The sequence below is a fragment of the Salvelinus alpinus genome, chromosome 5, assembly GCF_045679555.1.
Source record: "Salvelinus alpinus chromosome 5, SLU_Salpinus.1, whole genome shotgun sequence".
NCBI lineage: Eukaryota > Metazoa > Chordata > Actinopteri > Salmoniformes > Salmonidae > Salvelinus > Salvelinus alpinus.
This window is the reverse complement of record NC_092090.1, coordinates 35,257,189-35,400,134: the sequence shown is the minus strand read 5'-3', so window position 1 is coordinate 35,400,134 and position 142,946 is coordinate 35,257,189. Positions and strand designations below refer to the sequence as shown.

Below are 142,946 nucleotides of genomic sequence, written 5' to 3'. Positions count from 1 at the left end.
CAAATATTTGCAAACAGTCATTATTATGTTGTAGCGTCATCCTCTGTAGATTCCAAAACTGTGGCTCCCTTGTTGTTATGAGACAGTTTATCAGTGACTGTTCTGGAAAAATATGGCGCTGACGGTAGGATATCATAGCCTGGGCGTACGAAATGAATGTACAAAATTGAGTTACACTCCATTTTTTCAGAACAGCCTCAATGAGTTGGAACATTGACTCTACAAGGTGTCGAAAGAACCCAGCAGCATTGCTGTTCTTCACAAACACAAACCGGTGCGCCTGCCACTTACTACTATATCCCGTTCAAAGGCACTTAGAATCTTTTGTCTTGCCCATTCACCCTCTGAATGGCACACATACACAATCCATGTCTCAATTGTCGCAAGGCTTAAAAATACTTCTTTAACCTGTCTCCTCCCCTTCATCTACACTGATTGAAGTGGGGTGATCAAATAAGGGCTCATAGCTTTCACCTGGATTCACCTGGTCAGTCTTTCTCATGTAAAGAGCAGGTGTTTCTAATGTTTTGTAAAGTCAGTGTATATCAAAAATATAATCTCAGGTAGGAAAATTGCTCCATCCCAGTATGATCCTACATTTTATGAGAATCTAACGGAGTTACTGGCAAATGTCATTGATTTTTCTCCTATCGTAGGTGCGGATATGAAAGCCGTTTTATCCGCTTTGGACCGCTCTGGCCATGAATCTCAAACAGCTCCCGCACCTGCGTCAGTGGCATTTAACAACTTGGTCAAGGATTTTAATCTCACCAATGTATTTAGATTTGGTCAATTCTACATCTAGACAATTTAGTTTCTATTCTGCTAGACATACACTAAAAGTATGTGGACACCATTTCCGCCACACCCGTTGCTGACAGGTGTATAAATTGAGCACACAGCCATGCAACCTCCATAGACAAACATTGGCAGTAGAATACTGACGAGCTCAGTGACTTTCAACGTGGCACCATCATAGGATGCCACCTTTCCAACAAGTCAATTCATAAATTTTTTGCCCTGATAGAGCTGCACTGGTCAACTGTAAATGCTGTTATTGTGAAGTGGAAATGTCTAGAAGCAACAACAGCTCAGCCGTGATGTGGTAGGCCACACAAGCTCACAGAACTGGATCGCCGAGTGCTGAGGCACGTAGCGCGTAAAAATTGTCTTTCCTCGGTTGCAACACTCACAACCGAGTTCCAAACTGCCTCTGGAAGCTACGTCAGCACAAGAACTGTTCTTTGAGAGCTTCATGAAATGGGTTGCCATGACCGAGCAGCTGCACACAAGCCTCTGGAGCAGTGGAAATGCGCTCTCTGGAGTGATGAATCACGCTTCACCATCTGACAGTCCGACGGACGAATCTCGATTTGGCAGATGCCAGGAGAATGCTACCTGCCCGAATGCATAGTGCCTGCTGTAAAGTTTGGTGGAGGAGGAATAATGGTCTGGGGATGCTTTACATGGTTTGGGCTAGGCCCCTTAGTTACAGTGAAGGGTAATCTTTACACTAGAAGTCTGTGTTTCCAACTTTGTGGCAACAGTTTGAGGAAGGCCCTTTCCTATTTCAGCATGACAATGCCCACGTGCACAAAGCGAGGTCCATACAGAAATGGTTTGTCAAGATCGGTGTGGAAGAACTTGACTGGCCTGCACAGGGCCCTGAACTCAACACCATTGAACACTTTTGGGATGAATTGGAGCACCGACTGCGAGCCAGGCCTAATCGCCCAACATCAGTGCCCGACCTCAACAATGCTCTTGTGGATGAATGGAAGCAAGTCCCCGCAGCAATGTTCCAACATCTAGTGGAAAGCCTTCACAAAAGAGTGGAGGCTGTTATAGCAGAAAAGGGGGGGACCAACTCCATATTAATGACCATGATTTTGGAATTAGATGTTCGATGAGCAGGTGTCCACATACCTTTGGCCATGTAGTGTAAATCCTACTCCAGAATAGATTATATTCTAGTTTCCCGCACTGCATACTCAGATACTCATAATGCAACGATATGCTCATGTCCACTTTCTGATCATAGCTTCGTAATAGTCAAACTAACGATTCCTGATACACCTGGTGCTTCAATATAGCGTTACTATTTGAAAAATAACTAGATGTTTATCTAACACAGAATGATGGGTCTGTTGAAGATGCCCATATCCTATGGAAGTCTATAAAGGGATTTATCAGGAACTTGTCAGTGTCATTTGTGTCTCACCTTAATAAAACCATAATGAGAACAATTAACAAACTAGAAACATGTTTGGCTAATCTGGAATGAGAACAACAAAACTCTTACTCTGTTGACAAAAAGAAAAGAATAGATGCAGTTAAATTAGAATGTAATTCTTTGCTCAGACACAGGGCAGAATTCTTAATTCATCCAATCAGACATAACTATTATTTTAATGGGGCTAAACCAAGTCATCTTTTAGCAATGAGACTCAGAGGCACTGAGAAATACTCTAATATTACAGCTATGAAAGCACAGAATGGCTTGTTAACTAATCCTTTGGAAATCAATGCAGATTTGTTCTTTTTAGCTGAATACTCTATGCCAGGAGTATTCAGCTCTTACCCTATGAGGTCTAGAGCCTGCTGGTTTTCTGTTCTACCTGATAATTAATTGCACCCACCTGGTGTCCAATGTCTAAATCAGTCCCTGATTAGAGGGGAACAATGAAACAACGTAGTGTAACTGGCTTCGAGGTCCAGAGTTGAGTTTGAGGGCTCTATGCTCTATAAATCTGATATTACTTTGAGCGGTGTTGGCACTAAGAGCAGATATTCCTTACCTTTCCAACGAAGAATCACAATCCCTTGGGGAAGCCATTTCATTGGATGAACTTAAATAGGCACTAACAAATATAAAAAAAAAAGGTAAATCCCAGAATTCTACCTTGCCTTTTGGGATAAATTAGGCCTATTTTTACATGATTTGATTCTGACTTCTGTTGACAAGGGATCTTTTCACAATGACGTAAACTCTGCAATGATTGCGGGTACTTCCGAAGCCCAATAAAGATCACACTCTAATGGGTAACTATCGACCTTTGTCGTTGTTGTGCTCGGAAGTTAAATTGTATGCTAATGTTCTCTCAGCCCGTTTAGAATCCAGTGTGACTACACTAGTGCATCACGATCAGACAGGGTTCATTAAAACTCGAATAGCCTTAGGTAACGTGTGTCGTTTATTACATGTTGTTCATGCCACTAATAAAAAAAACAGGAGCTAGTGCACACCCAGAATAACAGTTTGTGTGGAGGTGCTGACTAACGGCGAATAAACTAAACTATCAAAATAAAGAAAGTCGCACACTTCATATGTAATCTCCCAGCAATTTAATGGGTATTTACCAACGTTTCGGCATCACTGTGCCTTCCTCAGGGTAATGTCATAAATACTTGAACCAGGTTATGTAGACACACAGTGCAATTAGTGTAACCAATGACAATAGTGAGGGGTGTGTCAAAATTATTAAGTTAATTAAAATTAATTAGTGAAACTGTTAAAAAATTGTATATGGCATATTAAGTATATTACGCGATTGTTATCATATAGAAACATATTGGAATATTGTACATCATATTAGCATCAACATACATTATTGTTTCATTCAATTTCACATAATAATTTCGTATTTCATTTCATTTTTGTTACATGTAATCTTTTGGTTCAAACTTAATATATAATAAACATTATCAACAGCGAGAACATATTAGGTGTACGCTAATAAGCTGTAAAAAATAATTGTTCAATTTTGTTTCTTAAGAAGGGCCTGAGATCAAAGTAAATATTCAGACCACTAGGGGTCAATGTTTTTAGAGAGGTATCCAGTAAGCCTCTCTTTGTAGTAGTAGTAGTAGGATCTCGATGTTACCTCCTCTCCTTGGTAGAGCAACATGCTCAATGCCTGTGTATTTGAGGGAGGAGATGGGATGGTTAGCTTCAACAAAGTGAGCTGCTACTCGATAGTCAATGTTCTTACACCTGATTGAGCTGCAGTGTTCAGCTATGCGTTGTTTTAATTGTCTTTTTGTTTGTCCTACATAGGCTTTTCCACATGAACAGGTGATGAGATAGATTACTCCCTTGGTATTGCATGAGATGTTACCCCTAACAGGGATCTTTCGACCTGTATGTGGGTGTCTGAAGAAAGACGTTTTTATAGTGCTATTGCACTGTGCACTTGAGCCACATTTGTAGTTCCCATTTGGGATAGGTTCATGCCACTAATGACATTAGATCTCCATGTAACGTTCTCTCCTTGGACGCTGAGAAGGCGTTTGATAGGTCAGAGTGGGATTTTCTATGGTCGGTATTAGAGCGATTTAATTTAGAAACCAAGTTTATGAGCATGATTCAAGTTTTATATGCAAATCTTTCCGCCATGGTGACCACAGGGGGCAATTCCCGTATCCAGAAGCTGTCGCCAAGGATGCCCAATCTCTCCTTTGCTCTTCTCCCTTTCCATCGAACTGCTAACACAGAAAATCAGACAGCACCCTTCCTTACATAGGGATGGCATACTTCTGTACACTGATAATGCTGTCTCATAATTACCACATACTCTCTACATTTGATGATTTTAGCACCCTCTCAGGGTACAAAATTAATTGGACAAAATCAGCTATGATGTCATTAAGCTTAGGACTCACTCTGTCAATGGTACCCAAACACATCCCATTGGTAAAGAGCTTAAAATTTTTTTTAAAAAATTCACCTTTATTTAACCAGGTAGGCCAGTTGAGAACAAGTTCTCATTGACAACTGCGACCTGGCCAAGATAAAGCAAAGCAGTGTGACACAAACAACGCAGAATTACACATGGGATAAACAAACGTACAGTCAATAACACAATAGAAAAGTATATATACAGTGTTTGCAAATGTAGTAAGATTAGGGAGGTAAGGCAATAAACAGGCCATAGTTGCGAAATAATTACAATTGAGCAATTAAACACTGGAGTGATAGATGTGCAGAAGATGAATGTGCAACTAGAGATACTGGGGTGCAAAGGAGCAAAAAATAAATAACAATATGGGGATGAGGTAGTTGGGTGGGCTATTTACTGATGGGCTGTGTACAGGTGCAATGGTCGGTAAGCTGCTCTGACAGATGATGCTTAAATATCTGGGTATACTGTATAGATATTTTCCTCAAAACATGGCATTAAATAATTTCCAAATATATGTGAGTAGAAGCATACCTTTCTAAATGTTTACAGCTTCCCAACTCTCTACAAGCTAAAATATCCATCATTAAGATGAATATTCCTCCCCAAATGAACTGTTTCTCTGCAAGGATTACACTAGCTCCACCAAAGAAATACTTGGACAATATCTTGTCTTTAGTCTCTAAATTTATATGGAAAGGTAAGTGACCTCAAATTAAACTATCCACTATGCATCGTGACAAGGGAGCTTTCTCTGCCTAACTTTAGTTTCAAGTATTATTAGTCGTATGTACGGGATACGCATGGTACACATCGTCCAACTAAATGCTTACTGGCAGGTTCCTTCTCGACAATGCAACAACAATAGGAAATAATAAAAGATAAGAAACTGAACATAAAGTAAATGGCTCAGTAGAATAGAAGTTTAACTTTAACTTTTTGTCTTTTGTGCTATGCCCCCTTTCAGCATGGTTTGATTAAAATACTTTAGTGTCCTGGAGACTATAGAAGAGAATTTGGCTTTACCATCCCAGACTGCAGGATCTTGTCTATTCTGCAGTACCATTAAAACAAGCTAAGTTACGTTTTGGACCACTAATTTCCTTCTTACTCACAACATTGTGCTTAGTATAAAAGCAATTCTAAAACAATACAGAAGTGGCAAATTTCCACAGTCATTCCCTTCTTTCTGGCGGTATCCCCTTATCATTCACCCCTATAGGAGGATAGGGGTGTTCATGTTTTGATGATCTATTTAAAGATGAAGGTTTGCAAGCCTTTGATGATCTTAGTGCTATATTTCAAATACCTGGTACCTCTTCATTATTTTATCTATGTTTAAGATCAGCAATGCGGGCATATGGTGTCCCTTTGGGCTCATCCCCCCCACAACATGAACTACATAGAATATTACATAAACATGGTAACTCAAAGGGTTTGATCCGTATACGGTTATGTTAGTTGCAGCTTACAAATCAGTACCAGTTAAGAATCAATGGATAAGAGAACTATCTACTTTTGATTATCCTATTTGTTGGGATACTGCATGGGAGGACATAGTGGGTTCATCTAAGAATCCCAATCATGAGCGGATACACTTTAATTTCATACACGGGGTTTACCGTCCACCTACAAAATGTCATTTAATGAAAATCATAACCTCTCCTCTGTGTGATCTATGTAACCAAGGTGCCTTGGGCTCACAGGAGGTTGGTGGCACCTTAATTGGGGAGGATGGTCTTGTGGTAATGGCTGGAGTGGAATCAGTGGAATGGTATCAAATACATCAAACACATGGTTTGATGCCATTCCATTGGCTCCGTTCCAGCCATTATTATGAGCCGTCCTCCCCTCAACAGCCTCCGCTGCTTGGGCTCCTTTATGCATATGTACTGAGAGTGGCAAGGTTGTGGATACATTTTGGAAAGAGGTATCCTCTGTCTTATCTGGCGTACTTGGTATCACTATACCTTGTTCCCCCAAACTGTTATCACTTAATGATAATTCACCACTTATCATGTCATTACAGCAAAGGCGTATCATGTTGTCAGGTTTGACAGCAGCTAAAAAGATATTGGCACTAAGATGGCAACCTCCACATTCTTTGGCTATGTCCCATTGGATCTGCCCTTTTCTAGAATATCATTTATTTAGAACTATCCACTGCTAGGATTCATGAGGCCAAGCAACAATTGACAGCTGGTTATCTGCAGCTGAAACCATCAAACTACTATAGTGTGTATATTTCCCAACAGATTGCCTGTTACTTGTTAATTTTCTGTCTCATGTGCAAAAGTGTACCCCGCTGATTTTATCACAATTGCTTGATTTTGTTTTTAATTTCATGGAGATCAGGTTGGGTGGATTGGGGTGGTCGCCAGGAGGGGTTGGATGGTGGGTTGGGGTGGTCGCCAGGAGGGGTTGGATGGTGGGTTGGGGTGGTCGCCAGGAGGGGTTGGATGGTGGGTTGGGGTGGTCGCCAGGAGGGGTTGGATGGTGGGTTGGGGTGGTCGCCAGGAGGGGTTGGATGGTGGGTTGGGGTGGTCGCCAGGAGGGGTTGGATGGTGGGTTGGGGTGGTCGCCAGGAGGGGTTGGATGGTGGGTTGGGGTGGTCGCCAGGAGGGGTTGGATGGTGGGTTGGGGTGGTCGCCAGGAGGGGTTGGATGGTGGGTTGGGGTGGTCGCCAGGAGGGGTTGGATGGTGGGTTGGGGTGGTCGCCAGGAGGGGTTGGATGGTGGGTTGGGGTGGTCGCCAGGAGGGGTTGGATGGTGGGTTGGGGTGGTCGCCAGGAGGGGTTGGATGGTGAGTTGGGGTGGTCGCCAGGAGGGGTTGGATGGTGGGTTGGGGTGGTCGCCAGGAGGGGTTGGATGGTGGGTTGGGGTGGTCGCCAGGAGGGGTTGGATGGTGAGTTGGGGTGGTCGCCAGGAGGGGTTGGATGGTGGGTTGGGGTGGTCGCCAGGAGGGGTTGGATGGTGGGTTGGGGTGGTCGCCAGGAGGGGTTGGATGGTGGGTTGGGGTGGTCGCCAGGAGGGGTTGGATGGTGGGTTGATGCAGTTGGGTGGCCGATATATGTGTGTATAGGATATGTGGTCTATTCTACTGTAATTATATAACCATTCCTGCTGCTTTTTGTTATTGTCTGTGTTTCTTTGAAAATAAATAAAATGTTGATCCCAAAAAAAGGAATAGGAGTCAATAAATGAAAAATACAGATGTTGTAATAAGAAATAGGCTTTTATTTCTAATGTTTCTACTGTTAACTTGTAAATGTTAATTACAGTACAAAAACATTGCTGTCATTTAGGCATTTTTTAATTACAGTAAATTGTGTTTACTTGCATTTTTTTTATTTCTTTTTATTTCACCTTTATTTAACCAGGTAGGCTAGTTGAGAACAAGTTCTCATTTGCAACTGCGACCTGGCCAAGATAAAGCATAGCAGTGTGAACAGACAACACAGAGTTACACATGGAGTAAACAATAAACAAGTCAATAACATGGTAGAAAAAAAAGAGAATCTATATACAATGTGTGCAAAAGGCATGAGGTAGGCAATAAATCGAATAATTACAATTTAGCAGATTAACACTGGAGTGATAAATCATCAGATGATCATGTGCAAGAAGAGATACTGGTGTGCAAAAGAGCAGAAAAGTAAATAAATAAAAGCAGTATGGGGGGTGAGGTAGGTAAATTGGGTGGGTAGTTTACAGATGGACTATGTACAGCTGCAGCGATCGGTTAGCTGCTCGGATAGCAGATTTTTAAAGTTGTTGAGGGAGATAAAAGTCTCCAACTTCAGAGATTTTTGCAATTCGTTCCAGTCGCAGGCAGCAGAGAACTGGAAGGAAAGGCGTCCAAATGAGGTTTTGGCTTTAGGGATGATCAGTGAGATACACCTGCTGGAGCGCGTGCTGCGGGTGGGTGTAGCCATCGTGACCAGTGAACTGAGATAAGGCGGCACTTTACCTAGCATAGCCTTGTAGATGACCTGGAGCCAGTGGGTCTGACGACGAACATGTAGCGAGGGCCAGCCGACTAGGGCATACAGGTCGCAGTGGTGGGTCGTATAAGGTGCTTTAGTAACAAAACGAATGGCACTGTGATAAACTGCATCCAGTTTGCTGAGTAGAGTATTGGAAGCTATTTTGTAGATGACATCGCCGAAGTCGAGGATCGGTAGGATAGTCAGTTTTACTAGGGTAAGTTTGGCGGCGTGAGTGAAGGAGGCTTTGTTGCGGAATAGAAAGCCGATTCTTGATTTGATTTTGGATTGGAGATGTTTGATATGAGTCTGGAAGGAGAGTTTGCAGTCTAGCCAGACACCTAGGTACTTATAGATGTCCACATATTCTAGGTCGGAACCGTCCAGGGTGGTGATGCTAGTCGGGCGTGCGGGTGCAGGCAGCGAACGGTTGAAAAGCATGCATTTGGTTTTACTAGCGTTTAAGAGCAGTTGGAGGCCACGGAAGGAGTGTTGTATGGCATTGAAGCTCGTTTGGAGGTTAGATAGCACAGTGTCCAAGGAAGGGCCGGAAGTATATAGAATGGTGTCGTCTGCGTAGAGGTGGATCAGGGAATCGCCCGCAGCAAGAGCAACATCATTGATGTATACAGAGAAAAGAGTCGGCCCGAGAATTGAACCCTGTGGTACCCCCATAGAGACTGCCAGAGGACCGGACAACATGCCCTCCGATTTGACACACTGAACTCTGTCTGCAAAGTAGTTGGTGAACCAGGCAAGGCAGTCATTAGAAAAACCGAGGCTACTGAGTCTGCCGATAAGAATATGGTGATTGACAGAGTCGAAAGCCTTGGCCAGGTCGATGAAGACGGCTGCACAGTAATGTCTTTTATCGATGGCGGTTATGATATCGTTTAGTACCTTGAGCGTGGCTGAGGTGCACCCGTGACCGGCTCGGAAACCGGATTGCACAGCGGAGAAGGTACGGTGGGATTCGAGATGGTCAGTGATCTGTTTGTTGACTTGGCTTTCGAAGACCTTAGATAGGCAGGGCAGGATGGATATAGGTCTGTAACAGTTTGGGTCCAGGGTGTCTCCCCCTTTGAAGAGGGGGATGACCGCGGCAGCTTTCCAATCCTTGGGGATCTCAGATGATACGAAGGAGAGGTTGAACAGGCTGGTAATAGGGGGTGCGACAATGGCGGCGGACAGTTTCAGAAATAGGGGGTCCAGATTGTCAAGCCCAGCTGATGTGTAGGGGTCCAGGTTTTCCAGCTCTTTCAGAACATCTGCTATCTGGATATGGGTAAAGGAGAAGCTGGGGAGGCTTGGGCGAGTAGCAGCGGGGGGGGCGGGGCTGTTGGCCAAGGTTGGAGTCACCAGGAGGAAGGCATGGCCAGCCATTGAGAAATGTTTGTTGAAGTTTTCGATTATCACGGACTTATCAGTGGTGACCGTGTTACCTAGCCTCAGTGCAGTGGGCAGCTGGGAGGAGGTGCTCTTGTTTTGCATCAGGTATCTGTATCTGTAATTGACAAAACAACAAAACAAATTGCAATTCATTCATTAACATTGGTGTCATGTTCAATGAAAATTGCTGAAAATTGCTATTCTTGGAGTGCTTCTTTCTTAGAAGTCTGATGCAGCAATGTTCTTCTGAAAACTATTACAAACTCATTTCCTGAAAGATAAACTTGCCTGCCTCAGCATAAGTGCTTCAATTCTCTAAATTAAAATAGTCAACTGAACCCAGCAACTGTGGGGTGTCTGTCTTTTATAGGCAGTGAGACGGTGAGAAGCAGAAACAGCAACTACATCACTGCACACGGCCATGTTTGGTCCAGGGAAACAAAGACTTTCGGCTCGAAACGTTGCCCAATAGAACTTTGGCAGCATTCAACTGTGTGTGGGTATCTATCTATTTTCATGCAGTAAAATAGGGCCCTGTTTCCCTCACACACTCCCTATCTAATGATCAGAGAGGTCATCTGTGGACTGGCCTACACCTGTCATTCAACTGAGTACCTGCCAATCACTGTCACCCACCTGCTCCGTCACTGTGTGATTCATGTAAAGGTGAAACCAGCTGCCTGACCATGAGACTGCACATCTCACAGCAGTGCACTACACTCTAAACTAATGGCCACGTCTTAGAGCACAGACATGTTCCTGAAAGAGCAGTGGATTACAGACACAGTTATTAAAAGACTGTTAGGATGGTTTGCTGTTCTAGCTCTTTGATTCACATTTGTAATGATGAGGCTTTTGGCAAGTTGAAAGATTGTTTCAGAGTTATAGTCCTTCTCTCCCTCTTGCTTTGACATTTAAATGCTTTTGTGGATTTTAAAGTGAAATTGTGAAAGGCATTTGTAGCCAATTATACACTCGGCCTGCCTGTTGGGGAGCGGAGAACGAATGACAAACCTAAATTACTCTTAGCATCTCATCTCCCTAGATGTGTGTGGTGGGGCTCCACAGAGTGCCATCCACCTCTCTGAGCTGCTGGAGAAGGAAGGAGAGAGTGATAGATAACGCTACTCAAGCAGAAGATTTGCCCCCCACCCATATCCAGCATGTCTGAACAATGGATGTGTTCCCAGACTGACACTAACCATTATGATAATGTGGGGCTCATAGGGAATGATTGATGCGAAGGCAGATCAAGTAGCTCGACCTGGACAATGGCACTGCCACTCAATTACACTACCTGTGTCCCATCCAATAGTGTCAAACACTGCATAGACGACACTGTCCAGTCCCTACACTGTCCAGTCCCCATAGACTACACTGTCCAGTCCCCATAGACTACACTGTCCAGTCCCTACATTGTCCAGTCCCCATAGACTACACTGTCCAGTCCCCATAGACTACACTGTCCAGTCCCCATAGACTACACTGTCCAGTCCCTACATTGTCCAGTCCCCATAGACTACACTGTCCAGTCCCCATAGACGACACTGTCCAGTCCCTACACTGTCCAGTCCCCATAGACGACACTGTCCAGTCCCTACACTGTCCAGTCCCCATAGACTACACTGTCCAGTCCCCATAGACTACACTGTCCAGTCCCTACATTGTCCAGTCCCCATAGACTACACTGTCCAGTCCCCATAGACTACACTGTCCAGTCCCTACTCCCTATAGCATCCACAGGATTCACCCCATGACCAAAACATCGAATCACCATCAAATCCCCTTAACAAATCGCAGTGTCGACCAGAAGTGGGAGATATAAGCTATTGTCACAAAAATGAATCTACAGTCAAACATTTAAATTAAATGTGCAGATGTTTTCACCCCATTAACATTTGGGAAGTGCATATACACCTAAATGGACCTTGAGGAATTCAGAAGAAATTCACATTAGGCACTAGAGAAATTCAAAAAGCCCAGAGTCAGTATTCATGACACACAGAACTGTTCAGGTTGATATACCGCAATCCACATGCATAAATCATGAGTAACAACATTATACCCCCCCCAAATCATGAGTAACAACATTATACCACCCCCCCCCAAATCATGAGTAACAACATTATACCCCCCCGAATCATGAGTAACAACATTATACCCCCCCAAATCATGAGTAACAACATTATACCCCCCCCCCCGAATCATGAGTAGCAACATTATACCCCCCCCAAATCATGAGTAACAACATTATACCCCCCCAAATCATGAGTAACAACATTATAAACCCCCCCCCCGAATCATGAGTAGCAACATTATACCCCCCCCAAATCATGAGTAACAACATTATACCCCCCTGAATCATGATTAACAACATTATACCCCCCCAAATCATGAGTAACAATATTATACCCCCCCCCCCAAATCATGAGTAGCAACATTATACCCCCCCAAATCATGAGTAACAATATTATACCCCCCCCCCCCCCAAATCATGAGTAACAACATTATACCCCCCTGAATCATGATTAACAACATTATACCCCCCCAAATCATGAGTAACAATATTATACCCCCCCCCCCCAAATCATGAGTAACAATATTATACCCCCCCCCAAATCATGAGTAACAACATTATACCCCCCTGAATCATGATTAACAACATTATACCCCCCCAAATCATTACATTTTCATAGATCCAAAATGATGGTGCAACCCTGTGTTATATCACTCTGGGTATGAATGGTGTAGCAGAAGATGATCCATTAGTTGAATAATGAAATAATCATTAAGTCTAGACTGTGATGACACACTCCTTAACCACCTGAGGCATTTCAATGACATGTCTCTTGGTCTGAGGGAGGGGATGTCACGTTGCTGAAACAAAATGTGCTGAAGGCCTATGCACAGCCATTGTTGGTAGACATCTACAATGGTATTGGCCTGCTAAAATAGCTACTATGCTTGCTAAGTCTAGGTTATGTGACAGGGTTATGGTTCAATATAGCCTGTGGCCTATTTTAATGCAACACACATTTAGTTGAATATGACAGAGACATAAGAATAGGATACTTGTTTGCTCTTATTTTAATAGGTCTTTATCAATAAAATGTCCCAATAAGGTGCAGAGCGTTCAATTTGCATGCTGGAGTGCAAGAAGACCCGCAGCTCCACGAAAATTATTGACAACCATGTGCCGTTATCACGCCTGCTTCCGCTCTCCCTCCCGGGCGCTCGAGGGCACCAGGCTGCCCGGCATTACGCACTCCTGCCACCATCATTATGCAACCCTGCTTCCCTCGTCACGCGCATCAGTGATTCATTGGACTCACCTGGACTCAATCCCCTTTGTATTTTCTCACCTATATCTGTCTGTTCCCCAGCTCTGTTCCGCGCTTCTGCATTGATTGTCGTATGTCTCTGTACTACCCAGCTCTGACGCTGTTCCTGTCCTGTTCCGTGTCTGTGTAAATGAAATGTTCACTCTCCACACCTGCTTTTTATCTCCAGCGTCAGTTCTTACAGAATGCTGAAGCCATCAAATGAAGCATCGGGGAGTGCTGGCGTTTCGGTTGGTGGTGACGTCGTGTCCGGGGGCTGCAGCCAAGGGAACCGGGGTTTCCTCAGCCGGCTCATCGGGCTTCCACGCCCTAGCTGGCTCGAGAGGTCTCCTTGCTCCGGGTTGGCTCGGCCATCCCATGTCAGGCCTCCGCTGGATCGTCAGGGTTTTACGCCTCAGCCGGCTCATCAGGCTCCCACGTCCCAGCGGGATCATCAGGCTGTCATGCCTCGACTGGATCGTCAGGCTCCTACGCTTCTGCCGGTTCGTCGGGCTTCTACGCCCCAGCCGGCTGGTCCAGCACCCATGCCTCGGCCGGCCCGCCAGGCTAGACCAGGTGGGATGAAGGGTGACACCCCTAGAGGGGTGGGTACTGTCACGCCTGCTCCCGCTCTCCCTCCCTGGCTGCCCTGCATTACGCACTCCTGCCACCATCATTACGCACACCTGCTTCCCTCGTCACAGGTATCAGCGATTCATTGCACTCACCTGGACTCAATCACTTGTGCTATTTCCTCCCCTATATCTGTCTGTTCCCCGCTTCAGCATTATTTGTCATATGTCTTTGTATTTCCCAGTTCTGACGCTGTTCCATGTCTGTGCAAGATTAAACATTCACTCTCCGTACCTGCTTCTCATCTCCAGCGTCGGCTCTTACAGCCGTTTTCAAGGGATTGTTAAATAAATGTGAACTGTAAGCATATATTGTGAGCATAGTCCGAACTACACATTTCCGATTATTCCATGCAACACAATTGTGCACATTTAGCTCTATCATCAGAGTTATACAGCATGGTTTTCGTGGGCTCTCCCTGTCAAGCAGCAGAAGGCTGCATTTGCCGATGTACTGTTAGCTGATAATGTTTACTTTGCAAGCTACTGGTAGAAACGTTGTACAGTTGGCTAAACATAGTGGTAAGTAGATCTAATGTACTTTTTTCTCCAACCAATGTAGGCCTACCTAGTGAAGTTGGCTAACATCCCCGTTTCAACATTGTTTTCAAGCCTGTTTAATCACGATTGCTGCTGACAGACATGATAGGCTACATTGATTGATGGACCATGTCAAATTGGCTAGCAGGTTAATAACAGATCACGTTAATATGGCCAGTTAACAAGTTAACTTTCAGGGTATAAACTATATGGCTGTATATCCAAATATTGTTTGATGTGCTTGCCATCTATCGTGGTGATGACAGTAGTCCGACTGACAACTTTACCAGGACGAGGACTTGCCAATGTCAAGCTCTTTCCAAAAGCATAATCTCTGATGACACAATGTTTGTTTGCTTAGCTAGCTAGCTAGCTACATGCCAAATGGATAGTCTACCCTCACGTATCTGAAATTACATAATCAATTGATGTTTACTGAGCATGAAAAGCATGCAGTTACTTGCTGTATAACTCTGGTGATAGAGTTAAGTGTGGAATAATTGGAAATGTGTCATTCTGACTATACTCTTCAAGAGGTGATGATATTAAAACCAAATAGTTATAACATTTATTTAACAATCCCTTGAAAACGGAGTTGGGGGTCTCCTTGACCCCTAGCAGTCAAATCGAACTCTCTGCACCGTATTGTGACGTTTTATTGAAAACAACCTATAGCAGGCAGTGCTGAGCGATTAACTCAGATGTCGGTTATTTTTCAATATTTAAACAACTAATTGACCGACATCAGTTCAATTATTTGAATTCCGTTTCGTTCTGTTTTTTTCTGTGAGCTCAATGCCCAGAGAATTCAGATCAAGCCCAAACTGTGTGATGTAGTAGGGAGCTGTAGTTTCCAACAGGCCAATATTCTACCTAGTTTAGTGCAGAAAACGTGGTAATTAACTACAATGACCATAATCCATTGCACGCCTACTTGTCCGGTCTGTTTGGGGCAGACACGGAGAGGGAGAGGGAGTTGGAGAGGGAGAGGGAGAGAAGAGACAGAAGAATGCACAATTGAGAGGATAGAGAGCAGTTGCTTCACAAGGTATCTCTACCTGAAAATACATCATCTATGTGATTGATAGTTGGTATTCAGCAGTAAAACTATGCATTATTTACTTTGAAGAACTACTAAAATTGTGATTTTGCAGCATAGGCAGCAGCTCTATAGAGAAGAGATGACTTGGAAATTCAAATAAAACAAATGTTATATAGACAACTTAAATATTCTATTAAAGTAAAGTAATATGAATAAACAATGGTTAATAAGCTATAAGCGGAAATGGGCAGTAACTACTATCATGGGACTTTAGTTCATTGTTGTATTGTGTGTTGTTACAAAATTTAACCCACATCATGTATATTGCATTTAATGTTTTAACAAATTGTCTAAACTGAAATCGAAAACCATGATTATTGTTTAATAATCTAACCAAAACCGAACCGACCTCAAAAAGCACTAATCACTCAGCACTAATAACAGGTGTCTACATATTTTTCCACCAACTTGTCGGCTCCGTCATAGGCAGCTCTCAGTGAAAGACGAAGTATAGCCGACAGATGTGCCTAAATATACGCTGAGTGTATAAAACATTAGGAACACCTTCCTAATGTTGAGTTGCATCCCTTTTTGCCCTCAGAACAGCCTCAATTCGTCAGAGCATGGACTCTACAAGGTATTGAAAGCGTTCCACAGGGATGCTGGCCCATGTTGACTCCAATGCTTGCCACAGTTGTGTCAAGTTAGCTGGACGTCCTTTGGGTGGTGGACTATTCTTGATACACACGGGAAACTGTTGAGCGTGAAACACCCAGCAGCGTTGCAGTTCTTAAAACACTCAAACCTGTGCGCCTGGCACCTACTACCATACCCCGTGCAAAGGCACTTAAATACTTTGTCTTGCCCATTCACCCTCTGAATGGCACACATACACAATCCATGTTTCAATTGTCTAAAGGCTTAAAAATCCCTCTTTAAGCTGTATCCTCCCCTTCATCTACACTGATTGAAGTGGATTTAACAAGTGACATCAATAAGGGATCATAGCCTTCCCCTGGATTCACATGTTCAGTCTATGTCATGGAAAGAGCAGGTGTTCTTCATGTTTTGTACACTCAGTGTATTTGCATGATTTGAGTGTAGGCTGCTATTACAGCTAACTAACCTGCTGCCCAAAATAAATGTACACATACAGTGGGGAGAACAAGTATTTGATACACTGCCGATTTTGCAGGTTTTCCTACTTACAAAGCATGTAGAGGTCTGTCATTTTTATCATAGGTACACTTCAACTGTGAGAGACGGAATCTAAAACAAAAATCCAGAAAATCACATTGTATGATTTTTAAGTAATTAATTTGCATTTTATTGCATGACATAAGTATTTGATCACCTACCAACCAGTAAGAATTCCGGCTCTCACAGACCTGTTAGTTTTTCTTTAAGAAGCCCTCCTGTTCTCCACTCATTACCTGTATTAACTGCACCTGTTTGAACTCGTTACCTGTATAAAAGACACCTGTCCACACACTCAATCAAACAGACTCCAACCTCTCCACAATGGCCAAGACCAGAGAGCTGTGTAAGGACATCAGGGATAAATTGTAGACCTGTACAAGGCTGGGATGGGCTACAGGACAATAGCCAAGCAGCTTGGTGAGAAGGCAACAACTGTTGGCACAATTATTAGAAAATGGAAGAAGTTCAAGATGACGGTCAATCACCCTCGGTCTGGGGCTCCATGCAAGATCTCACCTCGTGGGGCATCAATGATCATGAGGAATGTGAGGGATCAGCCCAGAACTACACGGCAGGACCTGGTCAATGACCTGAAGAGAGCTGGGACCACAGTCTCAAAGAAAACCATTAGTAACACACTACGCCGTCATGGATTAAAATCCTGCAGCGCACGCAAGGTCCCCCTGCTCAAGCCAGCGCATGTCCAGGCCCGTCTGAAGTTTGCCAATGACCATCTGGATGATCCAGAGGAGGAATGGGAGAAGGTCATGTGGTCTGATGAGACAAAAATAGAGCTTTTTGCTCTAAACTCCACTCGCCGTGTTTGGAGGAATAGAAGGATGAGTACAACCCCAAGAACACCATCCCAACCGTGAAGCATGGAGGTGGAAACATCATTCTTTGGGGATGCTTTTCTGCAAAGGGGACAGGACGACTGCACCGTATTGAAGGGAGGATGGATGGGGCCATGTATCGCGAGATCTTGACCAACAACCTCCTTCCCTCAGTAAGAGCATTGAAGATGGGTCGTGGCTGGGTCTTCCAGCATGACAAAGACCCGAAACACACAGCCAGGGCAACTAAGGAGTGGCTCCGTAAGAAGCATCTCAAGGTCCTGGAGTGACCTAGCCAGTCTCCAGACCTGAACCCAATAGAAAATCTTTGGAGGGAGCCGAAAGTCCGTATTGCCCAGCGACAGCCCCGAAACCTGAAGGATCTGGAGAAGGTCTGTATGGAGGAGTGGGCCAAAATCCCTGCTGCAGTGTGTGCAAACCTGGTCAAGAACTACAGGAAACGTATGATCTCTGTAATTGCAAACTAAGGTTTCTGTACCAAATATTCAGTTCTGCTTTTCTGATGTATCAAATACTTATGTCATGCAATAAAATGCAAATTAATTAATTAAAAATCATACAATGTGATTTTCTGGATTTTTGTTTTAGATTCCTTCTCTCACAGTTGAAGTGTACCTATGATAAAAATGACAGACCTCTACATGCTTTGTAAGTAGGAAATCCTGCAAAATTGTCAGTGTATCAAATACTTGTTCTCCCCACTGTACATGTTATTCAATCATTGCATCCACACTGCTCGCGCGCATTAACGAGTATATGCGTAGCCAGGCTCTAAAATAGAACTTGGTTCTATTTCTGACGCTTGATGTGCTGCAAGTCCCGCCTCTCCCATCTCCTCATTCGTTTTTAGGAGCATATACCCACATGGGTGATTGAACAATGAACTGAGGTCCACACTCCAGTCCAGTTGGTGGTGGTAATGCACCTTAAAGTTGGTTGCCAACCGCCATATAAAGTCCAAAGAAGAAGAAGCCTGAAGGAGGAGAGATTACTAGAAACTAACTCAGTTTACCCTTTTAACTGAGGATTTATTGTCAGAGTAGAGGACCTTGTGCATTTCAGGTAAAATAACAACCCAATGTTTATATCCCAGGACAAATTAGCTAGCAAAGGCAAGCTAGCTAGCTAAATTGCAATGAAAGTGTAATGCTTTTCGACCTGTCCCCAAATTAATATAGCTGGTTCAGAGTTCGTTTTGACATTTCAATCTGCGTGTCCTGATCGCATCTGGTGTGGGTAGACAAAATCAAAATGTGTGCGATAGCGCACGTGGACGCATGTAGTCAGCATGTAAGACTTCATTCACGATTTACAGTCGCATTTGGTTATAGTTTGCCTATTGTAAGTTTACCAATACCTTTAGTATTTCCGTATACATAGTCTACTAGGATGAAGAGGAAATTCAGCAACTCTTGGAGGGCAGTGGAAGTTGATAAAAGAGTTAATGTAAGAGTAGTCTAGGCCTGAAACCAATGCATATCAGACTTTTGCCTTCACTAGGGTTTAAAGACCAGAAGAAATGTGGGTTTTATACATTTCAAAACGCCCTCCTATGAGCCCAAAGACCAATCACAATTGGAATACAAAACAAACATAGACTGACCAATAATAGGCTAGATTACGATTATGGAGGATTCAATTATTGTAAATGCAAATCCCAAATGTATTTAAAAAGTCTTAAAATCAAATGGTTTTTATTTCAAGGAAGTACTATTTTATTTGAAGTCAGGCTTTTTTGTAAAGCATTGTTCCCCCAAAACGGAATCAGCCATTGCTTAGGACCTTTGCATGCCTATTTTAAAGTAAAAACAAACTCACATGCCAGTTGTGAGTCTGTAGAAAAATATTTTCCACGTGCCTTTCTGTAGGGAACATTTAAAGATGTTGGCATATATCACAGGTGAGAAGACCATATGAGGGGAAAAACTCCTCCATAAAATGCATTTATGAAATCTTATTAGACAGCACGCATGTAGCCAACTCTCGCGCACTCCCAATGTGACTTTGAGTCGGTGGGTAGTAATACATAATATGTCCTACATTATAGGCTACTAGTACACCGGAGTGGCCTCGGCGGATGCTGATTTGACTGGGCAGACAGTTTGGCTTGTGAACAGGATTATCTTTCTTTAAGCAAACAGCCCTGGAGCTTTGACTTTCATGGAGTTCGAGGACAGGCAGACGTAGAAAACACACGCATCGGAATATTGTTTTAAACTATCATGTTCCAAAGAGAAACGCGGGGTGTGTGGGTCCAGCAGCAGTGACTGATAACTCACTGAACAGGTGGCGCGCAGAGACCTTCAGGGCACAGGGTAAAGGGAGATCCGGGAGCAGGACACTGCTGGGCGGCCGCTCATTTCTGTGTCACGATTCCCTCTCTGTCTCTCGGCGGCTTGTAGGCTCTTTGGCAATATGACCTATTAATGTAAACTAGTAGCTTTAATTATATACTGCACTATATGATTTAGCTGGCACTGGTCCCAGGACGAACCCAGCGCTGTACCTGTATAGCAGTGATTAGTGGAAGCGCGCTCTTCTGAAGAAGAGATTAGGAAAATCGTTAGAAGAGAGCCTTTTATTATAGCTTTACACACATATTTAAACGTCCTCCTACATAACGAAATTAAACACATTATATAACTAGGCTATATTAGGCCTGCTTTTAGTAACAATACACAAATTATTTAAAAAATATTATATATATATTTAAAAAATAATAAAAATATTAAAGCAATACTAATACTACTACAACTACTACTAATATTTATAAAAATAATAATAAGTATCCTTTAAGTAACTTTTTAGTATTTGCTTTCGGTAGGTCTATAACACTAGCATTTAAATAGACAACCACCTCGATTCTAAGACATAGCCTATACTTCACAGGACATTGGGACATTATGTTGACATAGCCTACCGGTAGACAATATTTTCAAACAATAGCGGCTAAATGTACGGGGTTGTAATATTAGTTCAGAAGTGAAATAGAAGGACACCATCTGGATAATCAATCACATTTAGTCTGTATTCTACGCGCGCTATGAAATAATGACATGAGTATCGCTCCTGATCATTGCGGACAATAAGGTGACCCGGCCGGTGAAAGAGCGCGAGAGAGAGACCCCATGCTGTTCCCATGCCTCTGCTATGCAACATTGGATGCTTTTTATTTCCTGGGCCCCGCCCCCTGAACTAGCCTACACTACAATAAATGGCAGTGATCTAAACAGTTATTTTGGTCTCTTAATTACGTCTAAAACGTATACATTAGCCTTCTCAAAATGCCACATCAGCATCGTCACACAGCCCTAATAACTAACATCTCATGCCCAGTGGTGATTTCCGTCCTCCTTCTTCCGGAGTATATTTTAGCTTATCTGTCTATGACGATCTAACTATCAGGCACCGTGAAGCAAACAGACATTCCTTGTCCCACCCCTTAACTAGGAGCCCAGCACATGAGCGTCAATGTAAACATACACAGACATAGGCTACAAAGCAGTAGTATCCTAGCGGATGAGGGGTTGACACTTTGACAATTAACCCGCGCGCACTCATTCGCACACGTGTGTGTGTGTGTGTGTGTGTAAAGCAACAACGTACTGCTTTGCAGGAAACTCCCACATGCCACAAACATCTACAATAATTACACTTTTTATGCTCTCATTAGAGCCTCGAATGCTTTAAAAAAATATATACTGTTTTTGAAAAGGATGTTGCTGCGTGCATACAGAAGCAAAGAAATTATACCAGAACCGACCTTTATGCATTCCCGTAAACCTGTCTTTCAGCACAGTGAGTTCGTATATCTTTCCGAATTCCTCAAAAAGGGGCTTCAGATCTTTCTCCTCCAGATTTCTGGGAATCTGTCCGATAAACAGCTTGATGGCGTCGTGGTCCTTCATTGGAATGGTGTTCTGACCGATCATGAGTCCGTTCATCCTGCCGGCGCTGTTCGTGGTGCTGAATCCATTCTCTTGCTGCACTCCGTTTGCAGTGACTGTAGCCATCTTTCCTAAATGGGCCGGCGGCTGGTCTCTCTCTCGCTCTCTCTCTCCCTTTCTCCCTTTCCCTCTCTCTCAAGTCAACTGCAAACTCCCCCTACTTTATTTTTTATCTTCTTTCTCTCTCCCTGTCCCTCTCCCTTTTTACACAGTTTCTCTCTTCTTCTTACTCCTTTCTCTCAATCTATCCTATTGCTTTGATTTCGCTTTATTTATGTTTGATGTATTTTCATTCCTCTTCCCGTTCTCAATCTGTTTCTTTCTCCCTATGTCAGCTGCCACTCTGCCTAGTGACGTCAGCTCGTAGGCTTCTGACTAGACCCCTAGCTAATTTGCATAATAAGACCGGTTTAGCCAATTGGAGGGCAGAACGACCGAGCGCCCGCAGGGTGTAGTGAGAATCCAAACATTTGTGTAAAGGGAAAGCTCGAGACTTTTAAGAGGAACAAAGACAGGAACTTGCCGCTGTAGGCTACGTATGAAATTGAATTCTGTAGATAATCATTCTCACAGGTAGCCTTGTTCTGGCTAATAGGAAAGACACATTTAGATATGTGTAGGCTATTGTCTGCTGTGTTTTGATGTCGCGCGCTCAAAGAAAACCCAGTATCTACGTTCCTAACATGTTGCTGTCCATGGTGCTGAATTGGCGCTACCGTTTATCTTCAACAGTTTTTGGACTGATCTACGGGTTCTTTTCACCGCTTCATAATCAACGGGACTTTGTCTATACATATCCAAATAACTTTCTGAAAATGTATATGTTGTCATATTAAAGTACAACTAATTAAGTTTTGCTTTAGGTAATCATGGTTTATGAAAGGCTCAACAGTTTGGTCATAATTAGGTCAGAGATCCTAAGTGGTGATGATGTGTACTATTACGGCAAGGATGAGATTATTGATTGGATGCTGAATGACTCCACTACTGTAAGGCTATTTTGAGAGCCAGGCAACAGGTTATGCAGAGATGAATTGTTCATCAGTCAGTGGTGGCAAATATTCTAGAGAAGGATATAACTACAGTTGAAGTCAGAAGTTTACATACACTTAGGTTGGAGTCATTAGAACTCGTTTTTCAACCACTCCAAAAATGTCTTGTTAACAAGCTATAGTTTTGGCAAGTCGGTTAAGACATCTACTTTGTGCATGACACAAGTAATTTTTCCAACAATTGTTAACAGACAGATTATTACACTTATAATTTACTGTATCACAATTCCAGTGGGTCAGAAGTTTACATACACTAAGTTGACTGTGCCTTTAAACAGCTTGGAAAATTCCAGAAAATGATGTCATGGCTTTAGAAGCTTCTGATAGGCTAATTGACATCATTTGAGTCAATTGGAGGTGTACCTGTGGATGTATTTCAAGGCATACCTTCAAACGCAGTGCCTCTTTGCTTGACATCATGGGAATATCAAAAGAAATCAGCCAAGACCTCAGAAAAAATATTGTAGACCTCCACAAGTCTGGTTCATCCTTGGGAGCAATTTCCAACTGCCTGAAGGTACCACGTTCATCTGTACAAACAAGAGTATGCAAGTATAAACACCATGGGACCACACAGCTGTCATACCGCTCAGGAAGGAGACGTGTTCTGTCTCCTAGAGATGAACGTACTTTGGTGCGAAAAGTGCAAATCAATCCCAGAACAACAGCAAAGGACCTTGTGAAGATGCTGGAGGAAACAGGTACAAAAGTATCTATATCCACAGTAAAACAAGTCCTATATCGACATAACCTGAAAGGCCACTCAGCAAGGAAGAAACCACTGCTCCAAAACCGCCATAAAAAAAGCCAGACTACAGTTTGCAACTGTACATGTGGATAAAGATCATACTTTTGGGAGAAAAGTCCTGGCCATAATGAACAATGTTATGTTTGGAGGAAAAAAGGGGAGCCTTGCAAGCCGAAGAACACCATCTCAACCGTGAAGCACGGGGGTGGCAGCATCATGTTGTGGGGTGCTTTGCTGCAGGAGGAACTGGTGCACTTCACAAAATAGATGGCATCATGAGGGAGGAAAATGATGTGGTTATATTGAAGCAACATCTCAAGACATCTGTCAGGAAGATAAAGCTTGGTCGCAAATGGGTCTTCCAAATGGACAATGACACCAAGCATATTTCCAAAGTTGTGGCAAAATGGCTTAAGGGCAAAAAATCAAGGTATTGGAGTGGCCATGACAAAGCCCTGACCTCAACCCTATAGGAAATTTGTGGGCAGAACTGAAAAAGCGTGTGCGAGGAGGCCTACAAATCTGACTCAGTTACACCAGCTCTGTCAGGAGGAATGGGCCAAAATTCCCCCAACTTATTGTGGGAAGCTTGTGGAAGGCTACCCAAAACGTTTGACCCAAGTTAAACAATTTAAAGGCAATGCTACCAAATACTAATTGAGTGTATGTAAACTTCTAACCCACTGGGAATGTGATGAAAGAAATAAAAGCTGAAATAAATAATTATCTCTACTATTATTCGGACATTTCACATTCTTAAAATAAAGTGGTGATCCTAACTGACCTAATACAGGGAATATTTACTCGGATTGAATGTCAGGAATTGTGAAAAACGGAGTTTAAATGTATTCAGGTAAGGTGTATATAAACTTCCGACTTCAACTCTATCTAGAAGGAATATATGCCTAACTAGTGGTTAACATTCAGATATCCTCATTACATCTTATGCATAGTGTCACGATTCCTACAGAAGGTGGCTCCCCTTCCTGTTCGGGTGGCGCTCGGCGGTCGTCGTCACCGGCCTACTAGCTGCCACTGATCCCTTTGTCCCCTTTCTGTTTATTGGTTGCACCTGTTTGTGTTTTAGGCTGATTAGTCAGGCTTTATTTACCAGCAGGCCCGCCTGCTGGTTGTGCGGGATTGTTTGGTGTACATGTGTACAGGTCTGTGAATTGCGGGGTTTCCCATTTTTATGAGTTTTGCTGGACTGTTTAAGTCCCCCGTGTTTGGGGCATTTGTTTTGGTGTGCGCCCTGTGTTTCGTGGGGTTGGTTTATGTTCACCGGTTTTTGTGCATTAAAAGGAATAGCACTACCCTGAACTCTCTGCTTCCTGCGCCTGACTTCTCACCCACTACACCCCGGACGTTACACATAGTTATATAGGCGCGGCAAATATTGATTGTTGCATGATTGTAACATCTATGTATATGATTTAAAAAAATATATATATGTCAATTCAATATTTAATACATATCCCAAGCATATCCTCTATGTTGAATGAAATCAAAATAGATCTTGCAGATGTTTTCATATTTGTCTTTGTATGAGAAGGTTCCTCTCCTATGTATGCAGGAGTGTGGTTGTTTGGGGAGAGGAGGGGTATTTAAAAGGCTCTAGTAACATCTGGCATTGCATTGCTTTGGTTAGCTTTAATAATTTATTTTCTATTTAATCACATCTTTGTAGATCGTTTTTAAAAAGATCCTGCAGAGTTTACATGCTGAATGGGGTATTAAAGCACAACAGGCCCCCTTGTCAATACCATCACAGGCATTCATTGCCATAAAGGCAGAGCTAATGTAACGTCAGTGCCGCCCTTTGGTTTTGTGATTTTTTTGTTTCCTTCTTTTTGTCGTCTCTCAGTGGGGAACCTTGCCTGCACAGCTGTGAAGACTTCCAAACTGCTTGGCAGGGGAACAGACATGCAGGTACTGCTGCCTGGCTGCATGCTATCTCCTATTATGCTACTGCTGCTGCTGTGTATACATCTTTTTGTTTGAGTGCGTGGAGGCGTCTCAGAAAGGTTGACAGGGTTCTCAGGCTTGTCGCTGCCAAGCCTCACCACCTGTACTGAAACGGAGGGAACCGGCGTGCTTGGGCCTCTCACAGATGGAGTGCAGTCAGATGAGTTCCAAGCTGTGCTTGTGGAGGCATGTGAACTTTTCACAAAGAAAGAATGCACACAAGAAGAATATCATGTGTCCTCCAGGATTTTTCACACCTGAATACCCCATGTCACTTCATCCCTTTTTTATGACAAACCTTATTCACAACGTATTCAAGGTGACTCACCGGAAAAGTCATAGGCAAGCTATTTGAAATACCTCCAAATAGATTGAGTACCTTGAATTTCCCAAATCAGAGACGGACAACCCTGGGAGTGTATAATGGTTTTAAAGGAAATTACCTCAGTGTGTGTTCATTATTAACCAATTAAACAGATCATGGGGAGTAGACGAGGTGTAATGCAGTCAGGCATGAACACATTTCACTGTCCATCTTGTAAGAATGAGTCAAATTGAAGAGAGAAAAGAGCCATTGATATTCATGTTATTGCCTCTATGAGGTGTGATAGTATTTATGTGAATTTAGGAGTGGTATGGTAATCCTGGAGCTTTCTCCAACACACAGGCTCTATCTGCTGCTGGCTGCCTCAGGGAGGGGTAGTGCTGTCAGTGCACTGTTTCCCCACACGCCACAGGAGAGAAAACCACTCTCTCTGAAGCAATCATTTGCTTTCAAAACTTGACTTCCCTCAAAATTCATTCATTTGCCTGTGCACAATGGAAGTGGCAGTATAACACTTGTTGGTCCAAGCCTGGGCTGCGTATAGAGGGATTGTTTAGGCTTGGTTCATTTTCATTTATAAAGGCTGGATTACATCTCATTGATGAGGGACTTATATCCTTTATGGTGGGCGTCCTCTCTAGTGTTAGTGCCTGGCCGTTCCCCTGAATGCCAAACAGGCATCTTGCATTGCACATTAAAGAGTCGCAGTAAACAGAGGGAATGAATAAACGAGAGACAAACAAACAACAGGTCATGGAGACCGCCATGAGTCATCTGCTTCCTGGCAGCTAATGAATCCCACAATCCTCTCTGCCTGCCTGGTTCCCAGGAGTATGTTGCGCACTCAGGCATTTTGCTCTCTCTGTATGGTTACATTTCTCCATTTAACAATATCTGAATATGCATTTTTTGGGGCATTATGTTGGATGTAACAAAGCGACTCAGCTATATGAATACACTGCTGTTGTGTTATTGCAATGTCACAGTTTGGTGGAGAAAACCCCTCCCTCCCTCCCTCCCTCCCTCCCTCCCTCCCTCCCTCCCTCACACACATGCACACGCACACGCACACACAGGCACACACACGGACGCAGACACACACTCACGCATGCACGCACTCACGCACACACACACCGCTGTGAGTCAGATGAGGACAACATGAGCATCTACACAGTACTGTGAGGTGAGTAGAGAGTAGAATGGAGGACTCTGAGTCCATTCACACCCAATGGCAGGAGGGCTCCACTGAGGCATCACAGGTAACAGTACTGACGTACAAGCAGCCAGCAGGATCACTGCCTGGCAAGCCCATTCACAGAGAACAAAGAATCATCACCATGTTTTTCTCTCAATGCCCAATATGTAGAAGTAGGCAACGTATTCTGTTTGATGAAGGGTATGTGGAGAATGAGTCAGTGTTATGGTGACAGCTGGAGGTGAGGCGAACCAGAACTCTCAACAGCAGCATCACATAATGTTAATGGACTTCTTTACGGCGCCGAGCGTACAGTTGTCATGGCAGTCTATTTTTACTTTGGTGGAGGCCCAGCAGGATCAGTGGTTCAGTGTGGTGTTTGAAGCTCACTCCGATGAGATGAGTCACACGTATAGCAGCCCGGCTTCACAGAGCCCACTCAACTAGTTCACAAGCTGTTCTCGCTAGCTGCTGGCGCACATGTTGTTCGGCTTCCATCGCCTCCTCGCGTTTGGAGAGAGAGGGAAGAAAAATAAACCTTTTTCACCAAATCTATTTTTCATTAGCTTTTAGCGCTTCTCTTGTATGAGCTGTTTGATTTCAGCAGAGTTGTCTCTCGAGTGGTGTATTGTAGGGCCGTGTAGTGAGTTCTGGTTGTGCTAAAGAGTAGCTTACAGACGTTTGAAAACCTTTGGTGGATCTGGCTTGGCAGGCATAGGAGCAGGCTTTACTTTGAATGCAGATGTAGAACCATGAGCAAAACGGTACTATTTCAAAAGCATGTAAATGCATATTCTGGGGCGGAGCCACAATGTTATGGCCAGTTTATTTGGATAGTCCATCTGTAGACACTCTACAGACTCACTAACATTTCACATCACTAACACATCACTAACATTTCAACTAACTATCTACTAACCCTAAACCTCTAACCCTAACCCTTATCCTAACCCTAAACTTAACCGTTACCCTAACCCTAGCCCTAACCTTCAACCTTACCCTTATTCTAAACCTAACCCTAACCCTAACCCTAACAGATCGTTTGTTGATAGTATGACCATCTGTAGAGCATCTACAGATGGAAAATCTGGGACTATCCAAATAAAGTGTGAATGTTATTTTATTTCAATACATTTTCGACATTTACATTTTAAGTTTGGGAAAGGTTGATCATTCACATATCACAGCGTTCCTAAAGTCAGTAAGATAGTTCTAGTCTTGTCAATGTCAAGGTGAAGCACCAGTGGGTTGTAAACGTGGGATAACAATCTCCTTGGAGGAGAGGCAGGTATATATCCTCTGGCAAAGACATCAGAGAATGAAAGACAAAGACTAAACGTACCCACATCACAACATGACTGAATTATGAATGTCTCCTCAGTCAGTATGTAGGATACTTTTCTCTGGGCGCTTCACAGCATCATCCAGTTGACCATTGGGCAGTGGTATAATGGGTGACTCAATCTGTGTGTGTGTGTGTGTGTGTGTGTGTGTGTGTGTGTGTGTGTGTGTGTGTGTGTGTGTGTGTGTGTGTGTGTGTGTGTGTGTGTGTGTGTGTGTGTGTGTGTGTGTGTGTGTGTGTGTGTGTGTGTGTGTGTGTGTGTGTGCGTGCGTGCGTGCGTGCGTGCGTGCGTGCGTGTGTGTGTGTGTGTCAGACCACTGGATGATTTACATAGACAAGTCTACCTGTTAGGATGCCTGTGTACCTCAAGGGTTCAGTACAGCATTGTGCAGCTCCTCTCATTTCATACCGCACAGAATAAACAGGACAATGTGCCATTACTGTATTTAGGCCTAGTTTATGTCGTATAGAAACGTTTGCTTTTCTCACAGTTTATAAATTTTCCACCTACAGAGTAGACCGACAGTGAGTCCAAGGTTGCACATGAATAAATCTCCAAAGAATTGGTAGTGTATGTTTGGGGTGATACAGAGGTCAGTATACTGTATGGTTCTCTTATGCTAATGCTTGCTGGAATATTGAGAGTAGTCTGGCCAGCTACAAGAGGTTTTAACTGTCACATTCTCAGGCCCTGTTACCCCTGCCAGCCAGTCATGCTGACCTCTGGCCAGACTCCTCTGGTCAACCTCCAACTACCATCAGGGGTTTTAATGGCTGTAAGGTCACTTCTGGCTATAAATACACATTTATTAAGCGTTTCTGGAAAATCATGTGCTAACATACCCATATGTATTTCCTGTGTATTTACACATATTCATGTCTATTCATGGAGGTGACATGTTGTAGCTGAATTATTTATTCAGTCTACTCCGCTAACCTCCCTCCACCGAGTCCCAGACAGTGGCAGGACTAATGTCTGGTCCAGGGGGTTCCTTGGAGCTCTCCTGCAAGTTAATACATTCTGGGCCATCTGTTTCAACACACCTCCTTTCCATTACCAAGTGCCCCCCTCCCTGGCCCACAGTCTAATTAACTTTGGTCCCTCTCCCTCTCCCCGTGCCCAGACTCAAACTGCCCCTCTGAGAGAAGGGGAGATGGAGAGAGAGAAAGAGAAAGAGAACGAGAAAGAGAGACACAGAGAGAGCATCTTCCCCAATATTTGGAACCAAGGCCTGATCACCCCAATCCACAAAAGTAGAGACAAATTTGACCCCAATAACTACCGTGGGATATGTGTCAACAGCAACCTTGGGAAAATCCTCTGCATTATCATTAACAGCAGACTCGTACATTTCCTTAGTGAAAACAATGTACAGAACAAATGTTAAATTGGCTTTTTACCAAATTACCATAAGACAGACCACGTGTTCACCCTGCACACCCTAGATGACAAACAAACAAATCAAAACAAAGGCAAAATCTTCTCATGCTTTGTTGATTTCAAAAAAGCCTTTGACTCAATTTGGCATGAGGGTCTGCTATACAAATTGATGGAAAGTGGTGTTGGGGGAAAAACATACAACATTATAAAATCCATGTACACAAACAAGTGTGCGGTTAAAATTGGCAAAAAAACACACACATTTCTTTCCACAGGGCCGTGGGATGAGACAGGGATGCATCTTAAGCACCACCCTCTTCAACATATATATCAACAAATTGGCTAGGGCACTAGAACAGTCTGCAGCACCCAGCCTTACCCTACTAGAATCTTAAATCAAATGTCTACTGTCTACTGATGATCTGGTGCCTCTGTCCCCAACCAAGGAGCAGCATCTAGATCTTCTGCACAGATTCTGTCAGACTTGGGCCCTGACAGTAAATCTCAGTAAGACAAAAATAATGGTGTTCCAAAAAAGGTCCAGTTGCCAGGACCACAAATACCATCTAGACACCTTTGCCCTAGAGCACACAAAAAAACTATACATACCTCTGCCTAAACATCAGTGCCACAGGTAACTTCCACAAAGATGTGAACGAGCTGCGAGACAAGGCAAGAAGGCTATTCAAAAAATTTGACATACCAATTAGGATCTGGCAAAAAATAATTGAATCAGTTATAGAACCCATTGCCACTTATGGTTATGTGGTCTGGGTTCCGCTCACCAACCAAGAATTCACAAAATGGGACAAACACCAAATTGAGACTCTGCATGCAGAATTCTGCAAAAATATCCTCAGTGTACAACATAAAACACCAAATAATGCATGCAGAGCAGAATTACGCCGATACCCGCTAATTATCAAAATCCAGAAAAGAGACGTTAAATTCTACAACCACCTAAAAGGAAATTATTCCCAAACCTTCCATAATAAAGCCATCACCTACAGAAAGATGAACCTGGAGAAGAGTCCCCTAAGCAAGCTGGTCTGGAGTTTCTGTTCACAAACAGGACAGCAACACAATTAGACCCAACCAAATCATGAGAAAACAAAAATATATTATTTGACACATTGGAAAGAATTAACAAAAAAACAGAGCAAACTGAATGCTATTTTGCCCTAAACAGAGAATACACAGTGGCAGAATACCTGACCACTGTGACTGACCCAAAATGAAGGAAAGCTTTGACTATGTACAGAATCAGTGAGCATAGCCTTGCTATTGAGAATGGTCGCCGTAGGCAGACCTGGCCACAAAATTTGGTGGAAACTGAGCTGCACTTCCTAACCTCCTGCCAAATGCATGACCATATTAGAGACACATATTTCCTTCAGATTACACAAGATTTCAAAAACAAACCCAATTTTGATTAACTCACATATCTACTGGGTGAAACACCAGTGTGCCATCACAGCAGCAATATTTGTGACCTGTTGCCACAACAAAAGGGCAACCAGTGAAGAACAAACACCACTGTAAATACAACCCATATTTATGTTTATTTATTTTCCCTTTTGTACATCGTTACAACACTGTATATAGACATAATATGACATTTTAAATGTCTTTATTCTTTTGGAACTTCGGTGAGTGTAATGTTTACTGTTAAATTGTATTGTTTATTTAACTTTGTTTATTATCTACTTCACTTGCTTTGGCAATGTTAACATATGTTTCCCATGCCAATAAATCCCTTGAATTTAATTGGATTGAGAGAGAGAGAGATGGTGGTTCAGAGAGAAAGAATAGGAAAAATATATTTTCAGTCAACCTGATGTTTTGAAGAGGACACATCCCTCAAGGCTACACTTTCTGTGGTCCACACTATTCTGAGAGACTTTTCATTGTTCGGGGACAACGTTATTAATTAGCATGTGTGTGTGAAGGGTACTAAACACTTTGATAAAGAGAAGGAACATTTGTGAGGCAGTTGTATCACTGCTATTCGTAATAACCCAAAGCCTTCGTTGGGAGAGGAATACTAATTGTGGGGGGATGAATAAATGAAAAAGCCACAGAACAATTGAAAAATGGAGACATTCTCTGTGAAGAATGAAGGAAAAAGGAAGTCATGAAAACTCATTTGATCTATTCACATTTATGCCATTCTCAAATAAACATGAATACATCTCGTTTGAAACAATTTTTTGTATTTTCTCTGGATCTATTATTTTGTAAAGAACTAAGATGTAAATGGATGTATAAACCTGAGGTGGGAGTAAGAACACAACCATAGGGCTTTGAAAAAAGATTATAAAAAAATGTCAACCTCTTTAGATAATCGCGTGCCCATGGCATATAGCTTGCTACTTGGTACAACCACTTTAAGCTTTTATTCCAGTTTAAATTCTCTAATCTTTGTTTTGCCATTGATCTCTAAAAAGTCACTCAAAACATGTACAAATTGGAGAATTGCAATAAAATATATACAATTTGTCACCCAACAAGCTTAGGCGACAGCATTGTATGCTTCCTTACCCCAGGTTCAGCACCTCCATTATAGAAAAATGCAGATTTTATATGCAGCCACATTAAACTGTAATGGTCTTGGAGGAGATGATACCACTTTTAACAGCTGGCCTGTTGACTATGGAAGGGGGGTGTATACTGTTTTCTGACACCCTGTTGAAGAGTCTGGTATTTGCATGCATATTAAATCGTACAGACCTGTTGTCAACCTAGGGAAGTCTCTTCATGGGGAAGCATGGCAATAAGTTACTGCTTCTTGTCATATGCCAGCCTAGTTTGCTATTAATGTTTGTGTGCAGGACCATTGTCTGTTGGCCCAGGGGGTATTCTGTTTGAAGCTGATTTCAGCTTTATGACGCAGACAGACAGAGAGAGCCTCTACAAATACTAGGGAGCAGGCAGAGCCTTGGCAAACACCTACATCTCCTCTTCAAATAAATATTTAAATTCCCCTCCAAATTGAATTTGTGAGATGCAAAAAGAGGAGAGGAGGTGAGTATTTGCACATGACCATCAGTGGTGGGAGAGGGGGAGGAGGAGCGGGAGGAGGGGGGATGATGAGGTGTTTTACAACTCTGAGGAGCCTATCAGGAAGGGCATGTCCCTCATTACCTGGTGTTTGAGAGAGATGCAGCTGCAGCACGTTAAGAGGCCCATTTCACCCAGACCTCGACCTGCATCAGAGAGGGGAGGGAGAAAATCTCTGACATGACCTCCAGCGAGGCGAGCGTGTCGGGAACCACTGGAGACGGGGGTTGGAACTGATGGAGGAGAGGGGGATAAACACATGCCTCGCAATCAGCCATGAAATGTAACCTGGCAGCTATTGGGCTTTGGCCTGCAGGGGGCCTCTCTCTACAGAACCGACTGAGGCCTGTGGAACAACACTGAGGGAACCTGAGAAAGGGAGAGGAGAGAGAGAGGGTGAGGAGAAAGAGGGGGGAGAGGGGGGAGAGGAGAGAAGAGAGGGCACGCCACCTCACAGGGCTGTTTATTAATGTAATTAAACACAGGCTGGCTCTCACTCTACACCACACCTGACCTCCACAGGAGAGAGAGAGAGAGAGAGAGAGAGAGAGAGAGAGAGAGAGAGAGAGAGAGAGAGAGAGAGAGAGAGAGAGAGAGAGAGAGAGAGAGAGAGAGAGAGAGAGAGAGAGAGAGAGAGAGAGAGAGAGTTGTAACTGGGACAGGATATTGGAAGGATAAGGCAGGAAACAAGAGAGGACAGGCAGAGACACATTAACATATGACGTGATGAGAGGGAGGAAAGATGTGGACACAGAGGATGAGAACCAGGGACAGAAATAGAACAGGCAAATAAACAGATAGGATATAAAGAAGATGCACAGGTGGAGAGTGAATCACAAACCAACAACAGAAGAGGACATGACGACAACAGAAAGCCACTGAGAGGTAAATGAGAGGCCAAATGGAGGGGATCTAGGGAGAGGGAGAAGGCCATGTCAGATTGTGGCCCAGGGGCCTGTGTGAAATATGAAGAATGCCATGTAATTACATTAGATCAAGTGCACTTCTTTGTCTAATCACTTCCCGTCCTGCCTGTCTGTCCCTCTCTCCATCCGCTCACCTGTGGGCGGAGGGGCCCAGTGAAGCAGACAGGGCGGCAGAGACGGGGCTGGGCTGTGAAAGGGTGGAGGGATGTGAGAAGGGTGAGTGGGGAGGGGGGAGGGGGGTGGCAGCTTGAAGCACACCCTGTCACGATCCATTTCTCGTCTCCACAGCCCACATTAGACGCATTGTCACAATAATTAAATTTCTCTGTATTAATTGACGACTTGTAATGGAAATGTAAGCAGTCGGGGAATGTATCAAAGTACAACAACAACAATAGCAGAGGCAATAACAAAACAAATATCATCTGGACAAATGAGGGAGGGAATTAGACATGATTGATGAGTATTGGGGCTTCAGAGTCAGCCACACACTGTCACACTGTCTGTGTGCTCTGGGACTTCTGACACTGTGCATTTCACTGGCTTGTGTGTGTGTGAGTGCACGTGACTGAGATTATGTGCATTTGTCTGTTTGTATGTGTGCTAAAGACGTTGCTCAGAGGGAAATTACACCAGCTAATGAGGAATGAGGAATTGGTAATCCATGGCAAAATTGAATTACCATACAATAATACTTATTTCTATAACAACAACAAAAAAACTGACGTTTTGAGGAGCTTAATCCCGTTCATCTGTAAGCTTTCCTTTTGTCATCAGTGTTTACACAAAATAATTTGAGCGTAGAAACACATAATCATTACCTTATTGGCAGGAAAGCCCATTTCTCTCATGTTCTACATGTTCAATGCAGTTGAATGTGACCCTATCTGTTATTCTAGTTCTAGCACTAGATTCAGCATTCTGATCATAGGGACAAGTACTGCAGAAGATTAACAGAGTTGCAGAAAGTTTCTCGCCGTGTATAATCAATACAATAAACAGAAGCAATCATTAGTTATAATACTATAATATATCTGTGATCCCAGTAATCCTTCCTCATCTCCTCCATCTTCCCAGACCCATCACTGAGCCTTATCTTGCTGCTCTCAGAGCATAGCCTCATCATGGGCCATATGACCTCATCATTCAGGGCCATGTCCTGTTGCCCTTAGGGACAGGGCCACATGTTTGACTGACTGACACCACTCCCACATGGCTAGTCTACAGTACATAGGTAGAGTGGTTTAGCACTGTGAGCTGCTACCTTTCTTTCAGCCTCTCAGTAAGGATGTGGGCTCAGGTTTGCAGTGCGTTGGAATGTCTATGGAGACAGGAGGACTTGAGTTCAGTGTGGCCCAGGGAGAGAGAGAGGGTGACCAATGAGTGAAACATCTGGCTGGAGACAGGGGGATGGAGACAGGGATTGGGACAGTATGGGAGTGGGGAAACAGAGAGGAAGCTCATCTGTTTGGCACATCTCCTCTGTCCCAGCCTCTCTTGGAGCACAATTTCTCCTTCATTGTTTCTGGCATCTTTATCTGAGACTGACAGATGGATCTCACTCCCTTGGTACACACTCACACAACTTGTGCATGCACGCACGCATGCACACACGCACGCACGCACACACACACACACACACACACACAAATCCATCCTTACTCTTCTCTTGAATGCTTTGGAGAGAATGGGAAGCTGCGCAAACATGCCTGGCACTTATTCCAGGGTTCTGAGTGAAGCTCCAGCCACCACAGCAAACATTTCCCCACACAGTTTTTATTCCTTATAACCATGGCGATGCAGCCAAGGCCCTGGCGAGGGGAGGCTCAAGCGCTTTCAACATGGCCAGGAAGGAACCAGTGAGCTGAGCTGAGCGTACCGCTCTCTCCCTGTCTCCCTGCCGTCTCCAGGAAACAGCTGCGTATTGGGGGGAAATGTGCGAGAGAGGAGGGACCCAGGCTGTCCCCGGGGAAAATGAAATGTAGATTTTGCGACGTGGGCTCATTTTCTGCAGTCTGGAGCTGTCTGATAGGGCCTGACTGGAGGCTTATTTGATTAGTTTAATTCACAGCCTCGTGTGGTCCTCTGCTGAAATGTACCCCCAGGTAATTAACCATTTTGTTTCTGTTGAGCAATGGAACAATCACACACAAAACTGTGAACTGTGTGTATGTTGGCTTCACAACAATGTTCATAGTTATGACACCTACACAAGAGGTGGAACAATCATCTTTTTTATTGCTACCATGATTTGATGACTCCTGAGAGTGTGCTCTTCTCCAGCACGTCAATGCCTCATCACTGTGAGATAAGAGGGTTTGAGGCTCTGCAGCAGGCAGCATCACATCAGGAATCACTCCTAGCTGAGTCATCCAGCACATCGTATTTCCTCATACAGTCTCGTACATGCCAGTGTCTGTTCTTCCAGCATCCTATGACTAACAACATGAGACAAAAAAACAACAGCATTCACTCTTAGAATTAGGGGTGACTCGAAGAACCCTGAAGATCCTCAAGGAACCCTGGAATTCCTCAAGCAACCATAGCTTTCAATGGTTAATACTTGCACCTTTGGTTAGTTGAGGGGTTCTTGGAGGAACCTTTAATGTTTCAATGTAGCAAAGGTTCCTGGAGAAACAGTATACACTTCCACCTTTAATGACAATACAACAAAACACATGACCAGGCATGACATTTACTCTCACGTGTGGTCCAAAAGAACTATCTGAAAGCCACACCTCCAATAAGCCACACCTCCAATTTTCTGATAAGGTGCCTCAACTATAATATATTATTAAAACAGTTCAACATTTAACCCCTCCCACAACAAAAAGGTTACTATTTGAACCTTTACAACGGGGTTTCTTTTAAATAACCTTTTCAGAGGGATTCTTCAAAGAACCTTGAATTGAAAAGGTACCCCCGTAGTGGCAAATGTTTTGAACCCCAAAAGGTTTTTCGAGGATCAAACACAAGAGCACACACACACACTCACACACAAGGGAACATGGACAGAGGAAACCGTAAATGTCAAGGCACAGTGAGGAAGAAAGTGGAAAACAATGCATGATGGGAGGAGGGGTTAAGTGATCAGAGTGGGCGACTCTTACATCATGTAGGGCACAGTGCATGATGGGAGTAAGGGTTTGGCAACATACCCTTCTGAATTCCAAATCTCAGTCCTCAAGCACTGTGAAATTAGAATACAAATGAAGACTAGACTATTTTGCCATGAGATCTGGAAGCACAATTAGAAGTGACAATGGGCAAAGGGGGCCCGGCTCAGTAAAGGGGGCCCAGCTCAGTGCAATATCTACTGTATCTCTCCTACCAAACGGTTAAAAAAGAGCAAGTCTTGCTCCCTCTGCCCTTCTCCTTCTGTTTGCACCCTCTCATTTGTCACATTTACAATGGAAACATCCAAATTTACAGATGCTATCAATTAATCACCTCCGCTCTAATTACAATCCAATTAACCTCGCTTTCCGTGCTCCCTGCCTGCAGCAGGACGGACACTTCTCTGTCCCAGTTCCCTCCATACTCAATCACTAAGAACACATACACACACAAAGAGAAAGGAAGTGAGGGAGAGAGACTGGAAAGAAAATGAGAAAGAATGAGAGAGAGAGAGAGAGAGAGAGAGAGAGAGAGAGAGAGAGAGAGAGAGAGAGAGAGAGAGAGAGAGAGAGAGAGAGAGAGAGAGAGAGAGAGAGAGAGAGAGAGAGTGAGAGCTCAAGAGAGAGCAAGAATGAGACCATGAGCTGGAACCGGTGTCTATCTGGAGGGGAGACACAGGTGTGTCTTGTGAGAGAGAAGAGCTGAATGAGCACTGTCAAGAGGAGGGAAGGATGTGTTCAATCTTTAGGCTTTGCTTTCCTCTGTCACCATGGGATACGGGAGGGAGTGAGTGTTGAGGGGAGGAGGGTGGATGTGTAGGTCTATACCGATCCTCTCACCCCGACCACAACCACCACCACCTCCATCCCCTGCTCTATGCTCTAACCCAGATATACTCCATGACTATAGAGGGTGGATGTGTCTCCCCCTCAGTTCTAACCCAGATGTATATACATGATTGTTTTATTATTTATTGTTTTATTTATAGTTTTTATTTCAGTGTCATACACCAATTGGTGCCCAGCCCGTATGGGCTTATACGGCACTATTTCTTTAAGTAGGTGGATGTGTGTGTCTCTCCCTCAGTTCTAACCCCAGATGGATATACACCATGACTATTACCTGAGTAGGCAGGCCTGGATTTACAGCGGGCTGTCAGCCGGGGCTTTTAACGCCACACTGGGGCTGTTTTACAGCTCTGCCCGAGGGCCCCAATCGGCTTTCAATTAGCAGGTGAGCTGCAGCCCTGCTTCCAATCAATAATAGCCTAGTCCAGCCCAGGACACTGAAGCACAGGCAGGCTGGCTGACTGGATGGAGGGGACCCAGGGGCTGGCAGGGGGGAGAGGGGGTGTACAGGAGGGGCTAGGTAGACTCATGCCACATAGCCAGAGGGCTGCAGATGGAAAGGGTCTGGGGTCTGTCATTCTATGTCTCCCCTCTCGTTTTAAACTCAGTCTGCAACCTCCAGTGTGTCTCACTACTGAGAATACAAAACCGAGGGAAGGGAACTGAGGTACAGAGAAAGAGAGAGAAAAGACAGAAACTGATTGTCTCAATTCTTATCGTCAACCTCTATGACATGGTCTCTCTCTCTCTCTCTCTCTCTCTCTCTCTCTCTCTCTCTCTCTCTCTCTCTCTCTCGTACATGAAAAAGCCCAACTCCCCCTAGTGTCAGAAGAGAGATCAGACCTGCCAAGCCAGTGAATACTGTAGCATGGAATTACATGCAGCTCTTTCCTTGCATCACACTTGATTTTCAAAAGCGATGCTGTCATACCATTTCTGTTCTTATTCTGCTCACTTCAGCATTCTGTCTCTCCAAAGTCACAGCTCAGAAACAAAGAGAGGGAGAGCAATATTGTGTCTAAGGGATGAGGAAACATAGAGGCATGGAGAAGAGGAGCTGTGGAAGGAGGAATAAGCAACATGGGTCTCTTTGAACGCTCCACGGGGTGGGGGTGGGGATAGGGGAAAAGGTTTTGGGGGTTGTCGGGGGGTTCGGGGGGGTTGAAGTTGGGAGTGGGGCCAGGCTATGCCTCCCTTCCACGCGGGGTAGCTTCAAGGGGGAGAGGCAACATGGGCGTCTTTGAAGGCACCTCAGCAGGGGGGTAAGGGTGTGTATGTGTGTGTGTGTGTGTGTGTGTGTGTGTGTGTGTGTGTGTGTGTGTGTGTGTGTGTGTGTGTGTGTGTGTGTGTGTGTGTGTGTGTGTGTGTGTGTGTGTGTGTGTGTGTGTGTGTGCGAGCGAGCGAGCGCGTGTGCACTTGTGAGTGTGTGTGTCTGTGTAGAGGGAGGAGGGTAGTTGGTAGAGGAGCATGGTAGCTATACATCTCACTCTGAGCAGAGAGAACAGAGCTGGAAGGGGAGACAGGCAGCTCTTCCCTCCACACATCTCTGTTCAAAGGCGCCATCAAAGTCTGGCAGAAATGTCAGTGCTGTAGGCAGGGGACCGGCCTCTGAATGTCACTCCTTCTCAGGTCAGCACAGAGCGTGCCTGCCATGCTCCAGAGGAGGAAATCGAGAGAGGAAAAGTAGAGAAGGGATAGTGTCTGTGAGAAAGTACAGGGCTACTCAGTCTATCATACGATATTTCAGGGATTTTTTTCAGGCTGTTTGAGAGAGAGGTTTCTGAGATCGGTTTGACACCTACAACCTCCTAGTTGACAACAACCGTTCCCACAACTTTAGAGAACATTCCTTTCAGAGTCTTACTAGGTCATTGTCTAATGTTTTCTAGGAATGTTCCTTTGATGTGCAAGGGATGTTTCCAAGAGACCTTTCCCTTAATGTCAATTAAAACTTACTCAGAATGTGGTTACCATGTTCTTAGAACTTAAGATATGAATGTCCTAGGCACGATACATGGGAATGTTACAAGAACATTCATGTGTCCAGTTTTCTGAGGTTTAGGAGAATATTCCATCAAAGTCCCACCAAACACACACAGAATATGGTTGCCATGTTCTCAGAATATAAGATAATGGGGCCTCACGAGTGGCCAGCGTTCTAAGTCACTGCATCGCAGCGCTAGAGGCATCACTACAGACCCGGGGGCGATCCCGAACTGTGTCACAACCGGCCATGAACGGGAGTCCGATAGGGCAGCGCACAATCCTCCGAAGGCACTTAAGTAGATTAAACAATTTGATAGGTGTAAGCAAAAGGGTGAATGCACTTTTAAGTAAATCTCAGTTTTGTTAAAAGTACACTCAAGAAAAACTATTTTATTGATCATAGTGATTCAGGAGTATCATTAAAACAGGTTAACACTCCCCACCAACATTACACAACTATACTGAAAGCTCTTAAATTATAAGTAAATCAAATCAATTATGAGAATAGTCAGATTAACCGATACATGACACAGACATGGTGGCGTAGCGGAGCACCGTGAACCAAGAGGTTGTGAGTTCAAATCCCAGGTGAGGACATGCTGAATAATAATTACTGCATAAATGAACATGCACAATGTAATCATGTACGTCAGATATGTAAGTTGAAAACACTGTATGTTAAAAGCACTGTGTGTGAGTTTCCCTAACCTTGCCAACAGACAAAGAGCTATGAATGGATCAGTGGTTCACCAATCAGGGCCTTGATTGGCTCGGCGACAGTAACAAGGCGTGTTGTGTAATGCCATTTTTTGGTGGGGAAGAACTTTTCTTTGGGAACATCAGGCAACGTCTTGAGAACTGATACACAGAAATATTCTTGCAACATTGCCATTAAAAGCGTCTAGAAAACGTATAGCTTATGTTCTGAGAACATGGCAACCATTTTCTGTGTATGTTTGGTGGGCAGTTGATGGAATATTCTCCAAACCCTCACAAAACTGGACACATGAATGTTCTCATGAAACAAGTCTAGAACATTAAGATATTGTCTTTGACCCACATGCTCACACCCACATCTCCAGCGCCCTCATCACTCTCCTCCACATGGCCTCAAACTGCACCATCTTGTTTCTCTCCATCGCCCATAAACTTTCAACATTTAGATAATGAAGCGTTTTAACTTTCCATTGTGTTAACGACAGAGGATTGGTTGATTTCCAGTTTTTAAGTATACGTTTTTTCAAGATGATTGACTAGAAGAAAAAAATTCCAACCCATCGGATATCACTGCACCTTCATATGGCATGTCTTGAAATATGCAGACAGACGGATTAAAAGTAGATTTACATTGTAATACTTCTAACAGCCAACTTTCTACCACTGCCCATAAGTTTTGGACTTCATAACATTCCCAGAAGGCATGGATTATTGAGTCATTGTTGGTTTTACACTTAAAACATGACTCTGCCGTTATACTGTAGAATTTGTGAATTGTATCTCTTGTATCAAATTCTATATTTACTTTATACTGGATTAAGCATACATTTTTGTTAACTGTAATTTTGTTAGTTATGTTCCAACATTCCCTCCATCTTGTGCCAATATCAGTTATTTTTTAAGTTTTGGTTCTAATCATTTATATTTTTTCTAAGAGATTGTCAGTTGGATAGGCTCTCTGCACGGTTTTGTATAGGCTACCGATCATATGAATATCCTTTTCTGACTCAAACAGGGTTCCCTCAAGATTTCTCTGATGTACAAAATATCTCAAAACGAATTGACTTGCAACTTTTAAGTTGTATGTATTTGAAAATATCTACATTGTTCAATCCAAAATCGCTTTTTAATGCTGTCATGGAAATGTAAGGTTTTTCTATGCCTTTAGTTTTCCATGTGCACCAATTTATTGGTGAATTCTGAAAAACTATACAAGGATTGTTCCATATGGTTGAGTTTTAGGGAGTGATATTGGTTCTTGTAGAATATGTTACATTTTCTTACATATTGTTATAATGTTTTTAACTATGAAGTTGTTAATGTTCTTAACTCTATCTTTGAAAATAAACACATGGAAAGATTCTAGGGATGAGCATGCGCATCTTCAATATGTACCCATTGTTCCTCTTTAGTGCATTTAACTATATGTGGCAAGTAAAAGCCTTGGTTGACGAGTTGATACAATTCCAAGTCTGGAAGGTTAAAACCAACCTCAGACTTAAGATGTAAAACTTTCCTTTTTATTTTATGAGTTTTATTTGCCCATACTGTATAAAGTCTGCTATGAACAAGTATACTTAAAAAATACATATGTATTTGGTGGGGTAATTGGTATGACCGAGCATAAGTATAAAATCTTTGGGAGCCATGCCATTCTGAATAAGTTAGATTTAGAAGTTAGATTTATGGGAAAATTGTTCCATTTCATTAGGAGTGCTTTCAAATTGTTGAGTAATGGGATAAAGTTATCTTAATATATTTGTTGTTTGTTGTCACTTATTAAGCATCCTAAGTATTTATATATATTTTAGTCTGCTGTTATTGTCATTATTGAATTGTTTTCCACGTACATTTTATATCCTGACATTTTACAGTATTCTTAAAATATTTTTGCAGGGTGTCACGATCGTCTTGCGGAGAGAGAGAGGACCAAGGCGCAGCGTGTGCAAAATACATTCTCTTTTATTAGAGAAAGGAAAAAACACGCAACGAACACTATAACAAAACAAAACAAAAAACGTGAAGCTATAAATGTAAGTGCACACACAAGCTACAAACGTACAACATAGACAATTACCCACAACACCCAACTGCCTATGGCTGCCTTAAATATGGCTCTCAATCAGAGACAATAAACCACAGCTGCCTCTAATTGAGAACCAATCTAGGCAGCCATAGACATACAAACACCTAGACAAGACACTGACCCATTAAACGTACAAACCCCTAGACAAACCAAAACACATACATTCCCCATGTCACACCCTGACCTAACTAAAATAATAATGAAAACAAAGATAACTAAGGCCAGGGTGTGACAGTACCCCCCCCCAAAGGTGCGGACTCCGACCGCACAACCTGACATTGAAGGGGAGGGTCCCGGGTGGGCCTTATTATGGCGGCGGCTCGGGTGCGGGACGTGGCCCCCACTCCACCATTGTCAATACCCGCTTTGGTGGCTCTGGTAGATCCTGGCTGACTGGCGGCTTTGGAAGATCCTGGCTGGCTGGCGACTCTGGCTGCTCATGGCTGGCGGGCGACTCTGGCTGCTCATGGCTGGCGGGCGACTCTGGCTGCTCATGGCTGGCGGGCGGCTCTGGCTGCTCATGGCTGGCGGGCGGCTCTGGCTGCTCATGGCTGGCGGGCGGCTCTGGCTGCTCATGGCTGGCGGACGGCTCTGGCTGCTCATGGCTGGCGGACGGCTCTGGCTGCTCATGGCTGGCGGACGGCTCTGGCTGCTCATGGCTGGCGGACGGCTCTGGCTGATCCTGTCTGGCGGACGGCTCTGGCTGATCCTGTCTGGCGGACGGCTCTGGCTGATCCTGTCTGGCGGACGGCTCTGGCTGATCCTGTCTGGCGGACGGCTCTGGCTGATCCTGTCTGGCGGACGGCTCTGGCAGATCCTGTCTGGCGGACGGCTCTGGCTGATCCTGTCTGGCGGACGGCTCTAGCGGCTCGGGACAGACGGGCAGCTCTGACGGCTCGGGACAGACGGGCAGCTCTGACGGTGCTTGGCAGACGGGCAGCTCAGACGGTGCTTGGCAGACGGGCAGCTCAGACGGTGCTTGGCAGACGGGCAGCTCAGACGGTGCTTGGCAGACGGGCAGCTCAGACGGTGCTTGGCAGACGGGCAGCTCAGACGGTGCTTGGCAGACGGGCAGCTCAGACGGTGCTTGGCAGACGGGCAGCTCTGGCCGGCTGAGGCACACTGTATGCCTGGTGCGTGGTGCCGGAACTGGAGGTACCGGGCTAAGGACACGCACCTTCAGGCTAGTGCGGGGAGAAGGAACAGGGCATACTGGACCCTGGAGACGCACATTAGGCCTAGTGCGTGGTGCCGGCACTGGTGGTACCGGGCTGGGGACACGCATCTCAGGGCTAGTGCGGGGAGAAGGAACAGGGCATACTGGACCCTGGAGACGCACATTAGGCCTAGTGCGTGGTGCCGGCACTGGTGGTACCGGGCTGGGGACACGCATCTCAGGGCTAGTGCGGGGAGCAGGAACAGGGCATACTGGACCCTGGATACGCACATTAGGCCTAGTGCGTGGTGCCGGCACTGGTGGTACCGGGCTGAGGACACGCATCTCAGGGCTAGTGCGGGGAGCAACAACAGGACGCACAGGACTCTGGAGACGCACAGGAGGCGTGGTGCGTGGTGTAGGCACTGGTGGTAATGGGCTGGAGACACGCACCATAGGGCTACTGCGTGGAGGAGGAACAGGGCTCTGAAGACGCACAGGAAGCCTGGTGCATGGTGTAGGCACTGGTGGTACTGGGTTGGGGCGAGGAGGTAGCGCCGGAAATACCGGACCGTGCAGGCGTACTGGCTCCCTTGAGCACTGAGCCTGCCCAACCTTACCTGGTTGTATGCTCCCCATCGCCCGACCAGTGCGGGGAGGTGGAATAACCCGCACCGGGCTATGTAGGCGAACCGGGGACACCATGCGTAAGGCTGGTGCCATGTAAGCCGGCCCGAGGAGACGCACTGGTGACCAGATGCGTTGGGCCGGCTTCATGACATCCGGCTCAATCCTCAATCTAGCCCTGCCAGTGCGGGGAGGTGGGTAATTCTGTCACGATCGTCTTGCGGAGAGAGAGAGGACCAAGGCGCAGCGTGTGCAAAATACATTCTCTTTTATTAGAGAAAGGAAAAAACACGCAACGAACACTATAACAAAACAAAAAACGTGAAGCTATAAACGTAAGTGCACACACAAGCTACAAACGTACAACATAGACAATTACCCACAAAACCCAACTGCCTATGGCTGCCTTAAATATGGCTCTCAATCAGAGACAATAAACCACAGCTGCCTCTAATTGAGCACCAATCTAGGCAGCCATAGACATACAAACACCTAGACAAGACACTGACCCATTAAACGTACAAACCCCTAGACAAACCAAAACACATACATTCCCCATGTCACACCCTGACCTAACTAAAATAATAATGAAAACAAAGATAACTAAGGCCAGGGTGTGACACAGGGGGGGCAATGAGTTTTCAATATTGGTCAGGTATATCAGGAGATCGTCTGTAAATAAGTTTAGTTAATATTTATGTTTACCAATATTGATACCTGTTACGTTTGGGTCCTGTCTAATTCTTTCTGTAGGTGGTTCAATTGCCAGTGCGAACAGGAGGGGGAGAGAGGACATCCCTGTTTTGTGCCCCTTTATAAAGCAATTTCATCTGATAATGTATTGTTTTTGTATGTTTTTGCTTTAGGAAATTTACAGTGCATTCGGAAAGTATTCAGATCCCTTGACTTTTCCAAATGTTGTTACATTACAGCCTTATTCTAAAATGGATTCAATCTACACATAATATCCCATAATGACAAAGCAAAAACAGGTTTCCATAAATGTTTGCACCTTAAAAAAATATATATATATACAACTTTGCTATGAGACTTTGCTATGAGACTCAAAATTGAGACTCCAAATTAAACTCTCCAAATTAAAATGCATCTTGTTTCCATTGATCATCCTTGAGATGTTTCTACAACATTATTTGAGTCCACCTGTGGTAAATTCAATTGATTGGACATGATTTGGAAAGGCACAAACCTGTCTATATAAGGTCCCATAGTTGACAGTGCATGTCAGAGCAAAAACCAAGCCATGTGGTCAAAGGAATTGTTTGCAGAGCTCCGAGACAGGATTGTGTCGAGGCACAGATCTGGGGAAGGGTACCAAAACATTTCTGCAGCATTGAAGGTCCCCAAGAACACAGTGGCCTCCATCATTCTTAAAAAGAAGAAGTTTGGAATCACCAAGATTCTTTCTAGGGCTGGCCTCCCGGCCAAACTGAGTAATTGGGGGAGAAGGGCCTTGGTCAGAGAGGTGACCAAGAACCCGATGGTCACTTTTACAGAGCTCCAGAGTTGCTCTGTGGAGATAGGAGAACCTTCCAGAAGAACAACCATCTCTGCAGCACTCTACCAATCAGGCCTTTATGGTAGAGTGGTCAGACGGAAGCCACTCCTCAGTAAAAGGCAGATGACAACCAGGGTGGACTTTGCCAAAAGGCACCCAAAGGACTCTCAGACCATGAGAAACAAGATTCTCTGGTCTGATGAAACCAAGATTGAAGTCTTTGGTCTGAATGCCAAGCGTCAAGTCTGGAGGAAACGTGACACCATCCCTACGGTGAAGCATGGTGGTGGCAGCATCATGCTGTGGGTATGTTATTCAGCGGCAGGCACTGGGAGAATAGTCAGGATCGAGGGAAAGATAAACGGAGAAAAGTACAGAGAGATCCTTGATGAACACCTGCTCCAGAGCCCTCAGGACCACTTTACCATCGAGGACCACTTTGGGAACAAGCGTTTTAATTAATACCTTCAAGTGATATCCTCTGGGTCCACATTGTACATTTTGTTGTATATGTCTGTTACCAAAAATAAATTCAATTCAGGACCTCAGTCTGGGGCGAAGGTTCACCTTCCAACAGAACAACGACCCTAAGCACACAGACAAGACAACGCAGGAGTGGCTTCGGGACAAGTCTATGAATGTCCTTGAGTGGCCCAGCCAGAGCCTGGACTTGAACCCGATCGAACATCTCTGGAGAGACCTGAAAATAGCTGTGCAGTGACGCTCCCCATCCAACCTGACAGAGCTTGAGAGGATCTGCAGAGAAGAATGGGAGAAACTCACAAAATACAGGTGTGCCAAGCTTGTAGCGTCATACCCAAGAAGACTCGAGGCTGTAATCGCTGCTAAAGGTGCTTCAACAAAGTACTGAGTAAAGGGTCTGAATTCTTATGTAAATGTGATATTTTAGTTCAATATTAAATTCTTATGTAAATGTGATATTTCAGTTTTTATTCTTAATACATTTGCAAAAAAATCTAAATAGGGGCTCTACTTTGTCCCAATATGTTAAATACAATTCTATGGGAAAGCCTTCTTAATATTTCGTATATCTAATATGTCTGCTGATAATTGCTTCAGTTGAGTCTAAGAAGGCTGTAGGATCAGTTCCACTGTTGTTTAATTCTGATTTATAGAGATTTTCATATAATCCTGTTGTTTCTAATTAACGCATCTGTATCTTTTAGGATTATAACTGGTTTGGCGTGTATTCGTTTTGTGAGGGTTGCGAGATGCTTACCAGGTTTTTTGCCATTAAGTAGTATGCTTTATTTGAGTTTAACCTGTAGTTGTTGGCTCTCTTCAAAAGTAAAGTATCATATTCCTGCTTAAATTCAGACATTTTATTTTATTCTTAACCTTGTAAAGATTTTTTTATGGGCTTTTTAATTTCTAACTCAGATTAAACGTTTGCCGTGTATGAGATTATCATTCCCCTAATTATATCGGGGCCAGCTTTCTCTATCCTGTATGTCTACATTTGTAATGGTAAAGGTTTTTGTTTTTCATTTAGGTATTTAATACATTTTGGGTCTTCAAGATGCGCTCTGTTCATTCTCCATATTCTGTTGCTAGGTGTATTTTCTATTAGTGTAATTAAGCATGATAACAGAGAATGATCTGATATCAGTGATATGTCATGGATTTCTTAACCCAGTAAATTGTTGAGTATATTTTTTTAAATAAAAATGTAGTAAATTTTTTAAATATATTTTCTTACTTTGAGAGAAAAAAGGAGTAGTCTTTTGTAGTTGGGAATAGTAATCTCCAGGTGTCCTGTAGATTATTTGTAGAGATTACATTTTTAAGCCTCTTTGGAGGCTCCTTGAATTCTTATTTTTTATTACTGCGTCTGTCAATGTTATTGAATGTATGATTTAGCTCGCCTGCTAAAATAATAATGATAATGATAGGCTAATGCAATTAAAATGTACTTTCCATAAATATGACCATTTACAGTATGTCACATTAATTAAACTCTTATTCACATATCACTTCTAAACTGACAAATAAACATAAAATATACATTTTACAAATACATTAGCACGTTTAATACATTTGTTTCAAGCAATAGAGCATATGCTTTTAATACTGGTCTTTTGGGAAAATATGCAGTTTTGGGCAAATTCTCATATCAGTGATCGGTCAGCATATTGGAGCGAGTGGTCGCATTTCGCACTTCGCACCGCTGGTAGTATTACTTTTCATTACATTTCATTATAGTACAACGGTTTGATTTGTCTGATCTTAGCAATTCTTTTTAGCTAGCTACATAGCCGTCTTTGTATCAAAGATAATTGTGTAGTTTATCGTAATTATCGTAATTATCGTAATTATCGTAATTATCGTAATTCGTCGTCCTAACGTAGTCAACACTGCTATCTGGCCAGCAGCTAGCCAGCTAGCCAACGTCCACCGTCTACCGAATAGCAGCACTGTAGAAACTATTACATTCAACGGAACGACTTGATTAGTGTAGTGTTAGCTAGCTACATAGTTGTCTTTGCTGTCTTCGTAATTTACCGAGGTTAGCTAGCCAGCTATTTGTCGTCCCTCTTAACGTAGGAAACACTGCTAGCTAGCCAGCAGCTAGCCAGCTAGCCAACGTCTACCGAATAGCAGCACTGTAGAAACTATTACATTCAACGGAACGACTTGATTAGCGTAGTGTTAGCTAGCTACATAGTTGTCTTTGCTGTCTTCGTATCCAAGATAATTGTGTAGTTTAGAGTGTGTAGTTTAGTTTAGAGTAATTATCGTAATTTACCGAGGTTAGCTAGCCAGCTATTTGTCGTCCCTCTTAACGTAGGAAACACTGCTAGCTAGCCAGCAGCTAGCCAGCTAGCCAACGTCTACCGTCTACCGAATAGCAGCACTGTAGAGACTATTACATTACAACGGAACGACTTGGTTAGTGTAGTGTTAGCTAGCTACATAGTTGTCTTTGCTGTCAAGATAATTGTGTAGTTTTGAGTAATTGTCGAGGTTACCTAGCCAGTTACCGAGGCTACCTAGCCAGCTACACTTTCAAACTAAGTCAACAACGCAGCCACTGCTAGCTAGCCTACTTCAGCAGCACTGTATCATTTTAGTCAATAAGATTTCTTGCAACGTAAGTTTAACTTTCTGAACATTCGAGACGTGTAGTCCACTTGTCATTCCAATCTCCTTTGCATTAGCGTAGCCTCTTCTGTAGCCTGTCAACTATGTGTCTGTCTATCCCTCTTCTCTCCTCTCTGCACAGACCACACAAACGCTTCACACCGCGTGGCCGCTGCCTGGTGGTCCCAGCGCGCACGACCCACGTGGAGTTCCAGGTCTCCGGCAGCCTCTGGAACTGCCGATCTGCGGCCAACAAGGCAGAGTTCATCTCAGCCTATGCTTCCCTCCAGTCCCTCGACTTCTTGGCACTGACGGAAACATGGATTACCACAGATAACACTGCTACTCCTACTGCTCTCTCCTCGTCTGCCCACGTGTTCTCGCACACCCCGAGAGCTTCTGGTCAGCGGGGTGGTGGCACTGGGATCCTCATCTCCCCCAAGTGGACATTCTCTCTTTCTCCCCTGACCCATCTGTCTATCGCCTCCTTTGAATTCCATGCTGTCACAGTTACCAGCCCTTTCAAGCTTAACATCCTTATCATTTATCGCCCCCCAGGTTCCCTTGGAGAGTTCATCAATGAGCTTGACGCCTTGATAAGCTCCTTTCCTGAGGATGGCTCACCTCTCACAGTTCTGGGTGACTTTAACCTCCCCACGTCTACCTTTGACTCATTCCTCTCTGCCTCCTTCTTTCCACTCCTCTCCTCTTTTGACCTCACCCTCTCACCTTCCCCCCCTACTCACAAGGCAGGCAATACGCTTGACCTCATCTTTACTAGATGCTGTTCTTCCACTAATCTCATTGCAACTCCCCTCCAAGTCTCCGACCACTACCTTGTATCCTTTTCCCTCTCGCTCTCATCTAACACTTCCCACACTGCCCCTACTCGGATGGTATCGCGCCGTCCCAACCTTCGCTCTCTCTCCCCCGCTACTCTCTCCTCTTCCATCCTATCATCTCTTCCCTCTGCTCAAACCTTCTCCAACCTATCTCCTGATTCTGCCTCCTCAACCCTCCTCTCCTCCCTTTCTGCATCCTTTGACTCTCTATGTCCCCTATCCTCCAGGCCGGCTCGGTCCTCCCCTCCTGCTCCGTGGCTCGACGACTCATTGCGAGCTCACAGAACAGGGCTCCGGGCAGCCGAGCGGAAATGGAGGAAAACTCGCCTCCCTGCGGACCTGGCATCCTTTCACTCCCTCCTCTCTACATTCTCCTCTTCTGTCTCTGCTGCTAAAGCCACTTTCTACCACTCTAAATTCCAAGCATCTGCCTCTAACCCTAGGAAGCTCTTTGCCACCTTCTCCTCCCTCCTGAATCCTCCCCCCCCCCCCCCTCCTCCCTCTCTGCGGATGACTTCGTCAACCATTTTGAAAAGAAGGTCGACGACATCCGATCCTCGTTTGCTAAGTCAAACGACACCGCTGGTTCTGCTCACACTGCCCTACCCTGTGCTTTGACCTCTTTCTCCCCTCTCTCTCCAGATGAAATCTCGCGTCTTGTGACGGCCGGCCGCCCAACAACCTGCCCGCTTGACCCTATCCCCTCCTCTCTTCTCCAGACCATTTCCGGAGACCTTCTCCCCTACCTCACCTCGCTCATCAACTCATCCTTGACCGCTGGCTACGTCCCTTCCGCCTTCAAGAGAGCGAGAGTTGCAACCCTTCTGAAAAAACCTTCACTCGATCCCTCTGATGTCAACAACTACAGACCAGTATCCCTTCTTTCTTTTCTCTCCAAAACTCTTGAACGTGCCGTCCTTGGCCAGCTCTCCTGCTATCTCTCTCAGAATGACCTTCTTGATCCAAATCAGTCAGGTTTCAAGACTAGTCATTCAACTGAGACTGCTCTTCTCTGTGTCACGGAGGCGCTCCGCACTGCTAAAGCTAACTCTCTCTCCTCTGCTCTCATCCTTCTAGACCTATCGGCTGCCTTTGATACTGTGAACCATCAGATCCTCCTCTCCACCCTCTCCGAGTTGGGCATCTCCGGCGCGGCCCACGCTTGGATTGCGTCCTACCTGACAGGTCGCTCCTACCAGGTGGCGTGGCGAGAATCTGTCTCCGCACCACGTGCTCTCACCACTGGTGTCCCCCAGGGCTCTGTTCTAGGCCCTCTCCTATTCTCGCTATACACCAAGTCACTTGGCTCTGTCATATCCTCACATGGTCTCTCCTATCATTGCTATGCAGACGACACACAATTAATCTTCTCCTTTCCCCCTTCTGATAACCAGGTGGCGAATCGCATCTCTGCATGTCTGGCAGACATATCAGTGTGGATGACGGATCACCACCTCAAGCTGAACCTCGGCAAGACGGAGCTGCTCTTCCTCCCGGGGAAGGACTGCCCGTTCCATGATCTTGCCATCACGCTTGACAACTCCATTGTGTCCTCCTCCCAGAGCGCTAAGAACCTTGGCGTGATCCTGGACAACACCCTGTCGTTCTCAACCAACATCAAGGCGGTGACCCGTTCCTGTAGGTTCATGCTCTACAACATTCGCAGAGTACGACCCTGCCTCACACAGGAAGCGGCGCAGGTCCTAATCCAGGCACTTGTCATCTCCCGTCTGGATTACTGCAACTCGCTGTTGGCTGGGCTCCCTGCCTGTGCGATTAAACCCCTACAACTCATCCAGAACGCCGCAGCCCGTCTGGTGTTCAACCTTCCCAAGTTCTCTCACGTCACCCCGCTCCTCCGCTCTCTCCACTGGCTTCCAGTTGAAGCTCGCATCCGCTACAAGACCATGGTGCTTGCCTACGGAGCTGTGAGGGGAACGGCACCTCCGTACCTTCAGGCTCTGATCCTACACCCAAACAAGGGCACTGCGTTCATCCACCTCTGGCCTGCTCGCCTCCCTACCTCTGAGGAAGTACAGCTCCCGCTCAGCCCAGTCAAAACTGTTCGCTGCTCTGGCACCCCAATGGTCGAACAAACTCCCTCACGACGCCAGGTCAGCGGAGTCAATCACCACCTTCCGGAGACACCTGAAACCCCACCTCTTTAAGGAATACCTAGGATAGGATAAAGTAATCCTTCTAACCCCCCCCCCCCCTAGAGTTAGATGCACTATTGTAAAGTGGTTGTTCCACTGGACATCATAAGGTGAATGCACCAACTTGTAAGTCGCTCTGGATAAGAGCGTCTGCTAAATGACTTAAATGTAAAATATCACTTTGCTCAATTTATCACATACAAAGATTTTGTATGACTGTTGAAATGTGCAGAACATTGACTGTAGCCCTTTCTGAATCTCTGCAACTAAAGTGGGGGGGAAAGTACTTATTATGTCTGTCGACATTACAGACATAACTGCAGGACTAAATATTAGCATATCAGCATGTAGGCTACAGCCCTATGACACTGTAAGCCTATGTTACAGTCTCAATGTATAGTTCTGTTTTCCTATCACTCTGTTTAATTCACTTTGAATAGATTTGCTGGAGAAAGGAAATAAATATTATTTATACACAGCAAGTCACCTGACAATAATGGGCTACTCTCCCTTTTTATTTACCTGTCATGTCTCTGATATGAGCTGAGAAGCAAGGAAGGAATCACTAGGACTTTGCTTATTTTCTTTAGGGCTGCATAACCAAGTCCAAGTTCGTGGGCTAGAAGAACCATCCTCACATTTATATAAAATGCCACATCTTCCCTGGAGCACTCCTGCAGCCTGAAGGAAGTGTCAACACTCCTAAATGCATCACGATCACCTTCACAGTCTGCACATTCATGACATAATTGCAGATTCACTGGTTGGTGAAGTCCATGGTGATTTTAAGTCCAGTGTTTAGACATTTAGGGCAAATAAAATCATGTACATGTTGGTTTATTTGAGACATGTGGAATAAAAACCACTGTTGATCTGGCTGCAGTCTGGTTGATCGCTGCTAACATAGTTGTCATCTTCATCTCAAATAATTTGCGTCTCAACGCGCTGCTGCGGGCTACCTCCTCACGATCGGCGGATCAGACAGATTTTTTCTTTCATTTACTGCTTTTCTCGCATTGGCTAACTGAGATCGCCTGTTTTTATTCACATTCTGTAGGTATATTCTTCGAAATGTTCTAATTTTGTCTATTTTTACGTTGATTCTTCGCGGGGGATATTTTCAAACGAGGAAGTGCTGCGTGGCGGGTAAGGCATTTTAACCAATCAGGTTGCCGGAAAGGGCCTTTAAATACCAGTAACCAATCGGATGCCAGGAAGTTACTTATCATTCAACATGAAGCACCACGTCTACAAAGAATATAGCCATGTATGGACTAGATAACGATACGCGCCGGAAAACAAGCTTTTGAATGATATATGATTCAACATGGAGCTTTTAAAAAATAGAGGTTGAATAAAATAGCGGTTGAATAAAATAGCGGTTGAATAAAATAGCGGTCTACATGAAACATGATATCAAGAACGACATTTATGGTAGGTGTAGTTGACGGAGTTGGGATAAAATTATACAAATCAAGTATTTATATACATTATTGCCGATTTATTTGTACATTTGATGAAAGTTTGGAAGCAAAATAAAAATGTTTGCCTGTGGTGCCTGGCCTTAAATGTTCAAGAACCATATGCTATTTTTTCCCCATCATGAAGCTTGTGCACATTCCATGTAATAAGTTGGATTTTACAATACTGTAGAATCAAAGTTAACCTTGTCTGTTCCGTCTATAATTGAAGAAGCAGATAAAACATTTTAGCAGAAGTCATTTGAGGGAGGTGGACATTCCATGGAATGGGAGAGTCATAGTATAAATACAAAGTTAGTATATACAGAACATGTATAGAGTGTGTGAGCTGAGCAGACATTTAGAAGAGAACACACAAAAAAACATAAAGCAAAGTACTTTGAGGCGCTGTGCCTTTTAAAGCTTCAACTCCTCTTCTAATGTACCAAAAGACTGTGGATTATGACATTGTACAGTACATACATTGGAGGAAGACTGACACTTTAGTACTGTGGTCAGTTTGTATTACCTTGTAAATTACATTTGAGTATAGTGGCTGGTGGGGGTCTACATGGGGAGAGTGGGTCCACCGAAAGAATGAAGTGGGATGCATGGAGGCCCTTCACACACTTCAGAGAAGTGTCTGATGCCCTTTCCAGTCACCCAATCCCCCGGATAGAGCCCCTCTCCACTCTTACCAATAACAACCATTGAATCTTAGCTATAATGACAAACAAGTAATAATAATGACTCAACATCCTCTCCTAATCTGTCTAGAACTCTTTTTCATCTTACAGCATGTTTGCAAGTCACAAAAATAAATACAATTACACTGCAATATAGTTAAATCCTTCTTTCTCTCTCCCAAGCCAATCCCTTCTCTCTCTACCATTAAGATCTGTTCTGAGAACATGGCAACCATGTTCTGTGCATGTTTGGTGTGAGGTTGATGGAATATATTCTCCTAACCCTCAGAAAACTGGACATATGAATGTTCTTGCAACGTCCCATGAAACATGCCTAGAACATTAATATTGTATATTCTGAGAGCATGGTAACCACGTTCTGGATATGTTCTGTTTGACAACTCTAACGCCAAAACATGCAAAAAAAGTTTATCCGAAGGTTTTTGCTAACATAGATAGAATGTTCCCCTAACTAACAGAAAACTGGACGATCAGACATTAGAGGAACATTACGGGTAACATTACAAAAACGTTTTCTCTCCCTAGAATTGTTAGCTGGAATGATGTTGTCAACAACCTGAGGTCATTGGGAGATGAATGGCAATTGGGGAGTAACAGTGGTTTGCTTGCAGATGATGTCTACTGAAGCTCTTTAGGCAAAACATTGCAAATTCAATCAACAAAGATAAACAATGTGTTCTCTCTTTCTTTCTCTCTCTCTATCTCACACACACACACACACACACACACACACACACACACACACACACACACACACACACACACACACACACACACACACACACACACACACACACACACACACACACACACACACACACACACCACAAACACTTCCTCTCTCAGTACAAGTCATGAAGGAGCTGTCAGATTACAGGAGGGTAATTGAATTTGGGAGTGCTATGGGGAGGGACCAGACAACACATTTTCCATTGTCTCCCCGGAGTGTCAGGAACAGGAGCTCAGGGGAAATTCCTGCCCGTTGATGGGGATTTTGAGAAGGGAGATTGTGGAGGGCAAAGGAGAAACGAGGTGGAGGCTGGGACCCGCAATATGCACAGCTTTATTTGGAAACTAGTTCAGAGGGTCAGCCTTCAGCGCGCTGTAGTCACCAGAGAAAGACAGAGAGACACGCCGAGCAAGTCAACATGACAGACACACAGAGAGAGGAGAGAACATAAGCATGACAGACAGACAGAGGGAGAGCGATACGGAGAGGATCGTAAAACAGCAGAGACAGACATACAGAGAGAGGAGAGAACATAAGCATGACATACAGAGAGAGGCACGATGCTGAGAAAGACAGGTAGAAAGAAAGGCCAGGGGATAGATAGAAAGAGAGAGAGAGAGACAGAGAGAGAGAGAGAGAGAGAGGCAGAGGAGGGAGAGGAGGGAGAGATATATAAAGCGAGAGAGATACGGAGAGAGAGAGAAGGGAGAGGCAAGATCACCCGCCTTGAGTCTATCTGTCATTGAGCAGGCTCTCATACCACAGGAATTGACAAGTGACTGTTGGGATGGACAAAGTGATATACAGCGCAATACTATATGAAGAAGATCGGGAAAAATACAAATGAATCAATGCTTTTTGTGAATGGCATGTTAATGGAACGTATGGCTTTCTGATTTCTCTCGAGGTTCTACAAGCGCTACAGTATGAAGTGAGGGGGCCGAGGTGGCACATTGACAGACAACAGACTTCCATTGGGTGTCCTGTCTCTCTCCACACTCAGACAGAAGCCTGGAGGCTTACTGAGTTGGAGCAGCTAACATGGAGGGTAGTTCAATCAGGGGAAAGCTAGCTAGCGTCTGTCTGTTTGCCGGGTGTGATGTTAGCAGACCGGGGATGTGATGTGTGGATGTCATTAAGTCTGTGAAGTGGAAATAATAAAGAATTAGGATTGTCTCAGAAGACAGGAGAATTAATCCAAAATGAATTACATGAAGGAGGAGGAGGAGGAGGAGGAGGAGGAGGAGGAGGAGGAGGAGGGAAAATCAACATCAGCTTCTTTCCTCTCCTCTCTGCTTCAAGCAAGATAGGGGGCAATTTCAACGATTTCTCTGAACTACGAAAAATGTTATGAATAAATGAGAGAGCAAATAAAAACAGATAAATTAGTGACGATGTGGGGGAGGGGAGAGAGAGAGAGAGAGAGAGAGAGAGAGAGAGAGAGAGGAGGAGGATAGTCAGACAGAGGATAGAAATAGAGAGAGGGGAGGGGAGGAGATGGGCCATGGCAGAGGCAGTAGTCAAAGCCCTGTGGCTGCCAGATTGCCCTGGTCTTTTGTTCCTGGTGTTTTTCTGGAGAGGCCTGCCAGTGTTAAAGAGGCGGCGCTGCCGATTGTAATAAACGGCACTTGTAAATCGCGGAGTGGAATTATACAGCATGCAGATGGATCCATATGCCATCATGTGCAAAACGTGGCCAAAAACTCAAAGTGATAATTAAGACTTAGGGGGTGAATGGCAGAGACATTTGTGACAACGGAATATGGCGTCTCCTGGCACTGGGGGAAACAGAAGGGCTCGGAAAAGCTCTGTGTCACAAAACATTACCCACGCAGCTGTTGGCTTTATGAGCAGAGCTGGTGTGCTCTTCCCACCCCCTCACCCTTCTCTCTCTGGGTCGATATGCACAGTGGTGCTGTTCACTCCCAGTTTGTGACATTTTAAAGCAACATGTCCCCTTCTCACCTCGGGGAATAGACAATCATTCAAATCCACGCACACACACACACACACACACACACACACACACACACACACACACACACACACACACACACACACACACACACACACACACACACACACACACACACACACACACACACACACACAGCATATTACAAAGTAAAGGCCACCAATTCAATCTGAACATTGTTACAGTTTCTACTGTACTGGTTGCTCCTTGTGTCATTTTAAATTTTATTTAACCTTTATTTAACTAGGCAAGTCAGTTAAGAACAAATTCCTATTTTCAATGACGGCCTAGGAACAGTAGGTTAACTGCCTTGTTCAGTGGCAGAACGACAGATTTTTACTTTGTCCGCTTGGGGATTCAATCTTGCAACCTTTCGGTTACAAGTCCAACGCTCTAACCACTAGGCTACCTGCCGCCCCAATAATGCAGTGTCTTTGGGCTGGTCTTTATTGCGTTAGAGCTGCTGATCTATCCCAGAGCTTGTGTGTGTGTGTGTGTGTGTGTGTGTGATTGCACTTTACCCTGCAATCACACCTGCAACCCTGTACATGTGACTATTAACAAATCTGAATCTGCGTGTGTGTGTGTGTGTGTGTGTGTGTGTGTGTGTGTGTGTGTGTGTGTGTGTGTGTGTGTGTGTGTGTGTGTGTGTGTGTGTGTGTGTGTGTGTGTGTGTGTGTGTCTGTCCATTGTCCCCCTTGCACCAGGAGTGCAGGCAGCGTAGACATATAGAGTCTGACTGGGAGGAAACCCTTAGCTCCCTGTTAAACTGGCAACCTCCTCTGTCACTCCTCTGTCTGTCGCCACTCCAGACACGGGGCTGGAGCTGCAAACAAAGAGCCCCTGAGCTCAATAAAAATGTGGTGATTAAACACCTCCCCTTAATTGCTCCTTTTGTCCGGGAATCAAACGGTCACACTGATTACACAGGTATGGGAGAGAGAGGCAGAGAGCTGACCATGCCGACGACGCCTCCGAGAAGGCCAGACACCTCTGCTATCCCTCTGCCTGCCCTCACGGCTCACGTCACCGCCTTTTTATCCCACTAAACTAAACAACCAGCGTCTGTGTGATATGATGTGTGTGTGTGTGTGTGCATGTGTGTGTGCATGTGTGTGTGTGTATGTCTGTGTGAGTATGTGTGTCTCTGGCAGGTAGGGAGAGAGAGGTAGAGGGACAGAGGAAGAGAGAGGGTTCTGAGGTGAGCGACACCAGAGCTCCCCACAGTGGACGGTTGTTGTATTACAGCAGGCTAGCACAGTCCACACACTTGGCTCTGAGCTAACAGCCAACTGGCCGTACTGCTGAGGGGACGAGCCAAACCCAGGGCCTGTGTCCAACGTGACGCAGCATGTGTAAGATCACAGCAGCATGGGAACCATACACATCATCTGCCAGTCACAGAAATAAAGACATTTCACTCAAACACAGCGCCTGTCAAATGGGTCAATATGAAAGGGAGGGGCTCAATTACTGTGCCCGCAAATACACACATTAAGTGCCTTTCAAGGGTCTGTAAGTACTTCACTGTAGTACTTCAATGCTCTCTCTCTCCACATTCACCACTTGTGAAACACAGCAGCCATTTTGGTGCCAAAACACCCATCATATTAGAGCTGGGCTCAGTCAGTTTCAGAGGAGAGTTTTCTACGGTCAGATTTAGAGAGTCAGAGTGGGAATTTGGCTGGAGAACAGGTCTTAACAACCCCTCTCTACGAGGGAAAAGTGCTCCCTGCTGACACCATATGGAGCACCTACCTACCAACACCACGCACAACAAACAGGTCTCCTGTTAATGCATTCGTCTGACCAAACCCAAAAACCTCACAAACCCCACAATTATTGGCATCACCACGATGCACCTGTACACCACAATGGCTATAGCTTAAAAATGTTATTTTTAATTGATGAAGTTAGATGTTTAATAAAAATGCCATTGATCGTCACGGTAGTGAGACACACTGCTACAACAGTTGGCATGGTGGACAGTAATCACGTCTGGGTAGTCACACGGGGCGAGGATGCCCCCTGCAGTCTACGAGACACCAGTGCATATTTTCATGTAACGTCGTATGGTAACAACACCATTTCCGTTCCACAACGCAATCAACGACTCTCTAAACATTACGAAAAGAAAAGGAGACCATTATTAAAATTGTGCAAAATCTTTATTCATTCCTTTCATCATATCTTTCCATCGTCGTCACCATCATGAACACACCACTGACAGAGAAGGACAAGAACAGATAGGGATCTGAATACAGTCACTCTTCATGGGGGGGGGACAATAGGTATCAGCTGTCAACGGGCCCTACATACTGCAGCTAGAAGGAACACTGGATACTGAAGGCTTTGTAAGGTGTTTCCCACAGTCTTTCCATTTCTACAAACAATATTTGACATGTGCAGATAGAGCCATTTCTCTCCCAACAGTACATTTCTCCTTCTCTGGTCCATATTCACATGTACAATACACTCTTGTTGTTGTTGTTCAACACCAACGCCACTATGTATGTATGTCCTAGTGAAGACATTTTACCATAAGGGACATTTTAGTTATTTTGTTTACTTTTACTCCAAATATAAATCTTTCGGTGGTTCCCTGTCTTTCTACACACTAGACAGGTAGACCTTGAGACAGTCTGAGAGAGAGAGAGAGAGAGAGAGAGAGAGAGAGAGAGAGAGAGAGAGAGAGAGAGAGAGAGAGAGAGAGAGAGAGAGAGAGAGAGAGAGAGAGAGAGAGAGACAGAGAGAGAGAGAGACAGAAAGACAGAGAACATACATTTTATCTGGGCTAAGCAAATGTTGAATAAGTGCAATGTCCAGTATAATGTACTATAGCACAGAAAATATGAATAACCCACACATACATACAACTAATTGATAAACAGAGTAAATTATACACAGGGTTGCCGTTCCCCAAGGTGAACCATAAATATGTAAGTAAAGCACTTGAACAACATCCAGTGTCCTGTGGGTAGGGCCATATAATATCTCCATGTGTTAAATCTCTCAGAGTAGGGAGGGGTAGTGGTCTGTAGGGCATGGATTCACCTGGGGTCACTGCCCTAGTCTCTCAGAGTGGGATGGACTGTACTTTATGGAGCAAGTCACAAAGATAAGTCTATGGCCATGGCAGAACAGCTCCTCTTGTCAGTGCGATTTCTCGAAGAAGAAGAGTGTTGCTATGGGTTTTGCATCATGCTCTCTCAGATTCAGCAGTCTAGAGGGCACCAGTATTCTCTGTGTCATCATTTTGACTCTCCGGTCTAATTTCCCTAAATGAAACGTCAGGAGAAGACAAGAAAGCCTTTAGTCTACAGAGGGAGCAGGCTGTGGCTGTGTCTGTCTGTGACTAGTCTCTCCTGACAGACTGGTAACAATATTAGCTAGTGATGGATTCTCCTGTGTAACATACAATCATGTTACTCAACCAGAGGGCTTCAGGTCCCTCTGTCTGTGCTATCTGAAGACAAACTGACCCACTACATGATGAGGCATGGTAGAACAGTGCTTTGACCCGGGAGATAGTTGCATCTTGGCCCGTTAATTTATGTCATTAGTCAAAGAATAGGAAATAAACGGATCACTGAGATAATGCCTACAACAAACACAATAAAATAACGACCTTCTATATGCATGTAGATCCATCATTCAACACCCACAGGGGGACGTAATAAACAAAACATGATTCTTTGTTCTTCTTCTAGGTATCCACAATGAGAACTGATGAATATAGATACATAGTCCAAAGGATTCTCACATTTGCAGCTGATAAAAGAGAGTGGATGAGACTTGACAGTGGCTCAGGAGGAAATGAGAGACTAGGGGCTGAAAGGGAAGTGTGTGTGTGTGTGTGTGTGTGTGTGTGTGTGTGTGTGTGTGTGTGTGTGTGTGTGTGTGTGTGTGTGTGTGTGTGTGTGTGTGTGTGTGTGTGTGTGTGTGTGTGTGTGTGTGTGTGTGTGTGTGTGTGTGTGTGTGTATGAGCGCTTGCGCTTCAGCTCAGAGTGTGTGTGTGTGTGGCAAACCAGTCCAGCTAAGGTTTCCTTCATTCATCCCTGTGTTCTCCAGCTCTATCTAGCCCACGGGTGTGGCTCACTGGAGCACAGAGTAGGAACTGTTACACATGCTAGCCAGACACAGGGAGAATGGAAAGCAGAGGAATAAAAAGTGAGGGAAAAGGACTGTAGATATGAGGCGTAAAGATCATCAACCTCCCTCATCTGGTCTGAGTTTGTGTTTCCCGAATGTCTGTCTGTATTTATGTCTATAGTTCTGTCTGTCGGTCTATCTGCAGTACAGACCTGTTCCTCCAAGGGCCACCGGGGAGCCTCCATTAGCTGGAGTAGATCTGGGTGCCGATCACACGCATTATCTCCTTCTGCACCTTGGGCTCCTGGGTGTTGATGTTGGCATCTCCCACCTGGCCGTCCTCGTACCTGCAACACAGAGGTGGCCGTTCACATTCGATGAAACGATGTGACTGGTAGTTCGCTGTCTTGCTGTGCGTCACGTTTCTATTGTTCCTCATTTTGTTACATGGTTGTGGAACGTCTTACGGAAACGCAATAACAACTTTACAGGCAACAGACGGAACCAACGTGTCACACGGATTTCTAGGGGAACGATAAGAGTCAGGACGAGGTTACTCACACGAAGAAGAAGCGCGTGCAGACGTGGTCGGACACAGGACACACCCAGATGTTGCCGTGCTTCTGCAGGTCCTTGGACGTGATCACTGAGTCAGGCAGACAGCGAGACATGGAAGGGGTCATCGTTAACAAAACACACCACCCCATGACCAAGAACAACGGCTCAAAATTGACCAAGCTAGTCTATACATTTCATGTGGTACAGTATTTACCTTCACAAAGGGCAATGCAGTTTAGATTCCGGCTCTGGAGAAACCTTGACTGGATAGGACGGCTCTGTGGAAGCAGTCAGTACAGAGCATGATGTAATGCTCGGACACGTATCAACAGGGCAAATGGTTGTAAGTCCTACGTGTATGAGTCTCTCACCATCAGACACTGCACCTGTGGAACAGTATTCATACGGTTGTAGCGCTGCACCAGCTCATCTTTGGTGGGCATGCGGTGCTGTCCTTTACCCATCCCTGAACACACACACGGATGTAAACAAACGCAAAGTTGGTCAGAGCTGTACTGGAGCTGAGATACTACCATATGCTGAACAGGTCAACAGCTGAACATACTTTTGAGTTCTGTTGATGGAACAACACAGAGGAGGTGAGGATGGCATAGGGTCAGGGTATTGCTCAATCTTATTTAAAGATGGCTGCTTGCTTACCCAGTTAGACTTGGACGCACATGCACACAAAACTAGATGACATCAGATGAGTGTGTGATATGCAATGCACAGAGCCAGACACATACAGACCAGACCAGCAGCCCCACAGTGGACACACAGGACAATGTAGTGCAGGGACAGCACTGGTAGGTGAACCCAACCCAAAGATGAAGATGGACTGTACCAGAGACAGAGACAAATCAGCTGAACAAAGTGAGCAGACACAACTAACAGTCTGAAGGACGAGGGGTGAGAGAGAGAGACAGAGAGAGACATAGAGAGAGACAGACAGAAAAACAGAGTGAAACAGAGCGAGACAGAGAGAAAGACAGAGACAGAGAGAGAGAGACAGAGAGACAAAGACAGAGAGAGAGAGACAGAGAGACAAAGACAGAAAGAGAGAGAGCAGGCCATAGCCTGCAGGACAGAGGGTCATTCCTACCTGAGTATCCAAAGGAAATGCTGGAGATGGGGCTGAGATAGATACCCTTTCCATAGGCTGCACCATGCAGCTTGTGTTGAAAAGAGCAGGGGGAAGAATCACTGAGAGCCCACCAGCAGCGCACACACTCAAGAGACACACACACACACACACACACACACACACACACACACACACACACACACACACACACACACACACACACACACACACACACACACACACACACACACACACACACACACACACACACACACACACACACACACACACACACTCAGAGACACACTGCCAGAGGAACATACACTCAAGAGACACACACTCTCATACACACACACATACAAGAGAGACACACACACACAGAGAGGTAGCAGTGCAGAGAGAAGGTAGAACGTAGCCCACAGTGGGCTCTATGTTGAACCACGAGGTGAAGTGCAATAGAAAAAGAAACCTGCCTAAAGTACAATACATTGGTTATTGTAGGACCACATAGTCTCCTGTTCCACTACCCACTGAGACCTCATAAGGTGTTGAGGTGAGGTAACACACGTCCATGTAGAAGTCTTGTGTTGAACATTCATGTAAATCATCCATAATAACGTGGAACCACATCAGAACGGATGGCGACAGAACAAGGGGAGGATGAGGATGAAGACGGATGATGAAGACGGGGGAATGTTTGATGGACATCCATGGCAGAGCAGAGGGGGTTTCAGCTCCAGTGGAGAGGTGACACCCACGGAAATACTTTGTGAGAGTGGAGGAAGAAGAATCACTTCTGAGTTTAGGAGACAGAGATGACATGTATCTGAAGGACAGCGTGGCGAGAGAGAGAGAGACAGAGACACAATCAGATTTGCTGTGCGAGCTGAAGGCGTGACAGAATGAACAAACACGCGCTCAAGGTGAGGAGGAGGGAGAGAGCGAGGGACGCAGAACAAGGAGATGAACGACGAGTCTTCAAAGCTCTAACAACAAAGGTTCTAATGCTGTAATATGCTCATAATAAACCGCTCACTGACAACAAACACCCTGCTGACTTCTGCCATCCATACAGCATAATATAATAACAGGAAGAAGCGAGACGGCGTGTCTCAGAGGTGCATACAGCATGAACCTAAGAGTCTATAGACATAGAAATAGATTGTCATGCATGTGGTTTAATGTCTTGTACAGGGTCTTGAACTGCCAGGAAGATCAGCCATATACATATTAAACATCATTAGGTTCAGCATAGAGGTAAATAAGAGAGACAGTATAGGTGATGACCGTTACTGACCTTCCTTGGATCCCTCACCCACTCACCCACTCTGTGGATCCTCATAGCGAAACAGACATGGGGCGGGGCAGCAGTCGTAACCTCTGACCTAGTCTACTCAGTGCTCTTAGTGGTTAACCCAGGCAGCCACGCCTTCAGCCAGGCCGACTGGTAACCCCCAGCCCCCCAGCAGACAACACAGCCCCTCCGCCTCTCTATCAGGGCAGGAAGAGGCGTGGCGTCCACTGCTGTCAGAGCAGGAAACAGGAAGTGCTCGACATATGCCAGGGGAAAATTACTGGTGGGCCTGGCATTTTAAAGCGCCCAATACATTGAGAGAGAAACCTGGCATCCGTTACTGTCAAAATGGATCAGCTGGACAGCCAACCTGCACTGTGTGTGATGAGGACAGACAGGCTCTGTCCAAGGGAGGATGCGTCTTAGCTCAGCCAACTGCTGGATCTACATACCTGCAGTTTGGTATAAGAGGCATTGACTAGTCCATTTCTCAGAACGGAGTGCCAGTTCTCTATATGGGAACCACTAGAGCAGGTGCAGGGAGAGAGAAAGAGAAGGAGAGTTGTGAATACTGAACACTTCTTCCTCAAACAGGCCCAGTGCTTTCTAAAGGCTCCAACAATGCTGTGCAGAGAGCGTTCAAAACATAATTATTTCCACTTTTGCATGCCCACCATTTATGGACATATTGTTATACTGTACCTCGAGTAAAGCATTCATGCCGTGAGCTATCTACATCTTATTGGCAATGCAATAAGTCTGTTTACACTGTGTTTTTGGCTGATTGTAATGAGATAGTGATTCTATTTTCTCACATTTTCTAAACTTGGCATGTTTGTTTGCTAAAGACAGCAGAATGGCTGAGGACATACAGCACAGGAACAGCTCAGAAATCTCATGATATTACATCACCCCTCCTTCTCCTTTCAACAGCAGGATGTTACGTGAATAGAAGTCTCAGTGGGAATACATCAAACTATACCTTCTCTCATCTCTTATTGTCCTCAAATAAACCCCAGGGGTGAAACAGGGTAGCCATGCTGTTATTCTTAGTAGAGACAATGTTCAAGAGGAGTGGTTGTTGAATTTAAATCAGCTAGCTGCCTGAGGGACAGAGACCGTTCTGATTGCTTTCAGATAGTCCCATGCATGCTTCTGCTTCGTGCCTTTTGTACAGCAGGGGCATGGCTGTCTGTTGCTCACACTGATATTGCTACATCAGGGACCCAGTACTGCTGGGAAAACAGGGTGTGGTGTCTGTTCACTGTGCCGTCAGCTGGTGGATGCTGTAACTACCAGATATGTGGGACTCTATTATGTGTTGTCTCTGTCTATAAGACTGGGCGGCAGGTAGCCTAGAAGTTTCAATCCCGGATCTGACAGGAAAAATAAAATCGGTGTGGAAGTGAGCTGGCAACCGGAGGATACTGGTATCTAATCCCAAATGCCGTTGCCTGACATTGTGCCCTTGAGCAAGGCACTTAACCCCCCACAACAACTGCTCCACTGGCGCCCAGTGTGGCAGCCCCCTGCTCCAACCTGGATGTGTCTTTGGGAAGGGATGGAATTAATTTCGGTTGGACTTTGTGCACAATTGACGAATCAAGTCATCTCAAACTTAATATAACATAGTACCTATTCTGTATGTGGGAGTCTATGGTTAAGGGGAGGTTGGTGCTGCCATATACTGTATATGGGACCACTACAGGGGAGTGGCACCCTTAGGGGAGAGAGAGGGGACTCACTGGAAGGCAAAGGTGCTGCCGTAGAGCTTCTTGGCCGTGCGGAAGCGTGCCTCCTTGGCAGGCGGGCTGCTGAGCAACAAGAACTGGTGGGATGTGTGCATGAACTTCAGTTGCTATAGGAGAGAGAGAGAGACGGAGGGAAGGAGAGAGAGAATAGAGAATCATGTAGCGGAGAACACACGGCAACAGTTACGAGGAAGAGCAGACACCAGAGATCTGTGTTATTCATACCCTACTCAGAGGCAGCTTGACGATATGGGATCGGTTACTGGATATGATCCTAGAGAGGGAGAGAGAGGGAGAGAGAGGACGGGATAGGATGGGGAGGAGAAAAACAGGTTCGTGAAAGAGGCAGAACAGGGTTGGAGGTTTAGATTGCAGGAGGTGTAAGCAGAGACCTTCTACCTACCACTGCAGTAGAGGGTGAGCCAGAGGGTCCAGTTTGTCCATCTGTTTCTTAATCTCCAGATATGAGCCCTGGAAAAGACAGCTTTCATTATTTCACACCCCACTATCATTTCGTCACTAAACTACCAAATCTAAATATGACAAGGAGACGATTCAATGCAACAACACATATATAGTCTCTTTTCACAGCCCAAGTCCAGCACTGCCCTTCCTTCATCCCAGCCTCCCCCAGCCTCAGTACCTGGGTCATCTCGCGGATGGACATGACACTGTCCAGTGCTTTTTGCAATCTCTCATAGTTCTTCTTCTGTGACCAGGGAGCAAGATGGAGCCACAGAGACAGGCGTCAGAAGGACAGGGAGAGAGAAAAACATTGGATTAATATCTACAACCCATTCAATGAGCCCAAAGTAATGTTTCAGAATGTTATCACATATTATGATAACCAGACATCCTGTAACGTGGTGTGTAACCACAACAACAGTAGTAACCTTTGGGTTGAAGGCCAGAGTCTTGGGGTCGTTGGGGTCGACCACAGACGGGTAGGGTTCAAAGATGATGCTTTTACGAGGAGACTCCAGAGCAGCCCGACACATAGCCACCAGCAGATCCACCACCTAGGGATCAACATGAAAGCCGATCAGTTATCACCAGATAGACAGGGACAGACAGACAAGACGGGGGGATAGAGAAAGTGTGTGTGTTGTTAGTCAGGCAGTCACCTCTGCTCCAGTGGCCACCTCCTCTGCTGCTCCTGACATCACACCCAGAGTGTAGAAGGAGAACACACACAGCTCTCTAGTGCACACAGCCGGCTGCGCACCCACACACACACACACACACACACACACACACACACACACACACACACACACACACGCACGCACACACACACACACACAGGGCAAGCGGCACACACACGCACATGAACAAACATCAATCTGAGTGAAACAAAGAAACTTGCTCATAGCTGAATTGAAACATTTACATTTTAACGTTCACTTCACACTGTATGTTTTTTTATGTGGTCTACCTTCAACATGGATCCGTTCTGAAAGACGTGCTGCTCGTCACAGACCACACAGTACTCATTGAGAGTGGGGATCCTCTGCTCCGAGTATTTCATTATCTGTCAGGAGACAAAACATGGTGTTCCTGCCAATCACCCCCTCCTCTCTTCCAGCCCCATATACCACTCTCCTATCATGACATCATCAGCTGACTGGGCCTCTTATCAACGCTTTAGTCTGTCACTTTACCCAGGGTTGAAACAAACCCATTATACACACGCACATGAATCTAAATCATTTGATAGATAAAACATTTCCTCATTTCAACTTTCATGAATCAATTAAACAGAGGCGGAGACCTTCTTTAAGCACATACTATGTCCTCTAACTCTTGTAAGGGTAATTTGACCCTTGATAGTCCTATCAGTGTTTGCGCTTTGGAGTTGTTTTGGAAGGACGTTCAGAGTGAACTAAAAGCCTATTAGGGCCCTAGCTTTGTCCTTGAGGTCTTATCTACCTGTACTAAGAAGCCATACTCCAAGGTAGGGATGTTCTTGCAGTGGCCGCCCGCCTGGGATGAGAAAAACAATTCAATCAGCTGCCTCGTGGTAATCTGCGCTGGGGCCCTGGCCGCCGGGACAGCCACAGTCTGATGGGTACAGTGAAGACAAAGCATTATGGGACACGGCGCCAGCCATCTCAGGTATGGGTAGGGAGAGGCTCAGGAAGGAAGGTAGGTACAGTACTGTAGGTGTGTTGGTTGGGGGAGGGTACAGTCAAAGTTCTCAGGTAGTTCAAAGCGAGAAAACAATTAGATAGTATGGATAAGAGAATGGGGAAATAGTTGCTTGTGACGAGTATTGCTCTGAATTCATGCACTTTCTGATATGGATGATGTATTGTGTTTGACTGTTCTAGCTAGCTGTAAGGTCACAGTGATTTTTTTAATGCAATAGAATACCCATCAAAACACACACACACGTGAAATTTCATTAGGTGCAATAACTGGGCTCTGGGCAATATTTAGACATGTGTTTTTGGGTTTCACAACTCAAATACCATCAGGTCCAACAGCAATACGTGGAATGACGTTCATGTGTATTGTCTTGACCTCTGTTTTGAAACGTGTCTGCATGTCTTGACTGCTGTTTTGAACATGTCTGATGTATGTATGTTGACCTTTTGTATACAATGTTTTCATGTTTATATGTTCACCTGCCAAAGGCCTGCAGATGTAAGTTAGCTGTTAGCTAAATCTGGTGCAATGCATCTCTTCTCACTTCTGAGATGTTTTTGTTGTCCAAATAAACTTAACAAATAAAAAATAAAAAATATTGTGTTGTCTGTGCTGATGTGTATAGGGGTAAGAGGGCCAGTCAGGAGAGGGGTGTGTGATGGTGGTGGTGAGGCGAGGTGGCCTCCGACCTGGCTGTTGGGGGGGTAGCTGAACAGCTCCCCCTTGGGGTTCTTCATGGTGCAGGAGATGGAACGATTCATGAGCCGGGTCACCCTCAGCTCTGGAACACTCAGCTTCCCCTTCAGAACCGTGTCCTGGATCAGAGGGTAGCTGGGGGACCTGGGAACACAGACACACACACACAACCCAGAGACCATTAATGGATAGACCTGGAAGTATACAGTACATACACATACAGACAGACATTCAGACACCTACGCAAGAAAATTATAGGAACATAAAAGTTCAGAGCAACCAATTAGTGAGTATGTTTACATGCACACTAATAATTCAATGTTAAGCTGATTATGGCAATACTCCGGGTTTGGCACTAGTCATGTAAACACCTTACTCTGATTATCTTAATCTGCGTAAGATCAAGCAAAGTAAGCATAACCCGGTTAAACAACCTTTATTGGAGTTCCTGTGTTGTTATTGATCTGGGCGTGTGCTATCACGATCAATCAGAGCCTCCCTCGAGTGAAGTGAGTTCGGGAAAAAGTCTTTAAAATAGTTTACACATACAAATGTTATACGTCCAAACTCAAATAGGCTTCCCAAAAATAACATGTTCGCTGTGATAGAATGTTTATTTTGATTGGCAATTTTCTACATTTTTCCATCAGGGAGCCTGATTATGCACTGTACATGTATAGCGGATTGTGAGCGAAATCGTTCTTCTTGCAAACCATGTAAACGTTTTAATCTAAATATTATATTAATCAAGAGTATTCACAATAACTGTATTATTGAATGGATGTAAAATGTACCCATTGACTACTGAGATGACAGTGATGATGAAATCTGACCAGGATAATGAATGTGAAGATATAATAGTAGCCGGGATAGTACTAGAAGCTGTAATAGTAGCCGGGATAATACTAGAAGCTGTAATAGTAGCCGGGATAGTACTAGAAGCTGTAATAGTAGCCGGGATAATACTAGAAGCTGTAATAGTAGCCGGGATAGTACTAGAAGCTGTAATAGTAGCCGGGATAATACTAGAAGCTGTAATAGTAGCCGGGATAGTACTAGAAGCTGTAATAGTAGCCGGGATAGTACTAGAAGCTGTAATAGTAGCCGGGATAGTACTAGAAGCTGTAATAGTAGCCGGGATAGTACTAGAAGCTGTAATAGTAGCCGGGATAGTACTAGAAGCTGTAATAGTAGCCGGGATAGTACTAGAAGCTGTAATAGGAGCCGGGATAGTACTAGAAGCTGTAATAGGAGCCAGGATAATACTAGAAGCTGTAATAGGAGCCGGGATAGTACTAGAAGCTGTAATAGTAGCCGGGATAGTACTAGAAGCGGTAATAGGAGCCGGGATAGTACTAGAAGCTGTAATAGGAGCCGGGATAGTACTAGAAGCTGTAATAGGAGCCGTGATAGTACTAGAAGCTGTAATAGTAGCCGGGATAATACTAGAAGCTGTAATAGTAGCCGGGATAGTACTAGAAGCTGTAATAGTAGCCGGGATAATACTAGAAGCTGTAATAGTAGCCGGGATAGTACTAGAAGCTGTAATAGTAGCCGGGATAGTACTAGAAGCTGTAATAGTAGCCGGGATAGTACTAGAAGCTGTAATAGTAGCCGGGATAGTACTGGAAGCTGTAATAGTAGCCGGGATAGTACTAGAAGCTGTAATAGTAGCCGGGATAGTACTAGAAGCTGTAATAGGAGCCGGGATAATACTAGAAGCTGTAATAGGAGCCGGGATAGTACTAGAAGCTGTAATAGGAGCCGGGATAATACTAGAAGCTGTAATAGGAGCCGGGATAGTACTAGAAGCTGTAATAGGAGCCGTGATAGTACTAGAAGCTGTAATAGTAGCCGGGATAGTACTAGAAGCTGTAATAGTAGCCGGGATAGTACTAGAAGCTGTAATAGGAGCCGGGATAGTACTAGAAGCTGTAATAGGAGCCGTGATAGTACTAGAAGCTGTAATAGGAGCCGGGATAGTACTAGAAGCTGTAATAGGAGCCGGGATAGTACTAGAAGCTGTAATAGTAGCCGGGATAATACTAGAAGCTGTAATAGGAACCGGGATAGTACTAGAAGCTGTAATAGGAGCCGGGATAGTACTAGAAGCTGTAATAGTAGCCGGGATAGTACTAGAAGCTGTAATAGTAGCCGGGATAGTACTAGAAGCTGTAATAGTAACCGGGATAGTACTAGAAGCTGTAATAGGAGCCGGGATAGTACTAGAAGCTGTAATAGGAGCCAGGATAATACTAGAAGCTGTAATAGGAGCCGGGATAGTACTAGAAGCTGTAATAGGAGCCGTGATAGTACTAGAAGCTGTAATAGGAGCCGGGATAGTACTAGAAGCTGTAATAGGAGCCGGGATAGTACTAGAAGCTGTAATAGTAGCCGGGATAATACTAGAAGCTGTAATAGGAGCCGGGATAGTACTAGAAGCTGTAATAGGAGCCGGGATAATACTAGAAGCTGTAATAGGAGCCGGGATAGTACTAGAAGCTGTAATAGGAGCCGGGATAATACTAGAAGCTGTAATAGGAGCCGGGATAGTACTAGAAGCTGTAATAGGAGCCGTGATAGTACTAGAAGCTGTAATAGGAGCCGTGATAGTACTAGAAGCTGTAATAGTAGCCGGGATAGTACTAGAAGCTGTAATAGGAACCGGGATAGTACTAGAAGCTGTAATAGGAGCCGGGATAGTACTAGAAGCTGTAATAGTAGCCGGGATAGTACTAGAAGCTGTAATAGTAGCCGGGATAGTACTAGAAGCTGTAATAGTAGCCGGGATAGTACTAGAAGCTGTAATAGGAGCCGGGATAGTACTAGAAGCTGTAATAGGAGCCAGGATAATACTAGAAGCTGTAATAGGAGCCGGGATAGTACTAGAAGCTGTAATAGGAGCCGTGATAGTACTAGAAGCTGTAATAGGAGCCGGGATAGTACTAGAAGCTGTAATAGGAGCCGGGATAGTACTAGAAGCTGTAATAGTAGCCGGGATAATACTAGAAGCTGTAATAGGAGCCGGGATAGTACTAGAAGCTGTAATAGGAGCCGGGATAATACTAGAAGCTGTAATAGGAGCCGGGATAGTACTAGAAGCTGTAATAGGAGCCGGGATAATACTAGAAGCTGTAATAGGAGCCGGGATAGTACTAGAAGCTGTAATAGGAGCCGTGATAGTACTAGAAGCTGTAATAGGAGCCGTGATAGTACTAGAAGCTGTAATAGTAGCCGGGATAGTACTAGAAGCTGTAATAGGAGCCATACTTGGGGATGGGAGAGAAGATGCTGAGTCCTGCGCGGAACTTCTTGATGGTTCCCCCGGCCTTGAACCAGCTGTGTCTCTTCTCCTGCTGGGCCTTCAGGAACTCATTACTGAGATGCTTCCACTGCTGGGACGTGAACGTACTCAGGATCCTATAGGGCACACAGCACAACCAGTCACAATCAATTAGCAATTAGCAGATGTCATTGACTCTACTGTACATTTAAGTCCATAATATACATTAAATGACCAAAAGTAGGTGGACACCTACTCGTCGAACATCTCATTCCAAAATCATGTGCAATAATATGGAGTTGGTGTGCAGGCCAGTCAAGTTCTTCCACACAGATCTAAACAAATCATTTCTGTATTGACCTTGCTTTGTGCCCTTGGGCATTGCCATGCTGAAACAGGAAAGGGCCTCCCCCAAACTGTCGCCACAAAGTTGGAAGCACAGAATCGTCTAGAATGTCATTCGATGTTAAGATTTCCCTGCAATGGAACTAAGGGGCCAAGCCCGAACCATGAAAAACAGCCCCAGACCATTATTCCTCCTCCACCAAACTTTAAAGTTGGCACTGTGCATTCGGGCAGGTAGCGCTCTCCTGGCCTCCGCCAAACACAGATTTGTCCGTCGGACTGCCAGATGGTGAAGCGTAATTCATTACTCCAGAGAAGGCGTTTCCACTGCTCCAGAGTCCAATGGCGGTGAGCTTTACACCACTCCAGCTGACGCTTGGCATTGGGCATGGTGATCTTAGGCTTGTGCACTCGACCCAACGGTCCTGTTCTGTGAGCTTGTGTGGCCTACCACTTCGCGGCTGAGCGGTTGTTGCTCCTAGACATTTCCACTGCACAATAACAGCACTTACAGTTGACCAGGGCAGCTCTAGCAGGGCAAAAATTTGACGAACTGACTTGTTGGAAAGGTGGCATCCTATGACAGTGCCACATTGAATGTTCCAGAGCACTTCAGTAAGGCCATTCTACTGCCAATGTTTGTCTATGGAGATTGCATGGCTGTGTGCTTGATTTTATACACCTGTCACCAATGAGTGTGGTTGAAGGGGTGTCCACATACTTTTGCATATAAGTTGTATAGGTGTCATTGAAAATGGTGGAAATCTTGTGAAATTTGTGTTGGACCCATGGATAGCCTCTCTGAACCAGAATGAGTAATCGTGCTGAGTGGCATATGACTTGGGTAGGACTCACTTCTTGAGCTGCAGGCCCAGGCTGAAGCCCTCTTTATTGGAGGGCTGGAACACCTCCACTGACGGTTCTGAGAATAGATTACTCATTATTTCGCAACCCATAGGAGTGAAGAGCTCAGCTCTGATTAAACACACACAGGCACACATACAGTTGAAGTTGTAAGTTCACATACACCTTAGTCAAATACATTAAACTCAGTTTTTCACATTTCCTGACATTTAATCCTAGTAAAAATTCCCTGTATTAGGTGAGTTAGGATCACCACTTTATTTTAAGAATGTGAAATATCAGAATAATAGTAGAGAGAATAATTTATTTCAGCTTTAATTTCTTTCATCACATTCCCAGTGGGTCAGAAGTTTACATACACTCAATCAGTATTTGGTAGCATTGCCTTTAAATTGTTTAACTTGGGTCAAACGCATCAGGTAGCCTTCCACAAGCTTCCCGCAATAAGTTGGGTGAATTTTGGCCCATTCCTCCTGACAGAGCTGGTGTAACTGAGTCAGGTTTGTAGGCCTCCTTGCTCGCACAAACTTTTTCAGTTCTGCCCAAAAATGTGGAAGTATGCTTGGGGTGGTCATTGTCCATTTGGAAGACCCTTTTGCGACCAAGCTTTAACTTCCTGACTGATGTCTGGAGATGTTGCTTCAATATATCCACATAATTTTCCTCCCTCATGATGCCATCTATATTGTGAAGTGCACCAGTCCCTCCTGCAGCAAAGCACCCCCACAACAGGATGCTGCCACCCCCGTGCTTCACGGTTGGGATGGTGTTCCTCGGCTTGCAAGCCTCCCCCTTTTTCCTCCAAACATAACGATGGTCATTATGGCCAAACAGTTCTATTTTTGTTTCATCAGACCAGAGGACATTTCTCCAAAAAGTACGATCTTTGTCCCCACTCGCAGTTGCAAACTGTAGTCTGGCTGTTTTTATGGCGGTTTTGGAGCAGTGGCTTCCTCCTTGCTGAGCAGCCTTTCAGGTTGTGTCGATATAGGATTCATTTTACTGTGGATATAGATACTTTTGTACCTGTTTCCTCCAGCATCTTCACAAGGTCCTTTGCTGTTGTTCTGGGATTGATTTGCACTTTTTCAAAAGTATGTTCATCTCTAGGAGACAGAACGCGTCTCCTTCCTGAGCGGTATGGCGGCTGAGTGGTCCCATGGTGTTTATACTTGCGTACTATTGTTTGTACAGATGAACTTGGTACCTTCAGGCATTTGGAAATTGCTCCCAAGGATGAACCAGACTTGTGGAGGTCTACAATGTTTTTCTGAGGTCTTGGCTGATTTCTTTTGATTTTCCCATGATGTCAAGCAAAGAGGCACTGCGTTTGAAGGTAGGCCTTGAAATACATCCACAGGTACACCTCCAATTGACTCAAATGATGTCAATTAGCCTATCAGAAGCTTCTAAAGCCATGACATCATTTTCTGGAATTTTCCAAGCTGTTTAAAGGCACAGTCAACTTAGTGTATGTAAACTTCTGACACACTGGAATTGTGATACAGTGAATTATAAGTGAACTAATCTGTCTGTAAACAATTGGTGGAAAGAATGTCTTGTGTCATGCACAAAGTAGATGTCCTAACCGACTTGCCAATGCTATAATTTGTGGAGTGGTTGAAAAACGAGTTTTAATGACTCCAACCTAAGTGTATGTAAACTTCCGACTTCAACTGTACACAGGCAGGCGAACGCATGCACACACACACACACACGCACAGCCACTGGGGCTCTGCTCACCCGGTCCATCTAGGTACTGGGAGAGAGAGAACCGTAGTCTCAGAATGATGGGCTCTGTTCGGATGACCTTCCAGGCTGTTGCCACCTCCTCCTGGAACAAACACACACACATATGATATACACATACACTTTCTACTATGCTGAATTGTAATACTGGAATGCCCAAAGATAATAAAAACGAAAACTCACATCCAAGAAACTGATATTAATCTGAAGGTCAATGTCCACATCATCAATGGTTCCATACTCTCTGAAAGAGGAAGAATAGCAAACATTCAGATGTAATAATCACATAAACTGAAAAGCTTTTCCGCACCAAGAAACTTGACATCTCAGTGGGTCTGATGTTCTCTGTAGCAAAGTATTTACTGATAATGACAATAACAGTTTGTGGTCTTGGTTTAGAGACTTGGCTGTGGAGACTGTGTGTGTACTGTAGTACCTGACAGAGACAGCACTGTCGGTATAGATGTCCTTCACTGCCTCGATGTCTGCATCCAGTTGGGGGTGTCGGTACAGGTCAGCAGCACAGCTCCCCTGCAGGCCGGGAGGGGCACAAGTCAGACCACTGAATTATCCATGGAGATGCTGCTGTAGCATCCATGTACAGTAATATGAGCTAGCACTGATACTCATGTATACAATGACTGTAGTATTAGAAAATGTACAGGGGCAGTCTCCTGTTCTGCTGTCTCACAGGACTGTATCGGCATGTCTCTATCTCTAGTTCCGTCTTCTATCTGTCTCGTTCTCACACACATATATTAGTGCCTACAAACAGGCTCTCATGTCTCGGTAGATGGTCTGAATCCACTGGAGAATAGGCTTTTAAAACCGGACTGAATTTACAGTACTTTCACCTCAATCCTTTAGAGATAACTTTATGTAGAAAGCTGATTGAAAGATTAAGACATTGTGTATGTCACATAGGATTTGATGTAACAAGATTGCAGTTACTGTAGACCCCTAGGGGAGTTCTGTAGACCCCATGTGTTGATTCTGTTTGTATTGGACCAAAGAGCCTAGTGGGCAAAACTGGTTGAAATGACGTCATTAAGACATCCTTTCTACCAGTTTTGTCCGGTTTGCCCTCTGGGAGGGATAGGAGGCCTGGGAGGATGTCATGACGGCCTGGGTACCTGGATCCCATAGAGGAACTGCTCCGACTCATTCTCCCCATCTGATTCCTCATCAGTCCAGGACTGGCCTTTGATGTCCTGCAGGCATACAGACAGATGTGAAACGCCATTATAGTTATTATCGCTCCATCTCCCATCCTTTCTCTCTCTCTGTCCATTTAGCTGCCAGTTCTTCAAAGACTTCAAAATAAAGCTTTTTATGTCACGTCAAAGGGATGGACGGAGATCCATTTGGATAAACAAAGTACAACTAGACATGAAATAAGCCAAAGATATTCAATACATCATTTGTAAAACATGTATGACGATTCACTATTATGTTTTCGTTTGGCTTAGTAGTTATCGACAGCAAGGCATCACGCCTTATATATCTATTAGATATCTACACACATCAGCCATTCTGACTGTATCTATTATGATAACTGCAGTCTGATGATAAACAGAGACTACAGTATTACGACTATGATATTACCATTGGATATGGTGTTATAAGAGTCGTCTCACCATTGGGTCTGTTGTTCATAGGGGTTTCTCAGACAGGTTAAGGCTTCTCCCATCCATAACAGCTGAGCTCCATGTAGGTGGAGGGACTGAGGTTGAAGTCTGGCCTGGTCACTCGGACTTCCTCTCAAACTGTGGTACCTAATCATTTGGCATGACAGGAAGGAGAAACAAGAACAATAAGCTTACAGTATGTCTCTTATTTCAGCATTTTCACAAAGCATCTACCTTAAATAAACACAGTTCACTAAACAATGATGCAATGACGTTTTCCGCATTGCCACTTCCTAATGGTGGCCTCCTTTTCCCTTTTTCTTTCAATCATCTGCACTTCACCTTGCCATGTATCCTAGCAACAGCCACTTCTGCCATCTGTCACCGTCCCATTAATCACAGTGAAGACGGAGAGTGTGTGGGAGAGAGAGGCTTTATGTGTTGTGCTTTGTGCACAATTTTATGTTTAGGTAATCTGAATATCCAACAGAATCTTCATCTAATCTTTTCAATCTGTGTACAAAAGGTAAGGAAAGGGTAGTCCATTTGGTAAAAATCACTTCATTATATTACCTGCACTGTCAAGTTTAGGAATAGTCTTTGTTAGGAATAATCATTGAAAGTGTGCAAAATATTTATCTGGCTGAATCAGGAGTTAAAGCCAGGGATGGACATATTTCTCTCTGGGCAATTTTTACATTTTCTCAACATCCTAAAATTGTGATATTTCATCATCATCAGCCATTAAGCTCTCAGACCTCACAATGACCTCAGAGGATGAGATCACTGTGCTAGATGGTACCAGGTGTGTACTTTTATAAAATGAATCTATGATATATCCCTAACAGCTCCCAACAAAAGCATAATAGCGTTACAGATGATAGCGTACTTCCCTCCACATATTTCAGCTGCCATATCTTTACATTCAGGTGTAAACACATCATTGTGTCCCCTAAGCTAAACACAACATGCACTGAAGGCAATACCTTTTCAACATTGGACAAAATCACAACATAGACGACAAAAGATCTAGAGTGACACATCCAACACAAAAATAAGATTATATCAGTTAAACTGCATAATGGTAATGGACTCCTGTCAGCTGTACGATGCTCATAGTTGAATACAGGTTGTTATCACAGAACACGCTAATAAACACACACTCACAACACATACACAGCCTGTGGCTGTTAGAGTCAACAACAAATCCAACGATGCCTCCTCTACCAGATACGTGTGAGTCCATACAAATGAAGAAACACTGTCTCTCTTTTCCTCTGCCTCTCTCTCCTTTCTTCTTCTGTGCTTACTCAGTTCAGCGACCTCATCTCTCCCCAAACCTGAGCCATTTTGTTTCACCAGAACCTGCCTCTAGCGAGACCACATTCCATTTCAACTATAGTGTATTTATCATGCGTTCTTTTGCTATTAATGGTTTTCCACATCTCCTGGATGTTCAGCAATCCTCTTTTGGAAAGCCCCCCCCCCCAAATCCACTCACCAATACCCCCCCCCCCCCCCCCCCCCGTATTCCCCCACCTGCATTGCCATGTCCCCGAACCCCCCACCCCCCTCGCCTCTCTCTGTCGTCTCACATACCGATAGAGCAAACTGACCCTCTCCCCTCATCCCTTCAATGAGAATTAAACACACGCAGAGGCATGCAACTTTACCCATCCCCCACCTCTCCTCCGTCCGGCACGCTTACCTATACAGGAGCTGGAGATGGAGGATGGAGATGGAGGATGCTGTCCTTGGTCCTGATCCTTTCCCTCTTAAAGGGAACACCTGCTTTTATATCCCTGCTATGTCCCCCCTGAATGAAAAATTTAAATAAAATTACTTAAAAACAACAGTGAGAATTGTAAATGCCAAAATGGCTGCCTCCCTCTCTCTCCCTGTCCGTATCAGCCTCTCTGCTTCCCGGTGGCTGCTCTATGTCTGTGTTTATCTATTGCAGATCTCTGCTCGTACTGCCGTCTTAGTTTTTGCCTGACAACACTGAGGGGCCTGAGCATGCCCAGTTGGAGCTAGCAGCTGGTCATGTGACTTGCAGCTGACTGTGTTTCTGCTAAAGGGAGAAGGGGGAGAGAAAAATGGCAGTCCTGTTAGTGCTGTGTGTGTGTGTGTGTGTGTGTGTGTGTGTGTGTGTGTGTGTGTGTGTGTGTGTGTGTGTGTGTGTGTGTGTGTGTGTGTGTGTGTGTGTGTGTGTGTGTGTGTGTGTGTGTGTGTGTGTGTGTGTGTGTGTGTGTGTGTGTGTGTGTGTGTGTGTGTGTGTTTCTGAGTCTGTTTCTAAGCCTGTGTCTCTACCAGAGCAATCACTTTTTGAGAAAGAAGTGCATGTCTGTTGTCTGATACCATTTTAGGACCATTCTGTCTGTTACGCTCACAAATCGCCTTTTCTAAAAGATGAAACAAAAAAAACATATACAGTGAAAACTTAGGAACGAAACCACAAAACATGAAACATATTACATTCTAATTAACTCATGAAATGTAGAAGCATTGGTACAGTATTTAATGTATTGCAGTGTGTATAGCAATTATATAGCAGCATATTGTTTAGGATATTGTACAGTGGCTGAGTCAGTGTCTGAGCCAATGGCAATTAGCCTCTGTGCAACAGTCTTAATCAGTGTTTATCCTGGTTAGCTCCCTGCATCGTGGTAAGTACTGACCAATATCACAGACAGATTAGGCTCTGAACGAACTGTCCGTTTGGCTCTGCTGTGTGTCCACTCTTAGTAAGGAGTGCTGTCTCACTCTTTGCTGATGTGTTATGGCAGGAATTCCAAAGTGCAGTGACCCTTATAAAGATTTTCTGCCTGAAGACAAAGATAGAACATACAGTGCATTCAGAAAGTATTCAGACCCCTTGACTTTTTCCCAATTTATTTTTATTTTTTTATATCTCACCAATCTACACACAATACCCCATAATGACAATGCAAAAACAGGTTTTTAGACATTTTTGCAAATTTAAGTATTCAACATACACTACTGTTCAAAAGTTTTAGAACACCTACTCCTTCAAGGGTTTTTCTTTCATTTTTACTATTTTCTACATTGCAGAATAATAGTGAAGACATCAAAACTATGAAATAACACATATGGAATCATGTTGTAACAAAAAAGTGTTAAACAAAAAATATATTTTACATTTTAAATTCTTCAAATAGCCACCATTTGCCTTGATGACAGCTTTGCATACTTGGCATTCTCTCAACCAGCTTCATGAGGTAGTCACCTGGAATGCATTTAAATTAACAGGTGTGCCTTCTTAAAAGTTCATTTGTGGAATTTCTTTCCGTCTTAATGCGTTTGAGCCAATCAGTTGTGTTGTGACAAGGTAGGGGGGTACACAGAAGATAGCACTATTTGGTAAAAGACCAAGTCCATATTACGGCAAGAACAGCTCAAATAAGCAAAGAAAAACAACTATCCATCATTACTTTAAGACATGAAGGTCAGTCAATGTGGAAAATTTCAAGAACTTTGAAAGTTTCTTCAAGTGCATGTCGCAAAAACCTTCAAGCGCTATGATGAAACTGGCTCTCATGAGAACCGCCACAGGAATAGAAGACCCAGAGTTACCCCTGCTACAGAGGATGTTCATTAGAGTTACCAGCCTCAGAAATTGCAGCCCAAATAAATGCTTCACAGAGTTCAAGTAACAGCCACATCTCAGCATCAACTGTTCAGAGGAGACTGTGTGAATCAGGCCTTCATGGTCGAATTTCTGCAAAGAAACCACTACTAAAGGACACCAATAATAAGAAGAGACTTGCTTGTGCCAAGAAACATGGGCAATGGACATTAGACTGGTGGAAATGTGTCCTTTGGTCTGGAGTCCAAATTGGAGAATTTTGGTTCTAACCGCTGTGTCTTTGTGAGACGCAGTGTGGGTGAATGGATGATCTCCACATGCGTATTTCCCACCTTAAAGCATGGAGGAGAAGGTGTTATGATGTGGGGGTGCTTTGCTGGTGACACTGTTTGTGATGTATTTACAATTTTAGGCACACTTAACCATAATACCTACTACAGCATTCTGCAGCGATACGCCATCCCATCTGGTTTGGGCTTAGTGGGACTATCAAACTTTTGACCGGTAGTGTAAGTATTCAGACCCTTTAATTTTTATAGATTTCTTTTTATTAAACCTTTATTTAACTAGGCAAGTCACTCAGTTACTCAAGTACTTAGTCGAAGCACCTTTGTCAGCGATTACAGCATCGAGTCTTCTTGGGTATGACGCTATAAGCTTGGCACACCTGTATTTGGGGAGTTTCTCCCATTCTTCTCTGCAGATCCTCTCAAGCTCTGTCAGGTTGGATGGGGAGCATCGCTGCACAGCTATTTTCAGGTCTCTCCAGAGATTTTCAATTGGGTTCAAGTCCGGGCTCTGGCTGGGCCACTAAAGGACATTCAGAGACTTGTTCCGAAGCCACTCCTCCGTTGTCTTGGCTGTGTGCTTAGTGTCGTTGTCCTGTTGGAAGGTGAACTTCTGAAAAACATCCCCACAGCATGATGTTGCCACCACCATGCTTCACCATAGGGATGGTGTCTGGTTTCCTCCAGACATGACGCTTGGCATTCAGGCCAAAGAGTTCAACCTTGGTTTCACCAGACCAGAGAATCTTGTTTCCCATGGTCTGAGATTCCTTTAGGTGCCTTTTGACAAACTCCAAGTGGCCTGTCATGTGCCTTTTACTGAGGAGTGGCTTCCATCTGGCCACTCTACCATAAAGGCCTGATTGGTGGTGTGCTGCAGAGATGGTTGTCCTTCTGGAAGGTTTCTCCCATTTCCACAGAGGAACTCTGGAGCTTTGTCAGAGTGACCATCGGGTTCTTGGTCACCTCCCTGACCAAGGCCCTTCTCCTCCAATTGCTCAGTTTGGCCGGGTGGCCAGCTCTAGTAAGGGTCTTGGTGGTTCCAAACTTCTTTAATTTAAGAATGATGGAGGCCATTGTGTTCTTTGGGAACTTCAATGCTGCAGACATTTTTGGGTACCCTTCCCCAGATCTGTACCTCAACAATCCTGTCTCGGAGCTCTATGGACAATTCCTTCGACCTCATGGCTTGGTTTGCTCTGACATGCACTGTCAACTGTGGGACTTTATATACACAGGTGTGTGCCTTTCAGAATCATGTCCAATCAATTGAATTTACCACAGGTGGACTCAAATCAAGTTGTAGAAACATCTCAAGGATGATCATTGGAAACAAGATGCACATGAGCTCAATTTTGAACCTCATAGCAAAGAGTTTGAATACTTATGTAAATAACGTTTTTTTATTTTTATTTTTTTATACATTTGCAAACATTTCTAAAAACCTGTTTTTGCTTTGTCATCATGCGGTATTGTGTGTAGATTGATGAGGAACATTGTCATTTAATCTAAGGCTGTAACGTAACAAAATATGGAATATGGGATGAGTCAGACCGCAGAGTGAAGGAAAAGCAGCCAACAAGTGCTCAGCATATGTTGGAACTCCTTCAAGACTGTTGAAAAAGCATTCCAGGGGAAGCTGGTTGAAAGAATGCCAAGAGTGTGCAAAGCTGTCATCAAGGCAAAGGGAGGTTATTTGAAGAATCTCAAATGTAAAATATATTTTGATTTGTTTAACACTTTTTTTCAATACAATTTGCAAACATTTCTAAAAACCTGTTTTCGCTTTGTCATCATGGGGTATTGTGTGATGGTTTTTGAGGTGAAGTTGTATTTAATCCAAGGCTGTAAAGTAACAAAATATGGAAAAAGGGAAGGGGTCTAAATACTTTCCGAATGCACTATACTTCAAGAGCCTATGGTGGGGGAGTATGCACAGTGCATGACCCTTTCAATAGACATAATTATACAGGACAAATGTACACACCTTCTCAAAGGATGGCTCTAGCTGTATGCGTACAGGGGAGACTTGCCATAGACATAGAATAGATAGTTCTGCAGTGAATATTGCTTTTCTAGGTCTTTATCAAAAATGGAATCACTTCAATAAAATATTATAAAAACCTGATGAAGATTTTACATGATATGAAAATAAACTATCATCTTAGTCAGAAAACATATAATCTAACAAATCAAAATTTGAATATATCATCACAGCCGCTTATCTAATATCTATATATCTATAGGATTTGACTGAGGATTTCACCAGGGTGAGGGTTATCTTACTGTACCTCATGGCTGTGGTGTGTGAGATGATAATGCCCTGTGACTGGTGGGGGCTTGGCCAGCGGGGCCAGGTGATTGGGTTGGAGGGAATGTCCCTCACCTGGGCAGGTGTCCATTGGTCTGAGGGAGCAGAGCCTATGAGTGCAGAGTGCAGGACACAGCCAGAGTCTGGCCAGGGCCAGGGAGAAGCCAACAGTGGCAGCAGCTGCAGCCATGTTACCTTTGAGTTCAGGTGAGGACTACCGTAGGAGCGGACAGAGAGGGAGGGGTTACATTCCATGACTGAATGGTGTACATGATGACATGTAGACAATCCCTACACAGTTAGAACACTTCGCCAGTGACAACAGGTAGGAATTTTCCTCTAATTTGGCTTGATGAGGGTTAGGCAGAATTTGTAGTCTCACTCCCATCTGTGATGAGAGCTTGAGTTGAGTAGGAATACAACAAGTCAGATTGAGTGAAAGGGTTTTTGTTTATATAACTCCTTTACCCAAAATATATTGCATGATATAAAAGTAAGAGAAAAGGTTAGAGGGAAACTATCAAAGGTTTGTGCTGGGGGAAGGAATATTCAATTGTAGTTTAGCCACAGCAAGCTAAACCTCAGCTAATCTCTTCTTCATAATGAACACTAGAGGGAGCTGCTGATTATAAATCATCTCATCCTCAACTGTTACAGTATACCAAAGGTACTGTCTCCTATCTGTGGTTATACTTGTGCTGATGACAGACCCCTCTGAATTCTCTAAATTAAAAAGTGAACTCTTAAAGTGGCATGTTGTGGAACTGCCTTGCATGATTAGTAGTATCGTGATGGTAACTACAATTATGTAAAATATCGTCATCATCATCAGATACTATGTGTCTGGGTGAGATGAGTGGAGATCGGAAAGGATTGAACTACTGATTTGTTTGAGAGCGTGAGACACGATCATTTTCTGACACATTTGTTACTTACACAATAATATAACCTTTCAGTCATGGGCATCCCATGAGACACTGCGGCTTCGAGGATGTACGTGCAATTTTAGGTGTGTCTTTCCTGGGATTTTCACATCTCCAACCACCATGATGGGTATACATTTATGCAAATATTGACTATACAGTGAGATTGAGCATAGTGTCACTGAAATGCAGGTAATTGAATATAAGACCCTATGGTACCCATTCCGATGAGATGTTCAAGAAATTATACTGCATCCCTGAGTCACATGTCGGCCCCATGCTTCAGAGATGCTTCTCGTTCCTGATTGGACATCAGCTGTATCGCATCACCGCACTTTCATTATGTTCCTTTATGTAAACTTCCCCATGGTTTAGTTCCAAGCCCTAGTTAACCGGGGTTTTTTCTCTCCAAAGAATACATCAGAAATCATACATAAATACATTCTAAATATTTATGAATTATTGAAACCATATCTTTCGATTGAATTCATTATATACTTGTAATAGCGACTTATTTATCGCGGATGGATACGTGATGCATCGAACAAAAATAGTTCCGCTTCAGTTTAGGAGATCACCTTGAGCTTCTGGGTGTAAGAGAAATACGTCAGTCTGGCAGTTGTTCATCGACAGAAGGTGAGTATCATCACAAGAGTTGTAGCTAGCTAATGACATGATGTACGTTTGTTTTGCTGTACTGCTGTCACAAAATTACAATTGTATCATCTTATCATCTTTTATCATATTCTGTTGCAAGCTGGTTTCTTTAGTGGCATAGTCCAGGCAAGGGATGGATCCTAAAAGATGACTGTCTAGCTACCTAGTAAGAGGTAACAGTAGTGGTCACTTTGAACCATCTTACACCGTTTAAACTTACAAACCATGTGGTGTTGTAGTCATACAAAGAATGGTGTCGTTTGTTGTAGTCATACAAAGAATGGTGTCGTTTGTCAGTGACTAACTCAGCGTGATGCAGTTTTCTCCAGTTAACCATTCATACGGGTTAACTACTATTTTTATGAGTGGAGTTATTTGTCATGAACTAACATGGTATCAGTCTAAAACATGTATTTTAAAGCGGGGAGAAAAGTAAAATACGAGCGCGTTTGTCTTGTCTCGCGTGGTGGGTGTGGTTGCCCGATGAACTTGGAATTCCATTGGCCAGTTTCTCTTCGCGATATCTTAAATTCGTGAAAATGTGACGCAGAATGGAGACGTGCCCTGTGGCGCATCAGTGGATGCGTTGTACTGCAAACTGATGACTGACCATTCTCATGTTACCAATTTAATGAATCGGTTGTTTTTAATAATAATGATCAGATATGTGCGGTCCTCCCGGCCCCCTGAACAAAACTGTTATTCACACTGACATTCAGTGGTCTAGTGTCCTTTTGTTGGGAATAAGTCTACAACAAGCACCTTTACTATAGTAGTGTGGCCTCACTGACCTGTCAAACTCTAGGGCCCTATAAAATCCGTGAAAGCAGACAGCAAAAAACACAATTTTATATGGCCCTAACTATGTCTGAATGGACTGGCTTTGTTGACACTGGGAGGGGGGAGTCGGTGCAACCTTCTAGAATCCCTCTTCTGCAGTGCCTGTTTATTGACTAGTCATACATCAATACTGTAGCTCTATCAGCTAGCCTGCATCAAACCCTGACCTCCATGGTCAGTTCTTCCATCTCTCCTACCTCCCAAATCAAATGGTCATGTAGGCCTTCATTTATTTTTTTATGAAGCCTGTCTAGACTAACTTGAACAATTTGAAAATTTCATATCAGAAATGTGTGTGGTTAGTCAGTCTCAGAACTAATTTAGGCTTCAAACTAAGGTTTAGTGCTCCTCCTACGTCTAGTTAGGACTATTCCTGAGATGCTCAGCCATTGTTATGTAACAGATTCTTCTGGCTCAGAGCCCTGTGTTAGTGTAGGAGGAAATACAAGCCACCCTGGCCCTATACTTTACACAGCATCTGCCAGGTCACTTGAGGGAGCCGACTTCTATTTTGGGATGCTAGGGCATAGGAGCACTTCTCAGTAGGTTAGGAATCATGTCTTGTCAGTGGGGACAGGAGTGGCTATACTATGGTATGTCCCAACATAGTGCTTCTCGTAGGGGTGTGAGGCCTAGATTATAATGTATACGTCAGTGCCCTATCTGGCAATCTGCATACCCGGAGTACTGGGCTGGGAGCACGTATGCATGCTAAATGTCTAAAATACTCCAACTTTGGTGTCACCTTTTAGTCATTTCCTGCTGTAACTTTCCAGAGTTTCAAATATCATGCAATAGCCCCTAACGGTGCACAGGGAGAATGACTAGGCACCTCTTCCTCTGAAGTTTGTTCTCAATGAGGTGAAATAAAAACTCAGAATGCCCAGGTTGAAAACCCAACCTATGAACTGTCCTTAACCTGCTGCAGTGTTGAGGGGTGTAGGCCTACACTGACTGCATTTGTTTTGCTGCAGTAGTCCTGCTGCAGCTGGTGTCACTTTCATGCAGTCTGCCATGCATCGCGGTAGCCTTGCCTCCTGCTCTTGGCTATGTCTGGTGATGTGAGACTAGCATAGTGGCTACAGGTGCTGAGTAACGCTAGGCTGCAGCGCAGCAGAACATGGATACTATCTGCTGTGTAATGCAATGCAGCACAGAATGCAAATGTGTCACCCACCCAGTGATGTATGACTACTGCCACCCAATGGCAGCATGCAATGCACTAATCCCAGGCTAGCATTTTGTCTTCTACACAGGCTTACCATGTGTTATTATTAGAATACACAGCCACCATTTTTAGAGCCCTAGGGGTAATATGACCTAGTGCTGCCAGCATAACATGGTTGCGGTAAACGGCAGGTTTGAAGGTCTCATGTATAGTCGCAGTATCAGGGCACGCAGCCTGCTCCATGGATGCAGCAGCCTGGACTGTGTGTACTGCAGCACATTATCCTCACTGAAGAGAAGAGGATTTATTCCTGAGCCATGCGTAGGCAGGCGAGTCACTCTACCGGGAGTTCCTGCTTGTCCGGTTAGCTCTGCTGCTGTTCCTGCTGCGCTCTGTGGGGACCGGGGGTCACACAGACTGGGGATCCTCTGGAGGGCTGTAGCAGCTACGTTTTTGTACGTCCCCAGGAGGAACAGAAAGGTCTACTGGTACGTAAAGCCACATAGCTGGATGATGAGACTGAATCAATGTAGCGCAGGGGAAGAGTGCTGGGCTTCTCTGAGGTCACCAGTGTAGGATTATTGGCTACGTCGGGGTCGTCATGGCTGCGCCTAGGATGTCATGTGATGTCACTCCTGTAAGGCAAACTCTGGCTATGCTGCCAATGCGCAGTGGAGACATCGCACAGTGTGTGCATGGCATGGATGTGTGAAAGTGAGGGAAGGGGGAGGGGGCAGTACGTAGGCAGAGAGGAAGTACATGGAGAGCGGGGAAGCATATTCTGTTCCAGTGAGAGGTGGGATGGGGGAGGATTGATAGCAACAGGGCAGCTCTAAAGTTAGACATGCATCTGGGTCACTTAGGTTTATTACTGGTGTGTGTCACTGGCCCCAGGTCAGCCCTAACATTCTTTACATCTTTGTCACAGGCTGTATGGTTATGTATTATGTATGGTGTCTCAGTGAAAGGGTGGATCAGACTGGCATGGCCTTGGACTGTAGAGCATCTTTTGGTGAGCCATCAGCCTAGCTGTGTTATGTTAGTCACAGGGTAGGAAGGGTTTCCTGCGGAAGCATAGCAGGCTGGGTCATGTCAGGACTCCCCTCAGGCTGTAGGTTAATTCAGAACATGTCCCTGTTCATTTGAAGGAAGGAGTAAAGCCATAGTGACCATATGAACAGCAATTGCATTATACAATTTACACTGTGTATTTTATGTAGCCTATGGCACTGATTTATGTGCATTGATCTTGAGACGTCATCGTCAACCTCTTGAGATTGTCAGTTGTTGTTGGTTACCTTACCAGCCTTTGTGTGGACGTAAGAGCCCATCCCGTGTCTCACCCCCTCAAATAAAATGACCCTGTTGGGCGTTCTGCAGTTTGCTGTATACAGTGTGTTCCAGGGATAAGAATCTAGGCCTCATTTGAGACAAGGCATTGTATGATTTTTGTTCCTCTCTCTGCAGTCTACACTGTGCTCTACTATGTCTGGGGGCTACACCTTGCCCCTGCTGTCTCATGCTGTGTACGCAGTTGAGAGTCTGGAGAGAGCAGGATGTGACCGTGCTCACGTACAACACTGGGCTGCTGCCTTTGAGGCTCTGATGTCACTGAGCTGCTGCCTATTGGGTTTTACTGCTGCTGTTTGGCAGGCCCCTGTCCCGATTCATTTACACACTGAAAGAGATGAGCTGAGTGTAGGCCTGGTTCTAGAGGGTTGCCTGCCCTAAATAATAGTGAATGCGGGGGGACGGGGTTGATTACAGTTACATATCGGGATATTATTTTTGACAATATCACATTATTTTTGCAGACTACCTGCACCAAAACTCCAGTATTTTTCCTTCAGAGCTTTTATCTCCATGACTGATCACTTGTTTTCTCATGGTTTTGGCAACATTGGCTAACATTAGCCAAACAAATTTAGCCTCGGCTAATTCAAACTAGCCTGGTAATTTTGAGGGGAGTTATGTGATACGATTGTGCTGTGGGCTTTGCAGTAAGCGGGGCTACTGAGGAAGATGACATGCTCTCTCTGTCCCTATGCATTCTGCAGATTCTCATCTGTTTTAAGTAGTGTCTTAGAGTTCTGCCAGAATAGTGGAACTGTTCACCGCAACAAGGTAGACTAACAGATGTAGCCTATTAGAAAGCTTAGTATTTCCTAGAAGCTCCACCATGAAGAAGCAATCAGTGAGTTTGTTCTCTGTTCATGTGAGTGTCACTGTATAATTTAGACTGGGTTAAATTAAACTCTCCACTGGTTAGTGTTTATGCTAGTCCAGTTTGGTAACCCTGACTTGTCTAGGGCAGCCCTCCAGTGATCCCCCTCAGCCTACATACCACAGATGGAAAGTATGACATCTATTGCCACATTCCTTGGTTATGTAACCATGGCAACAGCCCCTGAAGCAGAGTTGACTCGGACGCCACACTCTCAAAGAGATGCTCCACCTTACACAGAGCTACCACATTGACTTTTTTTTTGCCTGCCCTAAAGCCACTGAGAATTTGGCCTGACATACAGTACCTGTACAAAGAGCCTGTTGTGTAATACTGTCAAGAATGACACTAGAAAAGGGAAGAGTCTTGAGCAAGATAACTTTATGGTGCTACGAAGTAACCTATTGGGTTTGATGCAGTCCTTCTCGAAATGTCCCCTTGTTTTCAACAGCTCTGTATTGAGCCATGTTGAAAGTGATCTGTCCTGGGCTAGGAGGAAATAATGAAAGCACTGTGCCAGTCAGGGCTGCGGTTGCCATGGGGGACCTCAGACGAGGGGAGGGGGAGAACACAATGTGCAAACAGCTCAATGTGCTCCTCAATGAAAGAATATTACTGGCTAGGAATAACCTCGACATGTTTCTGTAGCCCAGGCTATGTTATAGATCAATCGTATCTAGGCCCATGTCTTTGTCTATGGTACAGCATGAGAACCAGCAGGCAAGGGCTTCAATCACACTTCCTGTTTTTTCAGATGTAGTCTTCTTTTGAATAGGTTCCTCATTCCACAAACAAACGGTTATTTGCACAGATGTCAATTGATTCAAAGCCACACACTGTGCCTCAATAAGCTGTTGTGTGCTAATTCCTAGACTGGTGGCTCTAAAGTTGGTTTCATGAACCAGTGTGGTCATGTGTGTTTAATGTGGCAGTCCAGTCCATGACCTGATAATGCCTGAGATTGGAGACACTGAATCGAGTGAACCATTAGCACCTTACTGTCTTAGTACGCCCTTCATATCACCTCATCTCTCTCTCCTCCTCCAGGACTTCTTCAAATTTTGCCATCATGCCCGGTTCAAAGTCTCAAGACATGGGCTCTGCCTTCGTCCAGACGCAGCAGCTCGGCGCTGCCATGGCCGACACCTTCCTGGAGCACATGTGCCTGCTGGACATAGACTCTGAGCCCACCACCGCCCGCAACACTGGCATCATCTGCACTATTGGTCAGTGGCCACGCACTCACACACTAGGCTTGGGCGGTATCTAGATTGTCATACCGACCTTGTGCCATCCTGGGATATTCGGTAATACTGGCACTGAACACAAGGGCTGCTATTTTCAAACTTCACTGAGCCTCTGTAATCCGATGGTTAGCAATGCTAACAGGAACATGTAAAATCCCATAGAAAATGCTAACGAACGTATTGTCAAAATGTCTCTGACCTAAACTATTTTCAGCTTCAGCTAGATGGCTCACTAGCTACAAAATTAGTAAACCAAATGCACAACTTGAGAGCATTTAGGACATTTTTAGACAATTCACTTAATAGTTATAAGATATCTAGATGGCAAACATTTAGTTGTGAATTCCATACTGTAACTAGATCACCTGGCACGTGCTGCACAACAGTGAGTGACTCAAGGTATCTCGCCTAACACACTCACACAATGGATGCTAGCATTCAAATGTCTGTAGGCCTATAACATTTTTACATCAGTATTTTAAAGGCCCTCTACTATAGGATGATGCTGTGAAATACCCACTGTATGCCATCACACGTGTGTGTGCTGATGTTTAAACCTCTGTCGTAACAGGGCCAGCCTCCCGCTCTGTGGACATGCTGAAGGAGATGATCAAGTCTGGGATGAACATCGCTCGCATGAACTTCTCCCATGGATCTCACGAGGTGGGTTCCCTAGCATGTCTAGACACCTAGACTTTTGCAGTGGAGGATGATCACACACTTCTACACAGACTGGATCCAGACCTAAACCGTATATCTGTGGGGGCGGGGTCGATAGTTACATATTAGGATATTTTCACGGTGTATCGTTTTGGAAATCTCTATTTTTGCGCTAGTTGGCTGAACCTGCACCAACACGTCTATTTTCCATTCATAGCTTTGAAATTGGGAGCAAATTTCTTTTCAGCACTTATTTCCATGACTGATCAAAACATGTTTCTCGTTGCTCCCTCTTGTCCCTCTGCAGCAGACATATGGTGAGCAATATGTTTGAAACATTGAATTGCAATAAAATTCGCAGTATCGAATTGCGATACATATCGTATCGGCACCAAAGTATTGTGATATCGTGCCGCGATGTCCCTGGCAATTCCCAGTTCTACTGAATAGCACAAACCCACACAGGCTGTTTTGATGATCTTTAGGTCAAGGACATTTTTTTTCAACAAACATCAATACAAAAGTACATGGGGGAACACGTGTGTGTGTGTGTGTGTGTGTGTCATATACACATACAAAGGACAATTTGGCTAGGGGGTACAATATCACGTTACACAAGGACCTTAAGGGACATAAACACTTATTCTAACAGCTTTTTTGTTGGTAGTGTATTTAATTGTCTTACAAAAATAAATGTAACTATATTTTAAGAAAATGTGTTTGTAAATTTACATTTTGAATATGAAATTTGGCCCCAACATTTGTGAAATTAATTACTTAATTGTTTCAACTTATTTCTATCGTAGTTAAAGAATCCAAGCCGTACATCTCTCCATAATAGTGTAAAATCATCAAATGTGTTCAATTATAAATCTACTGATTCCATCAATACAATGCCAAAAAAATGCAACACCGTTTCTGGGTGGTCATTACAAAAGGTACAATGGTGAATTTGTGTTTTTCTTAAACTTCTTTGTATGGTTGGCAGGATAATAATTATGAAGAATTCAGAAAGGAACTTCCTTAATTTAGTTAATAAGTAGGTATGTGTGTGGCAACATCCAAGACCATTATCAATAAAACCATTTCCAATAAGGCATGACATAAGGTATAGATACAACATCCTGCTGAAACGAGGCTCATATAGCTCTGTTGAAGGGACCAAAAGAGAAGAAAAATCTTTGCTACTGATGAGTCAACAGGGTTAATAGTAAGTATGTTCTGAGGGTAAGGTCTTGACACGTTCCTGAATAATAAAGCAACACCTGAGGGAATGGCATCTAAAAGAATTGCAAAATCATGAGGTGTTACAGGGATCTTGTAAAGTGATAAGAATTACCCTCTGCATTTACAAGTTGGCTCACCAATAGGATATTATTTCAGAAACCAATATTCTAAAAACAGTATTAGTAATTTTATACTATGTCCTAATTTATTCCATATATAATGTGTGGAGAAATTGACGAGAACCTGCCGATGAAAAGCAGCGTTTCACTGGAACTTTTTCAATATTATAATTACAAACCAACATGAAGTGAAGGCCACCAAAAGTAGAGAAGACATGATGAGGAATGAAGTTCTTCTTAGGAATTGATTTATCCAATTGATCTTAAGTATTATTTAAATTAGTAAATTCAGCCCACCATACTCGTAAGTGTTCATTATATTTTCCTAATGTAATGGGTACGGGTTCTCCACAGAAATGAGAAAAGCATCTGGTGTCTCTGCTTATTTTACTGTAAAGGTGTCTCTAGACTAACATATGCCGCTCTGAGAGTGAGCAAAGCTGTCATCAAGGCAAAGGGTGGCTACTTTGAAGAATCTCAAATATAAAATATATATTTTGATTTGTTCAACACTTTTCTTTTGGTTACTACATGATTCCTTGTGTTATTTCATAGTTTTGATGTCTTCACTATTATTCTATAATGTAGAAAATTAGTACAAATAAAGAATCCTTGAATGAGGTGTCAACTTTTGACTTGTAGTGTGTGTACATTCTTAAGACCGTTCTCACTTAGAAATAAGTATTAATTACTACATAGAACAATAACAGTAATGTAAGTCATAACAGATCTGTATGCCTCTCAGTTACTGTATGCAGGTTTCTTATTTTTATACAACTTTCAGTCTTCGTGAGTTTGTAAACAAAATAGGCCGCCATCTGGTCATACAAGGGGAAAAAACGAATAAATGATTGAGGTACCTGAGTCGTGCTGAGAAATTGTCACCCGAGGCTTGTTAGGTATTCGGTGCAAGGACAATGAGAATACCATGGGTGACACCATCAATTTGTTCCTGCTGGTGAGGTTCTAGGGAGGAATATGGATTTCCAAACTGTTGATGAAGCCTCGTCCTCCGTAGTAGGCAGCATTTCATGCATTCTTGATCGTTGGCCACAACTTGTTCCTATGTCCTCCGGGTTGAGATGCTTGTCAACACGCAGACCGTGGCTCTGAAGGAACACGTTCTTTCTAACCACTTTCCAGACCGCATCACTGTAGAATCTGGCAGTGAAGAGAATTGATACCCCTTAGTCTTGAATCGTTTTGCTTTTTCTTCTTGGTGACGCACAACATCGACGGTATCACAGAATTTTTATTTTTTATTTTTTTGTTCTTTACAGGCGTAACTTCTTGGCAGATGTGCGTCGCACATCCTCATTCTCCACCTCGGGCATGCCGTAGAGTCTCAGGATCCATCTTGTGTATTGCTCCAGATTAGTGAGACGTCTATGGTAGATATTGTTATTCTGTTCCACCTTTTTCCACACGCTTTTCAACTTTAGCGACTCATTTTCACATCCTTGATTTCACCACATGCAAACTCTTTTTCCAGCCTTTGATTACCATGGTGTTTGCCCCTACCATTTTCTCAATGGCATCAGACCTGGAGTTGATGAGTAAGGAGACAGAAGCCAAGATGTCAGTCCCTTGTTATTTAAAAAAAAAAAAACTAATTATTAGGAGGTTGGAGGTTTGCACGGCGTAACCGGTAAAGAGGGGAACTCGTCATCTTCAACAGACTTCGAATGCGTGAGATCATCCATAGGGCAAGTGCAGTTGTCTTTAAGAAAGTTCCTCTCTTTGTTTAGCAATAGAACGACTAGCTTCTTCCTTCCTCTTTTTGTCACGGCTTCGCATGGACATGCCATAATAAATGATCCACTTATCATTCCAGTCACTGGAAAGCTCTTATATCTTGAGCAAATAAAAACAATAATAGGAATGTCTGAACGTTTTATTTTTTCTCCACAATCTTTCTGAAGTTTGGTGCGCAACTCGCTAAAGCGTCTGTTCAAGCCGCCATTTTGACCGCCTCCCTGCTCCAATGTCGTCATAGTGCCACTCGTCATTGTCTGTCAGGCATGCTTCTTTGCAAAGCATCAGCTACCTTCAGAAGATGTCATTTGAATATGAGATGTACTCTGTGCCAACCAGGGTGTGCAGTTCAAGGGTAGAGTCAGTGTGGAGTTGTCTGCTCAGGATCAAAGGTAGGCCCTAAACTGTGAAATGGAGCAGGCAGACAGCAGTGGAAACCTTACCTGAGGTTGCTTGTGCCACTAAAAATATTTAATCTGTGCCTTCATCTTGTAGTTTTATCACCCCGCCCAGGGTGCAGGCCTGGAGCAACAGGTGGAGTCCCTCCCACTCCGTCACAGTCAACTGCTTCAATTCCCTGTTCATTAGAGGTCACTCAGCAGGCAAAAGATGCTTCCTCTTCCTCTGTCTTAACCTGCTACTCTCAGGCAGGGGGCCTGAGCCACTCACCTTGTCATCCTGTCTGTCTCCTGGCCCTCTACTGTATCATGGAGGCTTATCAAAATGTTAGGAAGTGCACTTCCACATCTTTATATCTTCATGAAATGACATCCACTCGCTGAAACTATACCCAGTTCTCAGATGACATTGCTTTGTCTGACTAGCTGCTCTAAGGCATATGCTGAGAATGTAGTTATCTTGGCTGTTTGTGGTGATACAGTAACAGCAGAATAACTGGGAAGGAGGGAATGAAAATTAAGTGCTTAGGTAAAGCTCAGGTTACTTTTTACCCAGATGGGGAGAAGCAGCATGAGCCATCTGGGGCAGCTGTCTCCAAGGGCAACGCTAGCACTGCCACTCAAGACCATTAGTATAGTTGTAATGTACATGTGGACAGGCAGGTTGTAGTAGTGTATTTAACTATTTGTAAATATCCAGGTCATGCTGTCTGAATAAAGTAAGTTTTGTGTTAACCACAAGTTAATGGCACACTAGCAGTTTGCAAAATAGCACCGGAAAATAGACACCAGTTATTTTTTTTAAATGCAGCTCGTGGTTGGGACACAGGCCTACTTCAATCCACCAGACCATTTATTTGTGATAAAGCGTTCATGATTTAGCAAGGAATGTAGTTTGTGTATCCCATATGTTTTATAGTCAGTATTTCTGCAGGCATAATGGGAGCTTGTGTGTGTGATCTAGAGGGAGCGGTCAGAGTTGGGTGAGACATGCAGAGGAAAGGAATGTAGCTTGTCTACAGTTTTGTGTATCCCATCAGTTATGTTTTATAGGCAGTATTTCTGTAGGCCTAATGGGAGCGCGTGTCTAGAGCTAGCGGTCGGCATTGTAGGGGAAATAACTAATGGCCCGGCCTTGGTTTAATTTTTTGTTGCGAGTCGCTAAGGCACATTAACAAATGGAACAGTAGAATAAATTTTACCTTTCCAATCGGGTAGCCACATAGATTTTCCCCCTGCTCTACTGTTCAGTTTACCTGCCCAGGGCAATCGGTTAACAGTTAAAGTCAACCTCTGCCAAATGCATTTGGCTTCTTGACTCGCACTGTTTACATAAAATAATTACTCTGTACTGTATGTTGTAGCCTAAAATATGACCAGTTTTAAGTGACCTCTTCCTAGAAATCCGGGGAGAATGTTTTCTATTGCGCTTCAGAACATCTTAGCCTTAATTGAAAACCATTTTAACTTTCTCAGTGGTACCTATACAGAGGGTAGCTAGATGGGATGTTTGCGCTACTGGTAACAGTTGTCAAGACTCTAGACCACATCCTGGATTGCGTCATGTTTATGACCCTGTTTGTAGTAGTTATAAGCAGTGGTGGGGGAAAAGTACTAAATTGTCATACTTGAGTAAAAGTAAAGATACCTTGATTAAAAAATGACTCAAGTCACCCAGTAAAATACTACTTGAGTAAAAGGATTTGGTTTAAAAAAAATAAGTATCAAAAGTAAATGGAATCGCTGAAATGTACTTATCAAAAGTAATTATCTATTTCTAATTCCTTATATTAAGCAAACAGGCAGCATTATTCTTTTTGGCGGATAGCCAGGGGCGCACTCCAACACTCAGAAATAATTTACAAATGGAGCATTTGTTTAGCGAGTCTGCCAGATCAGATGTGGGAGGAATGACCAGGGATGTTCTCTTGATAAGTGTGTGTGAATAGGACAATTTTACTGTCAAAATGTAATGTTCTTTTGGGTGTCAGGGAAACTGTATGGAGTAAAAAGTACATCTTCTTTTTGGAATGTAGTAAAGTAAAAGTTGCCAAAAAGTACTTGAGTAGTAGTTTTACTTAAGTACTTTACACCACTGGTTATAAGATTATGCATTATCTTCTTATTGCCCTGCCCTGATATGTTGTCAGCTGATTATGTTCAGTTGCGTGACTCATTACACCTACACTAGGTTTCTACCCTCCGACATGAGTTTTCCCATGCCTGGGCCATCTCTCACATTGTCACTGAAATAAAATGTCAATATCTGGCTGACGTGTTGTTGCTTTAGTGTTAAATGTGCAGGCCTGTTCAAAAATGATTTCCTTCTTATAGAACGTTTATTTTTGTTCTTATTATTCTCTGTTCCACAGTACCACTGTGAGACTATTAAGAATGTGCGTGAGGCCTGTGAGAGCTTTGAGCCTGGCAGCATCCACTACCGCCCCGTGGCCATTGCTCTGGACACCAAGGGACCTGAGATCAGGACTGGACTTATCAAGGGAGTGAGTAGAACCAACCAACAACACTTAACTACCATGTTCCCAGCACACATCAACTGATTGGAGGCCCTATCAAATGTTTACTACTCATTTTGTTGTACTAAATATTGAGTACAGATGTGGGATCTTAATTTGAGCCAGTTTGCTACAGCAGGAAAATAATCCTGCAGCAACGGGAAATGTGGATTATAGTTAATTGGCGTTTTTGTAGGGGTTGATCCTTTTTTCTTAAGGCAAAATCAAGCCTGACATTTTAAAGTGGAATTACAAATTTCATACGCCTTTTAAACCTCAAATATACAACAAGTTTTACATTTCCTGCAATGCAGGAAAGTTCTCCTGCAACTGGGTGATCAAATTAAGAACCTACATCTGTATGAAATATTGAACGGCTTGTGGTAAAGATATATTGGACTACTACAAGCTTGAGAGATTTCAAACTCTTCAATGAGCCACTTCATTGAGTAGTTGAACCCCCCCCCCCATAGTCATGGTGACCAATTGAGACTCATCCATGGTCCTTTGTGTGTGTCAGAGTGGTACATCTGAGGTGGAGCTGAAGAAGGGCAACATGATCAAGTTGACCCTGGATGATGCCTACCAGGAGAACTGTGATGAAGACAATCTGTGGCTGGACTACAAGAACATCACCAGGGTGGTGGAGCAGGGCAGCAAGATCTACATCGACGATGGACTCGTGTCCCTCCAGGTCAAGGAAATCGGTGAGTCCATGTCTGGCTCCCACTTAAGAGCTGAATAGACTAGAGAATATTCCTTTGAGGATCTATGAGCCCTAGAATCTCCTCACTTACTGAACCTTTGGGTGGTTAGAGGATGGACAGAAAGTCCTTTACTATTCTTTATTGCCTGGAGATAACGGTTAAGTGTCTCCTCTCCAATGTGTGTCCCCAGGTGGTGACTACCTGATGTGTGAGATTGAGAATGGAGGGACCCTGGGCAGTAAGAAGGGTGTGAACCTGCCTGGTGCTGCTGTGGACCTGCCTGCTGTCTCTGAGAAGGACATCTCTGACCTGACCTTCGGCGTGGAGCAAGGAGTGGACATGGTGTTTGCCTCTTTCATCCGTAAAGCAGCCGACGTGCACGCTGTCAGGAAGGTGCTGGGAGAGAAGGGCAAGAATATCAAGATCATCAGCAAGCTGGAGAACCACGAGGGAGTGCGCAGGTCTGTGTGATGGCATTAAATGCACAGAAATGCAAGCTGATTTTGGACCCTTGGCTGGTAGAAATTGTGCTCGACTGGCCAGTGCGCAAAATCTTTACGTTCCAGCACTAAATTTACATTCACAAACATTCCCGTCCCCTGTGCAGGTTTGATGAAATCATGGAAGCCAGTGATGGCATCATGGTTGCCCGTGGAGACCTGGGAATTGAGATCCCCACAGAGAAGGTGTTCCTGGCCCAGAAGATGATGATTGGCCGCTGCAACAGAGCCGGCAAGCCAATCACCTGCGCCACACAGGTCAGTTTACTTGTGACGACAGCTTTTTTTTAAATATATATGAACGAGAGACACTTCTATTTCCACAGGGATGCTACAGTTTGTTGTGATGTGAAAGGTTGTGCGTGTTATTACACTGTTGGTAGCCTGACATTGTGAACCCCTGTCCTGCCCACAGATGTTAGAGAGCATGATCAAGAAGCCCAGGCCCACCCGTGCCGAGGGCAGTGACGTGGCCAACGCCGTGCTGGATGGAGCTGACTGCATCATGCTGAGTGGAGAGACCGCCAAGGGAGACTACCCCCTGGAGGCTGTCCGCACACAGCACATGGTGAGACAGTGCCCCCTACAGTTAGCCTCCAGTACTGTCCTTATGTCTGGCTCATCAGCCCTCGACTACCACTAGTCCTGACCTATCAACAGCAGGGTCAGAGCTACTGGAAGTCATGTTGCTGATGGAAGTCAAAACACTCATTTCCACTTTTTTATTTGTTCATGTTTTATGTCATGTGATGTTTGTCAGGGTCAGCAAAAGCAGTCTGGATTCAGCTGGTATTATATTGACTCATAATGATCCATAGAATGGTTGCTCACTAGGTTTTAATAGTGCAGAGTGTAGGACATGGGTGGAGAATGTGACTGACGCTGCCCTCATTTTCTTCTACTCAGGCCTTTAACAGCTGACTCTAGTTCCGCTGCTGCACTCCTCTCTGGATGCAGGCAGGAGTGACTCAGCAGTCCTTGAGCAGCTGCCTATGAGTTCACTGCAGCACCAAGTCCTTCACGCTTTAACATGTTTTCACCTCTTAAGAATGCATTGTGAGGTAACTGAAGGCACTGTCTTACACAAGGGCTGACGTTACGCTCAGACTAACTCTGCCTCTTAACAGCTTCTATTTTACGGTCTTTGAATGTTTTCCCTCTGTTTAGTTTTTTATTGGACTTTGGAAAATGTTTCTTATTCCTCTCATTTCCTGTTTGACTGTCTCTTCGTGTGTGACTGTGCAAGACGTGCGTGTTATAACACCAGTTGGCTATAGTCACCTGCCCATCTCATAAAACCTCTTCACAGCTAACTAGTTTGAATGAGCAAAGTCAGTGGGTGGTATGTAGAATTTATATTCCGATACTAACTATAGAATTACCATAGGATCATAAAAGTAGTTTAGTGTTTTTATAATGCTGTGATGTGTTAGCTAAATGGACTGGCTGCGGTGGCCCATTGGATGTGTTTTAACATGAATGTTTTGTTCTTGTCTCACTAAACTGCACTCTGACTAAACCTACATTTCTGCCCTTTCCCTCTGCATACCTCTCCATCTCCTCATCCTATTCCTTTCACCTTAACTTCCTACCCTCCCTCTATCTCGTCTCCTCCTATCACTTTTTCCTTATCTGTCTGGTGTTCTTCCTGTCTGTCTGCTACATCTTGCCCTCGCCTGTGCCAGATCGCTCGCGAGGCAGAGGCAGCCATGTTTCATCGGCAGGTGTTCGAGGACCTGCGGCGTGCCGCACCACACTCCACCGACCCGGCCGAGGCTATCGCCATCGGCGCCGTGGAGGCGTCCTTTAAGATCTTGTCCTCTGCGTTCATTGTGCTCACTAACTCTGGAAGGTAGGCAGGTGGCTGTAGCACGGCTGTTTGGAGGGCGACTCAGGAGGTTTGTGAGAAGCCAGAGTAGGGAGAGACAGGTACTGAATGAAAGGGCATGGCACACGTTTACAGGTCTTTACGGTCACAACAAACTGGAGACCACTAAAAGTTGAATCCATTATAAGAATAGGCTATATATCTGGTAGTGCCTCTGATTGACAGCCGTTACATCCACCTAACTCCGTAAATGAAATGGACCAGGACTAGATAAGCGTTTGCCATGCCTCTCAGGTGCGAGGCATGCCTCGTGGTGGTGTGACTGAGTGTAACCCCCATGCCTCGGGCACACCCTCACACTCAGATTGCTCGGGAGGCTGAGGCAGCCACCTTTCACAGACAGCTGTTTGAGGAGCTGCGACGCACCACCCACCTGACCCGGGACCCCTCTGAGGCCGTGGCCTGTGGCGCAGTGGAATCCTCATTCAAGTGCTGTGCTAGCGCCCTCGTCGTACTCACAAAGACCGGCAGGTAAGAGGGAGGAGAGGGACAGGCAGCAGCAGGTAAGAGGAAGGCAGGGAGGAGAGGGACATGCGGGTAAGAGGAAGGCAGGGAGGAGAGGGACAGGCAGCAGGAGGTAAGCGGAAGGCAGGGAGGAGAGGGACAGGCGGGTAAGAGGAAGGCAGGGAGGAGAGGGACAGGCAGCAGGAGGTAAGCGGAAGGCAGGGAGGAGAGGGACATGCGGGTAAGAGGAAGACAGGCAGCAGCAGGTAAGAGGAAGGGAGGAGAGGGACAGGCGGGTAAGCGGAAGGCAGGGAGGAGAGGGGCAGGAGGTAAGCGGAAGGCAGGGAGGAGAGGGACATGCGGGTAAGAGGAAGGCAGGGAGGAGAGGGACAGGCAGCAGCAGGTAAGAGGAAGGCAGGGAGGAGAGGGACAGGCAGCAGCAGGTAAGAGGAAGGCAGGGAGGAGAGGGACAGGCGGGTAAGCGGAAGGCAGGGAGGAGAGGGACAGGCAGCAGCAGGTAAGAGGAAGGCAGGGAGGAGAGGGACAGGCAGCAGCAGGTAAGAGGAAGGCAGGGAGGAGAGGGACAGGCGGGTAAGCGGAAGGCAGGGAGGAGAGGGACAGGCAGCAGCAGGTAAGGGACTCACAGAACATGCAACTCTGACCCTTAACATCCTATTCCCCTACTTTAGATTGGTGGGGAACGGTTGCATGGTCCCAGATAGATGTCACCCCTCTGTGTGGGTGGAGACAGTAATGTCAGCTGTAGAAGGGTGGTAGGGGAGTATTATGGGTTGCACAGACAGAGGCCACTGTAGAGACAGATCTGTAGATAATAAATACAATAAGAACATTTGTATTATTCGTTTTAAGAGTCCTCAACATTATTGGGTACACCTACATTGGTAGAGCCATACAGTTTCAGGGTATAGATTTCTGCGGCTGTATTGCCAAAACACTGCAGGAGTCATTCAATTGTGTTCACCCTCACATCAACCGACCCATTTGACTGCTCAACCTTGACATTTTCCTAATATTTGTAACTCTCATTGTGCTGACTTTGAACAATCTAGAGTGACTGTCTTTGTAACCCCAACAGAACCAACAGGATGAAATGTTGACTGGCTTGTTTAATGTTCACAATGAGACACATCCTTAGACTTGGCATGTCAATGGGAGATCATTTGAATTACATCAATGCACACTATAGGTTTACGCAAACATTTATTTTACTATAGTAGGTCCTCTACTAATCAAATCATTAGTTTCCTAATATTTCAGAAATACATTTTAATTAGAAGTTTCAGAAATCTACCCCCTTTTTTTATAGATTTGTGTAGGCTTTGTTCAAGCCATATTGCCAGTATCTGAAATGGGAATGGCAGCAGGCCTTGGGTGTGTCCTTGGCTGACAGTCTGAGCTGTGTTGTCTGTGTGCAGGTCAGCCCACCTGATCTCCAGGTACAGGCCCCGCGCCCCCATCATTGCTGTGACCCGTAACGGCCAGACCGCCCGCCAGGCCCACCTGTATCGCGGGATCTTCCCCGTCCTCTACAACAAGCCTGCCCACGACGTCTGGGCCGAGGACGTCGACCTCAGGGTCAACTTCGCCATGGAAATGGGTGAGAGTCCACAGCCATTACAAAGATCTTTTCATGAGCTGTAAGATGATCTCCTGGATATTTATGGTATTTTAGTGTTCACCAGAATAAAAGCTCACTCCAAACGGTCTAAACCAGGGGTCTACAACCTCTTTGTGTCATGAGCTACTTAAAAAACAATAAAAGAATCCTAGGTTTCAAATAGGCACACTTCTTCTCTCCCCTGCAACTCTTCCATGTCATTAGTGTACAAGAGAAAATATTACACTGTTCTGTCAATATACCTGGTAAAATAGTTAAGCAATAAGGCACGAGGAGATGAGGTAATGGCCAATATACCACAGGGCTGTTCTTACGCACGACGCACCGCGGAGTGGACACAGCCCTTAGCCGTGGTATATTGACCATTTATCACAAACCCCTGAGGTGCCTTATTGCTATTATAAACTGGTTTCCAATGTAATTAGAGCACCCTTTGTTCGGTCATACACGTGGTTATACGGCTGTCAGCCAATCAGCATTCAGGGCTCGAACCACCTAGTTTATAATGGTTAATAAACCGCTCAAAGGGGGGGGCCTATAAAGCTTCTCCCAAATTCAGTTTTTTGTTTAATTTCTTGATTTTGTTTTTCACTGCATGCATTTGAGTCAACTCTGACAGGTTCAGCTCATGAGCTCCATTAGCAGCAGATTTTAATTTAGAATGGAAAATGAATGTGTTTACGCAACAAATGTTGGTGTCGTATCACACCGCATCGATGCGTTCCTCGAATCAAACCGAATCGCACAGAATAGTTTCAAACTACAATGTATCGGAGCCCATGTATCGAATTATCTTGAAAGGGAATGCACTCCGATACTAACTTTCCATGCTAGTTTACAGCTTAAGTTAAAATCAATTCACTACCCTAGAACCTTTGTTTGTGATCATATGCATAAAAAAAATTTTTGAATCTGATTGTCAACAAAAACATTCACTGGGTTAATCGTCTCTCCCTCGCCGAACTGACTGCAGGTGCCTTATGAATGACTGTCTTAGAAACAGCTTGCACCTTTTTAAAAGATTACTACTTCTATGCAAATGTTGTTCAGTAAAATAAGTCCCACAGGGAAGCGGATTGTAGCCCCAGGTGACAAACTGAAATCGGCCAGAAGCTCAACTCAAAGCATCCAGTGAGCAGGCCGAGGCTACATCTTGATTTACCGTTTATCAAGACCTACTATTCAAATAAATGACTACTGTCATGTTTTAAGTAGTTGGATTGTTTTCACCAAAGTCAAATAGTCATGTATGAATCAATTATACAATCAATCTCAAATAAATTGACAAATGTTTAAACATTCCAAATGTAATCTTGAACTCAAGATGCCCAGAGATTTGCCAGATCAGTGTAGTAGACTAGTTTGTCTGGATCAAGTGCTAGTCTTTGACTTTGGATCATCTTTATAGATTTCTTCTTTTTTTGCCATTTTATCGCAATACTAAACCTGGTATCTTAGTCAAAATCCTGGTATGGTGACAACACTAGTAGGAGTATGGTGTTGACAACTGTGCTCTTTGTTTTCCAGGCAAGGAGCGAGGGTTCTTCAAGGAGGGAGATGTGGTGATCGTCCTGACCGGTTGGCGCCCAGGCTCTGGCTATACCAACACCATGCGTGTGGTCGTGGTTCCTTAAATTATGACTACCCTCCTTTCCCCTTCTCACCCCTCCACTGTCTTGCCCTCCTTGTCCCTCTGCTCACCGCTCCCTGTCCCAACACCAGGGCTCAGACAGACTTATACAGCCCACAACAAACACCTGGCCTTTTCTTCCTCTCCAAGAACAGGCCAGTGATAGTGACTCGACCAATAGGAAATCTCCCCACTACAATCCACTCCAGGGTTCCCCTCACGTAGGTGTTCTCTGTTCGTCTCCAGGGTATCTGTACGCGCACACCAGAAACAGCTGTATTTATTCACACAAACAAAACCATGTATGACTCTTACATTCAAACCAGACTGAAAGAGCTACAACCTGTCGGTCTGTGTGTCCCGGGCACCTCTGTTTTGAGAGGCAGGTTGGGCACACCTTAAGAGAGCCTGCTATACTGTAACTTGTAACAAAAAACACACACTCCAATTCCTATAACGTGAACAAAATGGTGGCAACCCGACGTGAACAGCTCTTTAAGGCCCTGTCACAGTTAAACTCTTCCCCAAACATAGCCCCTTGTTGTGCTGTCTGTATTTACATTGTGTTCTGTATACTTTCTCTGCACTCCCAATCTACTGTAGACAATGTTATTCTGTATTTTACTTGACTTTAGATTCTGGGCATCCAATACTATGTATAACCATAGAGAAATCCTATAATAGTTTGACAAGTTACTTTTTTTGTGTTTAAGTATTCTTAGAAAGCCCTTACATTTTGGTCATAACTAAGTTGGCACTTAAGAACCACTGTATGTATGTAAGCTGCTACATGGTTCTCTCAAATGAATGATGTATGAATTCAGTACTTTGAGGGCACTGTGGGGGGATAAAGGAATGAGTTGGACCCCCCTCAACCTCTTCTTTCCTCTTGCTCCTGTCTGTCGGTGACCTAGTGTGTGTCTAAATGTCCATCTGCTTCTTTGATTGTGAGGGTAGGGTGTAACATGTTAAGGGTAATACAATGTTAACTGGTGTAATGAGTTGTCCTTCACGATGATTTTAATCATTAAAAGAGATGAGCACCTGTCTTGTTCCTGTCATGTTTGTATATCAGTAGTCTTAACTGGGTTCATAAGGTCAGACAGACTGGATTGTGTACGTGCCATCTCGGACTGGCTTGGAGCTACTCACCACTGACGAACTGTTAACATTACATTTACACCCCAAATGTGCCTCAGTTCATTTTCTTAATGTGGTCTTATTACTTCAGGACTCCATGATATTAGGGGAAAGTCAATTAAGTGTTCTGATGACAAAGACAATTTTAAGTGGATCATTTTATTAAACAAAGGTCTGGTCACTGGCAGTCCTGGCTGTAAACCACCCCCACCTGCCTGCGTGCCTCATCCATCACGTCAGCCAGGAGTAGAGAGTCTGCCTGGGACATCCTGGGGCTCTCCTTTAGGCCTACAGGACACAAGAGAATCACCGGAGATTGCATAGACTACGTAATTCTGTCAGACAATCACGTTGCCAGGAACCATTAGGCAGAGCTTACATCAGAAGACCTCTGCACTGAAGGTACAACTGTTTTCTGAGAAACACATCAAATAAAATGTTACTGGTCACATGCACTGCCGTGGTGGTGGTGTGTTTGGACCATAATAGGTCCTTAGCGATTTGGACAATGGGGAACTTGAAGCTCTCATCCCGCTCCATTGATGTGAATGGGGATGTATTAGACCCCCCCCCCCCCGTTTCCTATAGTCCAAGATACGCTCCTTTGACTTGCCCACATTGAGGGAAAGTTTGTTGTCCTGGCACCACACTGCTCATCGGTGATCAGGTCTACCAACGTCGCGTCGACGGCAAATTTAATGGAGTTGTGCGCGGCCACGCTGTCGTGGGTGAACAGGGAATACAGGATGCCTACCCTTACCACCCGGGGTCAGGAAGTCCTGGATCCAGTTGCAGAGGGAGGTGTATAGTCCCAAGCTCCTTAGCTTAGTGATGAACTTAGATGGCACTATGGTGTTGAACTCTGAACTGTAGTCATTGAACAGCATTCTCATAAGTGTTTATTTTGTCCAGGTGGGAAAGGGTAGTGTGGAGTTCTATAGAGATTGCGCCATCTCTGGATCTGTTGGGGCAGTATGCAAATCATCTCACAAATATTGTTTCTCCACACAAATATATATTTGTATTATTTCATGAAAAGGCCCATTGTTGAATTTGCCAGTGGTTTGTTTTGTCTGTGGAGTAGTCTCAGGAAACATTACAGAAGTCTTGAGCTAGCTGAATGTCAGTTACATGTTGAGGGCAGTTCAGATGGTTTGCTGCCATCTTGTGAATTCATACTGAGTAAACAAGACTTGGGTCTGTAACTGCTTCAACATTTAGGGGAGGCGGGGAGCTAGTTGAAAGGCAATCCATGTCGCACACATACATGGGGAATAGTTGCTAAAGAAAAAACAATGTTATATCTATGGTCTCATCAGTGTACCTTTGAGCAGGCACTGGCGCACCTCCTCTGCCTCATAGCGCATCCCAGTGCTGTTGATGAAGTTGAGGGGCAGGTAGGGCTCAGGCAGAGGGTATTGAATCTCCTTCCCATTCACCACCAGGGAGGTAGGACACCACATGTGCTCAGGAACCTAGGTGAATTAACACATACAGTGTACACCACCATTAGAATACATACTGTATAATTAGACTTATGATTAGTAGGCGGTTTGAATTAGCTATGATGTGACATTGATTCAACGTATCAAATGTGTTTTTGGAGGAGTGTGCCACTCGTAGAACCTACCCTGATGGTTCCCTTAGTGCCAACGATAACAGCGTCGTTGGAAAGCTCCACAGCAATAGAGCAGGTGAACACTGCCAATCTATTCCTAGGGAACTTCAGGGTGACCACCATGCCTTCATCCACACCTAGCACAAACACAATGACATGGCTGATAAAGAAATACACCTGTTAACATGTTCAACACATATTGATACACTTTCCCTCCCTCTAACATTTCAGTTGTCCTTCCATCATGTCATTTCCACAGACCATATTGTCCATTCAAACTAGAGTGAACACTGGTCTACAGCACTGCATTGTATGGAACATGCACTTGCTTAGTAGCACTGTCGTTGCAGGGAATAATTAACATTCCACGTTTGGACTACCTGAAGAGCACTACGAAATATTTTCCTACAGTAAAAGTGATAAGAGGTGAGAGTGAAGCCTAATCTAAGAAAAACTAGAAAGACTGGCATACGCCCTCTCCCTGGTTAAAAATTACAGAATTTACAGATTCAGTAGGTAATACTAAAACAGCTGTTGCACAACTTTTACAAGCTAACCATTGTAAACTTCAAGCTAAACGGTTGTAAAGAAGACCGTTGTAATTTAAACCTCAGTGGCAATGGAATGACCTCTGAGTGAACCCAAAGAGGGCAACAGAACAGACCACAGAGTGTAGACCGTCATTGTAAATAAGAATTTCATTTTAACTGACTTGACTAGTTAAATAAAAGGTACATTTTTTTATGTTTAAAAACAACAGGGAAGAGACTAATACTGATACCACAAGAATATATATCAGAAGCAGGGAGTTGACACAAAAATTAAAATAAAAAAAGTGGAGGAATATACAGTGAGGGAAAAAAGTATTTGATCCCCTGCTGATTTTGTACGTTTGCCCACTGACAAAGAAATGATCAGTCTATAATTTTAATGGTAGGTTTATTTGAACAGTGAGAGACAGAATATCAACAAAAAAATCCAGAAAAACGCATGTCAAAAATGTTATGAATTGATTTGCATTTTAATGAGGGAAATAAGTATTTGACCCCTCTGCAAAACATGACTTAGTACTTGGTGGCAAAACCCTTGTTGGCAATCACAGAGGTCAGACGTTTCTTGTAGTTGGCCACCAGGTTTGCACACATCTCAGGAGGGATTTTGTCCCACTCCTCTTTGCAGATCTTCTTCAAGTCATTAAGGTTTCGAGGCTGACGTTTGGCAACTCGAACCTTCAGCTCCCTCCACAGATTTTCTATGGGATTAAGGTCTGGAGACTGGCTAGGCCACTCCAGGACCTTAATGTGCTTCTTCTTGAGCCACTCCTTTGTTGCCTTGGCCGTGTGTTTTGGGTCATTGTCATGCTGGAATACCCATCTACGACCCATTTTCAATACCCTGGCTGAGGGAAGGAGGTTTTCACCCAAGATTTGACGGTACATGGCCCCGTCCATCGTCCCTTTGATGCGGTGAAGTTGTCCTGTCCCTTTAGCAGAAAAACACCCCCAAAGCATAATGTTTCCACCTCCATGTTTGACGGTGGGGATGGTTTCTTGGGGTCATAGGCAGCATTCCTCCTCCTCCAAACACGGCAAGTTGGGTTGATGCCAAAGAACTCCATTTTGGTCTCATCTGACCACAACACGTTCACCCAGTTGTCCTCTGAATCATTCAGATGTTCATTGGCAAACTTCAGACGGGCATGTATATGTGCTTTCTTGAGCAGGGGGACCTTGCGGGCGCTGCAGGATTTCAGTCCTTCACGGCATAGTGTGTTACCAATTGTTTTCTTGATGACTATGGTCCCAGCTGCCTTGAGATCATTGACAAGATCCTCCTGTGTAGTTCTGGGCTGATTCCTCACCGTTCTCATGATCATTGCAACTCCACGAGGTGAGATCTTGCATGGAGCCCCAGGCTGAGGGAGATTGACAGTTCTTTTGTGTTTCTTCCATTTGCGAATAATCACAGAAACTGTTGTCACCTTCTCACCAAGCTGCTTGGCAATGGTCTTGTAGCCCATTCCAGCCTTGTGTAGGTCTACAATCTTGTCCCTGACATCCTTGGAGAGCTCTTTGGTCTTGGCCATGGTGGAGAGTTTGGAATCTGATTGATTGATTGCTTCTGTGGACAGGTATCTTTTATACAGGTAAGAAACTGAGATTAGGAGCACTCCCTTAAAGAGTGTGCTCCTAGTCTCCGTTCGTTACCTGTATGAAAGACACCTGGGAGCCAGAAATCTTTTTGATTGAGAAGGGGTCAAATACTTATTTCCCTCATTAAAATGCAAATCAATTTATAACATTTTTGACATGCATTTTTCTGGATATTTTTGTTGTTATTCTGTCTCTCACTGTTCAAATAAACCTACCATTAAAATTATAGACTGATAATTTCTTTGTCAGTGGGCAAACGTACAAAATCAGCAGGGGATCAAATACTTTTTTCCCTCACTGTAAAGATATGACCTTAGTGTTCTCTACAATTTCTAGCTGCGGTACTAGGCTATCCCCAATAGGTAAAGCACTAGTAATATATCCCCAATAGGTAAAGCACTAGTAATATATCCCCAATAGGTAAAGCACTAGTAGGATATCCCCAATAGGTAAAGCACTAGTAATATATCCCCAATAGGTAAAGCACTAGTAATATATCCCCAATAGGTAAAGCACTAGTAATATATCCCCAATAGGTAAAGGACTAGTAGGCTATCCCCAATAGGTAAAGCACTAGTAATATATCCCCAATAGGTAAAGCACTAGTAATATATCCCCAATAGGTAAAAGACTAGTAGGATATCCCCAATAGGTAAAGCACTAGTAGGATATCCCCAATAGGTAAAAGACTAGTAGGATATCCCCAATAGGTAAAGCACTAGTAGGATATCCCCAATAAGTAAAGCACTAGTAATATATCCCCAATAGGTAAAGCACTAGTAATATATCCCCAATAGGTAAAGCACTAGTAATATATCCCCAATAAGTAAAAGACTAGTAGGATATCCCCAATAGGTAAAGCACTAGTAATATATCGCCAATAGGTAAAAGACTAGTAGGATATCCCCAATAGGTAAAGCACTAGTAGGATATCCCCAATAGGTAAAAGACTAGTAGGATATCCCCAATAGGTAAAGCACTAGTAATATATCCCCAATAGGTAAAGCACTAGTAATATATCCCCAATAGGTAAAGGACTAGTAGGATATCCCCAATAGGTAAAGGACTAGTAGGATATCCCCAATAGGTAAAGGACTAGTAGGATATCCCCAATAGGTAAAGGACTAGTAGGATATCCCCAATAGGTAAAGCACTAGTAATATATCCCCAATAGGTAAAGGACTAGTAGGATATCCCCAATAGGTAAAGGACTAGTAGGATATCCCCAATAGGTAAAGGACTAGCAGGATATCCCCAATAGGTAAAGCACTAGTAATATATCCCCAATAGGTAAAGCACTAGTAATATATCCCCAATAGGTAAAAGACTAGTAGGATATCCCCAATAGGTAGACCACTAGTACCCCCAATATCTACAACTAGTATTCCTTCCTAAATGTCCCATCGCTGTATCGCTACCTGTGTCCAGACAAACACCGGTGGCTTGGATGCACTCAGGCTTCTCTCCATTGTACACCATGCATATAAACTGCAGGCAGTAGATGCCGATGTCCAGCAGCGCCCCTCCTCCCAGCTCCTTCTCCACCGCTCTGGGCACGTGCATTAGGGGCACCCCAAAGTCTGCCTTTACCATCTTCACCTCACCCACCTCCCCCCGAGACAGCAGGCGCTCAATCTCCAGAGAGGCTGGGAAGAAGCGGGTCCACACTGCCTGGAGCATCAAGGGAGGAGGAGGGAGAGCACTATGGTTAAACACATATACATGAGCAAAGATGAATAAAGTATTATTTTTAACACAGTCACACGGGGCTGCCTTCACCTGCGTGCTGTTGAAACACTGGCTGGGTATGTGACGTGGTCATAATGACACAGGTGTAACAGTCCGTATTACCTCCATGAGAAACACGTTGTTCATCTTAGCAGAGGCCACCAGCTCTTGCACCTCTCTGAGGTTCATGGCTATAGGCTTCTCACACAGCACATTCTTCTGGGCCTTCATGAAGAGCATGCCAACTGGCAGGTGGTATGGGTGGATGGTGCCCACATATACCACCTCTACCCACACACAGTGACAATGAGGAGACAGGATTAAGGATACATTTGAAAGAATTAGAAGAGGAATACATTTTATTACTGGACATGAGGCCGTTTAGAACAATGCCATAATAAAATGCACTAATAAACACTGTTCTGGCGCATATTACACACGCAGAGAGGGACATTAAGCACCTGAGGTGACGGCTAGATTATGTTTGAGACAAGACACTGACCAATCTCTGGATCTCTGGCCAGTTCCTCGTAGCTGCCATAGGCTTGAGGGATGCTGTGCTTCTTTGCAAACTCCTGAGCGTCCTGTAGTTTCCGCGCTGCCACAGCAACAATCTAGGGAAGACCAAAGGTGGGCTTTTTCATTCATTCATCACTTTACATTTGCAACATGTTTGTAGCCCGTGGCACTTTTAAATAAGCCACTTTCACATTTCTATATTACATTTCCCTCATGCTCATTTAGTTCGAGTTTTACGGTAAATCATTCATTTGTGCAGAGAATACCGTGTGGCATTAAACGAGAATGTAATGTCAGCAACTCGAAAAATTCATTACAATAGGCCACATTGTAACTGTTACAATCTACTTAAAGTTAACTACATGGGTGCGGTACAACCTTCTGATTTCTGATCATAAAACGGGTGGGTATAATTTGTTGAACGTTCCAACAGGAATCTGTTCCAAAAACTTCGTAAAGTACAAGGTTGCCAACAAACAACGCATACAACAGTTCAGATCATTCACGTCCATTTGAAACTGAACGCCGACGATAGCAAACTGAGGCTTGAACACGACCACAATAAAGTCTGTGGTGGTGGGTGTCACTGTCTACTGTAAACGGGTACAAGTACCTGATGGTCTCCGGGAGGGAGGGTTTTCAGTGCCACTGTAAAATCATGGCTGATTTTCCCGGCGCTACAGATTCCCCACCTGGTTGCCATATTGGCGTAGAAAACATGTAACTATTAGCCAGCAGGTGGAGACAGACACTGTCTCGAGGCAGCGTCATTGACGCGAGTAACCAACCAGTCGTGTTCGGAATATTACAAATACATCCGGGTATATCAAGCACACACGTTATAAAACACTGGTGCTGCAGTAACGTACATTTACCAACAGATGGCATCAACGTGCCATTTTACACCCATAACAGACCGAGGTTTGGTGCTGATTTTTATTGTGTTTAATGAATAAATGATGTTCATATTTTGCATTAGGCCTACAACACTTCAAATCTTTAATATAAAATATTTGAATTACTTTTAGATTACATTATTTCCCCATGTGCTGCTTGGTGTACTGAAACCTAAAATCTGGCCATGGTAGCTGATGTTGTCAAATGTGCCATATCTAAACTTGCTGACTCATCAGGCCTTTTTTCCACCCATGACCTTGGGTGGCAAAGTCATTGGTCATTGTTTATTCAGACAATAGTTTTCAATTTGGGGGTCCGACAATGTGTCTATGACAATTCGTTTTTTCTCCAATTTCGAATGTATTCTGACTGATGGTCACCCTCTTAGGATGACCTTGTCACCTCATGAAATAAACCTCACCATTACAATCAGTGTCCTTTATTGAACCCATCAATCATACACTTCACTGTGACAGACTTTGGTACTCTTAATTTAACCTGTCAGTCTTAGCAGCTCACAGTAGCCTACTAATCAACTCAGGCTTCCTTGTCTTTATCGTCATCGTGTTCAAATGTGTCTCTCATCAGGTGCAAGCTGTTTAGGGCTAAGTCATGAGGGGATCATATACACTCAGGGATTAATCCCTCCCTCCTGCCTCAAACAGCTCTGTCCATGTCCAGGCCCTGTGGCACAGGTCAGATGGACCATGGTCGAGTGGCGAGTGAGGGGTGGTTATTGGCGGTCCTGGTTGAAGACCACTCCCACTTGTTTCCTGCACTCATCCATAACCTCAGTGAGCAGGGCCGACTCAGACAGGGGCATTCTGGGGCTCTCCTTCAGTCCTGCGGAAGAGAAGGAGAAATTGACTGACTCTATTGTAAGCAGAAATTGACTGACTGTATTGTAAGTAAAGGTTCAGGTTGGAAGCAGCATGTATAACAACTATGTTATTGTTTATTTGACTGTTTTTACTGTTTATTTTCTAGGATCTACCAACAGCATTGCAATTGAATTGTTGTTGTATATCTGTTCAAACAAACACTCATCTTAGAACAGAGAAATCGTGTTTTTCTCTGGTAAGACCTTGCGAGCCACCATACCTTTGAGCAGGCACTGCCTGACTTCCTCAGCCTCGTAGCGCAGCCCAGTGCTGTTAGTGAAGTTCAGAGGTAAGGAGGGCTCAGGCAGGGGGTACTGTGTCGTCTTCCCATTCACCTCCAGTGTGGTGGGACAATGCATGGGACCTAGAACCTGAGAGGACATGAAACAGCCATTATGTTTTATGTGTATACTTATCAGTATATGCATTAATAAATAATACATCTCAATGAAGTCTCAATCAGGGACATACTGTAGATCAGACATTGTTTAACATTTGTTGGCTCTTTCATCGCTATATTACATTTCCCCTAAATGAAGATAAAACAGACTGGGCAGTTTAAAGGTTGATTCAGTAGCAACATACCCTGATGGTGCCCTTTGTTCCGCTGATGGTGGCGTCGTTAGGCAGTGTAACAGCGATGGAGAAGAAACAGCAAGCCAGCCTGTTCCTGGGAAACTTCATCACCACCACCATGGACTCATCCACTCCTGTCAAACATCAACAAGTCAAACAGAAAGTTAGCCCTTTACACTTCAATAAGTAATGAATTATTGTCGTAGGCCTAGTTAATACTGACCCCAATGCTAATCTGATCCTTGGGTTGTGCCCAATTCCAAACTCATTGTCCCCGTCCCACCCTCTCTGGTTTACTTGACCGGTACTTGGCTTACATGACCAGTGAGTAGTATCTTGTGATAGATTGTTAGCGGGCCAGCACGGACAGGATATTTGGTACTACATGTAGGTGCCAAGATTAATACCTGAGTTGAGAAGAACTCCAGTGGCATGGATGGACTCTGGCCTCTCCCCGTTGAACACCATCAGCACAAACTGCAAGGTGTAGACCCCAATGTCCAGCAGAGCGCCTCCTCCCAGCTCCTTCTCCACCGAGCGGGGGATGTGAAGCTGAGGGGAGCCAAAAGAGGCCTTCACCAGCTTTACGTCGCCGATGGCGTCCTCAGCCAGCAGCCTGCGAACCTCCCTGTGCAGTGGGAAACAACGGGACCAGATGGCCTGGGAGAGGACAGAGAGAGACCGACAGTTCCTTTCTATACCTCAACTTGGTCATTTCTACAACAGCCCTCATATTATCAACAAAATCCGGCCATATATTTGCCAGACCTTGGTTCAAATATATGTGTATTTGAGGATATGGTATTTAAAATACTTTTTTCTGTGTATTTGGAGTATTTACAAATCCACAGCCCAAAACAAGTACTTTTATTTGAATATTTCAGTGGTTATTTGTTAACACCAAATAGTCTACCAAATTGTATTTGATAGTATTTTCAAATACCCTTTTCAAATAATATATTCAAATACCTGGGTTAAATGTATAGGAGTGTATTTGAGTATTTTCAAAAACTTTGCAAGTGTATTTCCAAATACTTAGCTACTTGTCTTTTCAAATAAAAGATATCTGAATACTTACTTTGCATGTACAGTGTGTGAAAGTAATTTAGATATTTGAAATAGTATTTGAGCCCAGGTCTGATATTTGCTACAACAATGTGACAACAGTACAAATGGTGAGAATCAAGCAATAAATCATGTTAACAGACAGAGACACATTTATGGAAACCCCAACTCTCATTGAGCCTTCCCCACACCTCCATGAGAAAAACATTGAACTTCTTGGAGGCAGCAATGAGGTCCCCCACCTCCCTGGAGTTCATGGCGAAGGGCTTCTCACACAGCATGTTCTTCCCTGCCTGGAGTACCAGCAGGCCCAGGCGCCAGTGCTCCGTGTGCAGCACGCCCAGGTACACCATGTCTGCAGGGACAGTCACACAGTACACAGACTGGAGGCTGATTTTCAAACAGTTACGTCATTAAGCCATTATCTGTGGCTGCACAGACAGACCCTCTGAGGCTGTTAACCCACCAATCTCTGGGTCGTTGGCCAGCTCTTCATAGCTCCCATAGGCCTTGGGGATGCTGTGCTTCTTGGCAAACTCCCGGGCACGCTCCAGACTCCTCGCAGCCACTGCCACTATCTGGAACGAGAGGGGAAAACACACAGACATTCATCACTTCTAGGCAAGCTGTCAGTGCCGACGGAGAGAGAGAGAAAGGCAGGAGGAAGAGAGACATCCAGCATGTGAATCACAATAGAATGTGTTTGTTTGTTTGGGTGGAGTGGAGTGGGGTACCTGGTGGTCTCCAGGAGGGAGGGTTTTCATGGCCACACTGAAATCGTGGCTGATCTTCCCCGCACCGCAGAGTCCCCACCGGGTCGCCATGTTGAACAGATGGTAGCCTTGGGTCAGAGCTGGGGAGAGCAGTTGTGACCTTGTGGAGTGCTGGGTAGTCAGATGTAGTGGAGCTCCACAGCGTGTCCACAGAGCTGGTAGCTTCACCCTGGAGAGCTGCTGCATTTATATGCTGGAGAGGCTGGGAATGCCAGCTCTCCACTCTGCTGCCCCTCGAGAGGCGGGTGTATCACACACACACACTCATACATATGCGTAAGCATACACGCACACACACATATGAGCACACACACACACACACACACACACACACACACACACACACACACACACACACACACACACACACACACACACACACACACACACACACACACACACACACACACACACACACACACACACACACAACCCTCAGAGCACCACCACAGGTTCATACAGTCATGTAATGCTGCTGCTGATACAAGTCTCTTACAACCAGGCCAAAGCGGTTTGTACCGGTTGTCTCTGACAATCTGTAACAGAACAGTTCAATGGAATGCTCCAGCAACATTAGCATTATGGGGAACTGAACGGTTTAATGTGTAGAGACATACTCACTTTGCCCTCACATAATCACTGTCCCAGAACGCTGCAGGTCAACCCGGGGAAGCTGGAACTATTAGGAAGGAGGTAGGGGGCTGTGATTAGGTATTGATTCGCCTGCAAGGGCTTGACAGCAGCACACAGGCCAATGGTTAAACTGGAGCCACACAGGGACCACTGGGGTGAAGAAGTAGACTATGCAGTGTTCACCAGACCATTTATTTGTGATAAAGCGTTCATGATTTAGCAAGGAATGTAGTTTGTGTATCCCATATGTTTTATAGTCAGTATTTCTGCAGGCATAATGGGAGCTTGTGTGTGTGATCTAGAGGGAGCGGTCAGAGTTGGGTGAGACATGCAGAGGAAAGGAATGTAGCTTGTCTACAGTTTTGTGTATCCCATCAGTTATGTTTTATAGGCAGTATTTCTGTAGGCCTAATGGGAGCGCGTGTCTAGAGCTAGCGGTCGGCATTGTAGGGGAAATAACTAATGGCCCGGCCTTGGTTTAATTTTTTGTTGCGAGTCGCTAAGGCACATTAACAAATGGAACAGTAGAATAAATTTTACCTTTCCAATCGGGTAGCCACATAGATTTTCCCCCTGCTCTACTGTTCAGTTTACCTGCCCAGGGCAATCGGTTAACAGTTAAAGTCAACCTCTGCCAAATGCATTTGGCTTCTTGACTCGCACTGTTTACATAAAATAATTACTCTGTACTGTATGTTGTAGCCTAAAATATGACCAGTTTTAAGTGACCTCTTCCTAGAAATCCGGGGAGAATGTTTTCTATTGCGCTTCAGAACATCTTAGCCTTAATTGAAAACCATTTTAACTTTCTCAGTGGTACCTATACAGAGGGTAGCTAGATGGGATGTTTGCGCTACTGGTAACAGTTGTCAAGACTCTAGACCACATCCTGGATTGCGTCATGTTTATGACCCTGTTTGTAGTAGTTATAAGCAGTGGTGGGGGAAAAGTACTAAATTGTCATACTTGAGTAAAAGTAAAGATACCTTGATTAAAAAATGACTCAAGTCACCCAGTAAAATACTACTTGAGTAAAAGGATTTGGTTTAAAAAAAATAAGTATCAAAAGTAAATGGAATCGCTGAAATGTACTTATCAAAAGTAATTATCTATTTCTAATTCCTTATATTAAGCAAACAGGCAGCATTATTCTTTTTGGCGGATAGCCAGGGGCGCACTCCAACACTCAGAAATAATTTACAAATGGAGCATTTGTTTAGCGAGTCTGCCAGATCAGATGTGGGAGGAATGACCAGGGATGTTCTCTTGATAAGTGTGTGTGAATAGGACAATTTTACTGTCAAAATGTAATGTTCTTTTGGGTGTCAGGGAAACTGTATGGAGTAAAAAGTACATCTTCTTTTTGGAATGTAGTAAAGTAAAAGTTGCCAAAAAGTACTTGAGTAGTAGTTTTACTTAAGTACTTTACACCACTGGTTATAAGATTATGCATTATCTTCTTATTGCCCTGCCCTGATATGTTGTCAGCTGATTATGTTCAGTTGCGTGACTCATTACACCTACACTAGGTTTCTACCCTCCGACATGAGTTTTCCCATGCCTGGGCCATCTCTCACATTGTCACTGAAATAAAATGTCAATATCTGGCTGACGTGTTGTTGCTTTAGTGTTAAATGTGCAGGCCTGTTCAAAAATGATTTCCTTCTTATAGAACGTTTATTTTTGTTCTTATTATTCTCTGTTCCACAGTACCACTGTGAGACTATTAAGAATGTGCGTGAGGCCTGTGAGAGCTTTGAGCCTGGCAGCATCCACTACCGCCCCGTGGCCATTGCTCTGGACACCAAGGGACCTGAGATCAGGACTGGACTTATCAAGGGAGTGAGTAGAACCAACCAACAACACTTAACTACCATGTTCCCAGCACACATCAACTGATTGGAGGCCCTATCAAATGTTTACTACTCATTTTGTTGTACTAAATATTGAGTACAGATGTGGGATCTTAATTTGAGCCAGTTTGCTACAGCAGGAAAATAATCCTGCAGCAACGGGAAATGTGGATTATAGTTAATTGGCGTTTTTGTAGGGGTTGATCCTTTTTTCTTAAGGCAAAATCAAGCCTGACATTTTAAAGTGGAATTACAAATTTCATACGCCTTTTAAACCTCAATAATACAACAAGTTTTACATTTCCTGCAATGCAGGAAAGTTCTCCTGCAACTGGGTGATCAAATTAAGAACCTACATCTGTATGAAATATTGAACGGCTTGTGGTAAAGATATATTGGACTACTACAAGCTTGAGAGATTTCAAACTCTTCAATGAGCCACTTCATTGAGTAGTTGAACCCCCCCCCCATAGTCATGGTGACCAATTGAGACTCATCCATGGTCCTTTGTGTGTGTCAGAGTGGTACATCTGAGGTGGAGCTGAAGAAGGGCAACATGATCAAGTTGACCCTGGATGATGCCTACCAGGAGAACTGTGATGAAGACAATCTGTGGCTGGACTACAAGAACATCACCAGGGTGGTGGAGCAGGGCAGCAAGATCTACATCGACGATGGACTCGTGTCCCTCCAGGTCAAGGAAATCGGTGAGTCCATGTCTGGCTCCCACTTAAGAGCTGAATAGACTAGAGAATATTCCTTTGAGGATCTATGAGCCCTAGAATCTCCTCACTTACTGAACCTTTGGGTGGTTAGAGGATGGACAGAAAGTCCTTTACTATTCTTTATTGCCTGGAGATAACGGTTAAGTGTCTCCTCTCCAATGTGTGTCCCCAGGTGGTGACTACCTGATGTGTGAGATTGAGAATGGAGGGACCCTGGGCAGTAAGAAGGGTGTGAACCTGCCTGGTGCTGCTGTGGACCTGCCTGCTGTCTCTGAGAAGGACATCTCTGACCTGACCTTCGGCGTGGAGCAAGGAGTGGACATGGTGTTTGCCTCTTTCATCCGTAAAGCAGCCGACGTGCACGCTGTCAGGAAGGTGCTGGGAGAGAAGGGCAAGAATATCAAGATCATCAGCAAGCTGGAGAACCACGAGGGAGTGCGCAGGTCTGTGTGATGGCATTAAATGCACAGAAATGCAAGCTGATTTTGGACCCTTGGCTGGTAGAAATTGTGCTCGACTGGCCAGTGCGCAAAATCTTTACGTTCCAGCACTAAATTTACATTCACAAACATTCCCGTCCCCTGTGCAGGTTTGATGAAATCATGGAAGCCAGTGATGGCATCATGGTTGCCCGTGGAGACCTGGGAATTGAGATCCCCACAGAGAAGGTGTTCCTGGCCCAGAAGATGATGATTGGCCGCTGCAACAGAGCCGGCAAGCCAATCACCTGCGCCACACAGGTCAGTTTACTTGTGACGACAGCTTTTTTTAAAATATATATGAACGAGAGACACTTCTATTTCCACAGGGATGCTACAGTTTGTTGTGATGTGAAAGGTTGTGCGTGTTATTACACTGTTGGTAGCCTGACATTGTGAACCCCTGTCCTGCCCACAGATGTTAGAGAGCATGATCAAGAAGCCCAGGCCCACCCGTGCCGAGGGCAGTGACGTGGCCAACGCCGTGCTGGATGGAGCTGACTGCATCATGCTGAGTGGAGAGACCGCCAAGGGAGACTACCCCCTGGAGGCTGTCCGCACACAGCACATGGTGAGACAGTGCCCCCTACAGTTAGCCTCCAGTACTGTCCTTAAGTCTGGCTCATCAGCCCTCGACTACCACTAGTCCTGACCTATCAACAGCAGGGTCAGAGCTACTGGAAGTCATGTTGCTGATGGAAGTCAAAACACTCATTTCCACTTTTTTATTTGTTCATGTTTTATGTCATGTGATGTTTGTCAGGGTCAGCAAAAGCAGTCTGGATTCAGCTGGTATTATATTGACTCATAATGATCCATAGAATGGTTGCTCACTAGGTTTTAATAGTGCAGAGTGTAGGACATGGGTGGAGAATGTGACTGACGCTGCCCTCATTTTCTTCTACTCAGGCCTTTAACAGCTGACTCTAGTTCCGCTGCTGCACTCCTCTCTGGATGCAGGCAGGAGTGACTCAGCAGTCCTTGAGCAGCTGCCTATGAGTTCACTGCAGCACCAAGTCCTTCACGCTTTAACATGTTTTCACCTCTTAAGAATGCATTGTGAGGTAACTGAAGGCACTGTCTTACACAAGGGCTGACGTTACGCTCAGACTAACTCTGCCTCTTAACAGCTTCTATTTTACGGTCTTTGAATGTTTTCCCTCTGTTTAGTTTTTTATTGGACTTTGGAAAATGTTTCTTATTCCTCTCATTTCCTGTTTGACTGTCTCTTCGTGTGTGACTGTGCAAGACGTGCGTGTTATAACACCAGTTGGCTATAGTCACCTGCCCATCTCATAAAACCTCTTCACAGCTAACTAGTTTGAATGAGCAAAGTCAGTGGGTGGTATGTAGAATTTATATTCCGATACTAACTATAGAATTACCATAGGATCATAAAAGTAGTTTAGTGTTTTTATAATGCTGTGATGTGTTAGCTAAATGGACTGGCTGCGGTGGCCCATTGGATGTGTTTTAACATGAATGTTTTGTTCTTGTCTCACTAAACTGCACTCTGACTAAACCTACATTTCTGCCCTTTCCCTCTGCATACCTCTCCATCTCCTCATCCTATTCCTTTCACCTTAACTTCCTACCCTCCCTCTATCTCGTCTCCTCCTATCACCTTTTCCTTATCTGTCTGGTGTTCTTCCTGTCTGTCTGCTACATCTTGCCCTCGCCTGTGCCAGATCGCTCGCGAGGCAGAGGCAGCCATGTTTCATCGGCAGGTGTTCGAGGACCTGCGGCGTGCCGCACCACACTCCACCGACCCGGCCGAGGCTATCGCCATCGGCGCCGTGGAGGCGTCCTTTAAGATCTTGTCCTCTGCGTTCATTGTGCTCACTAACTCTGGAAGGTAGGCAGGTGGCTGTAGCACGGCTGTTTGGAGGGCGACTCAGGAGGTTTGTGAGAAGCCAGAGTAGGGAGAGACAGGTACTGAATGAAAGGGCATGGCACACGTTTACAGGTCTTTACGGTCACAACAAACTGGAGACCACTAAAAGTTGAATCCATTATAAGAATAGGCTATATATCTGGTAGTGCCTCTGATTGACAGCCGTTACATCCACCTAACTCCGTAAATGAAATGGACCAGGACTAGATAAGCGTTTGCCATGCCTCTCAGGTGCGAGGCATGCCTCGTGGTGGTGTGACTGAGTGTAACCCCCATGCCTCGGGCACACCCTCACACTCAGATTGCTCGGGAGGCTGAGGCAGCCACCTTTCACAGACAGCTGTTTGAGGAGCTGCGACGCACCACCCACCTGACCCGGGACCCCTCTGAGGCCGTGGCCTGTGGCGCAGTGGAATCCTCATTCAAGTGCTGTGCTAGCGCCCTCGTCGTACTCACAAAGACCGGCAGGTAAGAGGGAGGAGAGGGACAGGCAGCAGCAGGTAAGAGGAAGGCAGGGAGGAGAGGGACATGCGGGTAAGAGGAAGGCAGGGAGGAGAGGGACAGGCAGCAGGAGGTAAGCGGAAGGCAGGGAGGAGAGGGACAGGCGGGTAAGAGGAAGGCAGGGAGGAGAGGGACAGGCAGCAGGAGGTAAGCGGAAGGCAGGGAGGAGAGGGACATGCGGGTAAGAGGAAGACAGGCAGCAGCAGGTAAGAGGAAGGGAGGAGAGGGACAGGCGGGTAAGCGGAAGGCAGGGAGGAGAGGGGCAGGAGGTAAGCGGAAGGCAGGGAGGAGAGGGACATGCGGGTAAGAGGAAGGCAGGGAGGAGAGGGACAGGCAGCAGCAGGTAAGAGGAAGGCAGGGAGGAGAGGGACAGGCAGCAGCAGGTAAGAGGAAGGCAGGGAGGAGAGGGACAGGCGGGTAAGCGGAAGGCAGGGAGGAGAGGGACAGGCAGCAGCAGGTAAGAGGAAGGCAGGGAGGAGAGGGACAGGCAGCAGCAGGTAAGAGGAAGGCAGGGAGGAGAGGGACAGGCGGGTAAGCGGAAGGCAGGGAGGAGAGGGACAGGCAGCAGCAGGTAAGGGACTCACAGAACATGCAACTCTGACCCTTAACATCCTATTCCCCTACTTTAGATTGGTGGGGAACGGTTGCATGGTCCCAGATAGATGTCACCCCTCTGTGTGGGTGGAGACAGTAATGTCAGCTGTAGAAGGGTGGTAGGGGAGTATTATGGGTTGCACAGACAGAGGCCACTGTAGAGACAGATCTGTAGATAATAAATACAATAAGAACATTTGTATTATTCGTTTTAAGAGTCCTCAACATTATTGGGTACACCTACATTGGTAGAGCCATACAGTTTCAGGGTATAGATTTCTGCGGCTGTATTGCCAAAACACTGCAGGAGTCATTCAATTGTGTTCACCCTCACATCAACCGACCCATTTGACTGCTCAACCTTGACATTTTCCTAATATTTGTAACTCTCATTGTGCTGACTTTGACCAATCTAGAGTGACTGTCTTTGTAACCCCAACAGAACCAACAGGATGAAATGTTGACTGGCTTGTTTAATGTTCACAATGAGACACATCCTTAGACTTGGCATGTCAATGGGAGATCATTTGAATTACATCAATGCACACTATAGGTTTACGCAAACATTTATTTTACTATAGTAGGTCCTCTACTAATCAAATCATTAGTTTCCTAATATTTCAGAAATACATTTTAATTAGAAGTTTCAGAAATCTACCCCCTTTTTTTATAGATTTGTGTAGGCTTTGTTCAAGCCATATTGCCAGTATCTGAAATGGGAATGGCAGCAGGCCTTGGGTGTGTCCTTGGCTGACAGTCTGAGCTGTGTTGTCTGTGTGCAGGTCAGCCCACCTGATCTCCAGGTACAGGCCCCGCGCCCCCATCATTGCTGTGACCCGTAACGGCCAGACCGCCCGCCAGGCCCACCTGTATCGCGGGATCTTCCCCGTCCTCTACAACAAGCCTGCCCACGACGTCTGGGCCGAGGACGTCGACCTCAGGGTCAACTTCGCCATGGAAATGGGTGAGAGTCCACAGCCATTACAAAGATCTTTTCATGAGCTGTAAGATGATCTCCTGGATATTTATGGTATTTTAGTGTTCACCAGAATAAAAGCTCACTCCAAACGGTCTAAACCAGGGGTCTACAACCTCTTTGTGTCATGAGCTACTTAAAAAACAATAAAAGAATCCTAGGTTTCAAATAGGCACACTTCTTCTCTCCCCTGCAACTCTTCCATGTCATTAGTGTACAAGAGAAAATATTACACTGTTCTGTCAATATACCTGGTAAAATAGTTAAGCAATAAGGCACGAGGAGATGAGGTAATGGCCAATATACCACAGGGCTGTTCTTACGCACGACGCACCGCGGAGTGGACACAGCCCTTAGCCGTGGTATATTGACCATTTATCACAAACCCCTGAGGTGCCTTATTGCTATTATAAACTGGTTTCCAATGTAATTAGAGCACCCTTTGTTCGGTCATACACGTGGTTATACGGCTGTCAGCCAATCAGCATTCAGGGCTCGAACCACCTAGTTTATAATGGTTAATAAACCGCTCAAAGGGGGGGGCCTATAAAGCTTCTCCCAAATTCAGTTTTTTGTTTAATTTCTTGATTTTGTTTTTCACTGCATGCATTTGAGTCAACTCTGACAGGTTCAGCTCATGAGCTCCATTAGCAGCAGATTTTAATTTAGAATGGAAAATGAATGTGTTTACGCAACAAATGTTGGTGTCGTATCACACCGCATCGATGCGTTCCTCGAATCAAACCAAATCGCACAGAATAGTTTCAAACTACAATGTATCGGAGCCCATGTATCGAATTATCTTGAAAGGGAATGCACTCCGATACTAACTTTCCATGCTAGTTTACAGCTTAAGTTAAAATCAATTCACTACCCTAGAACCTTTGTTTGTGATCATATGCATAACATTTTTTTTTGAATCTGATTGTCAACAAAAACATTCACTGGGTTAATCGTCTCTCCCTCGCCGAACTGACTGCAGGTGCCTTATGAATGACTGTCTTAGAAACAGCTTGCACCTTTTTAAAAGATTACTACTTCTATGCAAATGTTGTTCAGTAAAATAAGTCCCACAGGGAAGCGGATTGTAGCCCCAGGTGACAAACTGAAATCGGCCAGAAGCTCAACTCAAAGCATCCAGTGAGCAGGCCGAGGCTACATCTTGATTTACCGTTTATCAAGACCTACTATTCAAATAAATGACTACTGTCATGTTTTAAGTAGTTGGATTGTTTTCACCAAAGTCAAATAGTCATGTATGAATCAATTATACAATCAATCTCAAATAAATTGACAAATGTTTAAACATTCCAAATGTAATCTTGAACTCAAGATGCCCAGAGATTTGCCAGATCAGTGTAGTAGACTAGTTTGTCTGGATCAAGTGCTAGTCTTTGACTTTGGATCATCTTTATAGATTTCTTCTTTTTTTGCCATTTTATCGCAATACTAAACCTGGTATCTTAGTCAAAATCCTGGTATGGTGACAACACTAGTAGGAGTATGGTGTTGACAACTGTGCTCTTTGTTTTCCAGGCAAGGAGCGAGGGTTCTTCAAGGAGGGAGATGTGGTGATCGTCCTGACCGGTTGGCGCCCAGGCTCTGGCTATACCAACACCATGCGTGTGGTCGTGGTTCCTTAAATTATGACTACCCTCCTTTCCCCTTCTCACCCCTCCACTGTCTTGCCCTCCTTGTCCCTCTGCTCACCGCTCCCTGTCCCAACACCAGGGCTCAGACAGACTTATACAGCCCACAACAAACACCTGGCCTTTTCTTCCTCTCCAAGAACAGGCCAGTGATAGTGACTCGACCAATAGGAAATCTCCCCACTACAATCCACTCCAGGGTTCCCCTCACGTAGGTGTTCTCTGTTCGTCTCCAGGGTATCTGTACGCGCACACCAGAAACAGCTGTATTTATTCACACAAACAAAACCATGTATGACTCTTACATTCAAACCAGACTGAAAGAGCTACAACCTGTCGGTCTGTGTGTCCCGGGCACCTCTGTTTTGAGAGGCAGGTTGGGCACACCTTAAGAGAGCCTGCTATACTGTAACTTGTAACAAAAAACACACACTCCAATTCCTATAACGTGAACAAAATGGTGGCAACCCGACGTGAACAGCTCTTTAAGGCCCTGTCACAGTTAAACTCTTCCCCAAACATAGCCCCTTGTTGTGCTGTCTGTATTTACATTGTGTTCTGTATACTTTCTCTGCACTCCCAATCTACTGTAGACAATGTTATTCTGTATTTTACTTGACTTTAGATTCTGGGCATCCAATACTATGTATAACCATAGAGAAATCCTATAATAGTTTGACAAGTTACTTTTTTTGTGTTTAAGTATTCTTAGAAAGCCCTTACATTTTGGTCATAACTAAGTTGGCACTTAAGAACCACTGTATGTATGTAAGCTGCTACATGGTTCTCTCAAATGAATGATGTATGAATTCAGTACTTTGAGGGCACTGTGGGGGGATAAAGGAATGAGTTGGACCCCCCTCAACCTCTTCTTTCCTCTTGCTCCTGTCTGTCGGTGACCTAGTGTGTGTCTAAATGTCCATCTGCTTCTTTGATTGTGAGGGTAGGGTGTAACATGTTAAGGGTAATACAATGTTAACTGGTGTAATGAGTTGTCCTTCACGATGATTTTAATCATTAAAAGAGATGAGCACCTGTCTTGTTCCTGTCATGTTTGTATATCAGTAGTCTTAACTGGGTTCATAAGGTCAGACAGACTGGATTGTGTACGTGCCATCTCGGACTGGCTTGGAGCTACTCACCACTGACGAACTGTTAACATTACATTTACACCCCAAATGTGCCTCAGTTCATTTTCTTAATGTGGTCTTATTACTTCAGGACTCCATGATATTAGGGAAAGTCAATTAAGTGTTCTGATGACAAAGACAATTTTAAGTGGATCATTTTATTAAACAAAGGTCTGGTCACTGGCAGTCCTGGCTGTAAACCACCCCCACCTGCCTGCGTGCCTCATCCATCACGTCAGCCAGGAGTAGAGAGTCTGCCTGGGACATCCTGGGGCTCTCCTTTAGGCCTACAGGACACAAGAGAATCACCGGAGATTGCATAGACTACGTAATTCTGTCAGACAATCACGTTGCCAGGAACCATTAGGCAGAGCTTACATCAGAAGACCTCTGCACTGAAGGTACAACTGTTTTCTGAGAAACACATCAAATAAAATGTTACTGGTCACATGCACTGCCGTGGTGGTGGTGTGTTTGGACCATAATAGGTCCTTAGCGATTTGGACAATGGGGAACTTGAAGCTCTCATCCCGCTCCATTGATGTGAATGGGGATGTATTAGACCCCCCCCCCGTTTCCTATAGTCCAAGATACGCTCCTTTGACTTGCCCACATTGAGGGAAAGTTTGTTGTCCTGGCACCACACTGCTCATCGGTGATCAGGTCTACCAACGTCGCGTCGACGGCAAATTTAATGGAGTTGTGCGCGGCCACGCTGTCGTGGGTGAACAGGGAATACAGGATGCCTACCCTTACCACCCGGGGTCAGGAAGTCCTGGATCCAGTTGCAGAGGGAGGTGTATAGTCCCAAGCTCCTTAGCTTAGTGATGAACTTAGATGGCACTATGGTGTTGAACTCTGAACTGTAGTCATTGAACAGCATTCTCATAAGTGTTTATTTTGTCCAGGTGGGAAAGGGTAGTGTGGAGTGCAATAGAGATTGCGCCATCTCTGGATCTGTTGGGGCAGTATGCAAATCATCTCACAAATATTGTTTCTCCACACAAATATATATTTGTATTATTTCATGAAAAGGCCCATTGTTGAATTTGCCAGTGGTTTGTTTTGTCTGTGGAGTAGTCTCAGGAAACATTACAGAAGTCTTGAGCTAGCTGAATGTCAGTTACATGTTGAGGGCAGTTCAGATGGTTTGCTGCCATCTTGTTGTGAATTCATACTGAGTAAACAAGACTTGGGTCTGTAACTGCTTCAACATTTAGGGGAGGCGGGGAGCTAGTTGAAAGGCAATCCATGTCGCACACATACATGGGGAATAGTTGCTAAAGAAAAAACAATGTTATATCTATGGTCTCATCAGTGTACCTTTGAGCAGGCACTGGCGCACCTCCTCTGCCTCATAGCGCATCCCAGTGCTGTTGATGAAGTTGAGGGGCAGGTAGGGCTCAGGCAGAGGGTATTGAATCTCCTTCCCATTCACCACCAGGGAGGTAGGACACCACATGTGCTCAGGAACCTAGGTGAATTAACACATACAGTGTACACCACCATTAGAATACATACTGTATAATTAGACTTATGATTAGTAGGCGGTTTGAATTAGCTATGATGTGACATTGATTCAACGTATCAAATGTGTTTTTGGAGGAGTGTGCCACTCGTAGAACCTACCCTGATGGTTCCCTTAGTGCCAACGATAACAGCGTCGTTGGAAAGCTCCACAGCAATAGAGCAGGTGAACACTGCCAATCTATTCCTAGGGAACTTCAGGGTGACCACCATGCCTTCATCCACACCTAGCACAAACACAATGACATGGCTGATAAAGAAATACACCTGTTAACATGTTCAACACATATTGATACACTTTCCCTCCCTCTAACATTTCAGTTGTCCTTCCATCATGTCATTTCCACAGACCATATTGTCCATTCAAACTAGAGTGAACACTGGTCTACAGCACTGCATTGTATGGAACATGCACTTGCTTAGTAGCACTGTCGTTGCAGGGAATAATTAACATTCCACGTTTGGACTACCTGAAGAGCACTACGAAATATTTTCCTACAGTAAAAGTGATAAGAGGTGAGAGTGAAGCCTAATCTAAGAAAAACTAGAAAGACTGGCATACGCCCTCTCCCTGGTTAAAAATTACAGAATTTACAGATTCAGTAGGTAATACTAAAACAGCTGTTGCACAACTTTTACAAGCTAACCATTGTAAACTTCAAGCTAAACGGTTGTAAAGAAGACCGTTGTAATTTAAACCTCAGTGGCAATGGAATGACCTCTGAGTGAACCCAAAGAGGGCAACAGAACAGACCACAGAGTGTAGACCGTCATTGTAAATAAGAATTTCATTTTAACTGACTTGACTAGTTAAATAAAAGGTACATTTTTTTATGTTTAAAAACAACAGGGAAGAGACTAATACTGATACCACAAGAATATATATCAGAAGCAGGGAGTTGACACAAAAATTAAAATAAAAAAAGTGGAGGAATATACAGTGAGGGAAAAAAGTATTTGATCCCCTGCTGATTTTGTACGTTTGCCCACTGACAAAGAAATGATCAGTCTATAATTTTAATGGTAGGTTTATTTGAACAGTGAGAGACAGAATATCAACAAAAAAATCCAGAAAAACGCATGTCAAAAATGTTATGAATTGATTTGCATTTTAATGAGGGAAATAAGTATTTGACCCCTCTGCAAAACATGACTTAGTACTTGGTGGCAAAACCCTTGTTGGCAATCACAGAGGTCAGACGTTTCTTGTAGTTGGCCACCAGGTTTGCACACATCTCAGGAGGGATTTTGTCCCACTCCTCTTTGCAGATCTTCTTCAAGTCATTAAGGTTTCGAGGCTGACGTTTGGCAACTCGAACCTTCAGCTCCCTCCACAGATTTTCTATGGGATTAAGGTCTGGAGACTGGCTAGGCCACTCCAGGACCTTAATGTGCTTCTTCTTGAGCCACTCCTTTGTTGCCTTGGCCGTGTGTTTTGGGTCATTGTCATGCTGGAATACCCATCTACGACCCATTTTCAATACCCTGGCTGAGGGAAGGAGGTTTTCACCCAAGATTTGACGGTACATGGCCCCGTCCATCGTCCCTTTGATGCGGTGAAGTTGTCCTGTCCCTTTAGCAGAAAAACACCCCCAAAGCATAATGTTTCCACCTCCATGTTTGACGGTGGGGATGGTTTCTTGGGGTCATAGGCAGCATTCCTCCTCCTCCAAACACGGCAAGTTGGGTTGATGCCAAAGAACTCCATTTTGGTCTCATCTGACCACAACACGTTCACCCAGTTGTCCTCTGAATCATTCAGATGTTCATTGGCAAACTTCAGACGGGCATGTATATGTGCTTTCTTGAGCAGGGGGACCTTGCGGGCGCTGCAGGATTTCAGTCCTTCACGGCATAGTGTGTTACCAATTGTTTTCTTGATGACTATGGTCCCAGCTGCCTTGAGATCATTGACAAGATCCTCCTGTGTAGTTCTGGGCTGATTCCTCACCGTTCTCATGATCATTGCAACTCCACGAGGTGAGATCTTGCATGGAGCCCCAGGCTGAGGGAGATTGACAGTTCTTTTGTGTTTCTTCCATTTGCGAATAATCACAGAAACTGTTGTCACCTTCTCACCAAGCTGCTTGGCAATGGTCTTGTAGCCCATTCCAGCCTTGTGTAGGTCTACAATCTTGTCCCTGACATCCTTGGAGAGCTCTTTGGTCTTGGCCATGGTGGAGAGTTTGGAATCTGATTGATTGATTGCTTCTGTGGACAGGTATCTTTTATACAGGTAAGAAACTGAGATTAGGAGCACTCCCTTAAAGAGTGTGCTCCTAGTCTCCGTTCGTTACCTGTATGAAAGACACCTGGGAGCCAGAAATCTTTTTGATTGAGAAGGGGTCAAATACTTATTTCCCTCATTAAAATGCAAATCAATTTATAACATTTTTGACATGCATTTTTCTGGATATTTTTGTTGTTATTCTGTCTCTCACTGTTCAAATAAACCTACCATTAAAATTATAGACTGATAATTTCTTTGTCAGTGGGCAAACGTACAAAATCAGCAGGGGATCAAATACTTTTTTCCCTCACTGTAAAGATATGACCTTAGTGTTCTCTACAATTTCTAGCTGCGGTACTAGGCTATCCCCAATAGGTAAAGCACTAGTAATATATCCCCAATAGGTAAAGCACTAGTAATATATCCCCAATAGGTAAAGCACTAGTAGGATATCCCCAATAGGTAAAGCACTAGTAATATATCCCCAATAGGTAAAGCACTAGTAATATATCCCCAATAGGTAAAGCACTAGTAATATATCCCCAATAGGTAAAGGACTAGTAGGCTATCCCCAATAGGTAAAGCACTAGTAATATATCCCCAATAGGTAAAGCACTAGTAATATATCCCCAATAGGTAAAAGACTAGTAGGATATCCCCAATAGGTAAAGCACTAGTAGGATATCCCCAATAGGTAAAAGACTAGTAGGATATCCCCAATAGGTAAAGCACTAGTAGGATATCCCCAATAAGTAAAGCACTAGTAATATATCCCCAATAGGTAAAGCACTAGTAATATATCCCCAATAGGTAAAGCACTAGTAATATATCCCCAATAAGTAAAAGACTAGTAGGATATCCCCAATAGGTAAAGCACTAGTAATATATCGCCAATAGGTAAAAGACTAGTAGGATATCCCCAATAGGTAAAGCACTAGTAGGATATCCCCAATAGGTAAAAGACTAGTAGGATATCCCCAATAGGTAAAGCACTAGTAATATATCCCCAATAGGTAAAGCACTAGTAATATATCCCCAATAGGTAAAGGACTAGTAGGATATCCCCAATAGGTAAAGGACTAGTAGGATATCCCCAATAGGTAAAGGACTAGTAGGATATCCCCAATAGGTAAAGGACTAGTAGGATATCCCCAATAGGTAAAGCACTAGTAATATATCCCCAATAGGTAAAGGACTAGTAGGATATCCCCAATAGGTAAAGGACTAGTAGGATATCCCCAATAGGTAAAGGACTAGCAGGATATCCCCAATAGGTAAAGCACTAGTAATATATCCCCAATAGGTAAAGCACTAGTAATATATCCCCAATAGGTAAAAGACTAGTAGGATATCCCCAATAGGTAGACCACTAGTACCCCCAATATCTACAACTAGTATTCCTTCCTAAATGTCCCATCGCTGTATCGCTACCTGTGTCCAGACAAACACCGGTGGCTTGGATGCACTCAGGCTTCTCTCCATTGTACACCATGCATATAAACTGCAGGCAGTAGATGCCGATGTCCAGCAGCGCCCCTCCTCCCAGCTCCTTCTCCACCGCTCTGGGCACGTGCATGAGGGGCACCCCAAAGTCTGCCTTTACCATCTTCACCTCACCCACCTCCCCCCGAGACAGCAGGCGCTCAATCTCCAGAGAGGCTGGGAAGAAGCGGGTCCACACTGCCTGGAGCATCAAGGGAGGAGGAGGGAGAGCACTATGGTTAAACACATATACATGAGCAAAGATGAATAAAGTATTATTTTTAACACAGTCACACGGGGCTGCCTTCACCTGCGTGCTGTTGAAACACTGGCTGGGTATGTGACGTGGTCATAATGACACAGGTGTAACAGTCCGTATTACCTCCATGAGAAACACGTTGTTCATCTTAGCAGAGGCCACCAGCTCTTGCACCTCTCTGAGGTTCATGGCTATAGGCTTCTCACACAGCACATTCTTCTGGGCCTTCATGAAGAGCATGCCAACTGGCAGGTGGTATGGGTGGATGGTGCCCACATATACCACCTCTACCCACACACAGTGACAATGAGGAGACAGGATTAAGGATACATTTGAAAGAATTAGAAGAGGAATACATTTTATTACTGGACATGAGGCCGTTTAGAACAATGCCATAATAAAATGCACTAATAAACACTGTTCTGGCGCATATTACACACGCAGAGAGGGACATTAAGCACCTGAGGTGACGGCTAGATTATGTTTGAGACAAGACACTGACCAATCTCTGGATCTCTGGCCAGTTCCTCGTAGCTGCCATAGGCTTGAGGGATGCTGTGCTTCTTTGCAAACTCCTGAGCGTCCTGTAGTTTCCGCGCTGCCACAGCAACAATCTAGGGAAGACCAAAGGTGGGCTTTTTCATTCATTCATCACTTTACATTTGCAACATGTTTGTAGCCCGTGGCACTTTTAAATAAGCCACTTTCACATTTCTATATTACATTTCCCTCATGCTCATTTAGTTCGAGTTTTACGGTAAATCATTCATTTGTGCAGAGAATACCGTGTGGCATTAAACGAGAATGTAATGTCAGCAACTCGAAAAATTCATTACAATAGGCCACATTGTAACTGTTACAATCTACTTAAAGTTAACTACATGGGTGCGGTACAACCTTCTGATTTCTGATCATAAAACGGGTGGGTATAATTTGTTGAACGTTCCAACAGGAATCTGTTCCAAAAACTTCGTAAAGTACAAGGTTGCCAACAAACAACGCATACAACAGTTCAGATCATTCACGTCCATTTGAAACTGAACGCCGACGATAGCAAACTGAGGCTTGAACACGACCACAATAAAGTCTGTGGTGGTGGGTGTCACTGTCTACTGTAAACGGGTACAAGTACCTGATGGTCTCCGGGAGGGAGGGTTTTCAGTGCCACTGTAAAATCATGGCTGATTTTCCCGGCGCTACAGATTCCCCACCTGGTTGCCATATTGGCGTAGAAAACATGTAACTATTAGCCAGCAGGTGGAGACAGACACTGTCTCGAGGCAGCGTCATTGACGCGAGTAACCAACCAGTCGTGTTCGGAATATTACAAATACATCCGGGTATATCAAGCACACACGTTATAAAACACTGGTGCTGCAGTAACGTACATTTACCAACAGATGGCATCAACGTGCCATTTTACACCCATAACAGACCGAGGTTTGGTGCTGATTTTTATTGTGTTTAATGAATAAATGATGTTCATATTTTGCATTAGGCCTACAACACTTCAAATCTTTAATATAAAATATTTGAATTACTTTTAGATTACATTATTTCCCCATGTGCTGCTTGGTGTACTGAAACCTAAAATCTGGCCATGGTAGCTGATGTTGTCAAATGTGCCATATCTAAACTTGCTGACTCATCAGGCCTTTTTTCCACCCATGACCTTGGGTAGCAAAGTCATTGGTCATTGTTTATTCAGACAATAGTTTTCAATTTGGGGGTCCGACAATGTGTCTATGACAATTCGTTTTTTCTCCAATTTCGAATGTATTCTGACTGATGGTCACCCTCTTAGGATGACCTTGTCACCTCATGAAATAAACCTCACCATTACAATCAGTGTCCTTTATTGAACCCATCAATCATACACTTCACTGTGACAGACTTTGGTACTCTTAATTTAACCTGTCAGTCTTAGCAGCTCACAGTAGCCTACTAATCAACTCAGGCTTCCTTGTCTTTATCGTCATCGTGTTCAAATGTGTCTCTCATCAGGTGCAAGCTGTTTAGGGCTAAGTCATGAGGGGATCATATACACTCAGGGATTAATCCCTCCCTCCTGCCTCAAACAGCTCTGTCCATGTCCAGGCCCTGTGGCACAGGTCAGATGGACCATGGTCGAGTGGCGAGTGAGGGGTGGTTATTGGCGGTCCTGGTTGAAGACCACTCCCACTTGTTTCCTGCACTCATCCATAACCTCAGTGAGCAGGGCCGACTCAGACAGGGGCATTCTGGGGCTCTCCTTCAGTCCTGCGGAAGAGAAGGAGAAATTGACTGACTCTATTGTAAGCAGAAATTGACTGACTGTATTGTAAGTAAAGGTTCAGGTTGGAAGCAGCATGTATAACAACTATGTTATTGTTTATTTGACTGTTTTTACTGTTTATTTTCTAGGATCTACCAACAGCATTGCAATTGAATTGTTGTTGTATATCTGTTCAAACAAACACTCATCTTAGAACAGAGAAATCGTGTTTTTCTCTGGTAAGACCTTGCGAGCCACCATACCTTTGAGCAGGCACTGCCTGACTTCCTCAGCCTCGTAGCGCAGCCCAGTGCTGTTAGTGAAGTTCAGAGGTAAGGAGGGCTCAGGCAGGGGGTACTGTGTCGTCTTCCCATTCACCTCCAGTGTGGTGGGACAATGCATGGGACCTAGAACCTGAGAGGACATGAAACAGCCATTATGTTTTATGTGTATACTTATCAGTATATGCATTAATAAATAATACATCTCAATGAAGTCTCAATCAGGGACATACTGTAGATCAGACATTGTTTAACATTTGTTGGCTCTTTCATCGCTATATTACATTTCCCCTAAATGAAGATAAAACAGACTGGGCAGTTTAAAGGTTGATTCAGTAGCAACATACCCTGATGGTGCCCTTTGTTCCGCTGATGGTGGCGTCGTTAGGCAGTGTAACAGCGATGGAGAAGAAACAGCAAGCCAGCCTGTTCCTGGGAAACTTCATCACCACCACCATGGACTCATCCACTCCTGTCAAACATCAACAAGTCAAACAGAAAGTTAGCCCTTTACACTTCAATAAGTAATGAATTATTGTCGTAGGCCTAGTTAATACTGACCCCAATGCTAATCTGATCCTTGGGTTGTGCCCAATTCCAAACTCATTGTCCCCGTCCCACCCTCTCTGGTTTACTTGACCGGTACTTGGCTTACATGACCAGTGAGTAGTATCTTGTGATAGATTGTTAGCGGGCCAGCACGGACAGGATATTTGGTACTACATGTAGGTGCCAAGATTAATACCTGAGTTGAGAAGAACTCCAGTGGCATGGATGGACTCTGGCCTCTCCCCGTTGAACACCATCAGCACAAACTGCAAGGTGTAGACCCCAATGTCCAGCAGAGCGCCTCCTCCCAGCTCCTTCTCCACCGAGCGGGGGATGTGAAGCTGAGGGGAGCCAAAAGAGGCCTTCACCAGCTTTACGTCGCCGATGGCGTCCTCAGCCAGCAGCCTGCGAACCTCCCTGTGCAGTGGGAAACAACGGGACCAGATGGCCTGGGAGAGGACAGAGAGAGACCGACAGTTCCTTTCTATACCTCAACTTGGTCATTTCTACAACAGCCCTCATATTATCAACAAAATCCGGCCATATATTTGCCAGACCTTGGTTCAAATATATGTGTATTTGAGGATATGGTATTTAAAATACTTTTTTCTGTGTATTTGGAGTATTTACAAATCCACAGCCCAAAACAAGTACTTTTATTTGAATATTTCAGTGGTTATTTGTTAACACCAAATAGTCTACCAAATTGTATTTGATAGTATTTTCAAATACCCTTTTCAAATAATATATTCAAATACCTGGGTTAAATGTATAGGAGTGTATTTGAGTATTTTCAAAAACTTTGCAAGTGTATTTCCAAATACTTAGCTACTTGTCTTTTCAAATAAAAGATATCTGAATACTTACTTTGCATGTACAGTGTGTGAAAGTAATTTAGATATTTGAAATAGTATTTGAGCCCAGGTCTGATATTTGCTACAACAATGTGACAACAGTACAAATGGTGAGAATCAAGCAATAAATCATGTTAACAGACAGAGACACATTTATGGAAACCCCAACTCTCATTGAGCCTTCCCCACACCTCCATGAGAAAAACATTGAACTTCTTGGAGGCAGCAATGAGGTCCCCCACCTCCCTGGAGTTCATGGCGAAGGGCTTCTCACACAGCATGTTCTTCCCTGCCTGGAGTACCAGCAGGCCCAGGCGCCAGTGCTCCGTGTGCAGCACGCCCAGGTACACCATGTCTGCAGGGACAGTCACACAGTACACAGACTGGAGGCTGATTTTCAAACAGTTACGTCATTAAGCCATTATCTGTGGCTGCACAGACAGACCCTCTGAGGCTGTTAACCCACCAATCTCTGGGTCGTTGGCCAGCTCTTCATAGCTCCCATAGGCCTTGGGGATGCTGTGCTTCTTGGCAAACTCCCGGGCACGCTCCAGACTCCTCGCAGCCACTGCCACTATCTGGAACGAGAGGGGAAAACACACAGACATTCATCACTTCTAGGCAAGCTGTCAGTGCCGACGGAGAGAGAGAGAAAGGCAGGAGGAAGAGAGACATCCAGCATGTGAATCACAATAGAATGTGTTTGTTTGTTTGGGTGGAGTGGAGTGGGGTACCTGGTGGTCTCCAGGAGGGAGGGTTTTCATGGCCACACTGAAATCGTGGCTGATCTTCCCCGCACCGCAGAGTCCCCACCGGGTCGCCATGTTGAACAGATGGTAGCCTTGGGTCAGAGCTGGGGAGAGCAGTTGTGACCTTGTGGAGTGCTGGGTAGTCAGATGTAGTGGAGCTCCACAGCGTGTCCACAGAGCTGGTAGCTTCACCCTGGAGAGCTGCTGCATTTATATGCTGGAGAGGCTGGGAATGCCAGCTCTCCACTCTGCTGCCCCTCGAGAGGCGGGTGTATCACACACACACACTCATACATATGCGTAAGCATACACGCACACACACATATGAGCACACACACACACACACACACACACACACACACACACACACACACACACACACACACACACACACACACACACACACACACACACACACACACACACACACACACACACACACACACACACACACACACACACACACACACACACACAACCCTCAGAGCACCACCACAGGTTCATACAGTCATGTAATGCTGCTGCTGATACAAGTCTCTTACAACCAGGCCAAAGCGGTTTGTACCGGTTGTCTCTGACAATCTGTAACAGAACAGTTCAATGCAATGCTCCAGCAACATTAGCATTATGGGGAACTGAACGGTTTAATGTGTAGAGACATACTCACTTTGCCCTCACATAATCACTGTCCCAGAACGCTGCAGGTCAACCCGGGGAAGCTGGAACTATTAGGAAGGAGGTAGGGGGCTGTGATTAGGTATTGATTCGCCTGCAAGGGCTTGACAGCAGCACACAGGCCAATGGTTAAACTGGAGCCACACAGGGACCACTGGGGTGAAGAAGTAGACTATGCAGTGTTCACAAGCTCCCATAGGAACACACAGTACAGCCAAGCACAGTTGTTTAGCTGCTGGTCCATATACTGAGCTAGGATGACTATGGAAATGAGAGAGCTCAGTTGCCCCTGGGCTAAACATTAAACAGTTATGACAGATTCATTACCAGAACGGATAAACAGATGAATTACCAGAACGGACCACTAGATGGCAACATGTTATAAGTGTAGTTCAGGGATTCTGCAAAGCTCTGAGAATTTCAAATGGATTATTGTTGTGTGTTACATTACAAAAGCATCATCAGGTATCAAACAAGTGTCAACCCGAAAATACAATTGTTGACATTTTTGGAAATGGCCATAGCATCTGATTAGAGAGAAACATTTATTTTGTTTTCTAATTGTTGTGCAACTTATACCATTATTGTATTTCAGGCTGATGTATTTATGACTATTATCACTTTTTATATGATAATATGATAATAATACATCCCAATAAGCCAAAAAATAAATATATATCTATATATTTTTTCCACATATTTATTACACAGTGTACTTTCATCCTCTATCTTAATTAAATGTCAAACAGATACCTAGAGATTGGATTCAAATGAGAACATTGTCGAAAACAATTCTCATTGTGAAAAAAAATACATTTTTATCAATGACTCTGACTCTGCTGGTCGGCTGCTTTGCCTTTGTGTCTCACTTCCAAAGGCATTCTGGGAGCTGTGTGCCGTTGTCATAACGACAAGGTACCAGCTGGGCAATTTGTATGCAAATGGCGTCAGGCTTGGCCTAATCTCCCTGCCTATACCACAGGACCTGGTTGCCATGGGAATGCCCAACTCCGCCTTGGGTGAAATGTTACACTTTTTTGGTGTAAATTTTGTGTGCAGCAGGAAAGGTGCACATAGTGATGTTACTGCCCGGTGGTTAGGGAGATAAAGAGAGAAAGGGAGAGAAGCAGGAGGAGTGAGTGTCAGTCAGGGCCGTACCTGAGAGGCCTGGTCCATCTGGGTGTTGGAGGTATGGAGGGGAGGATTGGGCCTGGTGGCACTGTAGCAGTGGCAGATGATGGGGCAAGAGAAATAACCTAGAGCCTCAGGTGGTCTGCTATGGAAGTTCTGGACAGGGCTGGCGCAGAGAAGAAGCCAGGTACAACTTTCTCCCTCCAAGCTGTGACACCGCCAGCCATAAGAGGGAATGAAAAGTCAAACTTTCTTTGCTGAGACTCGTCAAGACATCTTTCTCTGTTTCTAGCATGGCTCTCAAGGTCAAGAAGAGGGCATGCGTGCCTCTGAACTGAAGACTAATCAGGCAGGCTCACAGATCTGACAGAGATGGGCTGAAGGACAGGAGGGTTGGCATGGTGTGGGGTGGGACCAGGGGCCCTGTGGGGATTGTGCTTGAGATTGCAAGACGAGACGTCATACAGTAAAGATGGAGTTGGCTCCAGGAACAGAGACTGCTGATGAGATGAGCCGAGTCAGGACGTTGGCATGCAGGAAGCCAGGCGGTGGCTTCATTAATTCACAGCAGCCAGGACGATTGCCTTCCATTCCTATCACTTCTCACTGAGTGCTTATTTGATTAAAATTTCATGCATCATCTCTGTCTGACTGTGTCCCTGGCTTTGTCACTGCCAAGGCTGGGGGAGTGTCGGGGGCTGGGTGGCTATCAGAGATGTCACCGTGGTTGGTTTCCATGGCAAGAGCCATGTTGTTGTTGTGTGAAGGTGGCTGATCACAACAGACACTTTTGTCTTTGCACTCCGTCACATCACGTCATCTTAGCCTTCAGCTGTCAGTAGAAGTGCCCTTCTTTTGGAGCTGCAATAGCTGTGCAGCTATAGACTTCATCCCACAAAACAACATTTCATCTCTGACTTGAGCTTAATGGGAAATAAAAATGTCCATGCAGGGAGAGACTGTATAACCCTGTTTTGATTTAAAGGGTTTCTATTTCCTCTTAGACACAGCTGCCCATAAGTGAAATACACTGTATATCTAGAGCTGGGTGAATTTGGGGGGACTACTATCGCTGTACTAAAGGAGCCACCATCTCTCCATCTGTAACTCAAGGTCACTGGAGAGGGAGGAGGGGTGACAGCCAGGCAAGGAGAGGGAGGCGAGCGCCGGGCTGGTGAGGAGAGGAGGTGCCGAGGGCAGGGGAGTTTGAGGTGGAGGGAGGCTGGGAGGAGAGCTTGATGAATGTGGGGGGAGAGCAAAGTGTGCAGGGGACCAATAAGTCATTTTGTCAATGGAATGGGATGTACTGACATTTGGAGCTGCAGTTTTTCCTTTCCATTAAAAAGAGTGGGATAGAGCAGAAGGATAGAGCTGAGGAAGAGACGAGACGAGACGAGCTAGAAGGCTGTAATGGCAGTCTTTGAGCTTCTGCACTGTTTCAACCCTTTGGGAATCATATCTGTGTCTGCAGCACATACCCATTGGATGAGATTATACCTTAGCTCACTTAGCAGCCCTTCAGTCAGCAGGGAAAGAGAAAGTACAGCCAGCCATAGAGAGAGAGAGAGAGAGAGAGAGAGAGAGAGAGAGAGAGAGAGAGAGAGAGAGACAATGTATTCACCCTGCACACCATAATTGACAAACAAAAACAAACAAACAAATCAAATCAAATGTATTTATATAGCCCTTCTTACATCAGCTGATATCTCAAAGTGCTGTACAGAAACCCAGCCTAAAACCCCAAACAGCAAGCAATGCAGGTGTAGAAGCACGGTGGCTAGGAAAAACTCCCTAGAAAGGCCAAAACCTAGGAAGAAAACTAGAGAGGAACCAGGCTATGAGGGTTGGCCAGTTCTCTTCTGGCTGTGCCGGGTGGAGATTATAACAGAACATGGCCAAGATGTTCAAATGTTCATAAATGACCAGCATGGTCAAATAATAATAATCACAGTAGTTGTCAAGGGTGCAGCAAGTCAGCACCTCAGGAGTAAATGTCAGTTGGCTTTTCATAGCCGATCATTAAGAGTATCTCTACCGCTCATGCTGTCTCTAGAGAGTTGAAAACAGCAGGTCTGGGACAGGTAGCACGTCCGGTGAACGGGTCAGGGTTCCATAGCCGCAGGCAGAACAGTTGAAACTGGAGCAGCAGCACGGCCAGGTGGACTGGGGACAGCAAGGAGTCATCATGCCAGGTAGTCCTGAGGCATGGTCCTAGGGCTCAGGTCCTCCGAGAGAGAGAAAGAAAGAGAGAAAGAGAGAATTAGAGAGAGCATACTTAAATTCACACAGGACACCGGATAAGACAGGAGAAGTACTCCAGATATAACAAACTGACCCTAGCCCCTCCGACACATAAACTACTGCAGCATAAATACTGGAGGCTGAGACAGGAGGGGTCAGGAGACACTGTGGCCCCATCCGATGATACCCCCGGACAGGGCCAAACAGGAAGGATATATACCCCACCCACATTGCCAAAGCATAGCCCCCACACCCCTAGAGGGATATCTTCAACCACCAACTTACCATCCTGAGACAAGGCCGAGTATAGCCCACAAAGATTTCCGCCACGGCACAAACCAAGGGGGGGCACCAACCCGGACAGGAAGATCATGTCAGTGACTCAACCCACTCAAGTGACGCACTCAAGTGACGCACCCCTCCTAGGGGCAAAGACAAAGGCAAAGTGTTCTCATGCTTTGTTGATTTCAAAATAGATTTTGACTCAATTTGGCATGAGGATCTGCTATAGAAATTGATGTTAAGCGGTGTTGGGGGAAAAATATACAACATTATAAAATCCATGTACACAAACAACAAGTATACAGTTAAAATTGGCAAAAAAACACACATTTCGGCCTCCCGAGTGGCACAGCGGTCTAAGGCACTGCATTGCAGTGCTTGAGGTGTCACTACAGACCCAGGTTCGATCCCTGGCTGTATCACAACCGGCCGTGATCGGGAGTCCCATAGGGCGGCGCACAATTGGCCCAGCGACGTCCGGATTATGGCTTTACTTGGCTCATCGTGCTCTAGCGAGTCCTTGTGGCGGGCCGGGCGTCAGGTGAATGGTGTTTCCTCAGACACATTGGTGCGGCTGGCTTCCGGGCGGGTGTTAAGAAGAGCTGTTTAGCGGGTCCTGTTTCGGAGGACACATGACTTGACCTTCCATTCCCGAGCACGTTGCGGAGTTACAGCGATGAGACAAGATTGAAATTGGGGAGAGAAAAAAAACAAAAAAAAACACACATTGCTTTCCACAGGGCCGTGGGGTGAGACAGGGATGCTCACCCCAATCAGTTATAGAACCCATTGCCCTTCATGGTTGTGAGGTATGTGGTCCACTCATCAACCAAGAATTCACAAAATGGGACAAACACCAAATTGAGACTCGGCATGCAGAATTCTGCAAAAATATCCTCAGCGTACAACGTAAAACACCAAATAATGCATGCAGAGCAGAATTAGGCCTATACCCGCTAATTATCAAAATCCAGAAAAGAGACGTTAAATTCTGCAACCACCTAAGAGGAAGTGATTCCCAAACCTTCCATAACAAAGCCATCACCTAAAGAGAAATGAACCTCGAGAAGGCTCCCCTAAGCAAGCTGATCCTGGGGCTCTGTTCATAAACACAAACAGACCCCACAGAGCCCCAGGACAGCAACAGCAACACAATTAGATCCAAACAAATCACGAGAAAACTAAAAGATAATTACTTGACACATTGGAAAGAATTTACCAAAAAACAGAACAGACTGGAATGCGTTTTTCTCCTGAACAGAGAGTACACACAGTCAGTATACCTGACCACTGTGACTGACCCTAAATTATTAAGGAAAGTATTGACTATATACAGATTCAGTGAGCATGGCCTTGCTATTGAGAAAGGTCGCTATAGGCAGACCCTGCTCTCAAGAGAAAACAGGCTATGTGCACACTGCACACAAAATGAGGTGGAAACAGCTGCACTTCCCAACCTCCTGCCAAATGTATGACCATATTAGATACATATATTTCCTTCAGATTACACAGACCCACAAAGAATTCCAAAACAAATAACATTTTTAATAACATAAACTCCCATATCTATTGGGTAAAATACTACAGTGTGCAATCACAGCAGCAAGATTTGTGACATGTTGCCACAAGAAAAGGGCAACCAATGAAGAACAAACACCATTGTAAATACAACCCATATTTGTGTTGATTAATTTTCCCTTTTGTACTTGAACTATTTGCACATCATTATAACACTGTACATAACCATAATATGACATTTGAAATGTGTATATTCCTTTGAAACTTTGTAATGTTTGTAATGTTTACTGTTAATTTTTGATTGATTATTTCACTTGCTTTGGCAATGTAAACATATGTTTCCCATGCCAATAAAGCCCATTGAATTGAATTGAGAGAGAGAGAGAGAGAGAGAGGGTGGGTGGGTGGGTGGGTGGGTGTGTGGGTGGGTGGGTGGGTGGGGGATAGATGATGTGAGTGCTGTTATCAGCTGCTGCTGGTGGAAAGACATCCACATATATAGATACGACTCTTCCTGGCCTGCCATGGATAACGTGCGGTTTCCATAGGTTTGATGTGTTTGATATCATTCCATTTCAGCCATTACAATGAGCCCGTCCTCCTATAGCTCCTCCCACCAGCCTCCTCTGCTACTATCTGTGGCCACTCACCTGTGCAGACACTCCTATATGGTTTTCACCCAAATGCACATTATCCACGGCAGGCCAGGAAGAGTCGTGTCAGGTGTCACTCTCCTGATGTGGTGTGATGTGGATGTCCTTCCACCAGCAGAGGCTGATAACAGCACTCACATCATAGCAGGAGACAGGAATAAATATTCCGGACTCCGCAGTAGTGATAGGTGCTAGAGGTTTCCTGAGTTGAGGTTAGAGGTGCTTCTCTTTTCTCATCTCCCTCAGAGACGTGGAAATGTGATACTGTGGTTTATTATCTATCGTGTTTTGTACCAGCCTGTAGTAAATGTTAACAAAGCACAGATGCATCTAGTATCTGTCCTGTATCATTAAATGGAGCCTGTCCTACTCAGAGAAACTGTTGTTGTAACGTCCTGACCAGAGTTCTTATGTGTTTTGCTTGTTTAGTGTTGGTCAGGACGTGAGCTGGGTGGGAATTCTATGTTGTGTGTCTAGTTTGTCTGTTTCTGTGTCCAGCCTAATATGGTTCTCAATCAGAGGCAGCTGTCAATCGTTGTCCCTGATTGAGAATCATATATAGGAGGCTTGTTTTGTGTTGGGATATGGTGGGTGATTGTTTCCTGTCTTCTGTCTTTGTGTTCTGCACCAGATAGGACTGTTTCGGTTTTCACATTTATTGTTTTGTTGTTTGTAGTGTTCAAAAGTATTCTTTATTAAATCCTGTTGAACACTAGCTGCGCTGCGGATTTGGTCCTCTCCTTCATCCCAGGAAGAAAGCCGTTACAGTTGTATGTATGACACTGAAGGTAGACACACACTGAAACACACACAGTACACAATTTGAGCCCTTCCATAAAAACAGCTGTGTCACTACTATCCCAGTGTACAGTGGAGACACTAGTATCTGCAGACTGACTGAGTACAGATTGTGTAAGGAGATACAGTTGAAGTCGGAAGTTTACATACATACTTAATTTGGAGTCATTAAAACTTGTTTTTCAACCACTCCACAAATGTCTTGTTAACAAACTATAGTTTTGACAAGTCGGTTAGGACATCTACTTTGTGCATGACACATGTACTTTTTCCAACAATTGTTGACAGACAGATTATTTCACTTATAATTCACTGTATCACAATTCCAATGGGTCAAAAGTTTACATACACTAAGTTGACTGTGCCTTTAAACAGTTTGGAAAATTCCAGAAAATTATGTCTTGGCTTTAGAAGCTTCTGATAGGCCGATTGGCATCATTTGAGGCAATTGGAGGTGTACCTGTAGATGTATTTCAAGGCCTTCAAACTCAGTGCCCCTTTGCTTGACATCATGGGAAAATCAAAAGAAATCAGCCAAGACTTCAGAAAATAAATTGTAGACCTCCACAAGTCTGGTTCATCCTTGGGAGCAATTTCCAAATGCCTGAAGGTACCACATTAATCTGTACAAACAATAGTATGCGAGTATAAACACCATGGGACCATGCAGGCGTCATAATGCTCAGGAAGGAGACATGTTCTGTCTACTAGAGATGAACGTACTTTGGTGCGAAAAGTGCAAATCAATCCCAGAACAACAGCAAAGGACCTTGTGAAGATGCTGGAGGAAACAGGTACAAAAGTATCTATATCCACAGTAAAACGAGTCCTAT

The 142,946-nt window shown here is 44.5% G+C and overlaps 8 protein-coding genes across 43 annotated transcripts in view; 2 read left to right on the top strand and 6 right to left on the bottom strand.

Moving 5' to 3' along the window:
• LOC139576009 (CUGBP Elav-like family member 4) overlaps window positions 1-21,934 on the bottom strand; it is a 178,188-nt gene extending 156,254 nt beyond the window's left edge. For all 26 annotated transcript variants that reach the window (XM_071401567.1, XM_071401572.1, XM_071401570.1 and 23 more), the window contains exon 1: window positions 21,405-21,934. In XM_071401567.1, coding sequence (XP_071257668.1) covers window positions 21,405-21,654 — 250 coding nt within the window. In that variant the 5' untranslated portion in view covers window positions 21,655-21,934. The remainder of the gene's footprint in view (window positions 1-21,404) is intronic.
• A 13,899-nt stretch (window positions 21,935-35,833) lies between these two features.
• LOC139576007 (protein mono-ADP-ribosyltransferase PARP6) lies at window positions 35,834-78,097 on the bottom strand. 6 transcript variants are annotated; one of them, XM_071401562.1, is made up of 24 exons: window positions 77,808-78,096; window positions 76,109-76,246; window positions 75,605-75,682; window positions 74,908-75,002; window positions 74,655-74,715; window positions 74,466-74,556; window positions 72,714-72,780; window positions 71,501-71,650; window positions 68,224-68,374; window positions 67,316-67,447; window positions 66,822-66,917; window positions 66,511-66,603; window positions 66,280-66,405; window positions 66,030-66,095; window positions 65,790-65,857; window positions 65,612-65,660; window positions 65,381-65,493; window positions 64,088-64,160; window positions 62,360-62,429; window positions 61,629-61,723; window positions 61,472-61,535; window positions 61,261-61,345; window positions 60,912-61,046; window positions 35,834-36,020 (listed from the first exon to the last, which is right to left on the bottom strand). In XM_071401562.1, exons 2-23 carry the CDS (start codon window positions 76,109-76,111, stop codon window positions 60,944-60,946), a joined length of 1,929 nt encoding a protein of 642 aa, XP_071257663.1. In that variant the 5' UTR covers window positions 76,112-76,246; window positions 77,808-78,096; the 3' UTR covers window positions 35,834-36,020; window positions 60,912-60,943. The 6 variants fall into 6 exon arrangements, with proteins under 6 accessions (XP_071257663.1, XP_071257662.1, XP_071257665.1 ...); XM_071401561.1 differs by lacking the exon at window positions 35,834-36,020 and adding an exon at window positions 58,757-59,885; XM_071401564.1 differs by lacking the exon at window positions 35,834-36,020 and having other exon boundaries at window positions 58,757-61,046; window positions 66,030-66,092; window positions 77,808-78,097.
• A 5,508-nt stretch (window positions 78,098-83,605) lies between these two features.
• On the top strand, window positions 83,606-103,891 carry LOC139576000 (pyruvate kinase PKM). 4 transcript variants are annotated; one of them, XM_071401550.1, is made up of 11 exons: window positions 83,606-83,863; window positions 89,164-89,342; window positions 89,935-90,026; window positions 95,895-96,026; window positions 96,559-96,745; window positions 96,936-97,206; window positions 97,353-97,503; window positions 97,661-97,813; window positions 99,438-99,604; window positions 101,014-101,195; window positions 102,744-103,891. In XM_071401550.1, exons 2-11 carry the CDS (start codon window positions 89,186-89,188, stop codon window positions 102,848-102,850), a joined length of 1,599 nt encoding a protein of 532 aa, XP_071257651.1. In that variant the 5' UTR covers window positions 83,606-83,863; window positions 89,164-89,185; the 3' UTR covers window positions 102,851-103,891. The 4 variants fall into 4 exon arrangements, with proteins under 4 accessions (XP_071257651.1, XP_071257650.1, XP_071257649.1 ...); XM_071401549.1 differs by lacking the exon at window positions 99,438-99,604 and adding an exon at window positions 98,931-99,097; XM_071401548.1 differs by lacking the exon at window positions 83,606-83,863 and adding an exon at window positions 86,049-86,380.
• A 235-nt stretch (window positions 103,892-104,126) lies between these two features.
• On the bottom strand, window positions 104,127-110,781 carry LOC139576006 (trans-1,2-dihydrobenzene-1,2-diol dehydrogenase-like). The gene is made up of 7 exons (XM_071401559.1): window positions 110,618-110,781; window positions 109,988-110,099; window positions 109,609-109,772; window positions 109,176-109,428; window positions 105,617-105,741; window positions 105,311-105,461; window positions 104,127-104,274 (listed from the first exon to the last, which is right to left on the bottom strand). The coding sequence occupies exons 1-7, from the start codon at window positions 110,705-110,707 to the stop codon at window positions 104,165-104,167; spliced, it is 1,005 nt and encodes a 334-aa protein (XP_071257660.1). The 5' UTR covers window positions 110,708-110,781; the 3' UTR covers window positions 104,127-104,164.
• A 543-nt stretch (window positions 110,782-111,324) lies between these two features.
• Window positions 111,325-114,397, bottom strand: LOC139576002 (trans-1,2-dihydrobenzene-1,2-diol dehydrogenase-like). Of its 2 annotated transcripts, none has more exons than XM_071401552.1 (7): window positions 114,158-114,397; window positions 113,890-114,001; window positions 113,615-113,778; window positions 112,766-113,018; window positions 112,368-112,492; window positions 112,003-112,153; window positions 111,325-111,744 (listed from the first exon to the last, which is right to left on the bottom strand). In XM_071401552.1, the coding sequence occupies exons 1-7, from the start codon at window positions 114,380-114,382 to the stop codon at window positions 111,635-111,637; spliced, it is 1,140 nt and encodes a 379-aa protein (XP_071257653.1). In that variant the 5' UTR covers window positions 114,383-114,397; the 3' UTR covers window positions 111,325-111,634. The 2 variants fall into 2 exon arrangements, with proteins under 2 accessions (XP_071257653.1, XP_071257654.1); XM_071401553.1 differs by having other exon boundaries at window positions 113,666-113,778.
• A 2,121-nt stretch (window positions 114,398-116,518) lies between these two features.
• Window positions 116,519-124,535, top strand: LOC139576001 (pyruvate kinase PKM-like). Its single transcript, XM_071401551.1, has 8 exons — window positions 116,519-116,671; window positions 117,203-117,389; window positions 117,580-117,850; window positions 117,997-118,147; window positions 118,305-118,457; window positions 119,575-119,741; window positions 121,658-121,839; window positions 123,388-124,535. Exons 2-8 carry the CDS (start codon window positions 117,239-117,241, stop codon window positions 123,492-123,494), a joined length of 1,182 nt encoding a protein of 393 aa, XP_071257652.1. The 5' UTR covers window positions 116,519-116,671; window positions 117,203-117,238; the 3' UTR covers window positions 123,495-124,535.
• A 234-nt stretch (window positions 124,536-124,769) lies between these two features.
• Window positions 124,770-131,461, bottom strand: LOC139576005 (trans-1,2-dihydrobenzene-1,2-diol dehydrogenase-like). Its single transcript, XM_071401556.1, has 7 exons — window positions 131,261-131,461; window positions 130,631-130,742; window positions 130,252-130,415; window positions 129,819-130,071; window positions 126,260-126,384; window positions 125,954-126,104; window positions 124,770-124,917 (listed from the first exon to the last, which is right to left on the bottom strand). Exons 1-7 carry the CDS (start codon window positions 131,348-131,350, stop codon window positions 124,808-124,810), a joined length of 1,005 nt encoding a protein of 334 aa, XP_071257657.1. The 5' UTR covers window positions 131,351-131,461; the 3' UTR covers window positions 124,770-124,807.
• Window positions 131,462-131,967: 506 nt separating this feature from the next.
• On the bottom strand, window positions 131,968-135,040 carry LOC139576004 (trans-1,2-dihydrobenzene-1,2-diol dehydrogenase-like). 2 transcript variants are annotated; one of them, XM_071401554.1, is made up of 7 exons: window positions 134,801-135,040; window positions 134,533-134,644; window positions 134,258-134,421; window positions 133,409-133,661; window positions 133,011-133,135; window positions 132,646-132,796; window positions 131,968-132,387 (listed from the first exon to the last, which is right to left on the bottom strand). In XM_071401554.1, the coding sequence occupies exons 1-7, from the start codon at window positions 135,023-135,025 to the stop codon at window positions 132,278-132,280; spliced, it is 1,140 nt and encodes a 379-aa protein (XP_071257655.1). In that variant the 5' UTR covers window positions 135,026-135,040; the 3' UTR covers window positions 131,968-132,277. The 2 variants fall into 2 exon arrangements, with proteins under 2 accessions (XP_071257655.1, XP_071257656.1); XM_071401555.1 differs by having other exon boundaries at window positions 134,309-134,421.
• Between the last annotated feature and the right edge of the window lie 7,906 nt (window positions 135,041-142,946).

Bases quoted from the DNA above. Each gene is read 5' to 3' on its own strand.
- LOC139576007 (XM_071401562.1), bottom strand. The intron at 65,858-66,029 runs GTACTGAGGCTG...TGTCTTTTCCAG, and splicing joins CCATCCGCGAGATGACCCAG to GGCTCATATCTGGAGATTAA. The intron at 61,346-61,471 runs GTAAATACTGTA...TGCCTGACTCAG, and splicing joins CTGCATTGCCCTTTGTGAAG to TGATCACGTCCAAGGACCTG.
- LOC139576000 (XM_071401548.1), top strand. From the start codon at position 86,064: ATGGTTGCGGTAAACGGCAGGTTTGAAGGTCTCATGTATAGTCGCAGT. The intron at 96,746-96,935 runs GTGAGTCCATGT...GTGTGTCCCCAG, and splicing joins CCTCCAGGTCAAGGAAATCG to GTGGTGACTACCTGATGTGT. The intron at 97,814-99,437 runs GTGAGACAGTGC...CCTCACACTCAG, and splicing joins CTGTCCGCACACAGCACATG to ATTGCTCGGGAGGCTGAGGC.
- LOC139576006 (XM_071401559.1), bottom strand. From the start codon at position 110,707: ATGGCAACCAGGTGGGGAATCTGTAGCGCCGGGAAAATCAGCCATGAT. The intron at 109,773-109,987 runs GTCAGTGTCTTG...GTGTGTGGGTAG, and splicing joins GGCCAGAGATCCAGAGATTG to AGGTGGTATATGTGGGCACC. The intron at 105,462-105,616 runs GTAGGTTCTACG...TAATTCACCTAG, and splicing joins GCACTAAGGGAACCATCAGG to GTTCCTGAGCACATGTGGTG.
- LOC139576002 (XM_071401552.1), bottom strand. From the start codon at position 114,382: ATGCAGCAGCTCTCCAGGGTGAAGCTACCAGCTCTGTGGACACGCTGT. The intron at 112,493-112,765 runs GTATTAATCTTG...GATGTTTGACAG, and splicing joins TGGAGTTCTTCTCAACTCAG to GAGTGGATGAGTCCATGGTG. The intron at 111,745-112,002 runs GTATGGTGGCTC...TCTCTTCCGCAG, and splicing joins CAGGCAGTGCCTGCTCAAAG to GACTGAAGGAGAGCCCCAGA.
- LOC139576001 (XM_071401551.1), top strand. From the start codon at position 117,239: ATGATCAAGTTGACCCTGGATGATGCCTACCAGGAGAACTGTGATGAA. The intron at 119,742-121,657 runs GTAGGCAGGTGG...GTCTGTGTGCAG, and splicing joins GTGCTCACTAACTCTGGAAG to GTCAGCCCACCTGATCTCCA. The intron at 121,840-123,387 runs GTGAGAGTCCAC...TTTGTTTTCCAG, and splicing joins CAACTTCGCCATGGAAATGG to GCAAGGAGCGAGGGTTCTTC.
- LOC139576005 (XM_071401556.1), bottom strand. From the start codon at position 131,350: ATGGCAACCAGGTGGGGAATCTGTAGCGCCGGGAAAATCAGCCATGAT. The intron at 130,416-130,630 runs GTCAGTGTCTTG...GTGTGTGGGTAG, and splicing joins GGCCAGAGATCCAGAGATTG to AGGTGGTATATGTGGGCACC. The intron at 126,105-126,259 runs GTAGGTTCTACG...TAATTCACCTAG, and splicing joins GCACTAAGGGAACCATCAGG to GTTCCTGAGCACATGTGGTG.
- LOC139576004 (XM_071401554.1), bottom strand. From the start codon at position 135,025: ATGCAGCAGCTCTCCAGGGTGAAGCTACCAGCTCTGTGGACACGCTGT. The intron at 134,422-134,532 runs GTGGGTTAACAG...CTGTCCCTGCAG, and splicing joins GGCCAACGACCCAGAGATTG to ACATGGTGTACCTGGGCGTG. The intron at 132,388-132,645 runs GTATGGTGGCTC...TCTCTTCCGCAG, and splicing joins CAGGCAGTGCCTGCTCAAAG to GACTGAAGGAGAGCCCCAGA.